Here is a 144179-nt window from a genome sequence, read left to right as displayed (position 1 = left end):
GCTCACGGTAGCTGCTTGTTGATTGGTTGATACAGCTGACGGTAGCTGCTTGTTGATTGGTTGATACAACTGACGGTAGCTGCTGTCTGATTGGTTCACAAAGCTCACGGTAGCTGCTTGTTGATTGGTTGATACAGCTCACGGTAGCTGCTTGTTGATTGGTTGATACAGCTGACGGTAGCTGCTGTCTGATTGGTCGACACAGCTGACGGTAGCTGCTGTCTGATTGGTCGACACAGCTGACGGTAGCTGCTGTCTGATTGGTTGATACAGCTCACGGTAGCTGCTGTCTGATTGGTTGATACAGCTCACGGTAGCTGCTTATTGATTGGTTGACACAGCTGACCTTGAGTGATGTATTTTGTGTAATTTTTTTTTGAGTAATGTACTTTGTGTGATGTTTTTGAGTGATGTATTTGAGTGATGTATTTTGAGTGATGTACTTTGAGTGATGTATTTTGTGTAATTTTTTTTTTAGTAATGTACTTTGTGTGATGTTTTTGAGTGATGTATTTGAGTGATGTATTTTGAGTGATGTACTTTGAGTGATGTATTTTGTGTAATTTTTTTTTTAGTAATGTACTTTGTGTGATGTTTTTGAGTGATGTATTTGAGTGATGTATTTTGAGTGATGTACTTTGAGTGATGTATTCTAACAGGTCCACAGAACCTCCAATCCTGATGGCACCATGGGACGGAGTCATAGAGTACATCTTCAGTTGTGGGACACTGCAGGACAAGAGAGGTAGGACAACTGGTAGGACCACTGGTCAGATGGTAGGACCACTGGTATGACCACTGGTCAGATGGTAGGACCACTGGTAGGACCACTGGTCAGATGGTAGGACCACTGGTAGGACCACTGGTCAGGTGGTAGGACCACTGGTAGGACCACTGGTCAGATGGTAGGACCACTGGTCAGATGGTAGGACCACTGGTCAGATGGTAGGACCACTGGTAGGACCACTGGTAGGACCACTGGTCAGATGGTAGGACCACTGGTAGGACCACTGGTCAGGTGGTAGGACCACTGGTAGGACCACTGGTCAGGTGGTAGGACAACTGGTCAGGTTGTAGGGCAACTGGTCAGTTTGTAGGACCACTGGCTAGATGGTAGGACCACTGGTCAAATGGTAGGACCACTGGTAGGGCCGCTGGTAGGACCACTGGTAAGACCACTGTTAAGGTCATGAGTTGTGCATATTAAATCTAGCTCGTATTTCCCTAGTAATGTACAGCTTAACGCCAGCCGTTGCTATGACAACCACCCCTAGGTTCCGCAGCCTGACGACAGCTTTCTTCAGGGACGCCATGGGCTTCCTGCTGCTCTTTGATCTGACCAATGAGGAGTCTTTGGTCAACACAAGGAACTGGCTCACTCAGCTACAGGTAAGGTCATTGCACGGCTACAGGTAAGGTCATGACACAGTCAGCTACAGGTAAGGTCATGGCACAGCTACAGGTAAGTTCATGACACAGCTACAGGTAAGGTCATGGCACAGCTACAGATAAGGTCATGACAAAGCTACAGGTAAGGTCATGGCACAGCTACAGATAAGGTCATGACACGGCTACAGGTTCAGTCAGTTACATTTAAGTTACAAAGAAGGTCCTAGTGAGTTTTCTGTAAGGTCACACCTCAGACCTACTCATGTATTGTAAGGTCACAGACCTACTCATGTAAGGTCACAGACCTACTCATGTAAGGTCACAGACCTACTCATGTATGTAAGGTCACAAACCTACTCATGTATTGTAAGGTCACAGACCTACTCATGTATTGTAAGGTCACAGACCTACTCATGTAAGGTCACAGACCTACTCATGTATGTAAGGTCACAGACCTACTCATGTATGTAAGGTCACAGACCTACTCATGTATTGTAAGGTCACAGACCTACTCATGTAAGGTCACAGACCTACTCATGTATGTAAGGTCACAGACCTACTCATGTATGTAAGGTCACAGACCTACTCATGTATGTAAGGTCACAGACCTACTCATGTATTGTAAGGTCACAGACCTACTCATGTAAGGTCACAGACCTACTCATGTATGTAAGGTCACAGACCTACTCATGTATATAAGGTCACAGACCTACTCATGTATTGTAAGGTCACAGACCTACTCATGTAAGGTCACAGACCTACTCATGTATATAAGGTCACAGACCTACTCATGTATGTAAGGTCACAGACCTACTCATGTATTGTAAGGTCACAGACCTACTCATGTAAGGTCACAGACCTACTCATGTAAGGTCACAGACCTACTCATGTATGTAAGGTCACAGACCTACTCATGTATGTAAGGTCACAGACCTACTCATGTATTGTAAGGTCACAGACCTACTCATGTAAGGTCACAGACCTACTCATGTAAGGTCACAGACCTACTCATGTATGTAAGGTCACAGACCTACTCATGTAAGGTCACAGACCTACTCATGTAAGGTCACAGACCTACTCATGTAAGGTCACAGACCTACTCATGTATGTAAGGTCACAGACCTACTCATGTAAGGTCACAGACCTACTCATGTATTGTAAGGTCACAGACCTACTCATGTAAGGTCACAGACCTACTCATGTATGTAAGGTCACAGACCTACTCATGTAAGGTCACAGACCTACTCATGTATGTAAGGTCACAGACCTACTCATGTATGTAAGGTCACAGACCTACTCATGTAAGGTCACAGACCTACTCATGTATTGTAAGGTCACAGAACTACTCATGTATGTAAGGTCACAGACCTACTCATGTATGTAAGGTCACAGACCTACTCATGTATGTAAGGTCACAGACCTACTCATGTAAGGTCACAGACCTACTCATGTAAGGTCACAGACCTACTCATGTAAGGTCACAGACCTACTCATGTATGTAAGGTCACAGACCTACTCATGTAAGGTCACAGACCTACTCATGTAAGGTCACAGACCTACTCATGTAAGGTCACAGACCTACTCATGTATTGTAAGGTCACAGACCTACTCATGTAAGGTCACAGACCTACTCATGTATGTAAGGTCACAGACCTACTCATGTATGTAAGGTCACAGACCTACTCATGTAAGGTCACAGACCTACTCATGTAAGGTCACAGACCTACTCATGTAAGGTCACAGACCTACTCATGTATTGTAAGGTCACAGACCTACTCATGTAAGGTCACAGACCTACTCATGTATATAAGGTCACAGACCTACTCATGTATGTAAGGTCACAGACCTACTCATGTATATAAGGTCACAGACCTACTCATGTATGTAAGGTCACAGACCTACTCATGTATGTAAGGTCACAGACCTACTCATGTATGTAAGGTCACAGACCTACTCATGTATTGTAAGGTCACAGACCTACTCATGTAAGGTCACAGACCTACTCATGTATATAAGGTCACAGACCTACTCATGTATGTAAGGTCACAGACCTACTCATGTATATAAGGTCACAGTCCTACTCATGTATGTAAGGTCACAGACCTACTCATGTATTGTAAGGTCACAGACCTACTCATGTAAGGTCACAGACCAACTCATGTATATAAGGTCACAGACCTACTCATGTATGTAAGGTCACAGACCTACTCATGTATATAAGGTCACAGTCCTACTCATGTATGTAAGGTCACAGACCTACTCATGTATTGTAAGGTCACAGACCTACTCATGTATGTAAGGTCACAGACCTACTCATGTATTGTAAGGTCACAGACCTACTCATGTAAGGTCACAGACCTACTCATGTATTGTAAGGTCACAGACCTACTCATGTAAGGTCACAGACCTACTCATGTATGTAAGGTCACAGACCTACTCATGTATTGTAAGGTCACAGACCTACTCATGTAAGGTCACAGACCTACTCATGTATGTAAGGTCACAGACCTACTCATGTATTGTAAGGTCACAGACCTACTCATGTAAGGTCACAGACCTACTCATGTAAGGTCACAGACCTACTCATGTATGTAAGGTCACAGACCTACTCATGTAAGGTCACAGACCTACTCATGTATATAAGGTCACAGACCTACTCATGTATTGTAAGGTCACAGACCTACTCATGTAAGGTCACAGACCTACTCATGTAAGGTCACAGACCTACTCATGTATATAAGGTCACAGACCTACTCATGTATGTAAGGTCACAGACCTACTCATGAGCAACTTTTCTGTTTGACCAGACGCACGCCTACTGCGAGAACCCGGATGTTGTGCTGTGTGGCAACAAGGCTGACCTTGATGACGTCAGACGTGTGTCGGAGGACCGGGCCAGGGACATGGCGGACAAGTTTGGGTCAGTCTGATTGGTTGGTTAAGTCAGTCTTTGATTGGTTGGTTAAGTCAGTCTTTGATTGATTGGTTAACTCAGTCTTTGATTGGTTGGTTAAGTCAGTCTTTGATTGGTTGGTTAAGTCAGTCTTTGATTGGTTGGTTAGGTCAGTCTCTGATTGGTTGGTTAGGTCAGTCTCTGATTGGTTGGTTAAGTCAGTCTTTGATTGGTTGGTTAAGTCAGTCTTTGATTGGTTGGTTAAGTCAGTCTTTGATTGGTTGGTTAGGTCAGTCTGATTGGTTGGTTAAGTCAGTCTTTGATTGGTTGGTTAAGTCAGTCTGATTGGTTGGTTAAGTCAGTCTTTGATTGGTTGGTTAAGTCAGTCTTTGATTGGTTGGTTAAGTCAGTCTGATTGGTTGGTTAAGTCAGTCTGATTGGTTGGTTAAGTCAGTCTTTGATTGGTTGGTTAAGTCAGTCGTTGATTGGTTGGTTAAGTCAGTCTTTGATTGGTTGGTTAGGTCAGTCTTTGATTGGTTGGTTAAGTCAGTCGTTGATTGGTTGGTTAAGTCAGTCTTTGATTGGTTGGTTAGGTCAGTCTTTGATTGGTTGGTTAAGTCAGTCTTTGATTGGTTGGTTAAGTCAGTCTTTGATTGGTTGGTTAAGTCAGTCTTTGATTGGTTGGTTAAGTCAGTCTTTGATTGGTTGGTTAAGTCAGTCTTTGATTGGTTGGTTAAGTCAGTCTTTGATTGGTTGGTTAGGTCAGTCGTTGATTGGTTGTTTAAGTCAGTCGTTGATTGGTTGGTTAGGTCAGTCGTTGATTGGTTGTTTAAGTCAGTCGTTGATTGGTTGGTTAAGTCAGTCTTTGATTGGTTGGTTAAGTCAGTCTTTGATTGGTTGGTTAGGTCAGTCGTTGATTGGTTGTTTAAGTCAGTCGTTGATTGGTTGGTTAAGTCAGTCTTTGATTGGTGGTTAAGTCAGTCTTTGATTGGTTGTTTAAGTCAGTCTTTGATTGGTTGGTTAAGTCAGTCTTTGATTGTTTGGTTAAGTCAGTCTTTGATTGGTTGGTTAAGTCAGTCTTTGATTGGTTGGTTAAGTCAGTCTTTGATTGGTTGGTTAAGTCAGTCTTTGATTGGTTGGTTAAGTCAGTCTTTGACTGGTTGGTTAAGTCAGTCTTTGATTGGTTGGTTAAGTCAGTCTTTGATTGGTTGGTTAAGTCAGTCTTTGATTGGTTGGTTAAGTCATTCTTTGATTGGTTGGTTAAGTCAGTCTTTGATTGGTTGGTTAAGTCAGTCTTTGATTGGTTGGTTAAGTCAGTCTTTGATTGGTTGGTTAAGTCAGTCTTTGATTGGTTGGTTAAGTCAGTCTTTGATTGGTTGGTTAGGTCAGTCTTTGATTGGTTGGTTAAGTCAGTCTTTGATTGGTTGGTTAACTCAGTCTTTGATTGGTTGGTTAAGTCAGTCTTTGATTGGTTGGTTAAGTCAGTCTTTGATTGGTTGGTTAGGTCAGTCTTTGATTGGTTGGTTAACTCAGTCTTTGATTGGTTGGTTAAGTCAGTCTTTGATTGGTTGGTTAAGTCAGTCTTTGATTGGTTGGTTAAGTCAGTCTTTGATTGGTTGGTTAAGTCAGTCTTTGATTGGTTGGTTAAGTCAGTCTTTGATTGGTTGGTTAAGTCAGTCTTTGGTTGGTTGGTTAAGTCGGTCTTTGATTGGTTGGTTAAGTCGGTCTTTGATTGGTTGGTTAAGTCAGTCTTTGATTGGTTGGTTAAGTCAGTCATTGATTGGTTGGTTAAGTCAGTCTTTGATTGGTTGGTTAACTCAGTCTTTGATTGGTTGGTTAAGTCAGTCTTTGATTGGTTGGTTAAGTCAGTCTTTGATTGGTTGGTTAAGTCAGTCTTTGATTGGTTGGTTAAGTCAGTCTTTGATTGGTTGGTTAAGTCAGTCTTTGATTGGTTGGTTAAGTCAGTCTTTGATTGGTTGGTTAAGTCAGTCTTTGATTGGTTGGTTAAGTCAGTCTTTGATTGGTCCTATAATTTCCCAAAATATAATATATATATATATATATATATATATATATATATATATATATATATATATATATATATATATATATATATAATATAATGTCCTATAATGTCCTGCTATGTTCAACCTAAGCTGAGCCAATGTTTGTCTGTGACTGTCCCAGGTTGACCTACTTTGAGACAAGCGCGGCCACGGGTCAGAACGTGGTCAAGGCCGTGGACTGTCTGCTGGACAAGGTCATGGTCAGGATGGAGAAGTCGGTGGACCTGTACCAGCAGCCTAAAAATGGCGGCCCCAACACCCCCCACCCCAGGCAACAACACCCCCACAAGGGGGACGGCTGCCCTTGCTAGTGGGACCTGGCAGCCAAGTGTCATCAAAAATGTCAATATGACATGTCATTATGACATGTAATGTAATCCACTGTCAGGATGAGAGATGACAACAATTTTGTCACCATGGGGTCGAGACATTTTTTTGCATCATCTGATTATTGTGATTTGTATCAAGTCGAGAAAATATGTCACACCTATCATGACACTTGGTGTCATGTCACACTTGGTGTCATGTCACACCTAGTGTCACACCTAGTGTCATGTCACACCTAGTGTCATGTCACACCTAGTGTCATGTCACACCTAGTGTCATGTCACACCTAGTGTCATGTCACACCTAGTGTCATGTCACACCTAGTGTCATGTCACACCTAGTGTCATGTCACACCTAGTGTCATGTCACACCTAGTGTCATGTCACACCTAGTGTCATGTCACACCTAGTGTCATGTCACACCTTGTGTCATGTCACACCTTGTGTCATGTCACACCTTGTGTCACACCTGATTGACCATCAGGCTGACCCACATGAAACTTCTACTAGCTAACCTTGTCTATGTGACGGTTGAGTAAATAACACACTCGCCCACTGTGGCATAGTTTGTGTTCAGATCTATCTTTAAAAATATTTTTCTCAGATCTATCTTTAAAGATATTTTCTCAGATCTATCTTTAAAGATATTTTCTCAGATCTATCTTTAAAGATATTTTTCTCAGATCTATCTTTAAAAATATTTTTCTCAGATCTATCTTTAAAAATATTTTTCTCAGATCTATCTTTAAAAATATTTTTCTCAGATCTATCTTTAAAGATATTTTCTCAGATCTATCTTTTAAGATATTTTTCTCAGAGCTTTTGAAAAAGATTATCGTAATTAAAAGTTTTTATTTAAAAGTTTTTCTATGTTTTCCTTGGTGTATTGAAGCCTTGAATACAATGGAGCTGCAACATTTTGCCATCACATACACATTTTGTTGGCATTGTCTGAAGTAGCCTAACACTTATGAATTTTACGTTGCCTTTGGATCATTTTTGAAGAAATGGACAGTAACTCTATTTTGAATGAGTTATTTGGCCGTGTTGAGCTGCAATAGTAAGTTGACATCTGTATGTCATAGATGTCATGTTATATGACATTTTTATGACCCGCTCTGTAGAAGCCGGGTCAGAACCTTACATTAAATTTTCATTGATTTAGTTATAGACCATTTCTTTTACAATTTGCTTTAAAAAATTTTATTGATCTAGTGATAGACGATTTCTTTTACAATTTGCTTTAAAAATTTTTATTGATCTAGTGATAGACGATTTCTTTTACAATTTGCTTTAAAAAAATTTATTGATCTAGTGATAGACGATTTCTTTTACAATTTGCTTTAAAATTTTTTATTGATCTAGTGATAGACGATTTGTTTTACAATTTGCTTTAAAAAATTTTATTGATCTAGTGATAGACGATTTCTTTTACAATTTGCTTTAAAAATTGTTATTGATCTAGTGATAGACGATTTCTTTTACAATTTGCTTTAAAAATTTTTATTGATCTAGTGATAGACGATTTCTTTTACAATTTGCTTTAAAAAAATTTATTGATCTAGTGATAGACGATTTCCTTTACAATTTGCTTTAAAAATTGTATCCAGCTTTTAAACTTTATGTCAAATGTTGTATGACAAATGTTGTATGACAAATGTTGTATGACAAATGTTGTATGACAAATGTTGTATGACAAATGTTGTATGACAAATGTTGTATGACAAATGTTGTATGACAAATGTTGTATGACAAATGTTGTACGACAAATGTTGTACGACAAATGTTGTACGACAAATGTTGTACGACAAATGTTGTACGACAAATGTTGTACGACAAATGTTGTACGACAAATGTTGTACGACAAATGTTGTATGACAAATGTTGTACGACAAATGTTGTACGACAAATGTTGTATGACAAATGTTGTACGACAAATGTTGTATGACAAATGTTGTATGACAAATGTTGTATGTTTTGTGTTTCACATGTTGTAATGACATGTCATCTGACAAAAATGAATTCCTTTTGACATGACATCTGGGAAATGTCACGAGATTCTGACCAGCCACATGGGACCACAAGAGAACTGACCAGCTCTGTCTACATGACATCTGACCACTTGACCTGGACCACATGACTTCTGACCATTTGACATCTGACCACTTGACATCTGACCACTTGACATCTGACCACTTGACATCTGACTACTTGACATTTGACCATTTGACATCTGACCACTTGACACCTGACCATTTGACATATGACCACTTGACATATGACCACTTGACATATGACCACTTGACATATGACCACATGACATCTGACCACATGACATCTGACCACATGACATCCGACTACTTGACTGACCACGTGACATCTGACCACATGCCATCTGACCACATGACATCTGACTACTTGACTGACCACATGACATCTGACCACATGACATCTGATCACATAACATCTGACCACTTGACATCTGACCACATGACATCTGACTACTTGACTGACCACATGACATCTGATCACATGACATCTGACCACTTGACATCTGACTACTTGACATTTGACCATTTGACATCTGACTACTTGACATCTGACCATTTGACATCTGACCACTTGACATATGACCACATGACATCTGACCACATGACATCTGACCACATGACATCTGACCACATGACATCTGACTACATGACATCTGACCACATTGTTTATGTTGACCTTGTGCAATCTGTGATTTTCTTCTGATATATTCAGGCTGTGAGATGGTGTCACCATACAGTTAGATGGTGTTTGTCACTATCCAGTTTGGTTGGGTCGTGTCACCATCCAGTGTCCATAAAAACTTGAAATAAAATTATTTTGCGCCTTTTTTTCTGATTATTTTCTGAAAAATGTGATTATTTTTTGTCTACCAATAAAAAAACTGAAACATCAAAGTTGTATGTGGTTAATGAGCGTGTCGTGTTGCCATAGCAACCGGTAGCTACACACTAGCAACACGGAGCACACAATCACTGACATACAAAACATGTTGGTGCTTTCAGAGTTTTTCTGGTGGGGGGGGGGGGGGCAGGGCAAAACTGACGGCCAACAAACAGCTATTCACCAACAGCACACCATTCCACACCAAGGACAACAGCAACAGCCCAACATTCAAAGTAAAAAATATTTTATTAAGATGTAGCGAATGTTCTGGGCACTATTTATAACAACTGGCTGTGACTCCACTCAAGCCCAACTTGATGACGTATGTGTGAACACAGTGTGACGTCACTGATGACGTGACTCCTCGGGCTGCTTTAGCCAGCTGGTGAGAAAAACAAATTAATTAATGACAGGCAAATTTTGGACTAAAAATAGCACCACGAGATTTGTGGCTGGCGGTTACAATTTGTTGACTTCACAGATGTTGCGCGGTCACGTGGTATGACGTCATCAGCCAAGACCTGACCAACTGGTCTCAGATAAAAGTACATAGACCAGGTACAAACACAAAGACATAATTAACAGGTTCATTAAGCTTCCACTAATTGCTGTTAAACATTAAACCGTGAAACTGTTGTTAGCTTTGTTCACAACATACCGAGAAAAACGTGGCTAAAATATTTGATGTTTTTCCTTGTTGCCGCACGTTTGGTCTAGCTAACACGGTTGTATAGGTGGCCAGATTTTGTTGACATATATATATATATATATATATATATATATATATATATATATATATATATATATATATATATATATATATATATATATATATATATATTCTGTGCTTCCCCTAAGCAACCAGCCGACCCCCATTGACCCCTATGTGACCAGCTGACCCCCATGTGACAAGCTGACCCCCATTGACCATCTGACCCCTATGTGACCAGCCGACCCCCATTGACTATCTGACCCCCCCCCCCGTGTGACCAGTACTCACCCATGCCGAACTGTGGACCGCCCATCATATGGTAGTCTTTAGGGTCGCCCAGGTAAGCTGTGGGTAGGAAACACGCTTTAACACATGGTGTCTTACTGATGGTGTCATGGTGTCTTACAGTTGGTGTCATGGTGTCTTCCAGTTGGTGTCATTGTGTCTTACAGATGGTATCATGGTTTCTTACAGATGGTGTCATGGTGTCTTACAGATGGTGTCTTACAGTTGGTGTCATGGTGTCTTACAGTTGGTGTCATGGTGTCTTACAGTTGGTGTCATGGTGTCTTACAGATGGTGTCATGGTGTATTACATATGGTGTCAAGGTCTGACATTACTTACATATGAGCTCAGCTTCTTTCGGCGTTGGTTGTCTCCCTGTAACAAAGTGTTAAGTGACATGTGTCATTTATAAAGTGTCATCTGACATATGTCATTTGATAAGTCTTACAATCTACATGTGTCATTTATAAAGTGTCATCGGACATGTGTCATTAGAAAGTCTTACAATCTACATGCGTCATTTATAAAGTGTCATCTGACATGTGTCATTTGATAAGTCTTACAATCTACATGTGTCATTTATAAAGTGTCATCTGACATGTGTCATTTGATAAGTCTTACAATCTACATGTGTCATTTATAAAGTGTCATCTGACATGTGTCATTTGATAAGTCTTACAATCTACATGTGTCATTTATAAAGTGTCATCTGACATGTGTCATTTGATAAGTCTTACAATCTACATGTGTCATTTATAAAGTGTCATCTGACATGTGTCATTAGAAAAGTCTTACAATCTACATGTGTCATTTATAAAGTGTCATCTGACATGTGTCATTAGAAAAGTCTTACAATCTACATGTGTCATTTATAAAGTGTCGTCTGACATGTGTCATTTGATAAGTCTTACAATCTACATGTGTCATTTATAAAGTGTCGTCTGACATGTGTCATTTGATAAGTCTTACAATCTACATGTGTTATTTATAAAGTGTCATCTGACATGTGTCATTTGATAAGTCTTACAATCTACATGTGTCATTTATAAAGTGTCATCTGACATGTGTCATTTGATAAGTCTTACAATCTACATGCGTCATTTATAAAGTGTCATCTGACATGTGTCATTTGATAAGTCTTACAATCTACATGTGTCATTTATAAAGTGTCATCTGACATGTGTCATTTGATAAGCCTTACAATCTACATGTGTCATTTATAAAGTGTCATCTGACATGTGTCATTAGAAAAGTCTTACAATCTACATGTGTCATTTATAAAGTGTCATCTGACATGTGTCATTTGATAAGTCTTACAATCTACATGTGTCATTTATAAAGTGTCGTCTGACATGTGTCATTTGATAAGTCTTACAATCTACATGTGTCATTTATAAAGTGTCATCTGACATGTGTCATTTGATAAGTCTTACAATCTACATGTGTCATTTATAAAGTGTCATCTGACATGTGTCATTTGATAAGTCTTACAATCTACATGCGTCATTTATAAAGTGTCATCTGACATGTGTCATTTGATAAGTCTTACAATCTACATGTGTCATTTATAAAGTGTCATCTGACATGTGTCATTAGAAAAGTCTTTCAATCTACATGTGTCATTTATAAAGTGTCATCTGACATGTGTCATTTGATAAGTCTTACAATCTACATGTGTCATTTATAAAGTGTCGTCTGACATGTGTCATTTGATAAGTCTCACAATTTACATGTGTCATTTATAAAGTGTCATCTGACATGTGTCATTTGATAAGTCTTACAATCTACATGTGTCATTTATAAAGTGTCATCTGACATGTGTCATTTGATAAGTCTTACAATCTACATGCGTCATTTATAAAGTGTCATCTGACATGTGTCATTTGATAAGTCTTACAATCTACATGTGTCATTTATAAAGTGTCATCTGACATGTGTCATTTGATAAGTCTTACAATCTACATGTGTCATTTATAAAGTGTCGTCTGACATGTGTCATTTGATAAGTCTTACAATCTACATGTGTCATTTATAAAGTGTCATCTGACATGTGTCATTTGATAAGTCTTACAATCTACATGTGTCATTTATAAAGTGTCATCTGACATGTGTCATTTGATAAGTCTTACAATCTACATGCGTCATTTATAAAGTGTCATCTGACATGTGTCATTTGATAAGTCTTACAATCTACATGTGTCATTTATAAAGTGTCATCTGACATGTGTCATTTGATAAGTCTTACAATCTACATGTGTCATTTATAAAGTGTCATCTGACATGTGTCATTAGAAAAGTCTTACAATCTACATGTGTCATTTATAAAGTGTCATCTGACATGTGTCATTTGATAAGTCTTACAATCTACATGTGTCATTTATAAAGTGTCGTCTGACATGTGTCATTTGATAAGTCTTACAATCTACATGTGTCATTTATAAAGTGTCATCTGACATGTGTCATTTGATAAGTCTTACAATCTACATGTGTCATTTATAAAGTGTCATCTGACATGTGTCATTTGATAAGTCTTACAATCTACATGTGTCATTTATAAAGTGTCGTCTGACATGTGTCATTTGATAAGTCTTACAATCTACATGTGTCATTTATAAAGTGTCATCTGACATGTGTCATTTGATAAGTCTTACAATCTACATGTGTCATTTATAAAGTGTCATCTGACATGTGTCATTTGATAAGTCTTACAATCTACATGCGTCATTTATAAAGTGTCATCTGACATGTGTCATTTGATAAGTCTTACAATCTACATGTGTCATTTATAAAGTGTCATCTGACATGTGTCATTTGATAAGTCTTACAATCTACATGTGTCATTTATAAAGTGTCATCTGACATGTGTCATTAGAAAAGTCTTACAATCTACATGTGTCATTTATAAAGTGTCATCTGACATGTGTCATTTGATAAGTCTTACAATCTACATGTGTCATTTATAAAGTGTCGTCTGACATGTGTCATTTGATAAGTCTTACAATCTACATGTGTCATTTATAAAGTGTCATCTGACATGTGTCATTTGATAAGTCTTACAATCTACATGTGTCATTTATAAAGTGTCATCTGACATGTGTCATTTGATAAGTCTTACAATCTACATGCGTCATTTATAAAGTGTCATCTGACATGTGTCATTTGATAAGTCTTACAATCTACATGTGTCATTTATAAAGTGTCATCTGACATGTGTCATTAGAAAAGTCTTTCAATCTACATGTGTCATTTATAAAGTGTCATCTGACATGTGTCATTTGATAAGTCTTACAATCTACATGTGTCATTTATAAAGTGTCGTCTGACATGTGTCATTTGATAAGTCTCACAATTTACATGTGTCATTTATAAAGTGTCATCTGACATGTGTCATTTGATAAGTCTTACAATCTACATGTGTCATTTATAAAGTGTCATCTGACATGTGTCATTTGATAAGTCTTACAATCTACATGTGTCATTTATAAAGTGTCATCTGACATGTGTCATTTGATAAGTCTTACAATCTACATGTGTCATTTATAAAGTGTCATCTGACATGTGTCATTTGATAAGTCTTACAATCTACATGCGTCATTTATAAAGTGTCATCTGACATGTGTCATTTGATAAGTCTTACAATCTACATGTGTCATTTATAAAGTGTCATCTGACATGTGTCATTAGAAAAGTCTTTCAATCTACATGTGTCATTTATAAAGTGTCATCTGACATGTGTCATTTGATAAGTCTTACAATCTACATGTGTCATTTATAAAGTGTCGTCTGACATGTGTCATTTGATAAGTCTCACAATTTACATGTGTCATTTATAAAGTGTCATCTGACATGTGTCATTTGATAAGTCTTACAATCTACATGTGTCATTTATAAAGTGTCATCTGACATGTGTCATTTGATAAGTCTTACAATCTACATGCGTCATTTATAAAGTGTCATCTGACATGTGTCATTTGATAAGTCTTACAATCTACATGTGTCATTTATAAAGTGTCATCTGACATGTGTCATTTGATAAGTCTTACAATCTACATGTGTCATTTATAAAGTGTCGTCTGACATGTGTCATTTGATAAGTCTTACAATCTACATGTGTCATTTATAAAGTGTCATCTGACATGTGTCATTTGATAAGTCTTACAATCTACATGCGTCATTTATAAAGTGTCATCTGACATGTGTCATTTGATAAGTCTTACAATCTACATGCGTCATTTATAAAGTGTCATCTGACATGTGTCATTTGATAAGTCTTACAATCTACATGTGTCATTTATAAAGTGTCATCTGACATGTGTCATTTGATAAGTCTTACAATCTACATGTGTCATTTATAAAGTGTCATCTGACATGTGTCATTAGAAAAGTCTTACAATCTACATGTGTCATTTATAAAGTGTCATCTGACATGTGTCATTTGATAAGTCTTACAATCTACATGTGTCATTTATAAAGTGTCGTCTGACATGTGTCATTTGATAAGTCTTACAATCTACATGTGTCATTTATAAAGTGTCATCTGACATGTGTCATTTGATAAGTCTTACAATCTACATGCGTCATTTATAAAGTGTCATCTGACATGTGTCATTTGATAAGTCTTACAATCTACATGTGTCATTTATAAAGTGTCATCTGACATGTGTCATTGAATAGTCTTTCAATCTACATGTGTCATTTATAAAGTGTCATCTGACATGTGTCATTTGATAAGTCTTACAATCTACATGTGTCATTTATAAAGTGTCGTCTGACATGTGTCATTTGATAAGTCTCACAATTTACATGTGTCATTTATAAAGTGTCATCTGACATGTGTCATTTGATAAGTCTTACAATCTACATGTGTCATTTATAAAGTGTCATCTGACATGTGTCATTTGATAAGTCTTACAATCTACATGCGTCATTTATAAAGTGTCATCTGACATGTGTCATTTGATAAGTCTTACAATCTACATGTGTCATTTATAAAGTGTCATCTGACATGTGTCATTTGATAAGTCTTACAATCTACATGTGTCATTTATAAAGTGTCATCTGACATGTGTCATTTGATAAGTCTTACAATCTACATGTGTCATTTATAAAGTGTCATCTGACATGTGTCATTTGATAAGTGTCCATCTACCAAGTCTGTGTCCAGGTGTGTACAATTTATACATATGACCTTGACCTACCTGGCCGGGAGTTTATCTTCATCATCAGCACATTCAAAGCTGTGTCTGGAACAAAATGTGGAGGTCATTAGGTCATTGTGTGGTGTTAGAGATAGATTAGGTCATTGTGGGGTGTTAGAGGTGGATTAGGTCATTGTGGGGGCGTTACAGGTAGATTAGGTCATTGTGAGGTGTTACAGGTAGATTAGGTCATTGTTGGGGCGTTACAGGTAGATTAGGTCATTGTGGGGTGTTACAGGTAGATTAGGTCATTGTGGGGTGTTACAGGTAGATTAGGTCAGTTTGGGGTGTTACAGGTAGATTAGGTCATTCTGGGTTGTTACGTGTAGATAAGGTCATTGTGGGGCGTTACAGGTAGATAAGGTCATTGTGGGGGCGTTACGTGTAGATTAGGTCATTGTGGGGTGTTACAGGTAGATAAGGTCAGTTTGGGGTGTTACAGGTGTATTAGGTCATTGTGGGGTGTTACAGGTAGATTACATCATTTTACCTCTAACTGAATCAGGTGTTACCTCTAATTGAGTCAGGTGTTCCCATTTACTATGTCTAGTTGTGTAAGGTGTTACCTCTAGTTGTGTCAGGTGTTACCTCTAGCTGTGTCAGGTATTACATTTCACTGTGTCAGGTGTTATCTCTATGTCAGGTGTTATATTTCACTGTGTCAGGTATTACCTTTCACTGTGGCAGGTGTTACCTCTAGTTGTGTCAGGCGTTACCTCTGTGTCAGGTATTACCTCTCACTGTGTCAGGTTTTACCTCTAGTTGTGTCAGGTTTTACCTCTGTGTCAGGGTTTACCTTTCACTGTGTCAGGTGTTACCTCTAGTTGTGTCAGGTGTTACCTCTGTGTCAGGTATTACCTCTGTGTCAGGGTTTACCTTTCACTGTGTCAGGTGTTACCTCTAGTTGTGTCAGGTGTTACCTCTAGTTGTGTCAAGTGTTACCTCTGTGTCAGGGTTTACCTTTCACTGTGTCAGGTGTTACCTCTAGTTGTGTCAGGTGTTACCTCTAGTTGTGTCAGGTGTTACCTCTGTGTCAGGGTTTACCTTTCACTGTGTCAGGTAGACTTGTGTCCCACGGGTTTCTTGGAGGTACCCAGTTGTATCCTGCAAAACATGTTTGGTTGTAGGGGTCGTTTGGTAGCCATGACCCCAGTAGGGGTCGTTAGGTAGCCATGACCCCGCTAGGGGCCTAACCCCCTCCCTCATGATACAACAGATATGTACCCTTGTTGGTGTTGGTGTAAGTGTTGGTGTAAGTGTTGGTGTAAGTGTTGGTGTAAGTGTTGGTGTAAGTGTTGGTGTAAGTGTTGGTGTAAGTGTTGGTGTAAGTGTTGTTGTAAGTGTTGTTGTAAGTGTTGGTGTTGGTGTAAGTGTTGGTGTAAGTGTTGGTGTAAGTGTTGGTGTAAGTGTTGGTGTAAGTGTTGGTGTAAGTGTTTATGTAAGTTTTGTTGTAAGTGTTTGTGTAAGTGTTGTTGTAAGTGTTTATGTAAGTTTTGTTATAAGTGTTTGTGTAAGTGTTGGAGTAAGTGTTGGTGTTTGTGTAAGTGTTGATGTAAGTTGTTGATGTAAGTGTTGATGTAAGCTGTGTAAGTGTTGATGTAAGCTGTGTAAGTGTTGATGTAAGTTGTTGTGTGAGTGTTGATGTAAGTTGTTTGTGTAAGTGTTGGTGTAAGTGTTGGTGTTTGTGTAAGTGTTGATGTAAGTTGTTGGTGTAAGTGTTGATGTAAGTTGTTGGTGTAAGTGTTGATGTAAGTTGTTGGTGTAAGTGTTGATGTAAGTTGTTGGTGTAAGTGTTGATGTAAGTTGTTGGTGTAAGTGTTGATGTAAGTTGTTGGTGTAAGTGTTGATGTAAGTTGTTGGTGTAAGTGTTGATGTAAGTTGTTGGTGTAAGTGTTGATGTAAGTTGTTGGTGTAAGTGTTGATGTAAGTTGTTGGTGTAAGTGTTGATGTAAGTTGTTGGTGTAAGTGTTGATGTAAGTTGTTGTGTAAGTGTTGGTGTAAGTGTTGGTGTAAGTGTTGATGTAAGTTGTTGGTGTAAGTGTTGATGTAAGTTATTGTGTGAGTGTTTATGTAAGTTGTTGGTGTAAGTGTTGATGTAAGTTGTTGGTGTAAGTGTTGATGTAAGTTATTGTGTGAGTGTTTATGTAAGTTGTTGTGTAAGTGTTGATGTAAGCTGTGAGAGTGTTCATGTAAGTTATTGTGTGAGTGTTTGTGTAAGTGTTGATGTAAGCTGTGTGAGTGTTCATGTAAGTTATTGTGTGAGTGTTTGTGTAAGTGTTGGTGTAAGTGTTGATGTAAGCTGTGTGAGTGTTCATGTAAGTTATTGTGTGAGTGTTTGTGTAAGTGTTGATGTAAGTGTTGATGTAAGCTGTGAGAGTGTTGATGTAAGCTGTGAGAGTGTTGATGTAAGCTGTGAGAGTGTTGATGTAAGCTGTGAGAGTGTTGCGTTAAACATCAAAACTCACTTGGGGTGCCATCAGGATGGTACAGCGCTTCCTGCAGCTTTTGGTCTGAAAGGTCAGAGGTCATCAATACAGAGGTCATCAATACAGAGGTCATCATTAAATTGGTCGAATTACACACTAGTTTAGCAATATAACTCGAGACAAACATTTATTGCCCTAATTGTGGTCACGCGGTCAGACATTGGTCACGTGGTCAGACATTGGTCACGTGGTCAGACATTGGTCACGTGGTCAGACAGTGGTCAGACATTGGTCACGCGGTCAGACATTGGTCACGTGGTCAGACATTGGTCACGTGGTCAGACAGTGGTCACGTGGTCAGACAGTGGTTACGTGGTCAGACATTGGTCACGTGGTCAGACATTGGTCACGTGGTCAGACATTGGTCAGACAATGGTCACGTGGTCAGACATTGGTCACGTGGTCAGACATTGGTCACGTGGTCAGACATTGGTCACGTGGTCAGACATTGGTCACGTGGTCAGACAGTGGTCAGACATTGGTCACGTGGTCAGACATTGGTCACGTGGTCAGACATTGGTCACGTGGTCAGACAGTGGTCAGACATTGGTCACGTGGTCAGACATTGGTCACGTGGTCAGACATTGGTCACGTGGTCAGACAGTGGTCAGACATTGGTCACGTGGTCAGACATTGGTCACGTGGTCAGACATTGGTCACGTGGTCAGACAGTGGTCAGACATTGGTCACGTGGACAGACATTGGTCACGTGGTCAGACATTGGTCACGTGGTCAGACAGTGGACAGACAGTGGTCACGTGGTCAGACATTGGTCACGTGGTCAGACATTGGTCACGTGGTCAGACATTGGTCACGTGGACAGACATTGGTCACGTGGTCAGACATTGGTCACGTGGTCAGACATTGGTCACGTGGTAAGACATTGGTCACGTGGTCAGACATTGGTCACGTGGTCAGACATTGGTCAGACATTGGTCACGTGGTCAGACATTGGTCACGTGGACAGACATTGGTCACGTGGTCAGACATTGGTCACGTGGTCAGACATTGGTCACGTGGTCAGACATTGGTCACGTGGACAGACATTGGTCACGTGGTCAGACATTGGTCACGTGGTCAGACAGTGGTCAGACATTGGTCACGTGGTCAGACATTGGTCACGTGGTCAGACATTGGTCACGTGGTCAGACAGTGGTCAGACATTGGTCACGTGGTCAGACATTGGTCACGTGGTCAGACATTGGTCACGTGGTCAGACATTGGTCACGTGGTCAGACATTGGTCACGTGGTCAGACATTGGTCACGTGGTCAGACAGTGGTCAGACATTGGTCACGTGGTCAGACATTGGTCACGTGGTCAGACATGTGGTCAGACATTGGTCACGTGGTCAGACATTGGTCACGTGGACAGACATTGGTCACGTGGTCAGACATTGGTCACGTGGTTAGACATTGGTCACGTGGTCAGACATTGGTCACGTGGTCAGACATTGGTCACGTGGTCAGACAGTGGTCAGACATTGGTCACGTGGTCAGACATTGGTCACGTGGTCAGACATTGGTCACGTGGTCAGACAGTGGTCACGTGGTCAGACATGTGGTCAGACATTGGTCACGTGGTCAGACATTGGTCACGTGGTCAGACATTGGTCACGTGGTCAGACATTGGTCACGTGGTCAGACAGTGGTCAGACATTGGTCACGTGGTCAGACATTGGTCACGTGGTCAGACATTGGTCACGTGGTCAGACAGTGGTCACGTGGTCAGACATTGGTCACGTGGTCAGACAGTGGTCAGACATTGGTCACGTGGTCAGACAGTGGTCACGAAGTCAGACATTGGTCACGTGGTCAGACAGTGGTCAGACATTGGTCACGTGGTCAGACAGTGGTCACGAAGTCAGACATTGGTCAGACATATGTCACGTGGTCAGACCTTACCTTTACAGTGGTCACTTGTGGTGGGACCGGGCGGACAGAACTGGAAACTTCTCATGGGCATGTACGGCTGGTGGGCGCCGGCACCGGTGTCTGGGGTCAAAGGTCAGATATTGAAGGTCAAGGTCGAACCAGAAGTGTATTACTCAATATAACTCGAAGGTCTAACATCATATAAACGTAACAATACCGTCTAGAAATTGAAATTTTGCGTGATCTTTCTAGAGATTTCCTTTTTATTAAGCCGCCTATTTTTACTTTCTCGTATATACAAAGTATAGGGAAAGTATTGTAATCGTGCGAAAAAAAAATCGAGATTTGCAATTTTACACCTCCCTGAGTCGGAAAAAAATAGTTTTGCAATCTTGTCCGTATGTCTGTGTGTGTGTATGTGTGTGTAAACACGATAACTTTAGTACCGTTACAGCTAGGTTGATGAAATTTCATTTGTAAATATTATATCAAAATCGTAGATCCGTATCAGTTTTTGAGCGATTTCCGATAACCGGAAGTGGAACTTTTTCTACTTTGAATTTTTCAAAACCCTATAACTTGAGTACTATTTCAGATAGATAAATATATTCAAGAAAGTTTAGGGGAGATCACTCTCGGTTTATTTAAAATGTTTTTGTTAAAATGGTTGTAAAATATACGCAACACTTTTTTCCCTTAATGGACATGTTTTACATATAATGTTTCGCTGAGTGAAAGAAAAGCTCTACTGTAGAGATGGGGAGGGGGTACTATACTGTGGGGGAGGTAGGTAGGTACTGTCACTCCATCTGTCAATCACTTACTTGGCAAGTCCATAAATGGTCCCTGAGGCCCGCCCATTCCTGCGGGGGGCGTTGGCCCCATGGGGTTGGGTAGCATAGGGGGCAGGGGGCGGGGTGGGAAAACTGAAAGACAAAATATGGTTATATAACAGTTTAAAAGGGCTATACAGTTATCTAACAAATGTGTTTATATAACAGTTTAAAAAGGCTGTACAGTTATCTAACATATGTGTTTATATAACAGTTTAAAAAGGCTGTACAGTTATCTAACATATGTGTTTATATAACAGTTTAAAAAGGCTGTACAGTTATCTAACATATGTGTTTATATAACAGTTTAAAAAGGCTGTACAGTTATCTAACATATGTGTTTATATAACAGTTTAAAAAGGCTGTACAGTTATCTAACATATGTGTTTATATAACAGTTTAAAAAGGCTGTACAGTTATCTAACATATGTGTTTATATAACAGTTTAAAAAGGCTATACAGTTATCTAACATATGTGTTTATATAACAGTTTAAAAAGGCTGTACAGTTATCTAACATATGTGTTTATATAACAGTTTAAAAAGGCTGTACAGTTATCTAACATATGTGTTTATATAACAGTTTAAAAAGGCTATACAGTTATCTAACATATGTGTTTATATAACAGTTTAAAAAGGCTGTACAGTTATCTAACATATGTGTTTATATAACAGTTTAAAAAGGCTATACAGTTATCTAACATATGTGTTTATATAACAGTTTAAAAGGGCTATACAGTTATCTAACATATGTGTTTATATAACAGTTTAAAAAGGCTATACAGTTATCTAACATATGTGTTTATATAACAGTTAAAAAGGCTATACAGTTATCTAACATATGTGTTTATATAACAGTTTAAAAAGGCTGTACAGTTATCTAACATATGTGTTTATATAACAGTTTAAAAAGGCTGTACAGTTATCTAACATATGTGTTTATATAACAGTTTAAAAAGGCTGTACAGTTATCTAACATATGTGTTTATATAACAGTTTAAAAAGGCTGTACAGTTATCTAACATATGTGTTTATATAACAGTTTAAAAAGGCTGTACAGTTATCTAACATATGTGTTTATATAACAGTTTAAAAAGGCTGTACAGTTATCTAACATATGTGTTTATATAACAGTTTAAAAAGGCTATACAGTTATCTAACATATGTGTTTATATAACAGTTTAAAAAGGCTGTACAGTTATCTAACATATGTGTTTATATAACAGTTTAAAAAGGCTGTACAGTTATCTAACATATGTGTTTATATAACAGTTTAAAAAGGCTATACAGTTATCTAACATATGTGTTTATATAACAGTTTAAAAAGGCTGTACAGTTATCTAACATATGTGTTTATATAACAGTTTAAAAAGGCTATACAGTTATCTAACATATGTGTTTATATAACAGTTTAAAAAGGCTGTACAGTTATCTAACATATGTGTTTATATAACAGTTTAAAAAGGCTATACAGTTATCTAACATATGTGTTTATATAACAGTTTAAAAAGGCTATACAGTTATCTAACATATGTGTTTAATACAAACTAAACGGTCATATAACGTGTTTAATAAAATGTTTTTTTTTTCTTTATTCATAACGATATAAAGGGAATCTTTTTTCTTTTCTTAACTTGATTGAGCCACAGCCTACGATATCAAACTGAATTCATGTTTTTATCTTGTCTTGTAGTAAAATTATTTTTACAACGCTGTAAAATCTGCTTTAAGTCTTTGAAACACAAAAACTTCATTTGTTACAAACACACAGACAGTGTGGCCTAAAGAAAGGCTTTCAATGAAATCAGACATTTAAAAAAAACATGCAACTACCTGATTTCAAAGTTTGGTTTGTTGTTGCGTGTTAAATCTAACTTAGTGGATTAGGATTAGGATTAGGATTAGGATTAGTGTTTCTATAACAAAGCTCTAGTCTGTTAGGTCACGTGATGAGTTCCAGCTAACAGGCACCAAAGTGGTTAAGGTTATGTGTTTATCATGAGGGTGTTTGGTGAACGTGTTAATAGTGGGGGAGTTAGTGGGTGGGGGTGGAGGGGGAGTTAGTGGGTAGGGGTGGAGGGGGAGTTAGTGGGTGGGGGTGGAGGGGGAGTTAGTGGGTGGGGGTGGTGGGGTAGAAAGTGAGTGGGGAGTTAGTGGGTGGTAGTGGGTGGGGGTTGTTTACCTCTTTGTCCTAACTCTGGTTCCATGAAAATGGGGCGGGATGCCTGTTTACATGGGGGGGGGGGGTGGGGTGCCTGTTTACTTTGGGGGGGATGCCTCTGTTTATATGAGGGGTGGGATGCCTGTTTACATGGGGGGTGGGGTGCCTGTTTACATGGGGGTGGGGTGCCTGTTTACATGGGGGGTGGGGTGCCTGTTTACATGGGGGTGGGGTGCCTGTTTACATGGGGGGTGGGGTGCCTGTTTACATGGGGGGTGGGGTGCCTGTTTACATGGGTGGTGGGGTGCCTGTTTATGGGGGGTGGGGTGCTATAAAGGCGACTCACATGGGGGTGTCGGTTTGAACGTCCCCAGCGTGGGTAGGGGGAAGAGTGGTGGAGGCTTGACGTCAAGCTTGGGTCGGGTGGCTGCTGACAGAATAAAAGGCCAACATCTTGATGTGCTGATGTCACATGTCATGTGCTGATGTCACATGTCATGTGCTGATGTCACATGCCATGTGCTGATGTCACATGTTATGTGCTGATGTCACATGTCATGTGCTGATGTCACATGTCATGTGATGATGTCACATGTCATGTGATGATGTCACATGCTGATGTCACATGTCATGTGCTGATGTCACATGTCATGTGCTGATGTCACATGTCATGTGCTGATGTCCCATGTCATGTGCTGATGTCACATGTCATTTGTTGACATTACGTGTTTAGTTTATTTCTGTGCTGATTTAATGTCAATGTTTTTTCTAAATATTTAAATCTTCAATCTTATTCTTTTCTGTCTTTAAAATCATCTATCTGCCTCTAAAATTGTCTGCCCCTAAAATTGTCTGCCTCTAAAATTGTCTGCCTCTAAAAGTCTGTCTCACCTGATTGAGTCATCATGTTTTTTATCATATCGGCTAATATCGCGCTCATGGCTGAAAGAGAAGAAAGTGACACATGTCATGTGACAATGTCAAATGACAAATGTCAAGGGACAGTGTCAAATCACGAATGACATTATACAGATGTCAACTGACATTGTGAAATGTCTAATTGCAAATAAACCATGCCACGATGTAAATCTCAAGTGACAAATTACCAAATGTCAGTTGGCATATGTCCAAGTTATAACGATACTTAAATGTATCGATACCTCCTTATTTGACCAGTGTAGTATAATCGAGTGCGACTGATACGTGAATATTCTAAAGGTGTGGTTTAATGTCCGACTCCCCCAGCGATGAAACTGTTGGGTAGGGTAATCGGTAGGGCTGGCATTAGTAGTCAGGCTGACATATGTCAAGGGTCAGTGTTGTATGTGTAAGTGGTCAGTGTTGGCATGTGTGAGTGGTCAGTGTGACACGTGTCAGTGGTCAGTGTTGCATGTGTCAGTGGTCAGTGTTGTATGTGTAAGTGGTCAGTGGTCAGTGTTGCATGTGTCAGTGGTCAGTGTGACACGTGTCAGTGGTCAGTGTTGCATGTGTCAGTGGTCAGTGTGACACGTGTCAGTGGTCAGTGTTGCATGTGTCAGTGGTCAGTGGTCAGTGTGACACGTGTCAGTGGTCAGTGTTGCATGTGTCAGTGGTCAGTGGTCAGTGTGACACGTGTCAGTGGTCAGTGTTGTATGTGTCAGTGGTCAGTGGTCAGTGTTGTATGTGTAAGTGGTCAGTGTGACACGTGTCAGTGGTCAGTGTTGCATGTGTCAGTGGTCAGTGTGACACGTGTCAGTGGTCAGTGTTGCATGTGTCAGTGGTCAGTGTGACACGTGTCAGTGGTCAGTGTTGCATGTGTCAGTGGTCAGTGTTTGCATGTTGTGCTGAGGTTATATCAGTTATTCAGTTAGCCAACATCAAGGATCGAGTTAGTTGTGAGGTTAATAGAACTACCCCCCCCCCCTAACCATAACCCTACCCCGTCAATGTGTTAGGGTTACCCTGCATGCTGACTGGTGACAAAACGGACATAAGAGAGTGGGAGAATAGGTGGTCAGAGGGGGGAGGGGGGGGGGAGTGAGGGGGAGAGAGGGAGAAAGGAGGGAGGGGAGCGGAAGTGAGAGAGCTAGTGAGGGGGAAAAAGGGGAGAGTAAAAGTTGAACTCACTCACCTGGCGACGGAGCGTTGTTAAATTGTGGGGCCGCACATACAGCTGAAACAAATGTTAAACCAGGGTTAGTTAGGTTCAGTGGCGTAGCCTGGATCGTCTCATGGGGGGTTCAAATGTTTTCCAGCATTATATATATATATATATATATATAAATAAATAATATATATATATATATATATATATATATATATATATATATATATATATATATATATATATATATATATATATATATATATATATATATATATATATATAGCTGTATGTCATTGCTTCGCTATGATGTAAAACAGGGGTCTCCAAACTACGGCCCGCGGGCCGGATGCGGCCCGCGAAGTCCTCTCATCCGGCCCGCGGCGATCTTTTTGTCCACGGAAAAAACGTTTGTTGCTGATGGCTGAGGAACTTTGCCCAGAAAAATCAAAGACATGCCTGGAAGAAACTGGCACCCGAACTGAAATTTGATAGTTAATGCGGCCCTCGGACTGAAAAGTTTGGAGACCCCTGATGTAAAATAAGTACTCTGAAGAAATAAGAAAAAAAAACACGATGTTGGCCGATAAAAAAACAATTTATCACTCTAATTAATAAACAAACAAAAAATACACACAATGAACGCAACACAATCATTGTAAAAACCATTTTGAAATAATGATTCCTAGAATATTAAGACAAACGAACTAGGGAAAATAATCACTCTCTTAATATAAATATTTATACTTCTACAAATTTAATTGTAAATGTCAAAACATACAACTAATTATTTTGGCATGTGGTAAAGAAACTACTTTATTCGTTTTTACAAAAATTTGTTGTCTACAATTAGAATTAAATATATTGTCATCATAAATGCTAAAATCTTACAGCATAATGTAAGTTTTAAAAAAATCAGAGTTGGTATAAATCACGCTTTTCGATTTTATATTATATTAAAACTAAATCTAATAGGTGGGACATTTTAAATAGTTGCCTACATGTAACTAATTCGTTGGTCTTACAGTTCATTTCACACATTTTCTAATAAGCTACTGCTTTTTGTGTTCTTTAAAGATAATTTTTAAGATAACTAGACTACCCGTCATCCGTTGGATAACTGTGGGTTTCGGGGGTCATCCATAAAAAACATCACGTCTGTCACTCAGAGGCGTAGCGACCCTTCCTGCGCCCGGGGACAAACTTTTCGATTTGAACCCCACCCCTCCCCTCAAAATTTCGATGTGCACCCCCCCTCAACCTTTCAATTTATTTTTCCAACCCATTTTGGCGCCCCCTAAGTTCGGCGCCCGGGGACATATGTTCCCCCCCCCCCTCGCTACGCTACTGCAGTGTCACTTATCGTCACAAAAAAACAGACCCCACATTCAAAAAGATGTTTTTTATCTTTTAAAAACACCGAAAACACCGATTTCGGACTACCCCTTCATATACTGACGTCACAGGTGACTTACTCAACTCTACTTCGCCTGCCCAGTGTCCCGCTAAGTCTGAGACAATATGTTTTTATCGTTTAAAAAAACGATTCCAGCCGAGCATGTCTCTGACAATACTATCCCTTCATATGCTTAGGACAAAGAAACAGATGAACTCTAGTTCACCTGCCCTATATCCCGCCAAGTTCAGATAGGCAACTTTATCATTCACATCTAAAAAATAAAAAAAAAATTGAAAAAAAAAATCCTTAGCGTATTGGTCTAGAACCCGTGCCATCCGCATGCAAGCCGATCACACTAACAACTTAGCTATTTAACTCTTACGTCACAGATGTATTTTTATACTATACTTTAATACTTTGAGTCTCCTTATGCAACTTGATTTACGCGCATAGATCTAGATCTAAGTCTAGTATTTGTAACTTTCAAATTAAATTTTATCTTAAATTAGCCAAACAAAGATTTATATAAAATAATGAAGGTTTAAAATTATCTAGATCTAGATAGAATTATCTAGATCTAGATTCTACGACTCGTTTACTTAAGTCTTAAGTGTAGTTTTTGCGTAACTCTTGCTAGATCTAGAATCTAGATCTAATCATTAGCTACGCTAATGGCCCTGGATCGAGCATTTCAAAATTAGCATATTCCAAACAAAGATTTATATAAAATAATATAGGTCTGAAATAGTTTATCTATATTCTAGATCTACGACTGGTTTGCTTAAATCTAGTAAAGTTGTTTTTTTTTTTTTATTTTATTTATAACTAATAAATCTTTGTTTTGACCTACATTCTAGATCTAGATCTATAAAAAACTTTCTTGGACAGATTGTAGAGCAAGAGAAATTTATTGTAAAACTAAATGAAAAAGACAGTTGAAAATTTATATGTGTTGGAACGTAATAAATACAGCAAACGGACTTATCGTTAAAGTTATGGCCGACAGAATATTAGATTTAGAACGCGTTAAACTTTTGAATGGGCCTATGATGGGAGCCGCCATTTTATTGTACTAAAAAGTAAACAAAAAACTGTGACGTCGCGGTTCCGTCGTGTGTAGTGGTTTGTTCTAATCTTTTAAAAAAAATGTGGTTAATCTACCTATGAATAAATCAATAAATTAACGTCTTTAAATAAATGTGTGATTAACAGTCTGTCTGCAATCAAAAATTGTTCTCTACCTACATACTATTTGACAGCCCCCCATATTAAGCAGTTTCCTTACAGTAAGAAATCAGACAAACAAACAAAAACAAATATTCAAACATGTAAACAAACTTGAGTTTTAGTAGTATATAGATAGATAGATAGATGATAAGGTATGGGTTAGATCACTGTATTGATCACACACCTCTTTACTGGTAATTGCAAAAACAATATTCACAGAGTTTTACCTGTTTCAAAAGCTATAACTCTGGCGGCAAGGTACTTTGGTACGACATTACGGGTTTTCCCAAATGTACCAACAGATCAGGTGGGGTGGGTTTGGAGGGGGGGGGGGGGGGAGGGGGGTTAACTTCATTCACCGCGGTCCGGTCACTTTAGGTCAATTATCCTACCCAGCGTATACTTAGGTGTGACATTAATGTTTTAAATACTGCCTTTTATTTATTTTATACACTGAACGTAATGTTTACTAATTATTATTCTATCTTTCGGTTTGCGGACAAGCTGGGGTTTTTATACACATTCACTGAATCAGGCGCGTCCGCCGACGCTCGGACAGGATGCGATTTGGCGCCACGGACTAGACTGTGAGAACTATGCGTTTATGTTTGCATTTAAGTTGTGTTTATGTTATGAGTGTTGTGTTTGTTCTTTCTTTTGTGTTTTTTTTTTGCGTCTGCATTTGTGCATGCATTGTGTTTGTGTTTTCATTGTATTTTTATTTGCTTTTCTTTTTTTCTTTTGTGTTTGTTTGTTGCATTTGTGTTTTCGTTTGTGTTTTTAGCATTGTTTTTGTGTTTTCGTTTGTGTTGTGTTTGTGTAATGTTTAGTTTTGTTCTGTTCCCAAGTTGGTACATTTAAAAAAGATTTACCGTGGCGGTGCAAAGGTATGCAGCTAGTATTATATCTATAAGATTGAGAGAGAGATAGAGAGAAAGAGAGAGAGAGATTTAAAAGATTTGAGAGCACATTTTCAAACACTTATGTGAGATATGTGTCTTGTGTGAGACATGTGTCTTGTGTGAGACAATTATGTCTGTTGCGTGCCACCCAAATGGCACATTCTAGCCCGCACTAAGACACTTTGATATGCAAATTGTTTCATGAGAACTTCTCTCCCGTCTAGGCTAAAAATAGCCGGCAATTCATTAGTCCACCTGGAGGTTGACGTGTTATGAAATATCGTCCGGTCGCTTCCTCTCACGATCTGACCCACATACGGGTCGCCGCTGACCCAGAATCGGGTCGCTTCTGGTTGACGGGACTTAAAAAAGTAGATGTTTAGAACTTGGCAGCAGACCCACCTGGCAACGAGGAAAGAATCTCATGAAGTCTGGCCACCAGGTGCAGTAGAGTGGCTCTGCTGAGACGTGACGAAGGTAGACAATATTTTGTCACGTGACTATCTTAAGACCAGTTGTCTTGGTTGTCACACACGTTTCCGGTGACGTATTTATTTTTGTCACAACAAATTTCGCCCTGACTCAGGATGCCTAAGTCAGCGGTTTTTTAAGTGGGAGGTGTGGGGTGGTATGGGCATGGTCTAGGGGAGGTGTGGGGTGGTATAGACATGGTCTAGGGGAGGTGTGAGGTGGTATAGACATGGTCTAGGGGAGGTGTGGGGTGGTATAGACATGGTCTAGGGGAGGTGTGGGGTGGTATAGACATGGTCTAGGGGAGGTGTGGGGTGGTATGGGCATGGTCTAGGGGAGGTGTGGGGTGGTATAGACATGGTCTAGGGGAGGTGTGGGGTGGTATAGACATGGTCTAGGGGAGGTGTGGGGTGGTATAGACATGGTCTAGGGGAGGTGTGAGGTGGTATAGACATGGTCTAGGGGAGGTGTGGGGTGGTATAGACATGGTCTAGGGGAGGTGTGGGGTGGTATAGACATGGTTTAGACGAGGCACGCCTTACTGAGGTGCCATGGGGGGGGGGGGCACATGTTCACTGGACCACCCTGAGACATCCTGAGACAACCCTGAGACATCCACAAATCGTGTTCTCTCATGGGCCAGCAGGGTAGCTGCTTTAGTGGGGTCAGGGTCAAGGTTATACCTTGATGTCAGGGTTATATCTGGGGTCAGGGTTTTATCCTGGGGTCAGGGTTATATCCTGGGGTCAGGGTTATATCCTGGGGTCAGGGTCAGGGTTATATCCTGGGGTCAGGGTTTTATCCTGGGGTCATGGTTATATCCTGGGGTCATGGTTATATCCTGGGTTTCAGGGTTATATCCTGGTGATATACTACAGGTGAAAGGGGTTCGGGAGGGATGAGGTTTGTCATTATTCAAGGCAGACGGCAAAATTTATTCGAAGACGGCTCAGTGGGGAATATATGGCCAGGTAGAATAACACGACACAATCTGGCAAAGTTCAGAATCTCGGTGGATACTACACTAGAAATGTCTGCATCAAACACCACTAGAAATGTCTGCAGTAAACACCACCTAAAATGTCTGCAGTAAACATCGCGAGACAGACCGACAAACACACAGCACTACGGGCAAAATTGGAATGTGAAAGTGAATTTATCAACCAACTTACGTTCGTTAAGATTGCTATGATATTAAAATACTTAACCTAATTAACGCATCCAATGAACAAAATACCTGACCATTTGTTCACTCGACTCGCGAATGTTTGAAATCATCCGCCAGTCCGGCTTACGGTGCTCCCGTCTATTTTTATCCGGTTAAATCAAAATATCAACATGACGGTGTAGCTTGTTAACGTTTAATTCGAAGCTTGTTGTGGGTATGTGTGGAGGGGGGGGGGGAGGGGGGAGTAGCGTTATTTATAACGTTATCTGTTTTGTATATTTAAGATTTATAAGAGGAAAAGAATTTTCCCACTGAAAATGGATTCATCTAAAATGCCTCATAAAAACATCGAAATTTTACAATATTCTAGGCGACTCGGTTTCCCGTTGGAAAACGGTCAGTCGACTGACAACACCGCGCTACACAAAACAATATCCCACTGCGCCCATCCTGTAAAAGCTCTTCACCATAAAAGGAACTCAATTTTCTGACATTCTATCCGCATTCTATCTGGGTCATGTATTTATAACATCCACGTGATATGTGAGTGTGACTTCTTCAGAATTCAAGGAGGGGGCGGGGTTGGTTAAGTTTGAACTTACATAAATTAAATAATAATCTCCCCCCCCCCCCCCCGCAAAAATTTTATATATATATATATATATATATATATATATATATATATATATATATATATATATATATATATATATATAACGATTTAAAACATCTCAAATGAAATCAAATTTTTGTTCTGTTCAATCAAATGATAATATTGTACTAATTGGATACATATGTGAATCTAAATTATTAAGTTTTCAACAATAAACGATACACAGCACACAATACATAATACACAATTCACAATACACAATAGGCCTACATAATACACAGTACACAATACGCAATGCACAATACAAAATACCTAATACACAATACATAATACACAATACATAATACACAATACATAATACACAATACATAATACACGTGTTTTAACAGCATTAATATATGGCAACCGGCGGGTGGGGTTGGTACGGGTGTGTCGACCTTGAGGCCATTTAAATATTTTAATCTTGTTAGACGACAGGATCAGCTGCGGTTCACTTTGATCTATTCAAGAAATGTTTAGACTGAGTTGCCGAACTTGACCCTATAAAAATGTTTAGACTGAGTGGCCAGACTTGACCCTATAAAAATGTTTAGACTGAGTGGCCAAACTTGACCCCGTAAATAATTACACGCCCATTTTGGCTTGAGTGAAAGTTTGTAAACAGCAAACAAATCGTTGTTTTTATTACTTTAATTAATTAGCTAATTAATGAGATTAATTAGTGACTTCTTGAAATCAACAAATTCGTCGTGTTGCCGACATGAAAGTGACTTGTCAAGAACAGGAAAAGATTTACCGAAACGTGCCAAAAATTTGGCCATAAAGCCAAGACATATGTTTCCTGTTGTGCCTGATTACGTCAGACTCGACACGAGGGGGGGGGGGGGGGGGAAGCTGTGTGTCGTCAACTTTCTGCCTGAAACATCTTTTTCTTTTCTTATGTTGTTGTTTGTTATGCAATACCTAGCTGGTAAACATGTTTCATTGTGTTTTGTTCCTTACGATGGCGTCACGCGACAATCAAAAATGGTTGGGGAGTTGGGATGGGGGGGGGGGGGGAGGTGGAACGATTTCGATAACAAAAACATGTTAAAATGAAACACGTTGGTTGAGAATAGGAATGTAATACACTACATTCTGACTTGTACAATACTCTGACAAATTCTTCATAGGTTTTAGCTTTTAAAATTTTATTTAGCCAACATTTTTGTAGACCAAAATAAAAAGAATTTTTGTTTTTGAAAAGCCAAGGTACATTAAATGAGACAAATTTTGAAATAGAAAGCATTTTTGGTCATATATATATATATATATATATATATATATATATATATATATATATATATATATATATATATATATATATATGTATATATATATATATATATATATATATATATATATATATATATATATATATATATATATAATTTTGAATAAAGTAAACGTCACAAACACAATCATTTCGAATAACGTCACAAAAAACACAATTCTTTCGAATAACGTCACAACAAGCACAATCATTTCGAATAACGTCACAAAAAACTTACCTCCTAATATCGTTACAGCTATCAGCCACTTCATGATTTGAACTTGGCTGAAATTCGTTGAGTTCTGACGTCTGCCGTTGAGTTCTGTCGTCCGCCGTGGTTTGCTGTCGTCTGGCGTTGTCTCGTCTGCCGAGGTCCAGGTAATGCTAAACGGAATTCTACCGTTGGATGTCGTGCCGGTGGGGGCAGGGGGGGGGGGGGGAATGGGGGAGGTGGGGTCTGAAACTGGTTGGTGTCTTGGGGGTTGGTGTTGAAGGGGCTGTTGTGGTGGGGGTGGGGTGACATGGCAGACCATGCAAATTATGAATGTTGCAACAGTGATGAAAGGAATTTTATAACAGTCAGGTCATGACCTAACGAGACATAGTTGACATGACCTAAACACTGACCTGACCTAAACACTGACCTGACCTAAACACTGACCTGACCTAAACACTGACCTGACCTAAACACTGACTGACCTAAACACTGACCTGACCTAAACACTGACCTGACCTAAACACTGACCTGACCTAAGCACTGACATGACCTAAGCACTGACATGACCTGACCTAAACACTGACCTGACCTAAACACTGACCTGACCTAAACACTGACCTGACCTAAACACTGACCTGACCTAAACACTGACCTGACCTAAACACTGACCTGACCTAAACACTGACCTGACCTAAACACTGACTGACCTAAACACTGACCTGACCTAAACACTGACCTGACCTAAACACTGACCTGACCTAAGCACTGACATGACCTAAGCACTGACATGACCTGACCTAAACACTGACCTGACCTAAACACTGACCTGACCTAAACACTGACCTGACCTAAACACTGACCTGACCTAAACACTGACCTGACCTAAACACTGACCTGACCTAAACACTGACCTGACCTTAGCACTGACATGACCTAAGCACTGACATGACCTGACCTAAACACTGACCTGACCTAAACACTGACATGACCTAAACACTGACCTGACCTAAACACTGACCTGACCTAAACACTGACCTGACCTAAACACTGACCTGACCTAAACACTGACCTGACCTAAACACTGACCTGACCTAAACACTGACCTGACCTAAACACTGACCTGACCTTAGCACTGACATGACCTAAGCACTGACATGACCTGACCTAAACACTGACCTGACCTAAACACTGACCTGACCTAAACACTGACCTGACCTAAACACTGACCTGACCTAAACATTGACCAGACCTAAACACTGACCTGACCTAAACACTGACCTGACCTAAACACTGACCTGACCTACCTACTACGTACGCTTCTATTTCATACACGTGTGGGGGGGGGGGGTTAGATGTCTGGAAGAAACACTGCCTCTGAATAAAGCTTTGAGTTACCAGCCTTGTAACATACAGTTGTAACGTCTAAGTGACGTCACAACATGGCCTGTCGCAGTTAGACAACCAGGGGAGACAAGCGACAATATTGTACAAGATGGGCAGGGGGGGGGGGACAACTGTGGTCTAGGGGGAAGGGGGGGGGGGGGCAACTGTGGTCTAATGGGGAGGGGGGACAACTGTGGTCTAATGGGGAGGGGGGACAACTGTGGTCTAATGGGGAGGGGAGGGGGGACAACTGTGGTTTAATGGGGAGGAGGGACAACTGTGGTCTAATGGGGAGGGGGGACAACTGTGGTCTAATGGGGAGGGGGGGACAACTGTGGTCTAATGGGGAGGGGGGACAACTGTGGTCTAATGGGGAGGGGGGACAACTGTGGTCTAATGGGGAGGGGGGGGACAACTGTGGTCTAATGGAGAGGGGAGGGGGGACAACTGTGGTCTAATGGGGAGGGGGGACAACTGTGGTCTAATGGGGAGGGGGGACAACTGTGGTCTAATGAGGAGGGGGGACAACTGTGGTCTAATGGGGAGGGGAGAGGGGACAACTGTGGTTTAATGGGGAGGGGGGACAACTGTGGTCTAATGGGGAGGGGGGACAACTGTGGTCTAATGTGGAGGGGAGAGGGGACAACTGTGGTTGTACAAGATGTTTGAAACGTGATACTCCGTGCTGGTAGCAGCCGGGTCACGTGGGATTTGTGTTTGTTGTTGGCTCTTGTCCTACAGTAATTGTCCTGTGGTATTCTGTGTATCCTGGTCCTATAGTTTGTGGCATCCGTTTGTCCTGGTCCTATAGTTTGTGACATACCGTGTGTCCTGGTCCTATAGTTTGTGTCCTGTAGTTTTGATTTCCTGCGTGTGATATATTTGTGACTACGTCACTTTTCTACGTCACCATTCTTCTAATTTACATTCTACAAACATCTTCATCACACATCTTCATCATATATCTTCATCATACATCTTCATACTTGCAGCATCCATGATTTTATACTTTCAGCATGCAACATTTTATACTTGCAGCATCCAACATTTTATACTTGCAGCATCCAACATTTTATACTTGCAGCATGCAACATTTTATACTTGCAGCATCCAACATTTTATACTTGCAGCATGCAACATTTTATACTTGCAGCATGCAACATTTTATACTTTCAGCATCCAACATTTTATACTTGCAGCATGCAACATTTTATACTTGCAGCATGCAACATTTTATACTTTCAGCATCCAACATTTTATACTTGCAGCATGCAACATTTTATACTTGCAGCATCCAACATTTTATACTTGCAGCATGCAACATTTTATACTTGCAGCATGCAACATTTTATACTTTCAGCATCCAACATTTTATACTTGCAGCATCCAACATTTTATACTTGCAGCAGCAACATTTTATACTTGCAGCATCCAACATTTTATACTTGCAGCATGCAACATTTTATACTTGTAGCATCCAACATTTTATACTTGCAGCATCCAACATTTTATACTTGCAGCATCCAACATTTATACTTGCAGCATGCAACATTTTATACTTGCAGCATGCAACATTTTATACTTGCAGCATCCAACGTTATATACTTGCAGCATCCAACATTTATACTTGCAGCATGCAACATTTTATTCTTGCAGCATGCAACATTTTATACTTGCAGGAAACAAACCTCTCATTAGAGCACACTGGCTGTTTAACCTGACCAAACAAAATGTTACTATATTTAGCAATATCAAGGGACATAAGCGTGACTGGAACAACACAGTGGTAGTGCTGTGTAGGAATTAAGACTAATTAGTTCTTACATTAATTAAATGAAAGATTTTGTTTACACTTTAATTGATAACAAATTCAAAATGTGGTAAAAACAAATGTTTGCAAAGTTTGTGAGTCCAATTAAAATTGAACTAGTTCTATCATACAAATGAACATCAGGCTCAATGTGAAACATATTTATTGATTACATCGGCAGATTACATGTAATGATTGTCAAGTAAATGTACAGCACCAAACGTGTGAACTCACACCACACAGTATGGCCCCCACACACCATTCAACCCCACAGTGTGTTACCCCGCACAAAATTTATCACCACACAACATTCAACCCCACACAGTGTGGCCCCCACACACCATTTATCACCACACAACATTTGCCCCACACACATGTAACCTCACAAAAATTGGCTGATTCTATCGCCCCCACACTTACGGTAGCCAATGCAGCACAGGTAGCCACTGACACCCTGACTGTAGCCTGTCGGTCACCATAACAGTGCTACCTTGACGGGCTACCCTTCAGGTCGACCTGTGGGGACCTGTTGTCTTGTGACGTCATGCTTCGATAACACGACTGACGCCCGTGACTTAGATGACTGACGCCAACTACTTCTTGGATTTCTGACTCTTGACTGACGCTAAGGACGGCCTGGCTGAGCCACGTGACGCGGGTCGGTCCTCTACATCATCGTCATCGTGATGTTCGTCATCGTCATGATGTTCGTCGTCATCATCGTGATGTTCGTCGTCATGGTGATCATCATCATGGTGATCGTCATCGTCGTCTTCATCTTCCTTTGATTTTTTCTTACGCCTGAGTTACAAGAGGGGAAAGGATGGGGTGGTTGGTTGATGTGTGGTTGGTTGATGTGTGGTTAGGGTTGGTGTAGTTAGGGTTGGTGTGGTTAGGGTTGGTGTGGTTAGGGTTGGTGTGGTTAGGGTTGGTGTGGTTAGGGTTGCTATGGTTAGGGTTGGTGTGGTTAGGGTTGGTGTGGTTAGGGTTGGTGTGGTTAGGGTTGCTATGGTTAGGGTTGGTGTGGTTAGGGTTGGTGTGGTTAGGGTTGGTGTGGTTAGGGTTGGTGTGGTTAGGGTTGGTGTGGTTAGGGTTGGTGTGGTTAGGGTTGGTGTGGTTAGGGTTGGTGTGGTTAGGGTTGGTGTGGTTAGGGTTGGTGTGGTTAGGGTTGGTGTGGTTAGGGTTGGTGTGGTTAGGGTTGGTGTGGTTAGGGTTGGTGTGGTGTGGTTAGGGTTGGTGTGGTTAGGGTTGGTGTGGTGTGGTTAGGGTTGGTGTGGTTAGGGTTGGTGTGGTTAGGGTTGGAGTGGTTAGGGTTGGTGTGGTTAGGGTTGGTGTGGTTAGGGTTGGTGTGGTTAGGGTTGGTGTGGTTAGGGTTGGTGTGGTTAGGGTTGGTGTGGTGTGGTTAGGGTTGGTGTGGTTAGGGTTGGTGTGGTGTGGTTAGGGTTGGTGTGGTTAGGGTTGGTGTGGTTAGGGTTGGTGTGGTTAGGTTAGGGTTGGTGTGGTGTGGTTAGGGTTGGTGTAGTTAGGGTTGGTGTGGTTAGGGTTGACGTGGTGTGGTTAGGGTTGGTGTGGTTAGGGTTGGTGTGGTTAGGGTTGGTGTGGTTATGGTTGGTGTGGTTAGTGTTGGTGTGGTTAGGGTTGACGTGGTGTGGTTAGGGTTGGTGTGGTTAGGGTTGGTGTGGTTAGGGTTGGTGTGGTTAGGGTTGGTGTGGTTAGGGTTGGTGTGGTTAGGGTTGGTGTGGTTAGGGTTGGTGTGGTTAGGGTTGGTGTGGTTAGGGTTGCTATGGTTAGGGTTGGTGTGGTTAGGGTTGGTGTGGTAAGGGTTGGTGGTTAGGGTTGGAGTGGTTAGGGTTGGTGTGGTTAGGGTTGGTGTGGTTAGGGTTGCTATGGTTAGGGTTGATGTGGTTAGGGTTGCTATGGTTAGGGTTGATGTGGTTAGGGTTGGTGTGGTTAGGGTTGGTGTGGTGTGGTTAGGGTTGACGTGATGTGGTTGGCGTTGGTGTGGTTATGTTTGGTGTGGCTAGGTTTGGTGTGGTGTGGTTAGATTTGGTGTGGTTAGGGTTGGTGTGGTTAGGTTTGATGTGGCTAGGTTTGGTGTGGTGTGTTTAGGTTTGGTGTGGTTAGGGCTAGTGTGGTTAGGGTTGGTGTGGTGTGATATGGTTAGGGTTAGTGTGGTTGGTGTGGTTGGTTATATTGATTTGAAAGAATGCAATGTAATCTTTGGAGAAGTATTAGTAAAACTCTACTTGACCTACTTTCTGAAGATAACGATCATCACACACACGGGTATCAAAACCAGCAGCCACAGAGCGTAGAACAGGTAGCCGAACCTGCCTGGGAACACATGTTGGCGTCACATTTTGTCACATTTTGTCACATTTTAAGATTCTTGCGTCACATTTTGTCAGACGTCATGAGATTTTGTTTGTCTGTCATGAAGTGACAAATCATGTCCGATATAGTCGTCTCACAATTGTATGACAGTATCCATAAGACAAGGGGCAGTAACCATAAGCCAACAAGGGCAGTAACTATAAGACAACAAGGGCAGTAACTATAAGACAACAAGGGCAGTAACCATAAGACAACAAGGGGCAGTAACCATAAGACAACAAGGGCAGTATAAGACAACAAGGTGCAGTAACCTTAAGACAACAAGGGGCAGTAACCATAAGACAACAAGGGGCAGTAACTTCCTAAATTACCAAAGAGTGACGTGTGACAGTCCCCACGTTCTCTCTCAGCGCAGTCCTCTCCCTTACACTTCTGTAAGCAGGACAATCGGCAGTTAGGACCGTACGTCATGGCAGGACATGCTGAGGACATTCAACAGGACATTAAGTGGGCGGTAAATAAGGACCATCTGTATATATATATATATATATATATATATATATATATATATATATATATATATATATATATATATATATATATATATATATATATATATATATATATATATATATATATATATATATATATTGAACAGTACAGTGTATACCGCTGTGTACAGGGAGGCCAATGATCGAGTCGTATTAAAAAGACGTGTTAAAGAACTGGTAGAAGTCTAGTACGACCACCTAATCCACTTTATCAACAAGTCAAAACCAAACTCTAACTCTACCCCTGACACTACCACCTGACAGCCTGACACTACCACCTGACAGCCTGACACTACCACCTGACAGCCTGACACTACCACCTGACAGCCTGACACTACCACCTGACAGCCTGACACTACCACCTGACAGCCTGACACTACCACCTGACACTACCACCTGACACTACCACCTGACAGCCTGACACTACCACCTGACAGCCTGACACTACCACCTGACAGCCTGACACTACCACCTGACAGCCTGACACTACCACCTGACAGCCTGACACTACCACCTGACAGCCTGACACTACCACCTGACACTACCACCTGACAGCCTGACACTACCACCTGACACTACCACCTGACAGCCTGACACTACCACCTGACAGCCTGACACTACCACCTGACACTACCACCTGACAGCCTGACACTACCACCAGACACTACCACCTGACAGCCTGACACTACCACCTGACAGCCTGACACTACCACCTGACACTACCACCTGACACTACCACCTGACAGCCTGACACTACCACCTGACACTACCACCTGACAGCCTGACACTACCACCTGACAGCCTGACACTACCACCTGACAGCCTGACACTACCACCTGACAGCCTGACACGACCACCTGACAGCCTGACACTACCACCTGACACTACCACCTGACAGCCTGACACTACCACCTGACAACCTGACACTACCACCTGACACTACCACATTTCAGCCTGACACTACCACCAGACACTACCACCTGACAGCCTGACACTACCACCTGACAGCCTGACACTACCACCTGACACTACCACCTGACACTACCACCTGACAGCCTGACACTACCACCTGACAGCCTGACACTACCACCTGACAGCCTGACACTACCACCTGACAGTCTGACACTACCACCTGACAGCCTGACACTACCACCTGACAGCCTGACACTACCACCTGACACTACCACCTGACAGCCTGACACTACCACCTGACAGCCTGACACTACCACCTGACAGCCTGACACTACCACCTGACAGTCTGACACTACCACCTGACAGCCTGACACTACCACCTGACACTACCACCTGACACTACCACCTGACAGCCTGACACTACCACCTGACAGCCTGACACTACCACCTGACAGCCTGACACTACCACCTGACAGCCTGACACTACCACCTGACAGTCTGACACTACCACCTGACAGCCTGACACTACCACCTGACACTACCACCTGACACTACCACCTGACAGCCTGACACTACCACCTGACAACCTGACACTACCACCTGACGTTACCGCCGGGTACCACGTGACACTCACCATCCTTGCAGGATCTCTCTGGATGCCTCCATCCACTGAAGCACCTGCGACATTTGCCTGTGGTCTTGTCACAATCTGGGTCACACTTGCTGCAGTCCCGCTTACACTTGGCACCGTACTTACCCCTCGGGCAGTCTGCAACACCAGAACATGTTCTTAGATTAGTGCCGGTGGGACATCAACAACACTACAACATGTTCTTAGATTTGTGCCAGTGGGACAACAACAACATCACAACATGTTCTTAGATTAGTGCCGGTGGGACATCAACAACACCAGAACATGTTCTTAGATTAGTGCCGGTGGGACATCAACAACACTACAACATGTTCTTAGATTAGTGCCGGTGGGACAAGAACACAACATGTTCTTAGATTTGTGCCGGTGGGACATCAACAACAACACAACATGTTCTTAGATTTGTGCCGGTGAGACATCAACAACACCAGAACATGTTTTTAGATTTGTGCCAAATATCTTGGGAACAAAGATGAAGCTCCTGACATGAACAAAGATGAAGCTCCTGACATAAACAAAGATGAAGCTCCTGACATGAACAAAGATGAAGCTCCTGACATCAACGAACAAAGATTAAGCTCCTGACATCAACGAACAAAGATTAAGCTCCTGACATCAACGAACAAAGATTAAGCTCCTGACATGAACAAAGATTAAGCTCCTGACATGAACAAAGATGAAGCTCCTGACATGAACAAAGATTAAGCTCCTGACATAAACAAAGATTAAGCTCCTGACATGAACAAAGATTAAGCTCCTGACATGAACAAAGATTAAGCTCCTGAAATGAACAAAGATTAAGCTCCTGACATGAACAAAGATTAAGCTCCTGACATGAACAAAGATTAAGCTCCTGACATAAACGAACAAAGATTAAGCTCCTGACATAAACGAACAAAGATTAAGCTCATGACATGAACAAAAAAGAAGCTCCTGACATGAACAAAGATTAAGCTCCTGACATAAACAAAGAATAAGCTCCTGACACGAACAAAGATTAAGCTCCTGACATGAACAAAGATTAAGCTCCTGACATGAACAAAGATTAAGCTCCTGACCTGCGCCGGGTGAGGGTGTACTGGCTGGTCCTGTGGTTGTACGAACTGTGGGTTTTGTGATCTTGGGGTGGCAGTTGCTCCCGTTGTTGAGTGTACACGCCTCTGGTGGTAGACAGCTCGATATACACACACATACATACACATGGATACATATATATATATATATATATATATATATATATATATATATATATATATATATTGTTATTTATTATCATTTATTTTACGGAATAACGTAGTCGACTATAATGTATAACTATAACTGTACAGTATCGATACCTGTGGCCAGATCTTCATCGACCGAGCCGTCGTGGTCGTCATCTGGAATGTAGGTCACGTGATTTCAACGGATGTGACGTCACAGAAGACAGACAAGACAGCAGTTTACTGAACTCCCAAGCCCTCCCCCCCCCCACTCACACAGTGAACACACTATACCCCAAACGATGCCCCCACACGATATCCCCACATTATGCCCTTACAATATGCCCCACATGATGCCCCCACAGAATGCCCCACACTGCCCCCACACGATGCCCCACACTATGCCCCCACACACCTACCAATGTTGTTACGTAGTTCCTCGTCCACCACCATGTCGCAGTCGTTGTCCATCAGATCTCCGTCTGTCATCTGGCTCGTGCTGCACGGCTGGGGTCAAACATGTGACATTTGACATGGCATTGGATCAAACATGTGACATTTGACATGGCATGGGGTCAAACATGTGACAATTGACATGACATTGGGTGAAACATGTGACATGGCATTGGGTCAAACATGTGACATTTGACATGGCATGGGGTCAAACATGTGACATTTGACATGACATTGGGTCAAACATGTGACATTTGACATGACATTGGGTGAAACATGTGACATGGCATTGGGTCAAACATGTGACATTTGACATGGCATGGGGTCAAACATGTGACATTTGACATGACATTGGGTCAAACATGTGACATTTGACATGGCATTGGGTCAAACATGTGACATTTGACATGGTATGGGGTCAAACATGTGACATTTGACATGGCATTGGGTCAAACATGTGACATTTGACATGACATTGGGTCAAACATGTGACATTTGACATGGCATGGGGTCAAACATGTGACATTTGACATGGCATTGGGTCAAACATGTGACATTAGACACGGCATTGGGTCAAACATGTGACATGTGACATGGCATTTAACATGACATTTGATGTGAAATGACCACATGATATGACATGTCTATAGATCATGGGCATTAGACAAGAAAGGCAGGTGTCATTACACATACAACATGACATTTATAAAAACAGACATGCGATGACATATGCCAAATGGCATGACATTAACCATTTAGGAAAAGTGAATATGTCATGACGTACATCATATGACAAGTACGGGCTTATGACGTTGACACGAGATGTCATAGATGACACGTACCTTATTGATGAAGGCCGCCATGTAGCCTGCGGGCTGCATGTAGCTGATGGAGGTAGCCACACCGTACACGTAGCAGCCAAACGTGACGTCAGTGAGGGCGTAGGCGCGGTGGTAGTGGTAGCCCACCTTCAGGTTACCCACGCCCCACAGGGAGGCGCCCTGGACCTCGGTCCACACTACACTGTCAAGACGGCAGCAATCATTCATGTGTTCATACAATCATTCGTGCTTTCACCCAATCATTCGTGCTTTCACCCAATCATTCGTGCTTTCACCCAATCATTAATGTATTCACCCAATCATTCGCGTGTTCACCCAATCATTCATGTGTTCATCCAATCATTATTGTGTTCAGACAAGACCCGTTACCTGTGACGTTACCTTTTGTCTAGAGCTGCGTCATCCAGCGTCAGGTAGTTCTTGTGCTTGAGCAGTATGACCAGTGTGACGTAATTGGTCAACGTCCGGTCCTTGTCATACAGAGATCTGGTAACAGAGACCAGACGTGGGTGTTCTATCAAACTTTGTCTAATGGTTGGTTAAGTGATGTGACGTGTCACGTGATGTTCTGTGTGACGTGATGTTCTGTGTGACGTGTGACGTGATGTTCTGTGTGACGTGTGACGTGATGTTCTGTGTGAGGTGATATTCTGTGTGACGTGATGTTCTGTGTGACGTGATGTTCTGTGTGACGTGATGTTCAGTGTGACGTGTGACGTGATGTTCTGTGTGACGTGTGACGTGATGTTCTGTGTGACGTGTGACGTGATGTTCTGTGTGACGTGTGACGTGATGTTCTGTGTGACGTGTGACGTGATGTTCTGTGTGACGTGTGACGTGATGTTCTGTGTGACGTGTGACGTGATGTTCTGTGTGACGTGATGTTCTGTGTGACGTGATGTTCTGTGTGACGTGATGTTCAGTGTGACGTGTCACGTGATGTTCTGTGTGACGTGTGACGTGATGTTCTGTGTGACGTGTGACGTGATGTTCTGTGTGACGTGTGACGTGATGTTCTGTGTGAGGTGATGTTCTGTGTGAGGTGATGTTCTGTGTGAGGTGATGTTCTGTGTGACGTGTCACGTGATGTTCTGTGTGACGTGTGACGTGATGTTCTGTGTGACGTGTGACGTGATGTTCTGTGTGAGGTGATGTTCTGTGTGAGGTGATGTTCTGTGTGACGTGATGTTCTGTGTGACGTGATGTTCTGTGTGACGTGATGTTCAGTGTGACGTGTGACGTGATGTTCTGTGTGACGTGTGACGTGATGTTCTGTGTGAGGTGATGTTCTGTGTGAGGTGATGTTCTGTGTGACGTGATGTTCTGTGTGACGTGATGTTCAGTGTGACGTGTGACGTGATGTTCTGTGTGACGTGTGACGTGATGTTCTGTGTGACGTGATGTTCTGTGTGACGTGATGTTCTGTGTGACGTGATGTTCTGTGTGACGTGATGTTCAGTGTGACGTGTGACGTGATGTTCTGTGTGACGTGTGACGTGATGTTCTGTGTGACGTGATGTTCAGTGTGACGTGTGACGTGATGTTCTGTGTGACGTGTGACGTGATGTTCTGTGTGACGTGATGTTCTGTGTGACGTGATGTTCTGTGTGACGTGATGTTCTGTGTGACGTGATGTTCAGTGTGACGTGTGACGTGATGTTCTGTGTGACGTGTGACGTGATGTTCTGTGTGAGGTGATGTTCTGTGTGACGTGTGACGTGATGTTCTGTGTGACGTGATGTTCTGTGTGACGTGATGTTCTGTGTGACGTGATGTTCTGTGTGACGTGATGTTCTGTGCGACGTTATGTTCTGTGTGACGTGATGTTCTGTGTGACGTTATGTTCTGTGCCACGTGATGTTCTGTGTGACGTGTCACGTGATGTTCTGTGTAACGTAATGTTGTGTGTGTGACGTGACGTGCTGGTGTGCATGAGGTGACGTCTCACATCCACATATACAGGTTGTAGAAGAGAGTTGTCGGAACTAAGATGGAGACAGCGGCGTCACCGTCAGTCTCTGTGACGCCACAGTTTGACGTCAGCACGTAGAAGCAGGCCACTGGCTTGTCGCAGATCATCTTTCGCGGCTTCCGCTTGTAGGTCGTCAGCTGGGGAGGTCAAGGTCACCATGTTAAATTCCTACAATGTAACGTGACAGTAAAATCAACAAACAAATCTCTCATACACCATGTTAGTTTCCTACCATGTACGTGACAGTAAAATCAACAAACAAATCTCTCATACACCATGTTAGTTTCCTACCATGTACGTGACAGTAAAATAAACAAACAAATCTCTCATACACCATGTTAGTTTCCTACCATGTAACGTGACAGTAAAATCAACAAACAAATCTCTCATACACCATGTTAGTTTCCTACCATGTACGTGACAGTAAAATCAACAAACAAATCTCTCATACACCATGTAAGTTTCCTACCATGTACGTGACAGTAAAATCAACAAACAAATCTCACATACACCATGTTAGTTTCCTACCATGTAACGTGACAGTAAAATCAACAAACAAATCTCTCATACACCATGTTAGTTTCCTACCATGTAACGTGACAGTAAAATCAACAAACAAATCTCTCATACACCATGTTAGTTTCCTACCATGTACGTGACAGTAAAATCAACAAACAAATCTCTCATACACCATGTTAGTTTCCTACCATGTAACGTGACAGTAAAATCAACAAACAAATCTCTCATACACCATGTTAGTTTCCTACCATGTACGTGACAGTAAAATCAACAAACAAATCTCTCATACACCATGTTAGTTTCCTACCATGTAACGTGACAGTAAAATCAACAAACAAATCTCTCATACACCATGTTAGTTTCCTACCATGTAACGTGACAGTAAAATCAACAAACAAATCTCTCATACACCATGTTAGTTTCCTACCATGTAACGTGACAGTAAAATCAACAAACAAATCTCTCATACACCATGTTAGTTTCCTACCATGTAACGTGACAGTAAAATCAACAAACAAATCTCTAATACTGTGCTAAACACATCTGATTCATTTTATTTGGAAATATGGACAGAGCCAGAACTAAACAAAACCCCACCTACCACAGTATCCAAAGCCCCGCCCACACATGCCCCGCCTACCACAGTATCCAAAGCCCCGCCCATATAAGCCCCGTCTACCGCAGTACCCAAAGCCCCGCCTACCACAGTACCCAAAGCCCCGCCCACACAAGCTCCGCCTACCACAGTATCCAAAGCCCCGCCCATATAAGCCCCGTCTACCGCAGTACCCAAAGCCCCGCCTACCACAGTACCCAAAGCCCCGCCAACACAAGCCCCGCCTACCACAGTACCCAAAGCCCCGCCCACAAAAGCCCCGCCTACCACAGTACCCAAAGCCCCGCCAACACAAGCCCCGCCTACCACAGTACCCAAAGCCCCGCCCACAAAAGCCCCGCCTACCACAGTACCCAAAGCCCCGCCCACAAAAGCCCCGCCTACCACAGTACCCAAAGCCCCGCCCATACAAGCCCCGCCTACCACAGTACCCAAAGCCCCGCCCATACAAGCCGCGCCTACCGCAGTTGTAGAGCCCGCTAGCTCAATGATGATCGTGTCGGGCGAGACGTCATCAAACACGGTGACGGCTGTGTTGTCTTGTGACGCCAGCACGATGACGTAGCCGCGAGTTTTCCGGCCGATGGTGTCGATAAAGATGAAATCTGTGCCCAGAGTCTCAAGCGGCATCAGCATTTCTGGAAGACCAGGGGGGGGGGGGGGGGGGTGGAATTGTTAGAGTGGCTGACATCAAATGTCTGGCCATCATATGTCTGGCCAACAAATGTCTGGCCAACAAATGTCTGGCCAACAAATGTCTGGCCAACAAATGTCTGGCCACCAAATGTCTGGCCAACAAATGTCTGGCCAACAAATGTCTGGCCAACAAATGTCTGGCCAACAAATGTCTGGCCAACAAATGTCTGGCCACCAAATGTCTGGCCAACAAATGTCTGGCCAACAAATGTCTGGCCAACAAATGTCTGGCCAACAAATGTCTGGCCAACAAATCTCTGGCCAACAAATGTCTGGCCACCAAATGTCTGGCCAACAAATGTCTGGCCAACAAATGTCTGGCCAACAAATGTCTGGCCAACAAATGTCTGGCCAACAAATGTCTGGCCAACAAATGTCTGGCCAACAAATGTCTGGCCAACAAATGTCTGGCCAACAAATATCTGGCCATCACGTGGCCACGGCTAACCTTGACCTACCAGCGAAGACGCCGCGTGACGTGACGTTACTCTTACAGTCTGGGGTTAACGTCCTGCCGCTACAGCTGCCGGAGATAACGCCGATAGGTTTCGTTCCCGTCAGTCTGGTGCCTGCACATAGGTTTAGTGGGGAGGTTTACATGGTAGGTTTAGTGGGGAGGTTTACATGGGAGGTTTGGTGGGGAGGTTTACATGGGAGGTTTACATGGTAGGTTTAGTGGGGAGGTTTTAACATGACAGGTTTAGTGGGGAGGTTTACATGGGAGGTTTAGTGGGGAGGTTTACATGGTAGGTTTAGTGGGGAGGTTTTAACATGACAGGTTTAGTGGGGAGGCTTACATGGGAGGTTTAGTGGGGAGGTTTACATGGTAGGTTTAGTGGGGAGGTTTTAACATGACAGGTTTAGTGGGGAGGCTTACATGGGAGGTTTAGTGGGGAGGTTTACATGGGAGGTTTAGTGGGGAGGTTTACATGGTAGGTTTAGTAGTGAGGCTTACATGGGAGGTTTAGTGGGGAGGTTTACATGGGAGGTTTAGTGGGGAGGTTTACATGGTAGGTTTACATGATAGGTTTAGTGGGGAGGTTTATAGGGGAGGTTTATTGGGGAGGTTTATTGGGGAGGTTTACATGGTAGGTTTAGTGGGGAGGTTTACATGGGAGGTTTAGTGGGGAGGTTTACATGGGAGGTTTACATGATAGGTTTAGTGGGGAGGTTTATAGGGGAGGTTTATTGGGGAGGTTTATTGGGGAGGTTTACATGGTAGGTTTAGTGGGGAGGTTTAGTGGGGAGGTTTAGTGGGGAGGTTTACATGGGAGGTTTAGTGGGGAGGTTTACATTATAGGTTTGGTGGGGAGGTTTGTTCAACTTGAACTCTTAAATTGAGTTTTGTCACTAACAAATTACTTCTTACATAACTTACACTGTTTCTTTATGTTATTTTTATCATATGAGGTTGGGGGGGGGGGGGGGGATTGGGGGGAGGGGGTGGATAGTAAATATCGATGCTTCAACCCCCCCCCCCATCTCTTATACAGTTTATTTGAGCTCAGAGCTAAACATTTTTCTTTAAGACATTTTTTTATTGAACTCAATGACCTTATGACCTCAATGACCTTATGACCTCAATGACCTTATGACCTCAATGACCTTATGACCTCAATGACCTTATGACCTCAATGACCTTATGACCTCTGACCTGTTAAATCCTCGTCATCTGACATCTGTTGCTGACATTGTTGGATAAAGTAGGACTCCTCCCTGGTGACAGGACATGACATGTTAGTCGTATGTCATGTCAGGCATTTGTCATGTCGGCATGTCATCTCAGGCAAGTCATGTCAATAATCTATCACGTGTAATATTTGACATTTGTCACATCATTGTCACGGTGACTTGACCTAGATCTTTGGTCAGTGTTTGGGTCAGTTCAACTTGACATGGGCGGTAACTCGTGCTAATCTACCTCATCACGTGACCGTCAACAAAACAAGATGGCGGAGCTTACTTCCGGAGAGTGACCTTGATGACGGCGCCATGCGTGTAGTTTTGCCCCTGGATCACCATCGTGAACTTCCGGCCCGGCATGTTGAGGCGGATGTCCACGTCAGTGACGTCAGCAGCAACGATCACGATGGAGGGGCTTAGGCTGTGGGGTGGTCACGTGACAAAGACGTCAAGACCACGTGAGAGGACAGCGTGACAATGTGACAAGGTGACAATGTGAGAGAAATGTAATAACGTGACGGGACAACGTGAGAAGACAACGTGACAACGTGACAAGACAATGACGCCTGTACCTTAACGTGAGGGCGATGTAGGTCAGACCGAAGCCGGCAACCGGCAGGGCCTGGAAGGTCTCCATGTCTGTGCCGGCAGGGTAGAGCTGCACACACACGCCGAACGTGCCGGAACTGGTCAGTGTCACGGTGGAGAATTTACCGCTTACCTTCATCCTGGGGGGGGGGGGGGGGGGTCATATATTTAATTTACATCTAGAACACAGTCAGTACACCTCCGGTTCTCTGTGTTATAGGGAGATGGGGGGTGATATTTTTGAGACGTCACTGGCCAGTGGTTAATTTTATTATGAGGTTTTTGACCTACCTAAAGTTGTCCCCTAATGTGACCTAAACTTGACCCCTAATGTGACCTAAAGCTGTCCCCTAATGTGACCTAAAATTGTCCCCTAATGTGACCTACCTAAAGTTGTCCCCTAATGTGACCTAAAGTTGTCCCCTAATGTGACCTAAAGTTGTCCCCTAATGTGACCTACCTAAAGTTGTCCCCTAATGTGACCTAAAGTTGTCCCCTAATGTGACCTAAAGTTGTCCCCTAATGTGACCTACCTAAAGTTGTCCCCTAATGTGACCTACCTAAAGTTGTCCCCTAATGTGACCTACCTAAAGTTGTCCCCTAATGTGACCTAAAGTTGTCCCCTAATGTGACCTACCTAAAGTTGTCCCCTAATGTGACCTAAAGTTGTCCCCTAATGTGACCTACCTAAAGTTGTCCCCTAATGTGACCTACCTAAAGTTGTCCCCTAATGTGACCTAAAGTTGTCCCCTAATGTGACCTAAAGTTGTCCCCTAATGTGACCTACCTAAAGTTGTCCCCTAATGTGACCTAAAGTTGTCCCCTAATGTGACCTACCTAAAGTTGTCCCCTAATGTGACCTAAAGTTGTCCCCTAATGTGACCTAAAGTTGTCCCCTAATGTGACCTAAAGTTGTCCCCTAATGTGACCTACCTAAAGTTGTCCCCTAATGTGACCTAAAATTGTCCCCTAATGTGACCTACCTAAAGTTGTCCCCTAATGTGACCTACCTAAAGTTGTCCCCTAATGTGACCTAAAGTTGTCCCCTAATGTGACCTACCTAAAGTTGTCCCCTAATGTGACCTAAAGTTGTCCCCTAATGTGACCTAAAGTTGTCCCCTAATATGACCTACCTAAAGTTGTCCCCTAATGTGACCTACCTAAAGTTGTCCCCTAATGTGACCTACCTAAAGTTGTCCCCTTATGTGACCTACCTAAAGTTGTCCCCTAATGTGACCTACCTAAAGTTGTCCCCTAATGTGACCTACCTAAAGTTGTCCCCTAATGTGACCTACCTAAAGTTGTCCCCTAATGTGACCTAAAGTTGTCCCCTAATGTGACCTAAAGTTGTCCCCTAATGTGACCTACCTAAAGTTGTCCCCTAATGTGACCTGCTCCACCTTGCCCCTAGAAATGACCAAAGTTTTCTCGATCTTTCCTTTCACGACGTACGGCGTCCTGACCTTAACATCGACATTTTCTTTCGCCAAGGTGAAGGCCAGCAGCCTTGTGTCGCCGACCTTGACCGTGGCCGAGGAGGGCGGGAACTGGAGGACAAAATATTTCCCGAGCGTCGTGCTGACCCCTGCTTGGACATAAGGTCAAGGTCAGACAAATGAGGTCAAGGTTCAGACAAGTGAGGTCAAGGTTCAGGCAAGTGAGGTCAAGGTTCAGACAAGTGAGGTCAAGGTCAGACAAGTGAGGTCAAATGTGATGACGCAGTAAGGGAACATTAACAAAATAGACAAAAAACAGCCGACAAAGCAGAGAGAAAAGAGTAGGTCATCTAGCTATTGGTCAAGAAGAACCAATGGAATTAAAGTGACCGGTCACGTGTGCTGGTCAAATATGGCGAAGCTGCTGGGTCTGGCTTCAAGGAGAAAGTTATAGTTTGGAGGTTACTGTTGATTGTTAGCTAGTAGAAAGTTATAGTTTGGAGGTTACAGTTGATTGTTAGCTAGTTGAAAGTTATAGTTTGGAGGTTATAGTTGATTGTTAGATAGAAAATGTTATAGTTTGGGCGACTAATCAGTGACTGTCAGAGCTGTTCTGATTAGTTTGTTCTGTCGTTGATATATCTTAAAAGGAGTTGCATTTGTATTTACTAGATATGATTTTAACAAATTATAGCACACAGGCATATAACACACGATCATACCATACAGTCCCACACGACACATTGCTGTAGAACACACCTGTACATGCATATAACACACGATCATACCACTGTAGAACACACCTGTACATATAACACACGATCATACCACTGTAGAACACACCTGTACATATAACACACGATCATACCACTGTAGAACACACCTGTACATATAACACACGATCATACCACTGTAGAACACACCTGTACATATAACACACGATCATACCACTGTAGAACACACCTGTCCATATAACACACGATCATACCACTGTAGAACACACCTATACAGACATATAACACACGATCATACCACTGTAGAACACACCTGTACATATAACACACGATCATACCACTGTAGAACACACCTGTACATATAACACACGATCATACCACTGTAGAACACACCTGTCCATATAACACACGATCATACCACTGTAGAACACACCTGTACTGGCATATAACACACGATCATACCACTGTAGAACACACCTGTACATATAACACACGATCATACCACTGTAGAACACACCTGTACATACATATAACACACGATCATACCACTGTAGAACACACCTGTACATACATATAACACACGATCATACCACTGTAGAACACACCTGTATGGGCATATAACACACGATCATACCACTGTAGAACACACCTGTACATACATATAACACACGATCATACCACTGTAGAACACACCTGTACATACATATAACACACGATCATACCACTGTAGAACACACCTGTATAGGCATATAACACACGATCATACCACTGTAGAACACACCTGTCCATATAACACACGATCATACTACTGTAGAACACACCTGTCCATATAACACACGATCATACCACTGTAGAACACACCTGTATAGACATATAACACACGATCATACCACTGTAGAACACACCTGTACATATAACACACGATCATACCACTGTAGAACACACCTGTACATATAACACACGATCATACCACTGTAGAACACACCTGTACATACATATAACACACGATCATACCACTGTAGAACACACCTGTACATATAACACACGATCATACTACTGTAGAACACACCTGTATAGACATATAACACACGATCATACCACTGTAGAACACACCTGTACATATAACACACGATCATACCACTGTAGAACACACCTGTACATATAACACACGATCATACCACTGTAGAACACACCTGTATAGACATATAACACACGATCATACCACTGTAGAACACACCTGTACATATAACACACGATCATACCACTGTAGAACACACCTGTCCATATAACACACGATCATACCACTGTAGAACACACCTGTCCATATAACACACGATCATACCACTGTAGAACACACCTGTACATGCATATAACACACGATCATACCACTGTAGAACACACCTGTATGGGCATATAACACACGATCATACCACTGTAGAACACACCTGTACATACATATAACACACGATCATACCACTGTAGAACACACCTGTACATGCATATAACACACGATCATACCACTGTAGAACACACCTGTATGGGCATATAACACACGATCATACCACTGTAGAACACACCTGTACATATAACACACGATCATACCACTGTAGAACACACCTGTACATGCATATAACACACGATCATACCACTGTAGAACACACCTGTACATATAACACACGATCATACCACTGTAGAACACACCTGTACATATAACACACGATCATACCACTGTAGAACACACCTGTACATACATATAACACACGATCATACCACTGTAGAACACACCTGTACATATAACACACGATCATACCACTGTAGAACACACCTGTACATATAACACACGATCATACCACTGTAGAACACACCTGTACAGGCATATAACACACGATCATACCACTGTAGAACACACCTGTACATATAACACACGATCATACCACTGTAGAACACACCTGTCCATATAACACACGATCATACCACTGTAGAACACACCTGTACATATAACACACGATCATACCACTGTAGAACACACCTGTATAGGCATATAACACACGATCATACCACTGTAGAACACACCTGTACATATAACACACGATCATACCACTGTAGAACACACCTGTATAGGCATATAACACACGATCATACCACTGTAGAACACACCTGTATAGGCATATAACACACGATCATACCACTGTAGAACACACCTGTATAGGCATATAACACACGATCATACCACTGTAGAACACACCTGTATAGGCATATAACACACGATCATACCACTGTAGAACACACCTGTACATATAACACACGATCATACCACTGTAGAACACACCTGTATAGGCATATAACACACGATCATACCACTGTAGAACACACCTGTATAGGCATATAACACACGATCATACCACTGTAGAACACACCTGTACATATAACACACGATCATACCACTGTAGAACACACCTGTACAGGCATATAACACACGATCATACCACTGTAGAACACACCTGTACAGGCATATAACACACGATCATACCACTGTAGAACACACCTGTCCATATAACACACGATCATACCACTGTAGAACACACCTGTATAGGCATATAACACACGATCATACCACTGTAGAACACACCTGTACATATAACACACGATCATACCACTGTAGAACACACATGTACATGCATATAACACACGATCATACCACTGTAGAACACACCTATACCTACCTGACACACGTGTGGCGTAGAACATAAACAAAAGAAAGTACACCAAACAACTCGCCTGAAAATTTAAAAATAATTGGGTTTCAAATCTTTAAACAATAATTACACAATCATCGTAGGTAAACATCGTAGAGACTCACATCCAGAGTTTCTTTCAAACGGCCCCCCCCCACCGAATGAGATGGATTTTATACAGTAAACATACACTTTTACTAGTGTCCCCCCCCCCCCCCCCGAAAATTTCAAAAGACCCCCCCCGGATAAAAAAGTCTGGAAGAAACTGCTGACATCCGATCAGCCAACCTGACATTCATGACATCAACATGACAAGATGCCACTACAAATGTCACGCCCCCCCCCACCCCACCCATCCCCGCCTACTAAAGGCAAATGTCATCAACCAAATGTCATCAACTAAATGTCATCAACCAAATGTCATCAACCAAATGTTATCAACCAAAATGTCATCAACCAAATGTCATCAACCAAATGTCATCAACCAAATGTCATCAACCAAATGTCATCAACCAAATGTCATCAACCAAAATGTCCAGTTAAGTGATCTCATCTCATCAAGCTGAAGGAATGTCGTCTATCTTGGTCAACGTAGACTAGCACAGCGGTCCAGGACAACTTAAAACTTGAAAGATTTTGTTTAACCTAAATCTTAGTTAACTCATGAAAGATTTTGTTTAACCTAAATCTTAGTTAACTCATGAAAGATTTTGTTTAACCTAAATCTTAGTTAACTCATGAAAGATTTTGTTTAACCTAAATCTTAGTTAACTCATGAAAGATTTTGTTTAACCTAAATCTTAGTTAACTCATGAAAGATTTTGTTTAACCTAAATCTTAGTTAACTCATGAAAGATTTTGTTTAACCTAAATCTTAGTTAACTCATGAAAGATTTTGTTTAACCTAAATCTTAGATAACTCATGAGAGATTTTGTTTAACCTAAATCTTAGTTAACTCATGAAAGATTTTGTTTAACCTAAATCTTAGTTAACTCATAAATTAGCGATTGATCTTAAAACTATCTTCGTTACTAAAGCTCAAAATCTATCGACATCTATCGATATAATATAAACCTGAATGATTCAAATGTATTCAAATATTAAGTTGTTAGATCTATTGCTACTATCATCTCGGTAATTAGAAACATCTGCCAACATTCCCTAAACCACAAGATTGTCAGGCTGATTGCCGTGCTAGACCTAAACCACAAGATTGTCAGGCTGATTGCCTTGCTAGACCTAAACCACAAGATCGTCAGGCTGATTGCCGCGCTAGACCTAAACCACAAGATCGTCAGGCTGATTGCCGCGCTAGACCTAAACCACAAGATTGTCAGGCTGATTGCCGCGCTAGACCTAAACCACAAGATTGTCAGGCTGATTGCCGTGCTAGACCTAAACCACAAGATTGTCAGGCTGATTGCCGTGCTAGACCTAAACCACAAGATTGTCAGGCTGATTGCCGCGCTAGACCTACCATTGAAGAGGAAATAAACATCAACCATCTTAAAAAACAAAACTTCCCGTTTGGGTGGGGTGAAAATTGTGATCAAATATTGTTCCGTGTGTAAAGTTTTGGATGTGTTGTAAAAGAAAACAAAAACTTGGATCTAGAAAGTCTTATGAAACAATTTTTGTAAGCGTGACGTCAGTAACACGTCCGTGTGGGTCACAGCCCACCGCCCCGGGGTCAAGGCAGCCCACCGCCCCGGGCCACCGCCCCGGGGTCTAGGCAGCCCACCGCCCCGGGGTCTAGGCAGCCCACCGCCCCGGGGTCTAGGCAGCCCACCGCCCCGGGCCACCGCCCTGAGGTCTAGGCAGGCCACAGCCGACAGGAACCCGAACAGAGGGGGACTTTCTGCATGGGAAGTCAGACCATGACGTCACAAGAGATGTCCCCCCCCCCCTGCCCTCAACACGGTCAGATCTTGTCATAACACTAGACACATAGTGACCTCATTTCTGCCATCTTTAGCACACTCGACCTTAGCTGTAACACACCAGCCCAGGGATGTGTCCAACACACACACACACACACACACCAGACCAGGGTTGTGTCCAACCAACCGGACACACACACACACACACACACACACCAGACCAGGGATGTGTCCAACTAACCGGACACACACACACACACACCAACACACGTTGGTTGGCAGATGGTACATGCCAGATGGTACATGCCAGATGGTACATGCCAGATGGTACATGCCAGATGGTACATGCCAGATGGTACATGCCAGATGGTACATGCCAGATGGTACATGCCAGATGGTACATGCCAGATGGTACATGCCAGATGGTACATGCCAGATGGTACATGCCAGATGGTACATGCCAGATGGTACATGCCAGATGGTACATGCCAGATGGTACATGCCAGATGGTACATGCCAGATGGTACATGCCAGATGGTACATGCCAGATGGTACATGCCAGATGGTACATGCCAGATGGTACATGCCAGATGGTACATGCCAGATGGTACATGCCAGATGGTACATGCCAGATGGTACATGCCAGATGGTACATGCCAGATGGTACATGCCAGATGGTACATGCCAGATGGTACATGCCAGATGGTACATGCCAGATGGTACATGCCAGATGGTACATGCCAGATGGTACATGCCAGATGGTACATGCCAGATGGTACATGCCAGATGGTACATGCCAGATGGTACATGCCAGATGGTACATGCCAGATGGTACATGCCAGATGGTACATGCCAGATGGTACATGCCAGATGGTACATGCCAGATGGTACATGCCAGATGGTACATGCCAGATGGTACATGCCAGATGGTACATGCCAGATGGTACATGCCAGATGGTACATGCCAGATGGTACATGCCAGATGGTACATGCCAGATGGTACATGCCAGATGGTACATGCCAGATGGTACATGCCAGATGGTACATGCCAGATGGTACATGCCAGTTCACTTGGTCAACGTGAAGCCTCCCCCCGCCCATTTTAGTCTGACTAAAGCCCACCAGCCCACCATCACGAGACTAAAGCCCACCAGCCCACCATCATGAGACTACAGCCCACCAGCCCACCATCACGAGACTAAAGCCCACCATCACGAGACTAAAGCCCACCAGCCCACCATCATGAGACTAAAGCCCACCATTATGAGACTACAGCCCACCAGCCCACCATCATGAGACTACAGCCCACCAGCCCACCATCACGAGACTAAAGCCCACCATCACGAGACTAAAGCCCACCAGCCCACCATCATGAGACTAAAGCCGACCATTATGAAACTAAAGCCCACCAGCCCACCATCATGAAACTAAAACCCACCATTATGAGACTACATCCCACCAGCCCACCATCATGAGACTAAAGCCGACCATTATGAAACTAAAGCCCACCAGCCCACCATCATGAAACTAAAGCCCACCATTGTTAGGGTTAAGCCCACCAATCAATGAGCCGATCACAAGACTTCACCCTGCACCAGATGAGACTGATCCAGTCATTAATTAATTATCTCGTTAATTGTTTTGTTAATTGTTCTAATGACTTTGTATACACACACTGTTTCTTGATTGGCAGTTTGTTTTAATTAACAAAAATAAACCAAGTGTCATCCGATCATCCAACATCCCCCCCACCCACCGGCTGGAGGGAGAGCTAGTGACCTTGACCCAGATCTATCAGCCTGTCAGATTTCTCCCTGGTTTATCTCACGAGCACACAGCACGCGTCTCTCTGCCAGAACAAATTGTGGGTGAGTAGAATTTCTCCTGTCTTGTGAGTAGAATTTCTCCTGTCTTGTGAGTAGAATTTCTCCTGTCTTGTGAGTAGAATTTCTCCTGTCTTGTGAGTAGAATTTCTCCTGTCTTGTGAGTAGAATTTCTCCTGTCTTGTGAGTGAGTAGAATTTCTCCTGTCTTGTGAGTAGAATTTCTCCTGTCTTGTGAGTAGAATTTCTCCTGTCTTGTGAGTAGAATTTCTCCTGTCTTGTGAGTGAGTAGAATTTCTCCTGTCTTGTGAGTAGAATTTCTCCTGTCTTGTGAGTAGAATTTCTCCTGTCTTGTGAGTAGAATTTCTCCTGTCTTGTGAGTGAGTAGAATTTCTCCTGTCTTGTGAGTAGAATTTCTCCTGTCTTGTGAGTAGAATTTCTCCTGTCTTGTGAGTAGAATTTCTCCTGTCTTGTGAGTAGAATTTCTCCTGTCTTGTCAGTGAGTAGAATTTCTCCTGTCTTGTGAGTGAGTAGAATTTCTCCTATCTTGTGAGTAGAATTTCTCCCTCTTGTGAGTGAGTAGAATTTCTCCTGTCTTGTCAGTGAGTAGAATTTCTCCTGTCTTGTGAGTAGAATTTCTCCTGTCTTGTGAGTAGAATTTCTCCTGTCTTGTCAGTGAGTAGAATTTCTCCTGTCTTGTGAGTGAGTAGAATTTCTCCTGTCTTGTGAGTAGAATTTCTCCTGTCTTGTGAGTGAGTAGAATTTCTCCTGTCTTGTGAGTAGAATTTCTCCTGTCTTGTGAGTGAGTAGAATTTCTCCTGTCTTGTGAGTGAGTAGAATTTCTCCTGTCTTGTGAGTAGAATTTCTCCTGTCTTGTGGGTGAGCAGAATTTCTTCTGTCTTGTGAGTAGAATTTCTGTTGTCTTGTGAGTAGAATTTCTCCTGTCTTGTGAGTAGAATTTCTGCTGTCTTGTGAGTAGAATTTCTCCTGTCTTGTGAGTAGAATTTCTCCTGTCTTGTGAGTAGAATTTCTCCTGTCTTGTGAGTAGAATTTCTCCTGTCTTGTGAGTAGAATTTCTCCTGTCTTGTCAGTGAGTAGAATTTCTCCTGTCTTGTGAGTGAGTAGAATTTCTCCTGTCTTGTGAGTAGAATTTCTCCTGTCTTGTGAGTGAGTAGAATTTCTCCTGTCTTGTGAGTAGAATTTCTCCTGTCTTGTGAGTGAGTAGAATGTCTCCTGTCTTGTGAGTGAGTAGAATTTCTCCTGTCTTGTGAGTAGAATTTCTCCTGTCTTGTGGGTGAGCAGAATTTCTTCTGTCTTGTGAGTAGAATTTCTGTTGTCTTGTGAGTAGAATTTCTCCTGTCTTGTGAGTAGAATTTCTGCTGTCTTGTGAGTAGAATTTCTCCTGTCTTGTGAGTAGAATTTCTCCTGTCTTGTGAGTAGAATTTCTGTTGTCTTGTGAGTAGAATTTCTGTTGTCTTGTGAGTAGAATTTCTGTTGTCTTGTGAGCAGAATTTCTCCTGTCTTGTGAGTAGAATTTCTCCTGTCTTGTGAGTAGAATTTCTGTTGTCTTGTGAGTAGAATTTCTCCTGTCTTGTGAGTAGAATTTCTGTTGTCTTGTGAGTAGAATTTCTCCTGTCTTGTGAGTAGAATTTCTGTTGTCTTGTGAGTAGAATTTCTCCTGTCTTGTGAGTAGAATTTCTGTTGTCTTGTGAGTAGAATTTCTCCTGTCTTGTGAGTAGAATTTCTGTTGTCTTGTGAGTAGAATTTCTCCTGTCTTGTGAGTAGAATTTCTGTTGTCTTGTGAGTAGAATTTCTCCTGTCTTGTGAGTAGAATTTCTCCTGTCTTGTGAGTAGAATTTCTCCTGTCTTGTGAGTAGAATTTCTCCTGTCTTGTGAGTAGAATTTCTCCTGTCTTGTGAGTAGAATTTCTCCTGTCTTGTGAGTAGAATTTCTCCTGTCTTGTGGGTGAGTAGAATTTCTCCTGTCTTGTGGGTGAGTAGAATTTCTCCTGTCTTGTGGGTGAGTAGAATTTCTCCTGTCTTGTGAGTAGAATTTCTCCTATCTTGTGAGTAGAATTTCTCCTGTCTTGTGAGTAGAATTTCTCCTGTCTTGTGAGTAGAATTTCTCCTGTCTTGTGAGTAGAATTTCTCCTGTCTTGTGAGTAGAATTTCTCCTGTCTTGTGAGTAGAATTTCTCCTGTCTTGTGGGTGAGTAGAATTTCTCCTGTTTTGTGGGTGAGTAGAATTTCTCCTGTCTTGTGGGTGAGTAGAATTTCTCCTGTCTTGTGGGTGAGTAGAATTTCTCCTGTCTTGTGAGTAGAATTTCTCCTGTCTTGTGGGTGAGTAGAATTTCTCCTGTCTTGTTAGTAGAATTTCTCCTGTCTTGTGGGTGAGTAGAATTTCTCCTGTCTTGTGAGTAGAATTTCTCCTGTCTTGTGGGTGAGTAGAATTTCTCCTGTCTTGTGAGTAGAATTTCTCCTGTCTTGTGAGTAGAATTTCTCCTGTCTTGTGGGTGAGTAGAATTTCTCCTGTCTTGTGAGTAGAATTTCTCCTGTCTTGTGGGTGAGTAGAATTTCTCCTGTCTTGTGAGTAGAATTTCTCCTGTCTTGTCAGTAGAATTTCTCCTGTCTTGTGAGTAGAATTTCTCCTGTCTTGTGGGTGAGTAGAATTTCTCCTGTCTTGTGGGTGAGTAGAATTTCTCCTGTCTTGTGGGTGAGTAGAATTTCTCCTGTCTTGTGGGTGAGTAGAATTTCTCCTGTCTTGTGAGTAGAATTTCTCCTGTCTTGTGGGTGAGTAGAATTTCTCCTGTCTTGTTAGTAGAATTTCTCCTGTCTTGTGAGTAGAATTTCTCCTGTCTTGTGGGTGAGTAGAATTTCTCCTGTCTTGTGAGTAGAATTTCTCCTGTCTTGTGGGTGAGTAGAATTTCTCCTGTCTTGTGAGTAGAATTTCTCCTGTCTTGTGAGTAGAATTTCTCCTGTCTTGTGGGTGAGTAGAATTTCTCCTGTCTTGTGAGTAGAATTTCTCCTGTCTTGTGGGTGAGTAGAATTTCTCCTGTCTTGTGAGTAGAATTTCTCCTGTCTTGTCAGTAGAATTTCTCCTGTCTTGTCAGTAGAATTTCTCCTGTCTTGTGGGTGAGTAGAATTTCTCCTGTCTTGTGGGTGAGTAGAATTTCTCCTGTCTTGTGAGTAGAATTTCTCCTGTCTTGTGGGTGAGTAGAATTTCTCCTGTCTTGTGAGTAGAATTTCTCCTGTCTTGTGGGTGAGTAGAATTTCTCCTGTCTTGTGGGTGAGTAGAATTTCTCCTGTCTTGTGAGTAGAATTTCTCCTGTCTTGTGGGTGAGTAGAATTTCTCCTGTCTTGTTAGTAGAATTTCTCCTGTCTTGTGAGTAGAATTTCTCCTGTCTTGTGGGTGAGTAGAATTTCTCCTGTCTTGTGAGTAGAATTTCTCCTGTCTTGTGGGTGAGTAGAATTTCTCCTGTCTTGTGAGTAGAATTTCTCCTGTCTTGTGAGTAGAATTTCTCCTGTCTTGTGGGTGAGTAGAATTTCTCCTGTCTTGTGAGTAGAATTTCTCCTGTCTTGTGGGTGAGTAGAATTTCTCCTGTCTTGTGAGTAGAATTTCTCCTGTCTTGTCAGTAGAATTTCTCCTGTCTTGTCAGTAGAATTTCTCCTGTCTTGTGGGTGAGTAGAATTTCTCCTGTCTTGTGAGTAGAATTTCTCCTGTCTTGTGAGTAGAATTTCTCTTGTCTTGTAAGTGAGTAGAATTTCTCGTGTCTTGTAAGTGAGTAGAATTTCTCGTGTCTTGTGAGTGAGTAGAATTTCTCCTGTCTTGTGAGTAGAATTTCTCCTGTCTTGTGAGTAGAATTTCTCATGTCTTGTGAGTAGAATTTCTCCTGTCTTGTAAGTGAGTAGAATTTCTCCTGTCTTTAGAGTAGAATTTCTCCTGTCTTGTGAGTAGAATTTCTCCTGTCTTGTGAGTAGAATTTCTCCTGTCTTGTAAGTAGAATTTCTCCTGTCTTGTGAGTAGAATTTCTCCTGTCTTGTGAGTAGAATTTCTCCTGTCTTGTAAGTAGAATTTCTCCTGTCTTGTGGGTGAGTAGAATTTCTCCTGTCTTGTGAGTGAGTAGAATTTCTCCTGTCTTGTGAGTAGAATTTCTCCTGTCTTGTGAGTAGGATATCTCCTGTCTTGTGAGTAGAATTTCTCCTGTCTTTTGAGTAGAATTTCTCCTGTCTTGTGAGTGAGTAGAATTCCTCCTGTCTTGTGAGTGAGTAGAATTTCTCCTGTCTTGTGAGTAGAATTTCTCCTGTCTTGTGAGTGAGTAGAATTTCTCCTGTCTTGTAAGTAGAATTTCTCCTGTCTTGTGAGTGAGTAGAATATCTCCTGTCTTGTGAGTAGAATTTCTCCTGTCTTTTGAGTAGAATTTCTCCTGTCTTGTGAGTGAGTAGAATTTCTCCTGTCTTGTGAGTAGAATTTCTCCTGTCTTGTCAGTAGAATTTCTCCTGTCTTGTGAGTGAGTAGAATTTCTCCTGTCTTGTGAGTAGAATTTCTCCTGTCTTGTGAGTAGAATTTCTCCTGTCTTGTGGGTGAGTAGAATTTCTCCTGTCTTGTGAGTAGAATTTCTCCTGTCTTGTGAGTGAGTAGAATTTCTCCTGTCTTGTGAGTAGAATTTCTCCTGTCTTGTGAGTAGAATTTCTCCTGTCTTGTGAGTAGAATTTCTCCTGTCTTGTGAATGAGTAGAATTTATCCTGTCTTGTAAGTGAGTAGAATTTCTCCTGTCTTGTGAGTGAGTAGAATTTCTCCTGTCTTGTGAGTAGAATTTCTCCTGTCTTGTGAGTAGAATTTCTCCTGTCTTGTGAGTAGAATTTCTCCTGTCTTGTGAGTAGAATTTCTCCTGTCTTGTCAGTGAGTAGAATTTCTCCTGGTCAGCCATAAATTATGTCATCATTTCGGTACACCAAGGTCGCTGTCTGATGACCTGGATAGCGGGCATCACGTGGTCAGTTCGTGAGCAGATAAATCTAGGCCAACTTCGGACATCTGTGATCGATACACAAGGGCCATAAATCGTGAGGGACGACAGCAGACGGTAAGGGCACATTTAGTGTGTAATGTTTTGATATGGATAACTAACACATTTAGTGTGTAATGTTTTGATATGGATAACTCACACATTTAGTGTGTAATGTTTTGATATGGATAACTAACACATTTAGTGTGTAATGTTTTGATATGGATAACTAACACATTTAGTGTGTAATGGTTTGATATGGATAACTAACACATTTAGTGTGTAATGTTTTCAAATGGATAACTAACACATTTAGCGTGTAATGTTTTGATATCGATAACTAACACATTTAGTGTGTAATGTTTTCAAATGGATAACTAACACATTTAGCGTGTAATGTTTTGATATGGATAACTAACACATTTAGTGTGTAATGTTTTGATATGGATAACTAACACATTTAGTGTGTAATGTTTTGATATGGATAACTAACACATTTAGCGTGTAATGTTTTCAAATGGATAACTAACACATTAAGAGTGTAATCTTTTGATATGGATAACTAGCACATTTAGTGTGTAATGTTTTGATATGGACAAATAATATAGTAAGTGTGTAATGGTTTGATATATCGATAACTGCAAGTATGTAATGGTTTGATATGGATAACTATTTCTTGACTGGATGTCTAGACCGGGGGTTGTATTGACCCGTGGAGTCTGTGGCACGAGCTGACCCGTGGCATATCATACGCCGCTATTTGTTTTTTTTTCTACTTGTCAGTAATTCATAATTTGTGAATTCGACAGTACCAATGCTGCCACTGAAAATTTTTGCTTTAAAACACTACCCCCCCCCCGTGAAAGCAGCCTCCTCTTAAAATCGTTTCAAACTAAATTATCTGCACCTAATAGCCGTCACTAAACCCGAATCCACGAATGTAAACATTGCGTGAACCACAGCTCACCAGACCATGTAGGGGTGGGGATGGTAGTGAGCGCGCTTACAGCTTGTTTTCTAGCGTCTCCCAGAAGAGAATTATATATATATATATATATAGATTGTTCTATAACACGAGGGGTGGAATTGTTCTCAGTGCCTTCTGCTTGAATTATAGTGAGAGATTTTGCCAATATATAACAATCTCATCTTTTTAATTTTTCAGCTTTTTGTTTTTATTCTCATCTTTTTAATTTTATTTTCACCTATTTAATTTTTCAGCTTTTTGTTTTTATTTTCAACCATTTAATTTTTCATCTTTTTGTTTTTATTTTCAACCATTTAATTTTTCAGCTTTTTGTTTTTATTTTCAACCATTTAATTTTTCATCTTTTTGTTTTTATTTTCAACCATTTAATTTTTCAGCTTTTTGTTTTTATTTTCAACCATTTAATTTTTCAGCTTTTTTTTTTATTTTCAACCATTTAACTTTTCAGCTTTTTGTTTTTATTTTCAACCATTTAATTTTTCAGCTTTTTGTTTTTATTTTCAACCATTTAATTTTTCAGCTTTTTGTTTTTATTTTCAGCCATTTAATTTTTCAGCTTTTTTTTTTATTTTCAGCCATTTAATTTTTCAGCTTTTTGTTTTTATTTTCAGCCATTTAATTTTTCAGCTTTTTGTTTTTATTTTCAGCCATTTAATTTTTCAGCTTTTTGTTTTTATTTTCAGCCATTTAATTTTTCAGCTTTTTGTTTTTATTTTCAGCTAAAAGATGGATGAGACAGAGATGGCACAAAATTTTCACGGTAAGACACAACATAAAACACAACATAAGACACAACATAAGACACAACATAAGACACAACATAAGACACAACATAAGACACAACATAAGACACAACATAAGACACAACATAAGACACAACATAAGACACAACATAAGACACAACATAAGACACAACATAAGACACAACATAAGACACAACATAAGACACAACATAAGACACAACATAAGACACAACATAAGACACAACATAAGACACAACATAAGACACAACATAAGACAAACACTGATCAGATCTGGGTGTATGTAATTGTGTTTTTGTGTTTAAGTGTTTGTATGTATTTATGTATGTCTGTGTGTATGTCTGTGTGTATGTCTGTGTGTATGTCTGTGTGTAATTCTGTGTGTATGTCTGTGTGTATGTCTGTGTGTATGTGTGTATGTCTGTGTGTATGTCTGTGTGTATGTCTGTGTGTATGTCTGTGTGTATGTGTGTGTGTAAGTGAGTGTGTAAGTGTGTGTGTAAGTGTGTGTAAGTGTGTATGTAAGTGTGTGTGTGTAAGTGTGTGTGTGTGTGTACCAGTAGCAGACGTGAGACACAGGTAAACATGCACGTCCTGATATCTCTGCCCCCCCCCCCCCACTATCATGACACGGGTAAACATCCTGGGGGTAAGACAAGCAGGTGTGTTGTACCACGTGACAAGGTATGTTGTACCACGTGACCAGATGTGTTGTGCCACGTGACCAGGTGTGTTGTACAACGTGACCAGGTGTCATGTACCACGTGACCAGGTGTGTTGTACCATGTGACCAGGTGTGTTGTACCACGTGATGTGTTGTACCACGTGAGTACACACAATAGACAGCGGGTACCTGCCACAGGTTTGATCACCTGACCAAAAATGCTGGTATTTTCTCTTCCTGTCTGCACCGTGACGTCACCAACTGCCGAGCGGTCATCGCCAGCTGCTGATTGACACTTAATTAATGTTTCACTAATTAGTGACGTTAATTTGTCGCCAACCTGAAATAGCAAAATTCCATTTCGTGTTTTGGTGCCTCAACCAATAGATAGGTCTGAGACCCCCTTCAACTGACACGACTCCCCTCCCCCATGTTTAAAAGGTCTGTGGGTCAAGGGTCAAGGTTCAAGAGCTAGACAAACTGTCTCAGAAGGTCAAGGCCAGACATGACTGGAACATCGTGAACGCCAGTTGTTAGGTGAATTCTTTCACGTCTGGCCAGCGTCCAATTATTGCTGGGAAAACTTTAAAGCTGAGATTCCTCATCTCCATAGACACTGAGCTCTTGACACAAATTGTTAAGGAAATGTAAAGTGGTGATTTAATTAATGGTAACAAAAGTGGTGACTAAATTACTGGTAACAAAAGTGGTGACTTAATTAATGGTAACAAAAGTGGTGACTTAATTACTGGTAACAAAAGTGGTGACTTAATTAATGGTAAGAAAAGTGGTGACTTAATTAATGGTAATATATGTGGTGACTTAATTAATGATAACAAATGTAAATGACGTCATCAATTTCTGCTTTTCTCTACAGGCAATTTCGAAATCCAGGAGTTTGAGAAGGGTCAAGGCGAAGGTCAAGTAAAGTCCTGCCTGGCCAACTGTAAGAAAAATCCTGGCCACAAGAAATTTATTCCAGTCCCCAACTTCCGGTTACATCACCTGCCTGATGACGTCAGGGACGATGACGTGTACCGTCTGATCCTGGCGCTGGCTGACCTGACGGTCCGGATCTACGTCACCACCCTCAGCCCCCACAGGCCGGAGTACGTCCCCGGCACCAGCCAGCCCTACCCCGGGCACGGCAGTCAGGGCAGTAGCATGGGGTCGGGCAGGATACGGAGTGTTAGCAAGAAAATCTACACCGTATGTCCGCTCTGCAAGACTTCCGGTTCCTGCTGCACTGGGTTCCGTGAGGTCAAGGTCTACACGGCGACACACGTGGTGTACGACAACACAGAGGTGGCCAACACGGTGTGTAGACTCGACTACAACACGGACACGGACACGGACACACCTGTCAACATCGACGGCTGGAGGTTGGCCACAGACAATGACCTTGACATTGTCAAAACCGACCGCTGTGAGTTTTCCTGCGCGACGCACGACATGCAGCTAGCAGACGACCTTCAGAGAAAACTGGAACTCTTCGACTTGCTGCGCCGCAGGGTCACGGAGAAGTTCCGGGAGTCACGTGACGGCCAGAGGCTGACGGTGATCGTGTCCCACCCCCACGGCTCCATCAAGCAGGTGTCTGTGGGCCGGTGGACCGGGTGCCAGACCGTGGCGGACAACGAGACCACGTACACGTACACCACATGTACATGCCCGGGCAGCAGCGGGGCACCGGTGTACAAGCTGGGCAGATGGTGGTTCAGGTGGCACGCGCCCGTACACAGCGGCTTCAACGGGCAGCTCAACTACAGCGGGGCGGGATATGAGGACTAGACCCGGGGGTCAGGGGTGTGAGGACTAGACCCGGGGGTCAGGGGTGTGAGGACCCGGGGGTTAGGGGTGGGAGGACTAGACCCGGTGGTCAGGGGTGTGAGGACTAGACCCGGGGGTCAGGGGTGTGAGGACCCGGGGGTTAGGGGTGGGAGGACTAGACCCGGGGGTCAGGGGTGTGAGGACTAGACCCGGGGGTCAGGGGTGTGAGGACCCGGGGGTTAGGGGTGGGAGGACTAGACCCGGTGGTCAGGGGTGTGAGGACTAGACCCGGGGGTCAGGGGTGTGAGGACCCGGGGGTTAGGGGTGGGAGGACTAGACCCGGGGGTCAGGGGTGTGAGGACTAGACCCGGGGGTCAGGGGTGTGAGGACCCGGGGGTTAGGGGTGGGAGGACTAGACCCGGGGGTCAGGGGTGTGAGGACTAGACCCGGGGGTCAGGGGTGTGAGGACCCGGGGGTTAGGGGTGGGAGGACTAGACCCGGGGGTCAGGGGTGTGAGGACTAGACCCGGGGGTCAGGGGTGTGAGGACCCGGGGGTCAGGGGTGTGAGGACTAGACCCGTGGGTCAGGGGTGTGAGGACTAGACCCGTGGGTCAGGGGTGTGAGGACTAGACCCATGGGTCAGGGGTGTGAGGACTAGACCCGTGGGTCAGGGGTGTGAGGACTAGACCCGGGGGTCAGGGGTGGGAGGACCTGGGGGTCAGGGGTGTGAGGATTAACCCCGGGGGTCAGGGGTGGGAGGACCTGGGGGTCAGGGGTGTGAGGACTAGACCCGTGGGTCAGGGGTGTGAGGACTAGACCCGGGGGTCAGGGGTGTGAGGACTAGACCCGGGGGTCAGGGGTGGGAGGACCCGGGGGTCAGGGGTGGGAGGACCCGGGGGTCAGGGGTGGGAGGACCTGGGGGTCAGGGGTGGGAGGACTAGACCCGGGGGTCAGGGGTGGGAGGACTAGACCCGGGGGTCAGGGGTGGGAGGACCCGGGGGTCAGGGGTGGGAGGACTAGACCCGGGGGTCAGGGGTGGGAGGACTAGACCCGGGGTCAGGGGTGTGAGGACTAGACCCGGGGGTCAGGGGTGTGAGGACTAGACCCGGGGGTCAGGGGTGGGAGGACTAGACCCGGGGGTCAGGGGTGTGAGTACTAGGATAGGTGTAAATATGTGCTAGGATTGGTGTAAATATTCACTAGGATTGGTGTAAATATGAACTAGGATTGGTGTAAATAGGTACTAGGGGGTCAGGGGTGTGAGGACTAGACCCGGGGGTCAGGGGTGTGAGGACTAGACCCGGGGGTCAGGGGTGTGAGGACTAGACCCGGGGGTCAGGGGTGTGAGGACTTGGGGGTCAGGGGTGTGAGGACTAGACCCGGGGGTCAGGGGTGTAAGGACCTGGGGGTCAGGGGTGTGAGGACTAGACCCGGGGGTCAGGGGTGGGAGGACTAGACCCGGGGGTCAGGGGTGTGAGGACTAGACCCGGGGGTCAGGAGTGGGAGGACTAGACCCGGGGGTCAGAGGTGTGAGGACCCGTGGGTCAGGGGTGGGAGGACTAGACCCGGGGGTCAGGGGTGGGAGGACTAGACCCGGGGGTCAGGGGTGTAAGGACTAGACCCGGGGGTCAGAGGTGTAAGGACCCGTGGGTCAGGGGTGGGAGGACTAGACCCCGGGGTCAGGGGTGTGAGGACTAGATCCGTGGGTCAGGGGTGTGAGGACTAGATCCGGGGGTCAGAGGTGTGAGGACCCGTGGGTCAGGGGTGGGAGGACTAGACCCGGGGGTCAGGGGTGTGAGGACTAGACCCGGGGGTCAGGGGTGGGAGGACTAGACCCGGGGGTCAGGGGTGGGAGGACTAGACCCGGGGGTCAGGGGTGTGAGGACTAGACCCGGGGGTCAGGAGTGGGAGGACTAGACCCGGGGGTCAGAGGTGTGAGGACCCGTGGATCAGGGGTGGGAGGACTAGACCCGGGGGTCAGGGGTGGGAGGACTAGACCCGGGGGTCAGGGGTGTAAGGACTAGACCAGGGGGTCAGAGGTGTGAGGACCCGTGGGTCAGGGGTGGGAGGACTAGACCCGGGGGTCAGGGGTGTGAGGACTAGATCCGGGGGTCAGAGGTGTGAGGACCCGGGGGTCAGGGGTGTGAGGACTAGACCCGGGGGTCAGGGGTGTGAGGACCCGTGGGTCAGGGGTGTGAGGACCCGTGGGTCAGGGGTGGGAGGACTAGACCCGGTGGTCAGGGGTGTGAGGACTAGACCCGGGGGTCAGGGGTGTGAGGACTAGACCCGGGGGTCAGGGGTGGGAGGACCTGGGGGTCAGGGGTGTGAGAACTAGATCCGGGGGTCAGGGGTGTGAGGACTAGACCCAGGGGTCAGGGGTGTGAGGACTAGACCCGGGGGTCAGGGGTGTGAGGACCTGGGGGTCAGGGGTGTGAGAACTAGACCCGGGGGTCAGGGGTGTGAGGACTAGACCCGGGGGTCAGGGGTGTGAGGACTAGACCCGGGGGTCAGGGGTGTGAGGACCTGGGGGTCAGGGGTGTGAGAACTAGACCCGGGGGTCAGGGGTGTGAGGACTAGACCCGGGGGTCAGGGGTGTGAGGACCTGAGGTTCAGGGGTGTGAGAACTAGACCCAGGGGTCAGGGGTGTGAGGACTAGACCCGGGGGTCAGGGTGTGAGGACTAGACCCGGGGGTCAGGGGTGTGAGGACTAGACCCGGGGGTCAGGGGTGTGAGGACTAGACCCGGGGGTCAGGGGTGTGAGGACCTGGGGGTCAGGGGTGTGAGAACTAGACCCGGGGGTCAGGGGTGTGAGGACTAGACCCGGGGGTCAGGGGTGTGAGGACTAGACCCGGGGGTCAGGGGTGTGAGGACTAGACCCGGGGGTCAGGGGTGTGAGGACTAGACCCGGGGGTCAGGGGTGTGAGGACTAACCCCGGGATCAGGGGTGTGAGGACTAGACCCGGGGGTCAGGGGTGTGAGGACTAGACCCGAGGGTCAGGGGTGGGAGGACTAACCCCGGGGGTCAGGGGTGTGAGGACCTGGGGGTCAGGGGTGTGAGGACTAGACCCGGGGGTCAGGGGTGTGAGGACTAGACCCGGGGGTCAGGGGTGTGAGGACCCGGGAATCAGGGGTGGGAGGACCTGGGGGTCAGGGGTGGGAGGACTAGACCCGGGGGTCAGGGGTGTGAGGACTAGACCCGGGGGTCAGGGGTGTGAGGACTAGACCCGGGGATCAGGGGTGTGAGGACTAGACCCGGGGGTCAGGGGTGTGAGGATTAGACCCGGGGGTCAGGGGTGTGAGGACTAGACCCGAGGGTCAGGGGTGGGAGGACTAACCCCGGGGGTCAGGGGTGTGAGGACTAGACCCGGGGCAGGGGTACTTACGGGCGGTCTGGGCTATGTGTCTTTCATGCAAGTAGTGCAGGTGTAAAATATGGTTGTGTTGGGTCTGGGTTAAAACACCTTCAGCTGTGTGTGTGTGTGATAACACACCATATGTGTGTGTGTGTGTGATAACACACCATATGTGTGTGTGTGTGATAACACACCATCATATGTGTGTGTTTGTGTTAAAACACCATCAGCTGTATGTATCTTGTTATTGTTTGATTAGGGCTTGAACGTCCCAGTGATAAGACATATGTGGCTCTATTGTCCAGTCTTTTGTCCCAAATCTATTGTCCAGTCTTTTGTCCCAAATCTATTGTCCAGTCTTTTGTCCCAAATCTATTGTCCAGTCTTTTATCCCAAATCTATTGTCCAGTCTTTTATCCCAAATCTATTGTCCAGTCTTTTATCCCAAATCTATTGTCCAGTCTTTTATCCCAAATCTATTGTCCAGTCTTTTGTCCCAAATCTATTGTCCAGTCTTTTGTCCCAAATCTATTGTCCAGTCTTTTGTCCCAAATCTATTGTACCCAGTCTTTTGTCCCAAATCTATTGTACCCAGTCTTTTGTCCCAAATCTATTGTACCCAGTCTTTTGTCCCAAATCTATTGTACCCAGTCTTTTGTCCCAAATCTATTGTACCCAGTCTTTTGTCCTAAATCTATTGTCCAGTCTTTTGTCCCAAATCTATTGTACCCAGTCTTTTGTCCTAAATCTATTGTCCAGTCTTTTGTCCCAAATCTATTGTACCCAGTCTTTTGTCCCAAATCTATTGTACCCAGTCTTTTGTCCCAAATCTATTGTACCCAGTCTTTTGTCCCAAATCTATTGTACCCAGTCTTTTGTCCCAAATCTATTGTACCCAGTCTTTTGTCCCAAATCTATTGTACCCAGTCTTTTGTCCCAAATCTATTGTACCCAGTCTTTTGTCCTAAATCTATTGTCCAGTCTTTTGTCCCAAATCTATTGTACCCAGTCTTTTGTCCCAAATCTATTGTCCAATCTTTTGTCCCAAATCTATTGTACCCAGTCTTTTGTCCCAAATCTATTGTACCCAGTCTTTTGTCCTAAATCTATTGTCCAGTCTTTTGTCCCAAATCTATTGTACCCAGTCTTTTGTCCCAAATCTATTGTACCCAGTCTTTTGTCCCAAATCTATTGTACCCAGTCTTTTGTCCTAAATCTATTGTCCAGTCTTTTGTCCCAAATCTATTGTACCCAGTCTTTTGTCCCAAATCTATTGTACCCAGTCTTTTGTCCCAAATCTATTGTACCCAGTCTTTTGTCCCAAATCTATTGTACCCAGTCTTTTGTCCCAAATCTATTGTACCCAGTCTTTTGTCCCAAATCTATTGTACCCAGTCTTTTGTCCCAAATCTATTGTACCCAGTCTTTTGTCCCAAATCTATTGTACCCAGTCTTTTGTCCCAAATCTATTGTACCCAGTCTTTTGTCCCAAATCTATTGTACCCAGTCTTTTGTCCCAAATCTATTGTACCCAGTCTTTTGTCCTAAATCTATTGTCCAGTCTTTTGTCCCAAATCTATTGTACCCAGTCTTTTGTCCTAAATCTATTGTCCAGTCTTTTGTCCCAAATCTATTGTACCCAGTCTTTTGTCCTAAATCTATTGTCCAGTCTTTTGTCCCAAATCTATTGTCCAATCTTTTGTCCCAAATCTATTGTATGCAGTCTTTTGTCCCAAATCTATTGTATCCAATCTTTTGTCCCAAATCTATTGTCCAGTCTTTTGTCCCAAATCTATTGTCCAGTCTATTGTCCTAAATCTATTGTACCCAGTCTATTGTCCTAAATCTATTGTCCAGTCTATTGTCCTAAATCTATTGTCCAGTCTATTGTCCCAAATCTATTGTACCCAGTCTTTTTTCCTAAATCTATTGTCCAGTCTTTTGTCCCAAATCTATTGTACCCAGTCTTTTGTCCTAAATCTATTGTCCAGTCTTTTGTCCCAAATCTATTGTCCAATCTTTTGTCCCAAATCTATTGTATCCAGTCTTTTGTCCCAAATCTATTGTATCCAATCTTTTGTCCCAAATCTATTGTCCAGTCTTTTGTCCCAAATCTATTGTCCAGTCTATTGTCCTAAATCTATTGTACCCAGTCTATTGTCCTAAATCTATTGTCCAGTCTTTTGTCCTAAATCTATTGTCCAGTCTATTGTCCCAAATCTATTGTCCCCAGTCTATTGCAAATAAAACGTGTTAGCTTTTGATCAGATTTTGTTTACTACAGTTTTTCTCTAACAACAAATACAATCCTAACCGTAACAATATCACTGACCCTAACCCCAACAATATCACTGACCCTAACCCTGACCCTAACCCTGACCCTAACCCCAACAATATCACTGACCCTGACCCTGACCCTGACCCTAACCCTGACCCTATCATATCAATGACGCTAACCATGACCCTGACCATATCACTGACCCCAACAATATCACTGACGCTGACCTTGACTCTAACCCTGACCCTAACCCTAACCATATCACTGACCCTAACCATATCACTGACACTGACAATTTACTTGTCTGACGTTTATTCGTGTTAAATTTTCCATTGGAAGAAATAGCAGGAAACAAGCTTCCAGTTGACTTCAAGTTTAATACACAATTGTGTGTCATGTCGTACATATACAGCAACACTCCGCCCCCTCCCATGACGTCATCCCTAGTCCTCCTCCTCCTCGCCCCCCTCCTCCGTGTCTGGAGCCACCTCAGGTGCCACTGGCTCTGGAACTTTCTCCTCCGGCATTTCGCTCTCACCAAACTGGTACCCGCCGCGTTTCTTGACCCTGGGGAGGAAAGGTGACGTCAGCTACCGGCACACGTCACATGTAGGCAGACGTGTAGGCAGACATGTAGACAGACATGTAGACAGACATGTAGACAGACATGTAGGCAGACATATAGGCAGACATGTGATGTAGGAAGACATGTAGGCAGATATGTAGGCAGACATGTAGGCAGACATGTAGACAGACATGTGATGTAGGCAGACATGTAGACAGACATGTGATGTAGGCAGACATGTAGGCAGACATGTAGACAGACATGTGATGTAGGCAGACATGTAGACAGACGTGTAGGCAGACGTGTAGGCAGACATGTAGGCAGACATGTAGACAGACATGTGATGTAGGCAGACATGTAGACAGACATGTGATGTAGGCAGACATGTAGGCAGACATGTAGACAGACATGTGATGTAGGCAGACATGTAGACAGACGTGTAGGCAGACGTGTAGGCAGACATGTAGGCAGACATGTAGGCAGACGTGTAGGCAGACATGTAGGCAGACATATGATGTAGGCAGACATGTAGGCAGACATGTAGGCAGACATGTAGACAGACGTGTAGGCAGACGTGTAGGCAGACATGTAGACAGACATGTGATGTAGGCAGACATGTAGACAGACGTGTAGGCAGACGTGTAGGCAGACATGTAGGCAGACATGTAGGCAGACGTGTAGGCAGACATGTAGGCAGACATATGATGTAGGCAGACATGTAGGCAGACATGTAGGCAGACATGTAGACAGACGTGTAGGCAGACGCGTAGGCAGACGTGTAGGCAGACATGTAGGCAGACATGTAGGCAGACATGTAGGCAGACATGTAGGCAGACATTCAAGCAGACATGTAGGCAGACATGTAGGCAGACATTCAAGCAGACATGTAGGCAGACATGTAGGCAGAAATGTAGGCAGACATTCAGGCAGACATGTGATGCAGGCAGACATGTAGGTAGACATGTAGGCAGACATGTGATGTAGGCAGACATGTAGGCAGACATATAGGCAGACATTTAGACATACATGTAGGCAGACATGTAGGCAGACATGTGATGTAGGCAGACATGTAGGCAGAAATGTAGACAGACATGTGATGTAGGCAGACATGTAGGCAGACATTTAGACAGACATGTAGGCAGACATGTAGGCAGACATGTAGGCAGACATGTCATGTAGGCAGACATGTAGGCAGACATGTGATGTAGGCAGACATGTAGGCAGAAATGTAGACAGACATGTGATGTAGGCAGACATGTAGGCAGACATATAGGCAGACATTTAGACATACATGTAGGAAGACATGTAGGCAGACATGTAGTCAGACATGAAGACAGACGTGTATGTATGTATGTATGTATGTATGTATGTATGTATGTATGTATGTATGTATGTATGTATGTATGTATGTATGTATGTATGTTTGTATGAACATCCACCCCAGACCAACACAACACTACACATGTGTTTACCCATCCACCTGCCCCACCCACCCACCCACCTACCCACCAACCATCCCCAGGACTACAAAACTACCCAGCCACTGTACATCCATAAGAAACAACTAGATAATGCTTGTGACTCACTTGCTGAAGAGGTACAGCATCAGGCCAATGGGTACAGCCGCAAACAGCAACAGCAGGTACAGCCAGTTGAAGGAAGCACCTGCGACAGGTAAACAGCAGGGAGTTAGGTTGGACAGGTGTTTGACTTAAGTCACGTCTGATGGATGACTTAAGTCACATCTGATGGTTGACTTAAGTCACATCTAATGTTTGACTTAAGTCAGTCTGATGTTTCACTTAAGTCAGTCTGATGTTTGACTTAAGTCAGTCTGATGTTTGACTTAAGTCAGTCTGATGTTTGACTTAAGTCAGTCTGATGTTTGACTTAAGTCAGTCTGATGTTTGACTTAAGTCAGTCTGATGTTTAACTGACCTTGACATTTGCCCTCCACACGGTCTAGACAGTCTTGACCGCTACACTTGCTGTCGCAGGAACCCGAACATCTGCTGCCAAAGGTCATGACAGGGCAGGCTGAGTGGGGAGAGAGGGGGGAGACGGGAGGGGGGGGGGTAATTTCACTGAACATGGTTCTAAAGTAGTTTAAATTTGCTTTTAAAAACAAATCAACATAATAATATGACAAAATAGAACGTGACACCAGGACCACGTGACAGCAGGACCCCGTGACAACAGGATCACGTGACAACAGGATCACGTGACAACAGGACCACGTGACACCAGGACCACGTGACACCAGGACCACGTGACAACAGGACAACTTGACATGACCACGTGACTTACGGGTCTTGCAGGAGCTCTGTGGGAAGCGCCAGCCAGGCTTACACTCCCTGCAGGCGCCTGTCCGCCTGTCGCAGGCTGTGGCACAGTTGCTGCAGGCTTTCTCGCAGTTATCGCCGTACTTGCCTGCGGGACAGCCTGTCAGACATACAACATATGTTGGACAGCCTGTCAGACATACAACATATGTTGGACAGCCTGTCATACATACAACATATGTTGGATAGCCTGTCAGATATACAACATATGTTGGATAGCCTGTCAGATATACAACATATGTTGGACAACCTGTCATACATACAACATATGTTGGATAGCCTGTCAGATATACAACATATGTTGGACAACCTGTCATACATACAACATATGTTGGATAGCCTGTCATACATACAACATATGTTGGATAGCCTGTCAGATATACAACATATGTTGGATAGCCTGTCAGATATACAACATATGTTGGACAGCCTGTCAGACATACAACATATGTTCGATAGCCTGTCATACATACAACATATGTTGGATAGCCTGTCAGACATACAACATATGTTGGACAACCTGTCAGACATACAACATATGTTGGATAGCCTGTCATACATACAACATATGTTGCATAGCTTGTCAGACATACAACATATGTTGGACAACTTGTCAGACATACAACATATGTTGGACAACCTGTCATACATACAACAAATGTTGGACAGCCTGTCAGACATACAACATATGTTAGACAGCCTGTCAGACATACAACATATGTTGGACAACTTGTCAGACATACAACATATGTTGGATAGCCTGTCATACATACAACATATGTTGGATAGCCTGTCAGATATACAACATATGTTGGACAACCTGTCATACATACAACATATGTTGGATAGCCTGTCATACATACAACATATGTTGGATAGCCTGTCAGATATACAACATATGTTGGATAGCCTGTCAGATATACAACATATGTTGGACAGCCTGTCAGACATACAACATATGTTGGATAGCCTGTCATACATACAACATGTGTTGGATAGCCTGTCAGACAAACAACATATGTTGGACAACTTGTCAGACATACAACAGATATTAGCTTGACCAGCAAACAGCCTAACTAAAAGACATGTTGAAAAGATTGTAGGAAAAAGTCACAGGAAAAAAAAACACAGAAAAAAAGTCACAAATGTGTATTTGCATGGTAATTGTTAATACTTTTATGTATTATGCTAATCAACTTACGATTAATTTAATGAAATGTAAATATTTTAGATATATATGCGTGGTTTGTATACATATAGTAATATTTATAACACACATAAAAGATTTTAGTGTAAAGTTTGTAGGTGTTAATTGTAATTCTGTTTTACTTATAATATTTTATAGAATTTAATATAATGTTCGAACTTTCTCGGTTTCCATAGTGTTATTTTAATACTAACTTTAAATTAGCGTGAAATAGCATAAAGACATAGTTAGTGTCACTTGCTGACTTCAACTAATCACAACAATAATTCAACCATCTGTACTGTCTACGTATATATCACGCTCTTTACATAACAAAGCACAGGATCAAAACAGAAAGCCGACACGGTACAAGGGCTGTGATTGAAGCAAAACGTAAACAACACACAATATGGACAGACAAAGCCGACTGAGGAGAAGCCGACCAAGATAAAGCCTACGGCAAAAACATACGCAAACAAACTGATGAGCCTAAATGTATTTTATAATAATTTTCCACGGTGAATTTAACTAAATATGTAACAAATGTTTACATTGCGTTGTACGTTATCTCACAGTATTTTAACTTGTTCTTGTTATGAATCATAATGCTTTTAAAGTTTACCGAAAAAATCACCAAGCACAGTAATAAACACCCAAAATTTTACAATTATCAGCAATTAAATCAAAATATTTCTTAAAATATTTTTGGGACTTTTTTTCCTAGCAAAATCTGTGACTTTTTTCTGTGTTTTTTTCCTGTGACTTTTTTTTTTCGTTCACTGTTAAACAGAGTCGTCACACTTGCACTCATGAGTTTCTGTGCGACTGAATGTTTGTACACCTGTAATGTTTATACACCTGTAATGTTTGTACACCTGTAATGTTTGTACACCTGTAATGTTTATACACCTGTAATGTTTGTACACCTGTAATGTTTGTACACCTGTAATGTTTGTACACCTGTAATGTTTATACACCTGTAATGTTTGTACACCTGTAATGTTTATACACCTGTAATGTTTGTACACCTGTAATGTTTATACACCTGTAATGTTTGTACACCTGTAATGTTTGTACACCTGTAATGTTTATACACCTGTAATGTTTGTACACCTGTAATGTTTATACACCTGTAATGTTTGTACACCTGTAATGTTTATACACCTGTAATGTTTGTACACCTGTAATGTTTGTACACCTGTAATGTTTGTACACCTGTAATGTTTGTACACCTGTAATGTTTGTACACCTGTAATGTTTGTACACCTGTAATGTTTGTACACCTGTAATGTTTGTACACCTGTAATGTTTGTACACCTGTAATGTTTGTACACCTGTAATGTTTGTACACCTGCCTGGTGTACACGTGTAATGTTTGTACACCTGTAATGTTTGTACACCTGTAATGTTTGTACACCTGCCTGGTGTACACGTGTAATGTTTGTACACCTGTAATGTGTGTACACCTGTAATGTTTGTACACCTGCCTGGTGTACACGTGTACTTACTAGCTTGGGTAGTGGCACAGTCCCCTCCCTCACACGGTGCTGAAATAAATCAATGGACACATTACACACGTCAACTTTTCTACACATTACACACGTCAACTTTTCTACACATTACACACGTCAACTTTTCTACACATTACACACGTCAACTTTTCTACACATTACACACGTCAACTTTTCTACACATTACACACGTCAACTTTTCTACACATTACACACGTCACAAGTGTGTACACATTACATACGTCAACTTTTCTACACATTACACACGTCAACTTTTCTACACATTACACACGTCAACTTTTCTACACATTACACACGTCACAAGTGTGTACACATTACATACGTCAACTTTTCTACACATTACACACGTCAACTTTTCTACACATTACACACGTCAACTTTTCTACACATTACACACGTCACAAGTGTGTACACATTACATACGTCAACTTTTCTACACATTACACACGTCAACTTTTCTACACATTACACACTTCAACTTTTCTACACATTACACACGTCAACTCGTGGACACATTACACACGTCAACTCGTGGACACATTACACACGTCAACTCGTGGACACATTACACACGTCAACTTTTCTACACATTACACACGTCAACTTTTCTACACATTACACACGTCAACTTTTCTACACATTACACACGTCAACTTTTCTACACATTACACACGTCAACTTTTCTACACATTACACACGTCAACTTTTCTACACATTACACACAACATCACAACTCGCGTACACCTTACATAAAGGTACCTTTTTTACACATTTCAAAAGTCAAATTTTAGTACACATTATACGAAGTCAACACGTGTACACGTCATACCAGATGACAACTACCAGATGCCAAATATCAGATGACACAGACCAAATGACAGATATTAGATCACCGATACCAAATGACACGACATATTATGACAAATACCAGATGACATAAACCAGATGACATGTATCACATAGTTTGTACACATCATGAAATCTCCAACATTTAGTTGACCTCACGGGTTGTTGCCTAGATGACATTTGACAACCCCGGTCACGTGATATAGTTAATGACACAAGGGGCCGCTACTCTACACCAGCTAGAGCACATGACATCAGGGGCCGCTACTCTACACCAGCTAGAGCACATGACATCAGGGGCCGCTACTCTACACCAGCTAGAGCACATGACATCAGGGGTCGCTACTCTACACCAGCTAGAGCACATGACTGACACAGTTAGTTCCCCTGTAGATATGCTGCAGTGTATCTACCTGGCTGCTGTGTCACCACATCCGGTTGTGTCACCACTGGTGGTTGTGTCACCACTGGTTGCTGTATCACCACTTCTGCACAGTCGGTCCCCTGATTCTCACGACAAGCGTCTAGCAGCAGAAAGTAATGGATGTAAATAGGTACTGGGAATAGTGTAAATAGGTACTGGGATTGGTGTAAATAGGTACTAGGATTGGTGTAAATAGGTACTGGGATTAATGTAAATAGGTACTGGAATTGGTGCAAATAGGGACTGGGATTAGTGTAAATAGGGACTGGGATTGGTGTAAATATGTAATAGGATTGGTGTAAATATGAATCAGGATTGGTGTAAATAGGTACTGGGATTGGTGTAAATAGGTACTGGGATTGGTGTAAATAGGTACTGGGATTGGTGTAAATATGTACTGGAATTGGTGCAAATAGGGACTGGGATTAGTGTAAATAGGGACTGGGATTGGTGTAAATATGTAATAGGATTGGTGTAAATATGAATCAGGTTTGGTGTAAATATGAACTAGGATTGGTGTAAATAGGTACTAGGATTGGTGTAAATAGGTACTAGGGTTGGTGTAAATAGGTTCTAGGATTGGTGTAAATATGAACTAGGATTGGTGTAAATAGGTACTGGGATTGGTGTAAATATGAACTAGGATTGGTGTAAATATGAACTAGGATTGGTGTAAATATGAACTAGGATTGGTGTAAATATGAACTAGGATTGGTGTAAATATGAACTAGGATTGGTGTAAATATGAACTAGGATTGGTGTAAATAGGTACTAGGATTGGTGTAAATATGTACTAGGATTGGTGTAAATATTCACTAGGATTGGTGTAAATATGAACTAGGATTGGTGTAAATATGAACTAGGATTGGTGTAAATATGAACTAGGATTGGTGTAAATATGAACTGGGATTGGTGTAAATATGTGCTGGGATTGGTGTAAATATGAACTAGGATTGGTGTAAATATGAACTAGGATTGGTGTAAATATTCACTAGGATTGGTGTAAATATGAACTAGGATTGGTGTAAATATGAACTAGGATTGGTGTAAATATGAACTAGGATTGGTGTAAATATGAACTAGGATTGGTGTAAATATGTGCTGGGATTGGTGTAAATATGAACTAGGATTGGTGTAAATATGAAATAGGATTGGTGTAAATATGAACTAGGATTGGTGTAAATATGAACTAGGATTGGTGTAAATATGAACTAGGATTGGTGTAAATATGTGCTGGGATTGGTGTAAATATGAACTAGGATTGGTGTAAATATGAACTAGGATTGGTGTAAATATTCACTAGGATTGGTGTAAATATGAACTAGGATTGGTGTAAATATGAACCAGGATTGGTGTAAATATGAACTAGGATTGGTGTAAATATGAACTAGGATTGGTGTAAATATGTGCTGGGATTGGTGTAAATATGAACTAGGATTGGTGTAAATATGAACTAGGATTGGTGTAAATATGAACTAGGATTGGTGTAAATATGTACTAGGATTGGTGTAAATATTCACTAGGATTGGTGTAAATATGTACTAGGATTGGTGTAAATATGAACTAGGATTGGTGTAAATATGTGCTGGGATTGGTGTAAATATGAACTAGGATTGGTGTAAATATGAACTAGGATTGGTGTAAATATTCACTAGGACTGGTGTAAATATTCACTAGGATTGGTGTAAATATGAACTAGGATTGGTGTAAATATGAACTAGGATTGGTGTAAATATGAACTAGGATTGGTGTAAATATGAACTAGGATTGGTGTAAATATGTGCTGGGATTGGTGTAAATATGAACTTGGATTGGTGTAAATATGAACTAGGATTGGTGTAAATATGAACTAGGATTGGTGTAAATATGAACTAGGATTGGTGTAAATATGAACTAGGATTGGTGTAAATATGAACTAGGATTGGTGTAAATATGAACTAGGATTGGTGTAAATATGTGCTGGGATTGGTGTAAATAGGTACTAGGATTGGTGTAAATATGAACTAGGATTGGTGTAAATATGTTCTAGGATTGGTGTAAATATGAACTAGTATTGGTGTAAATATGAACTAGGATTGGTGTAAATATGAACTAGGATTGGTGTAAATATGAACTAGGATTGGTGTAAATATGTTCTAGGATTGGTGTAAATATGAACTAGGATTGGTGTAAATATGTTCTAGGATTGGTGTAAATATGAACTAGGATTGGTGTAAATATGTTCTAGGATTGGTGTAAATATGAACTAGGATTGGTGTAAATATGTTCTAGGATTGGTGTAAATATGAACTAGGATTGGTGTAAATATGAACTAGGATTGGTGTAAATATGAACTAGGATTGGTGTAAATATGTTCTAGGATTGGTGTAAATATGAACTAGGATTGGTGTAAATATGAACTAGGATTGGTGTAAATATGTACTAGGATTGGTGTAAATATGTACTAGGATTGGTGTAAATAGGTACTAGGATTGGTGTAAATATGTACTAGGATTGGTGTAAATATGTACTAGGATTGGTGTAAATAGGTACTAGGATTGGTGTAAATATGTATTAGGATTGGTGTAAATAGGTACTAGGATTGGTGTAAATATGTACTAGGATTGGTGTAAATATGTACTAGGATTGGTGTAAATAGGTACTAGGATTGGTGTAAATATGTACTAGGATTGGTGTAAATATGTACTAGGATTGGTGTAAATAGGTACTAGGATTGGTGTAAATATGTACTAGGATTGGTGTAAATAGGTACTAGGATTGGTGTAAATATGTACTAGGATTGGTGTAAATATGAACTAGGATTGGTGTAAATAGGTACTAGGATTGGTGTAAATATGTACTAGGATTGGTGTAAATATGAACTAGGATTGGTGTAAATATGTGCTGGGATTGGTGTAAATATGAACTAGGATTGGTGTAAATATGAACTAGGATTGGTGTAAATATGAACTAGGATTGGTGTAAATATGTACTAGGATTGGTGTAAATATGTACTAGGATTGGTGTAAATAGGTACTAGGATTGGTGTAAATATGTACTAGGATTGGTGTAAATATGTACTAGGATTGGTGTAAATAGGTACTAGGATTGGTGTAAATATGTACTAGGATTGGTGTAAATAGGTACTAGGATTGGTGTAAATATGTACTAGGATTGGTGTAAATATGTACTAGGATTGGTGTAAATAGGTACTAGGATTGGTGTAAATAGGTACTAGGATTGGTGTAAATATGAACTAGGATTGGTGTAAATATGTACTAGGATTGGTGTAAATATGAACTGGGATTGGTGTAAATATGAACTAGGATTGGTGTAAATATGTACTAGGATTGGTGTAAATATGAACTAGGATTGGTGTAAATATGTACTAGGATTGGTGTAAATATGAACTGGGATTGGTGTAAATATGTACTAGGATTGGTGTAAATATGAACTAGGATTGGTGTAAATATGAACTAGGATTGGTGTAAATATGAACTAGGATTGGTGTAAATATGAACTAGGATTGGTGTAAATATGTTCTAGGATTGGTGTAAATATGAACTAGGATTGGTGTAAATATGTTCTAGGATTGGTGTAAATATGAACTAGGATTGGTGTAAATATGTTCTAGGATTGGTGTAAATATGAACTAGGATTGGTGTAAATATGAACTAGGATTGGTGTAAATATGAACTAGGATTGGTGTAAATATGTTCTAGGATTGGTGTAAATATGAACTAGGATTGGTGTAAATATGAACTAGGATTGGTGTAAATATGTACTAGGATTGGTGTAAATATGTACTAGGATTGGTGTAAATAGGTACTAGGATTGGTGTAAATATGTACTAGGATTGGTGTAAATATGTACTAGGATTGGTGTAAATAGGTACTAGGATTGGTGTAAATATGTATTAGGATTGGTGTAAATAGGTACTAGGATTGGTGTAAATATGTACTAGGATTGGTGTAAATATGTACTAGGATTGGTGTAAATAGGTACTAGGATTGGTGTAAATATGTACTAGGATTGGTGTAAATATGTACTAGGATTGGTGTAAATAGGTACTAGGATTGGTGTAAATATGTACTAGGATTGGTGTAAATAGGTACTAGGATTGGTGTAAATATGTACTAGGATTGGTGTAAATATGAACTAGGATTGGTGTAAATAGGTACTAGGATTGGTGTAAATAGGTACTAGGATTGGTGTAAATATGAACTAGGATTGGTGTAAATATGTGCTGGGATTGGTGTAAATATGAACTAGGATTGGTGTAAATATGAACTAGGATTGGTGTAAATATGTACTAGGATTGGTGTAAATATGTACTAGGATTGGTGTAAATAGGTACTAGGATTTGTGTAAATATGTACTAGGATTGGTGTAAATATGTACTAGGATTGGTGTAAATAGGTACTAGGATTGGTGTAAATATGTACTAGGATTGGTGTAAATAGGTACTAGGATTGGTGTAAATATGTACTAGGATTGGTGTAAATATGTACTAGGATTGGTGTAAATAGGTACTAGGATTGGTGTAAATAGGTACTAGGATTGGTGTAAATATGAACTAGGATTGGTGTAAATATGTACTAGGATTGGTGTAAATATGAACTGGGATTGGTGTAAATATGAACTAGGATTGGTGTAAATATGTACTAGGATTGGTGTAAATATGAACTAGGATTGGTGTAAATATGTACTAGGATTGGTGTAAATATGAACTGGGATTGGTGTAAATATGTACTAGGATTGGTGTAAATATGAACTAGGATTGAGTTGGTGTAACCCCGAGGTTAAATGCAACCGTTCTAAATCTAAGATTAAGCTGGTGTAACTGTGAGCTAAGATTAAGCTGGTGTAACTGTGAGCTAAGATTAAGCTGGTGTAACTGTGAGCTAAGATTAAGCTGGTGTAACTGTGAGCTAAGATTAAGCTGGTGTAACTGTGAGCTAAGATTAAGCTGGTGTAACTGTGAGCTAAGATTAAGCTGGTGTAACTGTGAGCTAAGATTAAGCTGGTGTAACTGTGAGCTAAGATTAAGCTGGTGTAACTGTGAGCTAAGATTAAGCTGATGTAACTGTGAGCTAAGATTAAGCTGGTGTAACTGTGAGCTAAGATTAAGCTGGTGTAACTGTGAGCTAAGATTAAGCTGGTGTAACTGTGAGCTAAGATTAAGCTGATGTAACTGTGAGCTAAGATTAAGCTGATGTAACTGTGAGCTAAGATTAAGCTGGTGTAACTGTGAGCTAAGATTAAGCTGGTGTAACTGTGAGCTAAGATTAAGCTGGTGTAACTGTGAGCTAAGATTAAGCTGGTGTAACTGTGAGCTAAGATTAAGCTGGTGTAACTGTGAGCTAAGATTAAGCTGGTGTAACTGTGAGCTAAGATTAAGATAAATGTAACTGTGAACTAAGATTAAGATAAATGTAACTGTGAGCTAAGATTAAGATGATGTAACTGTGAGCTAAGATTAAGTTGGTGTAACTATGAGCTAAGATTAAGCTGGTGTAACTGTGAGCTAAGATTAAGCTGATGTAACTGTGAGCTAAGATTAAGATAATGTAACTGTGAGCTAACATTAAGCTGATGTAACTGTGAGCTAAGATTAAGCTGGTGTAACTGTGAGCTAAGATTAAGCTGGTGTAACTGTGAGCTAAGATTAAGCTGGTGTAACTGTGAGCTAAGATTAAGCTGGTGTAACTGTGAGCTAAGATTAAGCTGGTGTAACTGTGAGCTAAGATTAAGCTGGTGTAACTGTGAGCTAAGATTAAGATAAATGTAACTGTGAACTAAGATTAAGATAAATGTAACTGTGAGCTAAGATTAAGATGATGTAACTGTGAGCTAAGATTAAGTTGGTGTAACTGTGAGCTAAGATTAAGCTGGTGTAACTGTGAGCTAAGATTAAGCTGATGTAACTGTGAGCTAAGATTAAGATAATGTAACTGTGAGCTAACATTAAGCTGATGTAACTGTGAGCTAAGATTAAGCTGGTGTAACTGTGAGCTAAGATTAAGCTGGTGTAACTGTGAGCTAAGATTAAGCTGGTGTAACTGTGAGCTAAGATTAAGCTGGTGTAACTGTGAGCTAAGATTAAGCTGGTGTAACTGTGAGCTAAGATTAAGCTGGTGTAACTGTGAGCTAAGATTAAGCTGGTGTAACTGTGAGCTAAGATTAAGCTGGTGTAACTGTGAGCTAAGATTAAGATAAATGTAACTGTGAACTAAGATTAAGATAAATGTAACAGTGAGCTAAGATTAAGATGATGTAACTGTGAGCTAAGATTAAGTTGGTGTAACTGTGAGCTAAGATTAAGCTGGTGTAACTGTGAGCTAAGATTAAGCTGGTGTAACTGTGAGCTAAGATTAAGCTGGTGTAACTGTGAGCTAAGATTAAGCTGGTGTAACTGTGAGCTAAGATTAAGCTGGTGTAACTGTGAGCTAAGATTAAGATAAATGTAACTGTGAACTAAGATTAAGATAAATGTAACTGTGAGCTAAGATTAAGATGATGTAACTGTGAGCTAAGATTAAGTTGGTGTAACTGTGAGCTAAGATTAAGATGTGTAACTGTGAGCTAAGATTAAGATGGTGTAACTGTGAGCTAAGATTAAGCTGGTGTAACTGTGAGCTAAGATTAAGATGTGTAACTGTGAGCTAAGATTAAGATGGTGTAACTGTGAGCTAAGAATAAGCTGGTGTAACTGTGAGCTAAGATTAAGATAATGTAACTGTGAGCTAAGAATAAGATGATGTAACTGTGAGCTAAGATTAAGCTGGTGTAACTGTGAGCTAAGATTAAGATAATGTAACTGTGAGCTAAGATTAAGATAATGTAACTGTGAGCTAAGAATAAGATGTAACTGTGAGCTAAGATTAAGCTGATGCAGAGGCGTAGCGACCCTTCCCGGCGCCCGGGGACAAACTTTCGATTTGCGCCCCCCTCAAACTTTTCATTTGCACCCACCCCTTAAACTTTCGATTTGCACCCCCCCCTCGAACTTTGCATTTGCACCCCCCCCTCAAACTTTCAATTTGGCGCCCCCTAACGTCGGCGCCCGGGGACATATGTTCCCCCCGCCCCCCTCGCTACGCCTCTGAGCTGATGTAACTGTGAGCTAAGATTAAGATAAATGTAACTGTGAGCTAACATTAAGCTGATGTAACTGTGAGCTAAGATTAAGATAAATGTAACTGTGAGCTAACATTAAGCTGATGTAACTGTGAGCTAAGATTAAGATAATGTAACTGTGAGCTAACATTAAGCTGGTGTAACTGTGAGCTAAGATTAAGATAATGTAACTGTGAGCTAAGATTAAGCTGATGTAACTGTGAGCTAAGATTAAGCTGATGTAACTGTGAGCTAAGATTAAATTGTGTAACTGTGAGCTAAGATTAAGCTCCGACTCTACCTGTGACCAGATCCTCGTCAGCTTGACCATCGTTGTCGTCATCTGGAGGTCAACAAGTATAACGTGAGACAACATCTGCCACAAACGTGACACATACCGCCACAAACGTTACACTAACGAGGACAAATTGTACGACCTTGGCATAAAAGTACAAGACCATGACCAATAATAACAAAACATAAAGACCTTGACTATTAGTTACTAAACGTAATGACCTTGGGAACAATTATTACTTAACGTAATGACCTTGAGAACAATTATTACTTATCGTAATGACTTTAAAAATAATTATTACTTAACGTAATGACCTTGACCGTTTTTTATTTCCTCGTCCACGTGACTGTCGCAGTCGTTGTCGATCAAATCTCCCGCCTTCATGTCGCTCACCGTCTGCTGGCATTGCTGCAGGTGACAGGCAGGCGTCAGGTGACAGGCAGGCGTCAGGTGACAGGCAGGCGTCAGGTGATAGGCGTCAGGTGTTAGACAGGTGACAATGCAGGCGTCAGGTGTTAGACAGGTGACAGGCAGGCGTCAGGTGTTAGACAGGTGATAGGCAGGCGTCAGGTGTTAGACAGGTGACAGGCAGGCGTCAGGTGTTAGACAGGTGATAGGCAGGCGTCAGGTGTTAGACAGGTGACAGGCAGGCGTCAGGTGTTAGACAGGTGACAGGTGTTAGACAGGTGATAGGCAGGCGTCAGGTGTTTGACAGGTGACAGGCAGGCGTCAGGTGTTAGACAGGTGACAGGCAGGCGTCAGGTGTTTGACAGGTGACAGGTGTTAGACAGGTGACAGGCAGGCGTCAGGTGACAGGCAGGCGTCAGGTGACAGGCAGGCGTCAGGTGATAGGCAGGCGTCAGGTGTTTGACAGGTGATAGGCAGGCGTCAGGTGACAGGCAGGCGTCAGGTGTTAGACAGGTGACAGGTAGGCGTCAGGTGTTAGACAGGTGATAGGCAGGCGTCAGGTGACAGGCAGGGGTCAGGTGTTAGACAGGTGATAGGCAGGCGTCAGGTGACAGGCAGGCGACAGGTGTTAGACAGGTGACAGGCAGGCGTCAGGTGACAGGCAGGCGTCATGTGTTAGACAGGTGATAGGCAGGCGTCAGGTGTTAGACAGGTGACAGGCAGGCGTCAGGTGACAGGCAGGCGTCATGTGTTAGACAGGTGACAGGTAGGCGTCAGGTGTTAGACAGGTGACAGGCAGGCGTCAGGTGACAGGCAGGCGTCATGTGTTAGACAGGTGATAGGCAGGCGTCAGGTGTTAGACAGGTGATAGGCAGGCGTCAGGTGTTAGACAGGTGATAGGCAGGCGTCAGGTGAAAGGCAGGCGTCAGGTGACAGGCAGGCGTCAGGTGAGGAACAGAACAAAACAACTCCAGACGAATTTATTTTAAAATATTTCTACCCCTTTTGGCGGCCCCTAGGGTAGCTGCCCGGGGCGGACGTACCCTGTATCTGTAACACATGAGTTTACCGAGTTAATGAGGGAAGCCATGTAGCCAGCGGGGTGGATGTAGCTGATGGAGGGCGCCAGGCCATACACGTAGCAGCCAAACGACGCCCCCGTGGTGGCGTAGGCGCGGTGATAGTTGTAGGTCATGGAGCTGCCGCCCACCGACCAGTCGGCGTCGCCCTCAACGTTCGCCCACTCGATGCTCAAGAGGAGGGAGACAAAATACGGGTTAATATGTAGGACGGGTATCACGTGACTGTCAGGTAACTTTTAACTTTTCTAATTGACCGTTTGTTAAGTGATTAGATGGAAACTAACTATATGCGGAGTGTGTGGAGGGACTGTGTGTGGGGGAATGTGTGGAGGGACTGTGTGGAGGGACTGTGTTGAAGGACTGTGTGGAGAGACTTTTTGTTAAATGGCTGACGGACAACTTGACCATGCGATCACGTGACTAACGGACCACGTGAGCACCTGATCACGTGACTTACGTCTTGAGAGGAGTGTCGTCCACACGCAGGTGATCCCTGTCGTTGACCTGCATGACGAATGTGACGTAATTGAATATTTCTAGGTCACGGTCAGAGATGGAGCTGGGGAAACACAAGTCAAGGTCGACAAGGTTTGACAGTTTTAACGTGCGACTAACTAAATTGTTCAAACGTTTACAAAGTTTAACAGTTTAATAGTTCACCAGTTCAATAGTTAAACAGTTCACCAGTTTAACAGTTCACCAGTTAAACAGTTCACCAGTTAAACAGTTCACCAGTTAAACAGTTCACCAGTTAAACAGTTCACCAGTTAAACAGTTCACCAGTTAAACAGTTCACCAGTTAAACAGTTCACCAGTTAAACAGTTCACCAGTTAAACAGTTCACCAGTTAAACAGTTCACCAGTTAAACAGTTCACCAGTTAAACAGTTCAACAGTTAAACAGTTCAACAGTTTAACTGTATAACAGTGAAACTATTGGTGGTGTTGGCTACAACTGTGAAAAACTTGTTCAGCGACCTTTCGGTTTTGTTGGACACGTCAAAGGTCAGTCTAGACGTGACACGAACAAAACGTGAACACTTCAAGAATAAAAGGACTGAAAGTTGTCCAAATGTTGTCCAAATGTTGTCCAATCTGTTGTCCAAACGTTGTCTAAATGTTGTCTAAATGTTGTCTAAATGTTGTCTAAATGTTGTCTAAATGTTGTCTAAATTTTGTCTAAATGTTGTCCAAATGTGGTCCTAATGTGGTCCCAATGTTGTCTAAATGTTGTCCAAATGTTGTCTAAATATTGTCTAAATATTGTCCAAATGTTGTCCAAATATTGTCTAAATGTTGTCTAAATATTGTCCAAATGTTGTCTAAATGTTGTCCAAATGTTGTCTAAATGTTGTCCAAATATTGTCCAAATGTTGTCCAAATGTTGTCTAAATGTTGTCCAAATATTATCCAAATGTTGTCTAAATGTTGTCTAAATGTTGTCCAAATGTTGTCTAAATATTGTCCAAATGTTGTCCAAATGTTGTCTAAATATTGTCCAAATGTTGTCCAAATGTTGTCCAAATGTTCTCTAAATGTTGTCTAAATATTGTCCAAATGTTCTCTAAATGTTGTCTAAATGTTGTCTAAATACTGTCCACATGTTGTCCAAATGTTGTCTAAATGTTGTCCAAATGTTGTCCAAATGTCCAAATGTTGTCTAAATGTTGTCCAAATATTGTCCAAATATTGTCCAAATGTTGTCCAAATGTTGTCCAAATGTTGTCCAAATGTTGTCCAAATGTTGTCTAAATGTTGTCTAAATGTTGTCTAAATGTTGTCCAAATGTTGTCCAAATGTTGTCTAAATGTTGTCTAAATATTGTCCAAATGTTCTCTAAATGTTGTCTAAATGTTGTCTAAATGTTGTCTAAATGTTGTCTAAATATGGTCTAACTGTTGTCTAAATATTGTCCAAATGTTGTCTAAATGTTGTCCGAATGTTGTCTAAATGTTGTCCAAATGTCCAAATGTTGTCCTAATGTCCAAATGGGTTCCATGACAAATGATCTCAGGACAAATGATCTCAGACAAAATATCTCAGACAAAATATCTCACGGACAAATGATCTCAGGACAAATGATCTCAAGACAAATGATCTCAAGGACAAATGATCTCACGGACAAAATATCTCACAGAAAAATTTTAATATTATTTACGAAGATTTAGTTGATTTGAACTTTTTATTTATTGACTATCAATCAGAGGCGTAGCGACCCTTCCCGGCGCCCGGGGACATACTTTCAATTTGGCGCCACCCTCGCGAGCAAACTTTCGATTTGCACACCCCCCTCGAACTTTTCATTTGCACCCCCCCCCTCAAACTTTCGATTTGCACCCCCCCCCCCCTCGAACTTTTCATTTGCACCCCCCCCCCCTCAAACTTTCAATTTGCACCCCCCCTCGAACTTTTCATTTGCACCCCCCCCCCCGTCAAACTTTCAATTTGGCGCCCCCCCCCTTAAGGTCGGCGCCCGGGGACATATGTCCCCCCCGCCCCCCCCCCCCCCCCCCCCCGTCGCTACGCCTCTACTATCAATATGGTTTTGTTTACTTTTTTGCGCATAATAATTGTGAATAAAAATAAATTTTTTAAACTTAGCAAAGCATCTCAAGATTTATCAAACTTAATCTTTATAGTAGCATTTGATTTAAAAGGTATAATAAATGATAGTGTATAAAACATATTAAGTAACATTAATGTTCAAAACACGCTAAATATTTTTTGAAAAACGTGAAAGGGTCTTCAGGTTTGTAACATAATACTATTGTTTTCATTGCAGCATCATAACGTTTACGTTTTTTTTGCTGGCATGTACATCGTTATGATCACACCTCTCCAATACTATGAGATCATGTATTGTATGAACTCTTGCTCGACATGTCCTAACTTCAATTTCTAAACCTCTTTGCCTGCTGCTCCAGTTCTGGCTTTTATAAACATGAATTCACCAGAAACTAATGTCCTATACCCTTTCTGCGAGGTAACGAAAGAGGCCATAGCTGAGTAATCACCACTAATACTGCTTTGCTTGCATACACTATGGCGAACTTGGCTCCGCGATGACCACTGTCGTTTAGTTAAGCTTTTGTCACCTGATCACTAAGGTGTGAACGACGCATAACAATGGACTTTCGGTGCTAGTTGTATTGTCAATGGAGGGCGGTTGTCGTTCCCTAAAGGCAATGTCTCTGCTATCAAAACGGGCGGCCACCATGATACGAAGGTGTGTCTTTATTGTTATTTCATCCACTTTGATCTAGTTTCATCCACCTGATATGGTAGGATTGTCTCATGTTTGTCAGGCCCACCTACTCTATCGAAAAAAAATTCTTTAATCTTCGCATTCTATATTAGTAATCTTAATTTTCAAATGTTTAGTGCAATATGACAAATTTATGCGGCAAACATTTCTCACAATTATTATATAGGCCTATAAACAATATTAAACATAGTAAACAAAAGGATATGGCAGTGAATAAAATATGTTCAAATCAACTAAAATCATTCAATAGACTATTACAATTTGGCTGTGAGATATTTTGTCTGAGATCAATTGTCCAGGGTATCATTTGTCCTGATATATTTTGTCTTGGTATCTTTTGTCCTTGAGATCATTTGTCTTTGAGATCATTTGTCCTGAGATCATTTGTCCTGAGATCATGTGTCCTGTCACCGTCCAAATGTTGTCCAAATGTCCAAATGTTGTCTAAATATTGTCCAAATGTTGTCTAAATGTTGTCCAAATGTTGTCCAACTGTTGTCTAAATATTGTCCAAATGTTGTCCAAATGTTGTCCAAATGTTGTCTAAATGTTGTCCAAATGTTGTCCAAATGTTGTCTAAATGTTGTCCAAATGTTGTCTAAATGTTGTCCAAATGTTGTCCAACTGTTGTCTAAATATTGTCCAAATGTTGTCCAAATGTTGTCCAAATGTTGTCTAAATGTTGTCCAAATGTTGTCCAAATGTTGTCTAAATGTTGTCCAAATGTTGTCCAAATGTTGTCTAAATGTTGTCTAAATGTTGTCCAAATGTTGTCTAAATGTTGTCCAAATGTTGTCCAACTGTTGTCTAAATATTGTCCAAATGTTGTCCAAATGTTGTCCAAATGTTGTCTAAATGTTGTCCAAATGTTGTCCAAATGTTGTCTAAATGTTGTCCAAATGTTGTCCAAATGTTGTCTAAATGTTGTCTAAATGTTGTCCATACTTCCAGACGTAGGAGTTGTAGAACAGGACGGTCGGCACCAGGATGCTGACGGCCGTGTCGCCGTTCCGGTCGACCGGCTCACAGTTGGAGGACTGCATGTAGAAGCAGGAGACCGGTTTGTTCGTCACAATCTTCCTCGGCTGCCGGCCGTAGTCGGTCAGCTAAATATAGAACATGACGTCATGGCCACGTTTAGAAGGAAATAGTTTATGATGACGTAGCTTAGCGTAATGACACATTAAAACACAATCATTCAACCATCATGTCCCCCCCCCTCCAAACCATCGAGTTTCCCCCCCCCACACCATCATTCCACCGTCGTGTCCCCCCCCTCCACAACATCGAGTTCCCCCCCCCCTACACCAACATTCTACCATCGTGTCCCCCCACCCACACCATCATTCCACCATCGTGTCCCCCCCCCCTCCACACCATCGAGTTCCCCCCCCCCCCACAACTCCCCACCATGGTCCCCACTCCCCCCTCCCCCCACTTACCGCCATGGTGCCCCCCTCCCCCCACTCACCGCCAGGGTGCCCCCCCCCCCCCCACTCACCGCCATTGTGTCCCCAGCATTAGCTATCTGTACGTCCTGCTGGCCGCCAGGGTGCCCCCTCCCCCCCCCACTCACCGCCATGGTGCCCCCCCCCCCACTCACCGCCATGGTGCCCCCCCCCCCACTCACCGCCATTGTGTCCCCAGCATTAGCTATCTGTACGTCCTGCTTGCCGCCATCTTTCCACACCGTGATGGTTGTGTCGGGCTGTGACGCCATCACCGTGACGTAACCACGTAACTTACGTCCGATGATGTCGATGACGATGAAATCTTTACCGTACGTGTCTACTGGCATCAGCATCTCTGGGGGGCGGGGGTTGGGCGGGGGGGGGGGGGGTGAGAAAACTGGTATTATATCTGCTAGCTGCAGCCAAACTAACTAGACTGACCTACGAGAATGTTCTGTTAAACATTAAATCTACAGTTGGATGTGTTGGGTTAGTTTACCTAAGCCTTCAAACAGAACAAGTTTACCGTTATAGTACGTAAACATACCCAATACAGAGTATACCTGCAGCCTGTGACAACCCAAACCTGCAGCCTGTGACAATACAAACCTGCAGCCTGTGACAACCCAAACCTGCAGCCTGTGACAACCCCTACCTGTGACAACCCCTCCCTGTGACAACCCCTCCCTGTGACAACCCCTACTGCAGCCTGTGACAACCCCTACCTGTGACAACCCCTACCTGTGACAACCCCTACCTGTGACAACCCTTACCTGCAGCCTGTGACAACCCAAACCTGCAGCCTGTGACAACCCCTACCTGTGACAACCCCTACCTGTGACAACCCCTACCTGCAGCCTGTGACAACCCCTACCTGTGACAACCCCTCCCTGTGACAACCCCTCCCTGTGACAACCCCTACCTGTGACAACCCCTACCTGCAGCCTGTGACAACCCCTACCTGTAACAACCCCTACCTGTGACAACCCCTACCTGTGACAACCCCTACCTGTGACAACCCCTACCTGTGACAACCCCTACCTGTGACAACCCCTACCTGTGACAACCCCTACCTGTGACAACCCCTACCTGTGACAACCCCTACCTGTGACAACCCCTACCTGTGACAACCCCTACCTGCAGCTTGTGACAACCCTTATCAGTGACAACCCCTACCCGTGACAACCCCTGCCTGTGACAACCCCTACCTGCAGCAATGTCCCTGGTCCTCAGGTCAATGCTGCAGTCAATCTTTAAGGTCCTGCCGCTACAACTGCCGGACACGACACCAATAGGTCTCGTGCCTGTGATGGTGGTACCTGCAACAGAAGGTGATACATGAGTGGTGGTACCTGCAACAGAAGGTGACATATGAGTGGTGGTACCTGCAACAGAAGGTGATACGTGAGTGGTGGTACCTGCAACAGAAGGTGATACGTGAGTGGTGGTACCTGCAACAGAAGGTGACACATAACTGGTGGTACCTGCAACAGAAGGTGATACGTTAGTGGTGGTACCTGCAACAGAAGGTGATACGTGAGTGGTGGTACCTGCAACAGAAGGTGATACGTGAGTGGTGGTACCTGCAACAGAAGGTGATACGTGATTGGTGGTACCTGCAACAGAAGGTGATACGTGAGTGGTGGTACCTGCAACAGAAGGTGATACGTGAGTGGTGGTACCTGCAACAGAAGGTGATACGTGAGTGGTGGTACCTGCAACAGAAGGTGACATATGAGGGGTGGTACCTGCAATACATGGTGACACATAACTGGTGGTACCTGCAACAGAAGGTGACACAACGACAGTTTGATGGTGACACCTGTAACAGTTTGATGGTGACACCTGTAACAGTTTGACACAACGACAGTTTGATGGTGACACCTGTATCAGAAGGTGACACAACGACAGTTTGATGGTGACACCTGTAACAGTTTGATGGTGACACCTGTAACAGTTTGATGGTGACACCTGTAACAGTTTGACACAACGACAGTTTGATGGTGACACCTGTATCAGAAGGTGACACAACGACAGTTTGATGGTGACACCTGTAACAGTTTGATGGTGACACCTGTAACAGTTTGTTACCTGTAAGGTCCTGGTCCTCTTCACTCAACTCCTCACACAGCTGTAGGAAGTAGGACTGTTCCCTGTCAAGTCAAGACATGACTTGGTTAAAGTCAAGTGATGACTTGGTTAAAGTCAAGTGTTGACTTGGTTCAAGTCAAGAGATGACTTGGTTAAAGTCAAGTGATGACTTGAGTCAAGTCAAGAGATGACTTGGTTAAAGTCAAGAGATGACTTGGTTCAAGTCAAGAGATGACTTGGTTAAAGTCAAGTGATGACTTGAGTCAAGTCAAGAGATGACTTGGTTAAAGTCAAGAGATGACTTGGTTAAAGTCAAGTGTTGACTTGAGTTAAAGTCAAGAGATGACTTGGTTAAAGTCAAGTGATGAATTAAAGTCAAGAGATGACTTGGTTAAAGTCAAGAGATGACTTGGTTAAAGTCAAGAGATGACTTGGTTAAAGTCAAGAGATGTCTTAAAGTCAAGATATGACTTGGTTAAAGTCAAGAGATGTCTTAAAGTCAAGAGATGACTTGGTTAAAGTCAAGAGATGACTTGGTTAAAGTCAAGAGATGACTTGGTTAAAGTCAAGAGATGACTTGGTTAAAGTCAAGAGATGACTTGGTTAAAGTCAAGAGATGACTTGGTTAAAGTCAAGTGTTGACTTGGGTAAGGTTAGTCACGTGACATTGGTGGCTTGTGTTGGATGACCACTTAAGTCATCTGACTTTTGTTATATGTGTATGTGTGTACAGTCTTATGTGGGTTTGTAACAATATGCTGACATAATGTAGCCAGATTTTCTATATATTATTGAAAGAAACAAAACTACACGGATCATTCTTGTGATATCTAACCAAAACATTTTTATTGCTTACATTAGATAACTTAGATTTGACTAAAGTAAATTGTACAAAAATAACTTGACTTAAATTGATTATACAGAATTAATGACTTAAGTAAATTGAACCAAATGAAAACTTGACCAAAGTAAATTGAACCAAATGAAAACTTGACCAAAGTAAATTGAACCAAATGAAAACTTGACCAAAGTAAATTGAACCAAATGAAAACTTGACCAAAGTAAATTGGACCAAAAGAAAACGACCAAACTAAACTGAACCCCACTTTACTTCTCTAGCGAGACAGTGAGGGTGGAGCCATGGGTGTAGTCCCGCCCCTCCAGGGTCAGCGTGTACTGGCGTGTGGGCATCTTGAGCTGGAAGGTCACGTCTGTCGTCTCGGCGGCCAACACGATGATTGACGGGTTAAACCTGGCAGAAGGTCAGTCAATGTCCAGCAAGGTGAAGGTCGACAGGAGGGTATGACGTACATTACTTGTGGGTCAGGGTCATGGTGGAACATACGGGATATGGGGGTGGAGGGGGAAGGTCGGCAGGAGGGTATGACATACATTACTTGTGGGTCAGGGTCATGGTGGAACATACGGGATATGGGGGTGGAGGGGGAAGGTCGGCAGGAGGGTATGACATACATTACTTGTGGGTCGGGGTCATGGTGGAACATACGGGATATGGGGGTGGAGGGGGAAGGTCGGCAGGAGGGTATGACATACATTACTTGTGGGTCGGGGTCATGGTGGAGCATACGGGATATGGGGGTGTAGGGGGGGGGGGGGTCATGAGGCAAATGAAGGTCATGAGACAACTTACGGCAGGGTGAAGGTCATGAGACAACTTACGGCAGGGTGAAGGTCATGAGACAACTTACGGCAGGGTGAAGGTCATGAGACAACTTACGGCAGGGTGAAGGTCATGAGACAACTTACGGCAGTGTGAAGGTCATGAGACAACTTACGGCAGGGTGAAGGTCATGAGACAACTTACGGCAGGGTGAAGGCCAGGTAGGTGGTGCCGAAGCCTGAGACTGGAAGGACCTGGAACGTGTCCATCGTGTAGGTCTCAGGGAACAGCTCAACACACACACCAAACATCCCGTCCCCCCTCAGGACGATGCTCGACTTGACCCCGCTCTCCATCATCCTGGGGAGGGGCAATCATTAGGTCTGACGTCATTGGGGCTCACGTTACATACATGATGTCAGTTGTATCGTCGAATGGTCTGTGACGTAGCCACGTGACTACCTGTGACCACGTGATTACCTGTGCGTCTGACCAAAACTTGTCGTCTGTGACCACGTGACTACCTGTGACCACGTGACTACCTGTGACCACATGACTACCGGTGACCACGTGACAACCTGTGACCACGTGACTACCTGTGACCACGTGACAACCTGTGACCACGTGACTACCTGTGACCACGTGACTACCTGTGACCACGTGACTACCTGTGCGTCTGACCAAAACTTGTCGTCTGTATGATACTCCTGCTCAGCGTGAACTTCCGGTCCTTCCTCTTGTTGTTGTTGTGTGGTGACGTCAGCTCGACCTTGACCTCGACGTTGGACAAGGTGAAGGCCAGTACGATGGTGTCGCCGATGTCGTAGCTCGCCATCGTCTTGGGGTACTGGAGGATGAAGTAGTCGCCGATGGTCGTGCTGACACCTGGGGATTATCACGTGACTCATAGGTCAGCTGGTCAGCTGGGGATAGTCACGTGACTGATAGGTCAGCTTGGGATGGTCACGTGACTCATAAGTCAGCTGGCCAATCTAATTAATTTAATTAATTTAACTTTGCTTCATTACATCTAAAGAGCTGACGTCACGGGAAATAAAATCTTAGGCTGATCAGGTTGAAAACTGTGACGTCATTTTAGCCTAAATAGGTCTTCTACCATGATGTTTAAGTTGGGGTTAGGTGACGAAAACAAATGACGTCACATTTTTTACAATTTTTACAGCCACCCTATATCATCACACGTCATCCCAACTCATAATTATCATAATAGGATAGGTCAGTCTAGAGTTACTTCCAGGCATCTCTGGGAGGGGGAGGGAGTAGCTGAGTATCCAGGTTAAACTGTCACTTGTCATCTTATTATGCAGGTTCAACTCACATGTGGCATGTGAATGTTAAACTCACCTGTGAATGTTAAACTTACCTGTGACCTGTGAATGTTAGACTCACCTGTGAATGTTTAACTCACCTGTGAATGTTAAACTCACCTGTGAATGTTTAACTCACCTGTGAATGTGTAACTCACCTGTGAATGTTTAACTCACCTGTGAATGTTTAACTCACCTGTGAAGGTTAAACTCACCTGTGAATGTTAAACTCACCTATGACCTGTGAAGGTTAAACTCACCTATGACCTGTGAAGGTTAAACTCACCTGTGCGGGTTTAACTCACCTGTGAATGTTAAACTCACCTGTGAATGTTAAACTCACATTTAAATGTTAAACTCACATGTAAATGTTAAACTCACCTGTGACCTGTGAATGTTAAACTCACCTGTGAATGTTAAACTCACATGTAAATGTTAAACTCACCTGTGACCTGTGAATGTTAAACTCACCTGTGACCTGTGAATGTTAAACTCACCTGTGACCTGTGAATGTTAAACTCACCTGTGACCTGTGAATGTTAAACTCACCTGTGAATGTTAAACTCACCTGTGAATATTAAACTCACCTGTGAATGTTAAGCTCACCTTTGAATGTTAAACTCACATGTAAATGTTAAACTCACCTGTGACCTGTGAATGTTAAACTCACCTGTGAATGTTAAACTCACCTGTGAATATTAAACTCACCTGTGAATGTTAAGCTCACCTTTGAATGTTAAACTCACCTGTGAATGTTAAACTCACCTGTGAATGTTAAACTCACCTGTGAATGTTAAACTCACCTGTGACCTGTGAATGTTATACTCACCTGTGAATGTTAAACTCACCTGTGAATGTTAAACTCACCTGTGAATGTTAAACTCACCTGTGAATGTTAAACTCACCTGTGACCTGTGCAGGTAGAACAAACAGCAGGAAGAACGCCTGTAGTGACATCACATTCCCTGCCTGTCAAGGGGGACAATAAGCAAATTGTTAGATACATGTGGCTAGCCTAGAGCCACATGTGGCTAGACTTGGTACACATCGTGTGGCTATACTTGGTACACATCGTGTGGCTAGACTAGAGCCACATCATGTGGTAAGACTTGGTACACATCGTGTGGCTAGCCTAGAGGCACATGTGGCTAGACTTGGTACACATCGTGTGGCTAGCCTAGAGCCACATGTGGCTAGACTTGGTACACATCGTGTGGCTAGCCTAGAGCCACATGTGGCTAGACTTGGTACACATCGTGTGGCTAGACTTGGTAGACATCGTGTGGCTAGCCTAGAGCCACATGTGGCTAGACTTGGTACACATCGTGTGGCTAGCCTAGAGCCACATGTTGCTAGACTTGGTACACATCGTGTGGCTAGCCTAGAGCCACATCGTGTGGCTAGACTAGAGCCACATGTGGCTAGACTTGGTACACATCGTGTGGCTAGCCTAGAGCCACATGTGGCTAGACTAGAGCCACACCGTGTGGCTAGCCTAGAGCCACATGAGGCTAACTTATAAGATTGTACCTGCGTGTGAGTCATGTGACCTCTGACATGTAAAATATCAGCTATACGAGCTTTAGAGATCCATGCCAAGTAAATAAACAATATCAGTACACATTGTTTACAATAAACAATATCAGTACACATTGTTTAAATAAACAATATCAGTACACATTGTTTACAATACATAATATCAGTACACATTGTTTACAATACACAATATCAGTACACATTGTTTACAATAGAGAAACTCTCCTGCAATAAAGACACAAAAACTCGACCTTCTTCCCTTGGTGCAACACGGTGCGTCGTCTTCAGTACTGCAATAAGGTTTGTACATAAGGTTGTCTATTTGTACATAAGGTTGTCTATTTGTACATAAGGTTGTCTATTTGTACATAAGGTTGTCTATTTGTACATAAGGTTGGGTATTTGTACATAAGGTTGTCTATTTGTACATAAGGTTGTCTATTTGTACATCAGGTTGTCTATTTGTACATAAGGTTGTCTATTTGTACATAAGGTTGTCTATTTGTACATAAGGTTGTCTATTTGTACATAAGGTTGTCTATTTGTACATAAGGTTGTCTATTTGTACATAAGGTTGTCTATGTGTACATAAGATGGACAAAAAAATCATCTAGAAACTTCCATCAACATCCGGCCCTTGGGTCACCTCAGTGGCGTCGCTAGGTCGGGTGTCACCCGGTGCGGAACTTCGTGGCGTCACCCCAGAAAAACAAAGTATAAATATATACATATATATGTATGTGTATTGGCCTACATATGCCTATAATTTAAATATATGCCACATACGCGTACATGTATGTGTACAGTGGCGTAGCGAGGTCGGGTGTCACCCGGTGCGGCACTTGATGGTGTCACCCCCACCAGAGGTGAAGCGACCCTTCTCGGGGACAAATTTTCGATTTGCACCCCCCCCTCAAATTTTCGATTTGCACACCCACCCCCTCAAACTTTCGATTTGCACCCCCCCCCCCCGTCAAACTTGATTTGCATCTCCCCTCAAACTTTTGATTTGCACCCCCCCCCCCCTAAAATTTTTCTCCATATACTTTGCCTTGCCTTGGTGTCACCCCCCTAAATCGTGTCACCCGGTGCGTTCCGCACCCCCCGCCCCCCCTCTCTATGCCTCTGATATATATATATATATATATATATATATATATATATATATATTTATATATATATATATATATATATATATATCCAGGAGTGCAGCGCTCCCTTCCCCCACACTTTAAACGTTACACTTCATCTATCCTAAATTTCCAGTAAAGTTCATTTATTTCAATTCTTTCAATGTTATACGGGTAAATTTAAATGTCATACAGGGGAATCAAAGTGCTGTCATGTCCTTCAGGTGAATTTACGTGCTGTCATGTCCTTCAGGTGTATTTAAGTACTGTCATGTCCTTCAGGTGAATTGAAGTACTGTCATGTCCTTCAGGTGAATTGAAGTACTGTCATGTCATTGAGGTGAATTTAAGTGCTGTCATGTCATTCAGGTGAATTTAAGTACTGTCATGTCCTTCAGGTGAATTTACGTGCTGTCATGTCCTTCAGGTGTATTTAAGTACTGTCATGTCCTTCAGGTGAATTGAAGTACTGTCATGTCCTTCAGGTGAATTTACGTGCTGTCATGTCCTTCAGGTGAATTTACGTGCTGTCATGTCCTTCAGGTGAATTTAAGTACTGTCATGTCATTCAGGTGAATTGAAGTACTGTCATGTCATTCAGGTGACAATCTAGTGCAGCTATGTCATGCAGATGTTGTCTAAAGGTTGTTATTTTCCTATGACTGACAACCATCAGGTCACGTCTGTTCCGTACGTCATCGCGCCACGTGACAATCTCTCAGATAATCTCTAAACATGTGTTGATCAACACAGATATGCTTGTAAAAACATCACTAACATCACCGGCACTTAAAAGTACATCACTAACATCACCGGCACTTAAAAGTGACAAGAACACATCTACACCATCTTAACATGTGAAACCACGGGGTCTATCGGTACGGTGCTAGTAAAAATCTTAAGGCTTGGACCGAATGGGTGGGCACGCATCATCAACATAATCAGAGAATTATCCACATATACACATACATTTTCTACCACGTTCATCATCAACATAATCAGAGAATGATCCACATATACACATACATTTTCTACCACGTTCATCATCATCTTTTCTCTTTCACAGGGCCGCCACAGAAAAAACGTTCAACCTTGTCGGTCCCTGGTAACTTTCTCGGCAGACGCCCAAGATAGTCCTGCTCTCTGTTTTTTTTTCTGCTATCCGCCTCCACGTCTCCCTTAGCCTTCCCTGTGTCCTTTTACCTTAAGGCGTCTAGTTAAGCACCATTCCTATACCATCTGGACTCCATAGTAAAACTATGTTATTTTTTTTACTTTAGTTTTTAATTCTAAATGTATAATAGGACATTTGTGTTCCATTTACTTCGTTTTTTTTCTGAGGGTTTTTCTTCCCTAAATGATAGACAATGAAAATTTTGAGTTTTTATTTTATTTTATTTATCGTAACAAAACACTCAAGGGCTGCGACACCTGGTAGAGAAAATTGAATAACAACACTTAAAAAGTTATATATATATATATATATATATATATATATAATTTTAAGTGTATTTCTCACAATCGAAAGAAGAACGGTAGAAGAAGGGGGCAGGGCCACTTGGCTATCGTGGGCACAGATACGGAGAGCTGCAAAAACCGTCCGCTGGAGAGTTGTAATTGCGGCCCTTTGCGGCTCGGGGAAGAAAATTTCAATCAAAGGGAAATAACTAAGAAAATATTGTAGATGACTAATTTGACACAAGTTGTAGTTCATGAAAAACAACATTTTATTTTTGTCATTTACGATAGGTTTAAGGTAATACTTGTTTGTTTAAAGACCGGTTTAGTTAATTTACAATTATATTTAGTTTTTCCATATAAAGACGGATTTAGTTATTTTATATTTCTATTTAGGTTTTCAAGATAATGAGAAAAATATATAATTTTTATTACATAATTTCGATCCTGTTGATAATAGACCATTTTTCTAGTTTACATCTTGTCAGGTTCTTATATAATTTTCACTGAAATTAATTATTCAGCAGGGGTTTTAAATATAGTAACCAGGAAACACTTTTTAAAAATCAAAACTTAGTAGATTTTTTTAGCGCAATTTCCATTCTGGAGAATTGCGTTTATTAACCCGTCATTTCTGGATGGATGGATGAATGGATGAATGTGTGTCCGCAGCTTTAAGTCGTATCTCCTCCTCAACGAAGCAATATCGATGACTAGTTCCAAAAGCAATTATGTTAAGCAAGTTACGAGGATGAGCATAGGCCATAAAAATTCCGGGTTTCTTACATGGATTTCCCGGAAACGCCAAAAAACCTCGAACAAATGCAGTTTTTGGCCCATATCTCGGCAACCAGACCACTTAACGACTTGAAACATGTACCAATCTATTTCTGCCATAATTTAGAACAATATTGCCGAAGAAAGTTTTCAAAAATATCCTTTCGTTCGGTCACAAATTTTTTTTTAATTAATTAAAATTTGGACCGAATTAGTAGGCATTTTTTCCAACCACACCACACGCGACATCACGTTCAATAGCTGCGCCATCACGTTCAATGGCTGCGTCATCACGTTCAGTAGCTAGGCGCGCAATGGTTTTTAGTCATGTAACTCTATTGTAAATAAAACATGTATTTTAACCAATGGTTTTACTAACCCTGCTCTTGATTTACGCTACGACAGAGCTATTTTTAGATAACATAAGGAAATTGCGCTAAAATTGTCACTAGACTTTTTAATTACCTTGTTTTTCAATTTCAGCAAAGTAATTGCGAAACAACTTAGGCTTTTAAAAGAAAACAAAAACAACTTTGCCACAAGCCCATGAATAAATTACCATAGTAGATAACCATGAGATTTGATACTATACATAACGCTAGTCCATTAATCCAGATCTCTTTTCTAAGCCTAAGCATAATCCTAACTGAACTCTTATATTATTCGCACGGAATATTTTGGTTATGGCGTATAAAAAACATCGACTACTTTTACGGTAAAAGAAGTAAAAAAAAAATTAATTTTTTGTCATTATTTTATTTATTTATTTATTTATTTATTTATTTATTTATTTATTTATTTATTTATTTATTTATTTATTTATTTATTTATTTATTTATTTATTTATTTATTTATTTATTTATTTATTTATTTATTTATTTATTTATTTATTTATTTATTTATTTATTTATTATTTTTTGAAGAAAATACGTTTCCTGCGCACAGTCATGAGCTATTTTTAGCCTGTGTTTTCCTGTGCGTTTCAGTGCGAGCTGTTAAATCCGGAAGTGTCTAGTAAAGGTCAAAGTCCCCCGCCATGAGCAAAGCCCCTCATGTGGGATTAAGTGAATGAACGGATGACCAGTCGGCCAGGTGAGACGACAGGTGTTCTACTGAGGCGGGGAGGGGTTGGTCTCAAATTATTCGGGTGAAAATGTTTACATTATATTTAAAACAAATTTAACACATAGAGATCTACATGTAGCCCATATCAATGAAAAGTTGGGTGGATTTTTAAAATATTTTTTCAGCTACAGCTAGTCTAGATCTAGTTACTGTAGTGTTTTTATCAAAGCGCCTTCACTGAAGTGTCGTGTGTATGCATAAGCTCATGAGTTAAGGATAGATTAAAAATTTGAGTTGAGCTCAGGATTAATCAATGTAGGGGTTGAGCTACTTATAAACAGAGCAGGGTACTTCCTGTCGTTTGTTAAGACAATGTCACTGCTACCACTGCTCCCAGAGCCGTAAACCTAAATACACACGGCTTTCGCCCTGCGTATTGTTTTTAACTGGATCAAACGCAACGAAATACATACTGCTTGAGTTCCGTTTTATTTTAGGTTTGGTCATTTAAAAAAAAAACCAATAGCGAACCCTTCTGAGTTTCTTTCGGGCAGCTTTTCAGGGGTGATGACCCTGCTTCTTCCCTACCCCTTATCCCGAACGCATTGGCGTAGCGAGGTCGGGTGTCACCCGGAGCAGCACTTAGTGGTGTCACCCCCCCCCCCCCCCCAGAGGCGTAGTGACCCTTCCCCGGAACAAACTTTCGAATTTTCAAACTTTTGATTTGCACCCCTCCCCCTTAAGTTTTTCTCTATATATTTTGCTATTTTTTTGCCTTGGTGTCACCCCCTAAATGGTGTCACCCGGTGCGGTCCGCACCCCCCGCTACGCCTCTGTATGTGTATAAGCTTTAATCACTGCAGACTTTATAGTAAAGATGTTTATCTAAAGTCTGTTAATAATAGTCTTTAAAGTTAGCACTTTATGTCGTGGTGTCACCCCCCCCCCTTTTTTTGGTAGTAATTGTCAATTTGTACTTAAAAGCCGATTTAGCTTTAATTAAGTTTAATTAATCATTAGTAGAGCTGGCAAAAAAGGCATTTTCTTCTGTACATTTTGCATTATTTTGGTTTGGTGTCACCCAGAGGGTTTGAACCCCCCGCCCTCGCTACGCCTCTGGGTCACGTGATGGTGTTGGCTGATCAGTTAGATGACAGACGCCACGACAGACAACATGACAGATACCACGACAGACAACAGGACAGACAACATGACAGACAACATGACAGACACCACGACAGACAACATGACAGACACCACGACAGACAACAGGACAGACAACATGACAGACAACATGACAGACACCACGACAGACAACATGACACCACGACAGACAACATGACAGACACCATGACAGACAACACGACAGACAACAGGACAGACAACACGACAGACAACACGACAGACACCACGACAGACACCAGGACAGACAACACGACAGACAACATGACAGACACCAAAACAGACAACAAGACAGACAACATGACAGACCACATGACAGACAACATGACAGACACCACGACAGACACCACGACAGACACCATGACAAACACCAGGATAGAAATGATATACTCAGTATATGATTTGTCAGTACAAATACAAGAAAAAAAAATTCCATTGTACTTTTTTATTGGAATTTTTTTTCGACATACATTATTACAAAAATACCAGAAACGATTTGATCTAACTACTGTAATACTGTATGGTATTTGAAGACATGACGTCACAACAACTATTTCACGACAAAAATAAACACGAGCACCCTACAACTAGATGGTCACAATATGCATGCTCTGGGCACCCTACAACTAGATGGTCACAATATGCATGCTCTGGGCACCCTACAACTAGATGGTCACAATATGCATGCTCTGGGCACCCTACAACTAGATGGTCACAATATGCATGCTCTGGGCACCCTACAACTAGATGGTCACAATATGCATGCTCTGGGCACCCTACAACTAGATGGTCACAATATGCATGCTCTGGGCACCTACAACTAGATGGTCACAATATGCATGCTCTGGGCACAACTAGATGGTCACAATATGCATGCTCTGGGCACAACTAGATGGTCACAATATGCATGCTCTGGGCACCCTACAACTAGATGGTCACAATATGCATGCTGTGGGCACAACTAGATGGTCACAATATGCATGCTCTGGGCACCCTACAACTAGATGGTCACAATATGCATGCTCTGGGCACCCTACAACTAGATGGTCACAATATGCATGCTCTGGGCACCCTACAACTAGATGGTCACAATATGCATGCTCTGGGCACAACTAGATGGTCACAATATGCATGCTGTGGGCACTCTAAAACTAGATGGTCACAATATGCATGCTGTGGGCACTCTACAACTAGATGGTCACAATATGCATGCTCTGGGCACCCTACAACTAGATGGTCACAATATGCATGCTCTGGGCACCCTACAACTAGATGGTCACAATATGCATGCTGTGGGCACTCTACAACTAGATGGTCACAATATGCATGCTCTGGGCACCCTACAACTAGATGGTCACAATATGCATGCTCTGGGCACCCTACAACTAGATGGTCACAATATGCATGCTCTGGGCACAACTAGATGGTCACAATATGCATGCTCTGGGCACCCTACAACTAGATGGTCACAATATGCATGCTCTGGGCACAACTAGATGGTCACAATATGCATGCTCTGGGCACAACTAGATGGTCACAATATGCATGCTCTGGGCACCCTACAACTAGATGGTCACAATATGCATGCTGTGGGCACCCTACAACTAGATGGTCACAATATGCATGCTCTGGGCACCCTACAACTAGATGGTCACAATATGCATGCTCTGGGCACCCTACAACTAGATGGTCACAATATGCATGCTCTGGGCACCCTACAACTAGATGGTCACAATATGCATGCTCTGGGCACCCTACAACTAGATGGTCACAATATGCATGCTCTGGGCACAACTAGATGGTCACAATATGCATGCTCTGGGCACCCTACAACTAGATGGTCACAATATGCATGCTCTGGGCACAACTAGATGGTCACAATATGCATGCTCTGGGCACCCTACAACTAGATGGTCACAATATGCATGCTCTGGGCACCCTACAACTAGATGGTCACAATATGCATGCTCTGGGCACCCTACAACTAGATGGTCACAATATGCATGCTCTGGGCACAACTAGATGGTCACAATATGCATGCTCTGGGCACCCTACAACTAGATGGTCACAATATGCATGCTCTGGGCACCCTACAACTAGATGGTCACAATATGCATGCTCTGGGCACCCTACAACTAGATGGTCACAATATGCATGCTCTGGGCACCCTACAACTAGATGGTCACAATATGCATGCTCTGGGCACCCTACAACTAGATGGTCACAATATGCATGCTGTGGGCACAACTAGATGGTCACAATATGCATGCTCTGGGCACCCTACAACTAGATGGTCACAATATGCATGCTGTGGGCACCCTACAACTAGATGGTCACAATATGCATGCTCTGGGCACCCTACAACTAGATGGTCACAATATGCATGCTCTGGGCACAACTAGATGGTCACAATATGCATGCTCTGGGCACAACTAGATGGTCACAATATGCATGCTGTGGGCACCCTACAACTAGATGGTCACAATATGCATGCTCTGGGCACCTTACAACTAGATGGTCACAATATGCATGCTCTGGGCACCCTACAACTAGATGGTCACAATATGCATGCTGTGGGCACCCTACAACTAGATGGTCACAATATGCATGCTCTGGGCACCCTACAACTAGATGGTCACAATATGCATGCTCTGGGCACCTTACAACTAGATGGTCACAATATGCATGCTCTGGGCACCCTACAACTAGATGGTCACAATATGCATGCTCTGGGCACCTTACAACTAGATGGTCACAATATGCATGCTCTGGGCACCCTACAACTAGATGGTCACAATATGCATGCTCTGGGCACCCTACAACTAGATGGTCACAATATGCATGCTCTGGGCACCTTACAACTAGATGGTCACAATATGCATGCACTGGGCACAACTAGATGGTCACAATATGCATGCTCTGGGCACAACTAGATGGTCACAATATGCATGCTCTGGGCACCCTACAACTAGATGGTCACAATATGCATGCTCTGGGCACCCTACAACTAGATGGTCACAATATGCATGCTCTGGGCACAACTAGATGGTCACAATATGCATGCTCTGGGCACAACTAGATGGTCACAATATGCATGCTCTGGGCATAACTAGATGGTCACAATATGCATGCTCTGGGCACAACTAGATGGTCACAATATGCACGCTGTGGGCACCCTACAACTAGATGGTCACAATATGCATGCTCTGGGCACAACTAGATGGTCACAATATGCATGCTCTGGGCACAACTAGATGGTCACAATATGCATGCTCTGGGCACAACTAGATGGTCACAATATGCATGCTCTGGGCACAACTAGATGGTCACAATATGCATGCTCTGGGCACCCTACAACTAGATGGTCACAATATGCATGCTCTGGGCACCCTACAACTAGATGGTCACAATATGCATGCTCTGGGCACAACTAGATGGTCACAATATGCATGCTCTGGGCACAACTAGATGGTCACAATATGCATGCTCTGGGCACAACTAGATGGTCACAATATGCATGCTCTGGGCACAACTAGATGGTCACAATATGCATGCTCTGGGCACAACTAGATGGTCACAATATGCATGCTCTGGGCACAACTAGATGGTCACAATATCCATGCTCTGGGCACCCTACAACTAGATGGTCACAATATGCATGCTCTGGGCACCCTACAACTAGATGGTCACAATATGCATGCTCTGGGCACCCTACAACTAGATGGTCACAATATGCATGCTCTGGGCACCCTACAACTAGATGGTCACAATATGCATGCTCTGGGCACCCTACAACTAGATGGTCACAATATGCATGCTCTGGGCACCCTACAACTAGATGGTCACAATATGCATGCTGTGGGCACACTACAACTAGATGGTCACAATATGCATGCTCTGGGCACCCTACAACTAGATGGTCACAATATGCATGCTCTGGGCACCCTACAACTAGATGGTCACAATATGCATGCTCTGGGCACAACTAGATGGTCACAATATGCATGCTCTGGGCACCCTACAACTAGATGGTCACAATATGCATGCTCTGGGCACCCTACAACTAGATGGTCACAATATGCATGCTCTGGGCACAACTAGATGGTCACAATATGCATGCTCTGGGCACCCTACAACTAGATGGTCACAATATGCATGCTCTGGGCACCCTACAACTAGATGGTCACAATATGCATGCTCTGGGCACCTTACAACTAGATGGTCACAATATGCATGCTGTGGGCACCCAGATGGTCACAATATGCATGCTCTGGGCACAACTAGATGGTCACAATATGCATGCTCTGGGCACCCTACAACTAGATGGTCACAATATGCATGCTCTGGGCACAACTAGATGGTCACAATATGCATGCTCTGGGCACCCTACAACTAGATGGTCACAATATGCATGCTCTGGGCACCCTACAACTAGATGGTCACAATATGCATGCTCTGGGCACCCTACAACTAGATGGTCACAATATGCATGCTCTGGGCACAACTAGATGGTCACAATATGCATGCTCTGGGCACCCTACAACTAGGTGGTCACAATATGCATGCTCTGGGCACCCTACAACTAGATGGTCACAATATGCATGCTCTGGGCACCCTACAACTAGATGGTCACAATATGCATGCTCTGGGCACAACTAGATGGTCACAATATGCATGCTCTGGGCACAACTAGATGGTCACAATATGCATGCTCTGGGCACCCTACAACTAGATGGTCACAATATGCATGCTCTGGGCACAACTAGATGGTCACAATATGCATGCTCTGGGCACCCTACAACTAGATGGTCACAATATGCATGCTCTGGGCACAACTAGATGGTCACAATATGCATGCTCTGGGCACAACTAGATGGTCACAATATGCATGCTCTGGGCACAACTAGATGGTCACAATATGCATGCTCTGGGCACAACTAGATGGTCACAATATGCATGCTCTGGGCACCCTACAACTAGATGGTCACAATATGCATGCTCTGGGCACCCTACAACTAGATGGTCACAATATGCATGCTCTGGGCACAACTAGATGGTCACAATATGCATGCTCTGGGCACCTTACAACTAGATGGTCACAATATGCATGCTCTGGGCACCCTACAACTAGATGGTCACAATATGCATGCTCTGGGCACCTTACAACTAGATGGTCACAATATGCATGCTCTGGGCACCCTACAACTAGATGGTCACAATATGCATGCTCTGGGCACCTTACAACTAGATGGTCACAATATGCATGCTCTGGGCACAACTAGATGGTCACAATATGCATGCTCTGGGCACCCTACAACTAGATGGTCACAATATGCATGCTCTGGGCACCCTACAACTAGATGGTCACAATATGCATGCTCTGGGCACCCTACAACTAGATGGTCACAATATGCATGCTCTGGGCACCCTACAACTAGATGGTCACAATATGCATGCTCTGGGCACAACTAGATGGTCACAATATGCATGCTCTGGGCACCCTACAACTAGATGGTCACAATATGCATGCTCTGGGCACCCTACAACTAGATGGTCACAATATGCATGCTCTGGGCACCCTACAACTAGATGGTCACAATATGCATGCTCTGGGCACAACTAGATGGTCACAATATGCATGCTCTGGGCACAACTAGATGGTCACAATATGCATGCTCTGGGCACAACTAGATGGTCACAATATGCATGCTCTGGGCACCCTACAACTAGATGGTCACAATATGCATGCTCTGGGCACAACTAGATGGTCACAATATGCATGCTGTGGGCACAACTAGATGGTCACAATATGCATGCTCTGGGCACCCTACAACTAGATGGTCACAATATGCATGCTCTGGGCACCCTACAACTAGATGGTCACAATATGCATGCTCTGGGCACCCTACAACTAGATGGTCACAATATGCATGCTCTGGGCACCCTACAACTAGATGGTCACAATATGCATGCTCTGGGCACAACTAGATGGTCACAATATGCATGCTCTGGGCACAACTAGATGGTCACAATATGCATGCTCTGGGCACAACTAGATGGTCACAATATGCATGCTCTGGGCACAACTAGATGGTCACAATATGCATGCTCTGGGCACAACTAGATGGTCACAATATGCATGCTCTGGGCACCCTACAACTAGATGGTCACAATATGCATGCTCTGGGCACCCTACAACTAGATGGTCACAATATGCATGCTCTGGGCACAACTAGATGGTCACAATATGCATGCTCTGGGCACCCTACAACTAGATGGTCACAATATGCATGCTCTGGGCACAACTAGATGGTCACAATATGCATGCTCTGGGCACCCTACAACTAGATGGTCACAATATGCATGCTCTGGGCACAACTAGATGGTCACAATATGCATGCTCTGGGCACAACTAGATGGTCACAATATCCATGCTCTGGGCACAACTAGATGGTCACAATATGCATGCTCTGGGCACAACTAGATGGTCACAATATGCATGCTCTGGGCACCCTACAACTAGATGGTCACAATATGCATGCTCTGGGCACCCTACAACTAGATGGTCACAATATGCATGCTCTGGGCACCCTACAACTAGATGGTCACAATATGCATGCTGTGGGCACAACTAGATGGTCACAATATGCATGCTCTGGGCACCCTACAACTAGATGGTCACAATATGCATGCTCTGGGCACAACTAGATGGTCACAATATGCATGCTCTGGGCACAACTAGATGGTCACAATATGTATGCTCTGGGCACCCTACAACTAGATGGTCACAATATGCATGCTCTGGGCACCCAGATGGTCACAATATGCATGCTCTGGGCACCCTACAACTAGATGGTCACAATATGCATGCTCTGGGCACCCTACAACTAGATGGTCACAATATGCATGCTCTGGGCACCCTACAACTAGATGGTCACAATATGCATGCTCTGGGCACCCTACAACTAGATGGTCACAATATGCATGCTCTGGGCACCCTACAACCAGATGGTCACAATATGCATGCTCTGGGCACAACTAGATGGTCACAATATGCATGCTGTGGGCACCCTACAACTAGATGGTCACAATATGTATGCTCTGGGCACCCTACAACTAGATGGTCACAATATGCATGCTCTGGGCACCCTACAACTAGATGGTCACAATATGCATGCTCTGGGCACCCTACAACTAGATGGTCACAATATGCATGCTCTGGGCACCCTACAACTAGATGGTCACAATATGCATGCTCTGGGCACCCTACAACTAGATGGTCACAATATGCATGCTCTGGGCACCCTACAACTAGATGGTCACAATATGCATGCTCTGGGCACCCTACAACTAGATGGTCACAATATGCATGCTCTGGGCACCCTACAACTAGATGGTCACAATATGCATGCTGTGGGCACAACTAGATGGTCACAATATGCATGCTCTGGGCACCCTACAACTAGATGGTCACAATATGCATGCTCTGGGCACAACTAGATGGTCACAATATGCATGCTCTGGGCACAACTAGATGGTCACAATATGTATGCTCTGGGCACCCTACAACTAGATGGTCACAATATGCATGCTCTGGGCACCCTACAACTAGATGGTCACAATATGCATGCTGTGGGCACCCAGATGGTCACAATATGCATGCTCTGGGCACCCTACAACTAGATGGTCACAATATGCATGCTCTGGGCACCCTACAACTAGATGGTCACAATATGCATGCTCTGGGCACCCTACAACTAGATGGTCACAATATGCATGCTCTGGGCACAACTAGATGGTCACAATATGCATGCTCTGGGCACCCTACAACTAGATGGTCACAATATGCATGCTCTGGGCACAACTAGATGGTCACAATATGCATGCTCTGGGCACCCTACAACTAGATGGTCACAATATGCATGCTCTGGGCACCCTACAACTAGATGGTCACAATATGCATGCTCTGGGCACAACTAGATGGTCACAATATGCATGCTCTGGGCACCCTACAACTAGATGGTCACAATATGCATGCTCTGGGCACAATTAGATGGTCACAATATGCATGCTCTGGGCACCCTACAACTAGATGGTCACAATATGCATGCTCTGGGCACCCTACAACTAGATGGTCACAATATGCATGCTCTGGGCACAACTAGATGGTCACAATATGCATGCTCTGGGCACCCTACAACTAGATGGTCACAATATGCATGCTCTGGGCACAACTAGATGGTCACAATATGCATGCTCTGGGCACAACTAGATGGTCACAATATGCATGCTCTGGGCACCCTACAACTAGATGGTCACAATATGCATGCTCTGGGCACCCTACAACTAGATGGTCACAATATGCATGCTCTGGGCACCCTACAACTAGATGGTCACAATATGCATGCTCTGGGCACCCTACAACTAGATGGTCGCAATATGCATGCTCTGGGCACCCTACAACTAGATGGTCACAATATGCATGCTCTGGGCACCCTACAACTAGATGGTCACAATATGCATGCTCTGGGCACCCTACAACTAGATGGTCACAATATGCATGCTCTGGGCACCCTACAACTAGATGGTCACAATATGCATGCTCTGGGCACCCTACAACTAGATGGTCACAATATGCATGCTCTGGGCACCTTACAACTAGATGGTCACAATATGCATGCTGTGGGCACCCTACAACTAGATGGTCACAATATGCATGCTCTGGGCACCCTACAACTAGATGGTCACAATATGCATGCTCTGGGCACCCTACAACTAGATGGTCACAATATGCATGCTCTGGGCACCCTACAACTAGATGGTCACAATATGCATGCTCTGGGCACAACTAGATGGTCACAATATGCATGCTCTGGGCACCCTACAACTAGATGGTCACAATATGCATGCTCTGGGCACCCTACAACTAGATGGTCACAATATGCATGCTCTGTGCACAACTAGATGGTCACAATATGCATGCTGTGGGCACAACTAGATGGTCACAATATGCATGCTCTGGGCACCCTACAACTAGATGGTCACAATATGCATGCTCTGGGCACCCTACAACTAGATGGTCACAATATGCATGCTCTGGGCACCCTACAACTAGATGGTCACAATATGCATGCTCTGGGCACCCTACAACTAGATGGTCACAACATGCATGCTCTGGGCACAACTAGATGGTCACAATATGCATGCTCTGGGCACCCTACAACTAGATGGTCACAATATGCATGCTCTGGGCACCCTACAACTAGATGGTCACAACATGCATGCTCTGGGCACAACTAGATGGTCACAATATGCATGCTCTGGGCACCCTACAACTAGATGGTCACAATATGCATGCTCTGGGCACAACTAGATGGTCACAATATCCATGCTCTGGGCACCCTACAACTAGATGGTCACAATATGCATGCTCTGGGCACAACTAGATGGTCACAATATGCATGCTGTGGGCACCCTACAACTAGATGGTCACAATATGCATGCTCTGGGCACCCTACAACTAGATGGTCACAATATGCATGCTCTGGGCACCCTACAACTAGATGGTCACAATATGCATGCTCTGGGCACCCTACAACTAGATGGTCACAATATGCATGCTGTGGGCACCCTACAACTAGATGGTCACAATATGCATGCTCTGGGCACCCTACAACTAGATGGTCACAATATGCATGCTCTGGGCACCCTACAACTAGATGGTCACAATATGCATGCTCTGGGCACCTTACAACTAGATGGTCACAATATGCATGCTCTGGGCACCTTACAACTAGATGGTCACAATATGCATGCTCTGGGCACAACTAGATGGTCACAATATGCATGCTCTGGGCACAACTAGATGGTCACAATATGCATGCTCTGGGCACCCTACAACTAGATGGTCACAATATGCATGCTCTGGGCACAACTAGATGGTCACAATATGCATGCTCTGGGCACAACTAGATGGTCACAATATGCATGCTGTGGGCACCCTACAACTAGATGGTCACAATATGCATGCTCTGGGCACCCTACAACTAGATGGTCACAATATGCATGCTCTGGGCACCCTACAACTAGATGGTCACAATATGCATGCTCTGGGCACCCTACAACTAGATGGTCACAATATGCATGCTCTGGGCACCCTACAACTAGATGGTCACAATATGCATGCTCTGGGCACCCTACAACTAGATGGTCACAATATGCATGCTCTGGGCACCCTACAACTAGATGGTCACAATATGCATGCTCTGGGCACAACTAGATGGTCACAATATGCATGCTCTGGGCACCCTACAACTAGATGGTCACAATATGCATGCTCTGGGCACCCTACAACTAGATGGTCACAATATGCATGCTCTGGGCACCCTACAACTAGATGGTCACAATATGCATGCTCTGGGCACAACTAGATGGTCACAATATGCATGCTCTGGGCACCCAGATGGTCACAATATGCATGCTCTGGGCACCCTACAACTAGATGGTCACAATATGCATGCTCTGGGCACCCTACAACTAGATGGTCACAATATGCATGCTCTGGGCACCCTACAACTAGATGGTCACAATATGCATGCTCTGGGCACAACTAGATGGTCACAATATGCATGCTCTGGGCACCCTACAACTAGATGGTCACAATATGCATGCTCTGGGCACCCTACAACTAGATGGTCACAATATGCATGCTGTGGGCACCCTACAACTAGATGGTCACAATATGCATGCTCTGGGCACCCTACAACTAGATGGTCACAATATGCATGCTCTGGGCACCCTACAACTAGATGGTCACAATATGCATGCTCTGGGCACCCTACAACTAGATGGTCACAATATGCATGCTCGGGGCACCCTACAACTAGATGGTCACAATATGCATGCTCTGGGCACAACTAGATGGTCACAATATGCATGCTCTGGGCACCCTACAACTAGATGGTCACAATATGCATGCTCTGGGCACCCTACAACTAGATGGTCACAATATGCATGCTCTGGGCACAACTAGATGGTCACAATATGCATGCTCTGGGCACCCTACAACTAGATGGTCACAATATGCATGCTCTGGGCACCCTACAACTAGATGGTCACAACATGCATGCTCTGGGCACAACTAGATGGTCACAATATGCATGCTCTGGGCACCCTACAACTAGATGGTCACAATATGCATGCTCTGGGCACAACTAGATGGTCACAATATCCATGCTCTGGGCACCCTACAACTAGATGGTCACAATATGCATGCTCTGGGCACCTTACAACTAGATGGTCACAATATGCATGCTGTGGGCACCCTACAACTAGATGGTCACAATATGCATGCTCTGGGCACCCTACAACTAGATGGTCACAATATGCATGCTCTGGGCACCCTACAACTAGATGGTCACAATATGCATGCTCTGGGCACCCTACAACTAGATGGTCACAATATGCATGCTCTGGGCACAACTAGATGGTCACAATATGCATGCTCTGGGCACCCTACAACTAGATGGTCACAATATGCATGCTCTGGGCACCCTACAACTAGATGGTCACAATATGCATGCTCTGTGCACAACTAGATGGTCACAATATGCATGCTGTGGGCACAACTAGATGGTCACAATATGCATGCTCTGGGCACCCTACAACTAGATGGTCACAATATGCATGCTCTGGGCACCCTACAACTAGATGGTCACAATATGCATGCTCTGGGCACCCTACAACTAGATGGTCACAATATGCATGCTCTGGGCACCCTACAACTAGATGGTCACAACATGCATGCTCTGGGCACAACTAGATGGTCACAATATGCATGCTCTGGGCACCCTACAACTAGATGGTCACAATATGCATGCTCTGGGCACCCTACAACTAGATGGTCACAACATGCATGCTCTGGGCACAACTAGATGGTCACAATATGCATGCTCTGGGCACCCTACAACTAGATGGTCACAATATGCATGCTCTGGGCACAACTAGATGGTCACAATATCCATGCTCTGGGCACCCTACAACTAGATGGTCACAATATGCATGCTCTGGGCACAACTAGATGGTCACAATATGCATGCTGTGGGCACCCTACAACTAGATGGTCACAATATGCATGCTCTGGGCACCCTACAACTAGATGGTCACAATATGCATGCTCTGGGCACCCTACAACTAGATGGTCACAATATGCATGCTCTGGGCACCCTACAACTAGATGGTCACAATATGCATGCTGTGGGCACCCTACAACTAGATGGTCACAATATGCATGCTCTGGGCACCCTACAACTAGATGGTCACAATATGCATGCTCTGGGCACCCTACAACTAGATGGTCACAATATGCATGCTCTGGGCACCTTACAACTAGATGGTCACAATATGCATGCTCTGGGCACCTTACAACTAGATGGTCACAATATGCATGCTCTGGGCACAACTAGATGGTCACAATATGCATGCTCTGGGCACAACTAGATGGTCACAATATGCATGCTCTGGGCACCCTACAACTAGATGGTCACAATATGCATGCTCTGGGCACAACTAGATGGTCACAATATGCATGCTCTGGGCACAACTAGATGGTCACAATATGCATGCTGTGGGCACCCTACAACTAGATGGTCACAATATGCATGCTCTGGGCACCCTACAACTAGATGGTCACAATATGCATGCTCTGGGCACCCTACAACTAGATGGTCACAATATGCATGCTCTGGGCACCCTACAACTAGATGGTCACAATATGCATGCTCTGGGCACCCTACAACTAGATGGTCACAATATGCATGCTCTGGGCACCCTACAACTAGATGGTCACAATATGCATGCTCTGGGCACCCTACAACTAGATGGTCACAATATGCATGCTCTGGGCACAACTAGATGGTCACAATATGCATGCTCTGGGCACCCTACAACTAGATGGTCACAATATGCATGCTCTGGGCACCCTACAACTAGATGGTCACAATATGCATGCTCTGGGCACCCTACAACTAGATGGTCACAATATGCATGCTCTGGGCACAACTAGATGGTCACAATATGCATGCTCTGGGCACCCAGATGGTCACAATATGCATGCTCTGGGCACCCTACAACTAGATGGTCACAATATGCATGCTCTGGGCACCCTACAACTAGATGGTCACAATATGCATGCTCTGGGCACCCTACAACTAGATGGTCACAATATGCATGCTCTGGGCACAACTAGATGGTCACAATATGCATGCTCTGGGCACCCTACAACTAGATGGTCACAATATGCATGCTCTGGGCACCCTACAACTAGATGGTCACAATATGCATGCTGTGGGCACCCTACAACTAGATGGTCACAATATGCATGCTCTGGGCACCCTACAACTAGATGGTCACAATATGCATGCTCTGGGCACCCTACAACTAGATGGTCACAATATGCATGCTCTGGGCACCCTACAACTAGATGGTCACAATATGCATGCTCGGGGCACCCTACAACTAGATGGTCACAATATGCATGCTCTGGGCACAACTAGATGGTCACAATATGCATGCTCTGGGCACCCTACAACTAGATGGTCACAATATGCATGCTCTGGGCACCCTACAACTAGATGGTCACAATATGCATGCTCTGGGCACAACTAGATGGTCACAATATGCATGCTCTGGGCACCCTACAACTAGATGGTCACAATATGCATGCTCTGGGCACCCTACAACTAGATGGTCACAACATGCATGCTCTGGGCACAACTAGATGGTCACAATATGCATGCTCTGGGCACCCTACAACTAGATGGTCACAATATGCATGCTCTGGGCACAACTAGATGGTCACAATATCCATGCTCTGGGCACCCTACAACTAGATGGTCACAATATGCATGCTCTGGGCACAACTAGATGGTCACAATATGCATGCTGTGGGCACCCTACAACTAGATGGTCACAATATGCATGCTCTGGGCACCCTACAACTAGATGGTCACAATATGCATGCTCTGGGCACCCTACAACTAGATGGTCACAATATGCATGCTCTGGGCACCCTACAACTAGATGGTCACAATATGCATGCTGTGGGCACCCTACAACTAGATGGTCACAATATGCATGCTCTGGGCACCCTACAACTAGATGGTCACAATATGCATGCTCTGGGCACCCTACAACTAGATGGTCACAATATGCATGCTCTGGGCACCTTACAACTAGATGGTCACAATATGCATGCTCTGGGCACCTTACAACTAGATGGTCACAATATGCATGCTCTGGGCACAACTAGATGGTCACAATATGCATGCTCTGGGCACAACTAGATGGTCACAATATGCATGCTCTGGGCACCCTACAACTAGATGGTCACAATATGCATGCTCTGGGCACAACTAGATGGTCACAATATGCATGCTCTGGGCACAACTAGATGGTCACAATATGCATGCTGTGGGCACCCTACAACTAGATGGTCACAATATGCATGCTCTGGGCACCCTACAACTAGATGGTCACAATATGCATGCTCTGGGCACCCTACAACTAGATGGTCACAATATGCATGCTCTGGGCACCCTACAACTAGATGGTCACAATATGCATGCTCTGGGCACCCTACAACTAGATGGTCACAATATGCATGCTCTGGGCACCCTACAACTAGATGGTCACAATATGCATGCTCTGGGCACCCTACAACTAGATGGTCACAATATGCATGCTCTGGGCACAACTAGATGGTCACAATATGCATGCTCTGGGCACCCTACAACTAGATGGTCACAATATGCATGCTCTGGGCACCCTACAACTAGATGGTCACAATATGCATGCTCTGGGCACCCTACAACTAGATGGTCACAATATGCATGCTCTGGGCACAACTAGATGGTCACAATATGCATGCTCTGGGCACCCAGATGGTCACAATATGCATGCTCTGGGCACCCTACAACTAGATGGTCACAATATGCATGCTCTGGGCACCCTACAACTAGATGGTCACAATATGCATGCTCTGGGCACCCTACAACTAGATGGTCACAATATGCATGCTCTGGGCACAACTAGATGGTCACAATATGCATGCTCTGGGCACCCTACAACTAGATGGTCACAATATGCATGCTCTGGGCACCCTACAACTAGATGGTCACAATATGCATGCTGTGGGCACCCTACAACTAGATGGTCACAATATGCATGCTCTGGGCACCCTACAACTAGATGGTCACAATATGCATGCTCTGGGCACCCTACAACTAGATGGTCACAATATGCATGCTCTGGGCACCCTACAACTAGATGGTCACAATATGCATGCTCGGGGCACCCTACAACTAGATGGTCACAATATGCATGCTCTGGGCACAACTAGATGGTCACAATATGCATGCTCTGGGCACCCTACAACTAGATGGTCACAATATGCATGCTCTGGGCACCCTACAACTAGATGGTCACAATATGCATGCTCTGGGCACCCTACAACTAGATGGTCACAATATGCATGCTCTGGGCACAACTAGATGGTCACAATATGCATGCTCTGGGCACAACTAGATGGTCACAATATGCATGCTCTGGGCACCCTACAACTAGATGGTCACAATATGCATGCTCTGGGCACCCTACAACTAGATGGTCACAATATGCATGCTCTGGGCACAACTAGATGGTCACAATATGCATGCTCTGGGCACAACTAGATGGTCACAATATGCATGCTCTGGGCACCCTACAACTAGATGGTCACAATATGCATGCTCTGGGCACCCTACAACTAGATGGTCACAATATGCATGCTGTGGGCACCCTACAACTAGATGGTCACAATATGCATGCTCTGGGCACCCTACAACTAGATGGTCACAATATGCATGCTCTGGGCACCCTACAACTAGATGGTCACAATATGCATGCTCTGGGCACCCTACAACTAGATGGTCACAATATGCATGCTCGGGGCACCCTACAACTAGATGGTCACAATATGCATGCTCTGGGCACAACTAGATGGTCACAATATGCATGCTCTGGGCACCCTACAACTAGATGGTCACAATATGCATGCTCTGGGCACCCTACAACTAGATGGTCACAATATGCATGCTCTGGGCACAACTAGATGGTCACAATATGCATGCTCTGGGCACCCTACAACTAGATGGTCACAATATGCATGCTCTGGGCACCCTACAACTAGATGGTCACAACATGCATGCTCTGGGCACAACTAGATGGTCACAATATGCATGCTCTGGGCACCCTACAACTAGATGGTCACAATATGCATGCTCTGGGCACAACTAGATGGTCACAATATCCATGCTCTGGGCACCCTACAACTAGATGGTCACAATATGCATGCTCTGGGCACAACTAGATGGTCACAATATGCATGCTGTGGGCACCCTACAACTAGATGGTCACAATATGCATTCTCTGGGCACCCTACAACTAGATGGTCACAATATGCATGCTCTGGGCACCCTACAACTAGATGGTCACAATATGCATGCTCTGGGCACCTTACAACTAGATGGTCACAATATGCATGCTCTGGGCACCTTACAACTAGATGGTCACAATATGCATGCTCTGGGCACAACTAGATGGTCACAATATGCATGCTCTGGGCACAACTAGATGGTCACAATATGCATGCTCTGGGCACCCTACAACTAGATGGTCACAATATGCATGCTCTGGGCACAACTAGATGGTCACAATATGCATGCTCTGGGCACAACTAGATGGTCACAATATGCATGCTGTGGGCACCCTACAACTAGATGGTCACAATATGCATGCTCTGGGCACCCTACAACTAGATGGTCACAATATGCATGCTCTGGGCACCCTACAACTAGATGGTCACAATATGCATGCTCTGGGCACCCTACAACTAGATGGTCACAATATGCATGCTCTGGGCACCCTACAACTAGATGGTCACAATATGCATGCTCTGGGCACCCTACAACTAGATGGTCACAATATGCATGCTCTGGGCACCCTACAACTAGATGGTCACAATATGCATGCTCTGGGCACAACTAGATGGTCACAATATGCATGCTCTGGGCACCCTACAACTAGATGGTCACAATATGCATGCTCTGGGCACCCTACAACTAGATGGTCACAATATGCATGCTCTGGGCACCCTACAACTAGATGGTCACAATATGCATGCTCTGGGCACAACTAGATGGTCACAATATGCATGCTCTGGGCACCCAGATGGTCACAATATGCATGCTCTGGGCACCCTACAACTAGATGGTCACAATATGCATGCTCTGGGCACCCTACAACTAGATGGTCACAATATGCATGCTCTGGGCACCCTACAACTAGATGGTCACAATATGCATGCTCTGGGCACAACTAGATGGTCACAATATGCATGCTCTGGGCACCCTACAACTAGATGGTCACAATATGCATGCTCTGGGCACCCTACAACTAGATGGTCACAATATGCATGCTGTGGGCACCCTACAACTAGATGGTCACAATATGCATGCTCTGGGCACCCTACAACTAGATGGTCACAATATGCATGCTCTGGGCACCCTACAACTAGATGGTCACAATATGCATGCTCTGGGCACCCTACAACTAGATGGTCACAATATGCATGCTCGGGGCACCCTACAACTAGATGGTCACAATATGCATGCTCTGGGCACAACTAGATGGTCACAATATGCATGCTCTGGGCACCCTACAACTAGATGGTCACAATATGCATGCTCTGGGCACCCTACAACTAGATGGTCACAATATGCATGCTCTGGGCACAACTAGATGGTCACAATATGCATGCTCTGGGCACCCTACAACTAGATGGTCACAATATGCATGCTCTGGGCACCCTACAACTAGATGGTCACAATATGCATGCTCTGGGCACAACTAGATGGTCACAATATGTATGCTCTGGGCACAACTAGATGGTCACAATATGCATGCTCTGGGCACCCTACAACTAGATGGTCACAATATGCATGCTCTGGGCACCCTACAACTAGATGGTCACAATATGCATGCTCTGGGCACAACTAGATGGTCACAATATGCATGCTCTGGGCACCCTACAACTAGATGGTCACAATATGCATGCTCTGGGCACCCTACAACTAGATGGTCACAATATGTATGCTCTGGGCACCCTACAACTAGATGGTCACAATATGCATGCTCTGGGCACCCTACAACTAGATGGTCACAATATGCATGCTCTGGGCACCCTACAACTAGATGGTCACAATATGCATGCTCTGGGCACCCTACAACTAGATGGTCACAATATGCATGCTCGGGGCACCCTACAACTAGATGGTCACAATATGCATGCTCTGGGCACAACTAGATGGTCACAATATGCATGCTCGGGGCACCCTACAACTAGATGGTCACAATATGCATGCTCTGGGCACAACTAGATGGTCACAATATGCATGCTCGGGGCACCCTACAACTAGATGGTCACAATATGCATGCTCTGGGCACAACTAGATGGTCACAATATGCATGCTCTGGGCACCTTACAACTAGATGGTCACAATATGCATGCTCTGGGCACCCTACAACTAGATGGTCACAATATGCATGCTCTGGGCACAACTAAATGGTCACAATATGCATGCTCTGGGCAGCCTACAACTAGATGGTCACAATATGCATGCTCTGGGCACCCTACAACTAGATGGTCACAATATGCATGCTCTGGGCACAACTAGATGGTCACAATATGCATGCTCTGGGCACCCTACAACTAGATGGTCACAATATGCATGCTCTGGGCACCCTACAACTAGATGGTCACAATATGCATGCTCTGGGCACCCTACAACTAGATGGTCACAATATGCATGCTCTGGGCACCCTACAACTAGATGGTCACAATATGCATGCTCTGGGCACAACTAGATGGTCACAATATGCATGCTCTGGGCACCCTACAACTAGATGGTCACAATATGCATGCTCTGGGCACCCTACAACTAGATGGTCACAATATGCATGCTCTGGGCACAACTAGATGGTCACAATATGCATGCTCTGGGCACAACTAGATGGTCACAATATGCATGCTCTGGGCACAACTAGATGGTCACAATATGCATGCTCTGGGCACAACTAGATGGTCACAATATGCATGCTCTGGGCACCCTACAACTAGATGGTCACAATATGCATGCTCTGGGCACCCTACAACTAGATGGTCACAATATGCATGCTGTGGGCACCCTACAACTAGATGGTCACAATATGCATGCTCTGGGCACAACTAGATGGTCACAATATGCATGCTCTGGGCACCCTACAACTAGATGGTCACAATATGCATGCTCTGGGCACAACTAGATGGTCACAATATGCATGCTGTGGGCACCCTACAACTAGATGGTCACAATATGCATGCTCTGGGCACCCTACAACTAGATGGTCACAATATGCATGCTCTGGGCACCCTACAACTAGATGGTCACAATATGCATGCTGTGGGCACCCTACAACTAGATGGTCACAATATGCATGCTCTGGGCACCCTACAACTAGATGGTCACAATATGCATGCTCTGGGCACCCTACAACTAGATGGTCACAATATGCATGCTCTGGGCACCCTACAACTAGATGGTCACAATATGCATGCTGTGGGCACCCTACAACTAGATGGTCACAATATGCATGCTCTGGGCACAACTAGATGGTCACAATATGCATGCTCTGGGCACCCTACAACTAGATGGTCACAATATGCATGCTCTGGGCACAACTAGATGGTCACAATATGCATGCTGTGGGCACCCTACAACTAGATGGTCACAATATGCATGCTCTGGGCACCCTACAACTAGATGGTCACAATATGCATGCTCTGGGCACAACTAGATGGTCACAATATGCATGCTCTGGGCACCCTACAACTAGATGGTCACAATATGCATGCTCTGGGCACCCTACAACTAGATGGTCACAATATGCATGCTGTGGGCACCCTACAACTAGATGGTCACAATATGCATGCTCTGGGCACCCTACAACTAGATGGTCACAATATGCATGCTCTGGGCACAACTAGATGGTCACAATATGCATGCTCTGGGCACCCTACAACTAGATGGTCACAATATGCATGCTCTGGGCACCCTACAACTAGATGGTCACAATATGCATGCTCTGGGCACCCTACAACTAGATGGTCACAATATGCATGCTCTGGGCACAACTAGATGGTCACAATATGCATGCTCTGGGCACCCTACAACTAGATGGTCACAATATGCATGCTCTGGGCACAACTAGATGGTCACAATATGCATGCTCTGGGCACCCTACAACTAGATGGTCACAATATGCATGCTCTGGGCACCCTACAACTAGATGGTCACAATATGCATGCTCTGGGCACAACTAGATGGTCACAATATGCATGCTCTGGGCACAACTAGATGGTCACAATATGCATGCTCTGGGCACAACTAGATGGTCACAATATGCATGCTCTGGGCACAACTAGATGGTCACAATATGCATGCTCTGGGCACCCTACAACTAGATGGTCACAATATGCATGCTCTGGGCACCCTACAACTAGATGGTCACAATATGCATGCTGTAGGCACCCTACAACTAGATGGTCACAATATGCATGCTCTGGGCACAACTAGATGGTCACAATATGCATGCTCTGGGCACCCTACAACTAGATGGTCACAATATGCATGCTCTGGGCACAACTAGATGGTCACAATATGCATGCTGTGGGCACAACTAGATGGTCACAATATGCATGCTCTGGGCACCCTACAACTAGATGGTCACAATATGCATGCTCTGGGCACCCTACAACTAGATGGTCACAATATGCATGCTCTGGGCACCCTACAACTAGATGGTCACAATATGCATGCTCTGGGCACCCTACAACTAGATGGTCACAATATGCATGCTCTGGGCACAACTAGATGGTCACAATATGCATGCTCTGGGCACCCTACAACTAGATGGTCACAATATGCATGCTCTGGGCACCCTACAACTAGATGGTCACAATATGCATGCTCTGGGCACCCTACAACTAGATGGTCACAATATGCATGCTCTGGGCACCCTACAACTAGATGGTCACAATATGCATGCTCTGGGCACCCTACAACTAGATGGTCACAATATGCATGCTCTGGGCACCCTACAACTAGATGGTCACAATATGCATGCTCTGGGCACAACTAGATGGTCACAATATGCATGCTCTGGGCACCCTACAACTAGATGGTCACAACATGCATGCTCTGGGCACCCTACAACTAGATGGTCACAATATGCATGCTGTGGGCACCCTACAACTAGATGGTCACAATATGCATGCTCTGGGCACCCTACAACTAGATGGTCACAATATGCATGCTCTGGGCACCCTACAACTAGATGGTCACAATATGCATGCTCTGGGCACAACTAGATGGTCACAATATGCATGCTCTGGGCACCCTACAACTAGATGGTCACAATATGCATGCTCTGGGCACCCTACAACTAGATGGTCACAATATGCATGCTCTGGGCACCCTACAACTAGATGGTCACAATATGCATGCTCTGGGCACCCTACAACTAGATGGTCACAATATGCATGCTCTGGGCACCTTACAACTAGATGGTCACAATATGCATGCTCTGGGCACCCTACAACTAGATGGTCACAATATGCATGCTCTGGGCACAACTAGATGGTCACAATATGCATGCTCTGGGCACCCTACAACTAGATGGTCACAATATGCATGCTCTGGGCACCCTACAACTAGATGGTCACAATATGCATGCTCTGGGCACTTTACAACTAGATGGTCACAATATGCATGCTCTGGGCACCCTACAACTAGATGGTCACAATATGCATGCTCTGGGCACCCTACAACTAGATGGTCACAATATGCATGCTGTGGGCACCCTACAACTAGATGGTCACAATATGCATGCTCTGGGCACCCTACAACTAGATGGTCACAATATGCATGCTCTGGGCACCCTACAACTAGATGGTCACAATATGCATGCTCTGGGCACCCTACAACTAGATGGTCACAATATGCATGCTCTGGGCACCCTACAACTAGATGGTCACAATATGCATGCTCTGGGCACAACTAGATGGTCACAATATGCATGCTCTGGGCACCCTACAACTAGATGGTCACAATATGCATGCTCTGGGCACCCTACAACTAGATGGTCACAATATGCATGCTCTGGGCACCCTACAACTAGATGGTCACAATATGCATGCTCTGGGCACAACTAGATGGTCACAATGTGCATGCTCTGGGCACCCTACAACTAGATGGTCACAATATGCATGCTCTGGGCACAACTAGATGGTCACAATATGCATGCTCTGGGCACCCTACAACTAGATGGTCACAATATGCATGCTCTGGGCACAACTAGATGGTCACAATATGCATGCTCTGGGCACAACTAGATGGTCACAATATGCATGCTCTGGGCACCCTACAACTAGATGGTCACAATATGCATGCTCTGGGCACCCTACAACTAGATGGTCACAATATGCATGCTGTGGGCACTCTACAACTAGATAGTCACAATATGCATGCTCTGGGCACCTTACAACTAGATGGTCACAATATGCATGCTCTGGGCACCCTACAACTAGATGGTCACAATATGCATGCTCTGGGCACCTTACAACTAGATGGTCACAATATGCATGCTCTGGGCACCCTACAACTAGATGGTCACAATATGCATGCTGTGGGCACCCTACAACTAGATGGTCACAATATGCATGCTCTGGGCACCCTACAACTAGATGGTCACAATATGCATGCTCTGGGCACCCTACAACTAGATGGTCACAATATGCATGCTCTGGGCACCCTACAACTAGATGGTCACAATATGCATGCTCTGGGCACCCTACAACTAGATGGTCACAATATGCATGCTCTGGGCACCCTACATCTAGATGGTCACAATATGCATGCTCTGGGCACCCTACAACTAGATGGTCACAATATGCATGCTCTGGGCACCCTACAACTAGATGGTCACAATATGCATGCTCTGGGCACAACTAGATGGTCACAATATGCATGCTCTGGGCACCCTACAACTAGATGGTCACAATATGCATGCTCTGGGCACCCTACAACTAGATGGTCACAATATGCATGCTCTGGGCACAACTAGATGGTCACAATATGCATGCTCTGGGCACCCTACAACTAGATGGTCACAATATGCATGCTCTGGGCACAACTAGATGGTCACAATATGCATGCTCTGGGCACCCTACAACTAGATGGTCACAATATGCATGCTCTGGGCACCCTACAACTAGATGGTCACAATATGCATGCTCTGGGCACCCTACAACTAGATGGTCACTATATGCATGCTCTGGGCACCCTACAACTAGATGGTCACAATATGCATGCTCTGGGCACAACTAGATGGTCACAATATGCATGCTCTGGGCACCCTACAACTAGGTGGTCACAATATGCATGCTGTGGGCACCCTACAACTAGATGGTCACAATATGCATGCTCTGGGCACCCTACAACTAGGTGGTCACAATATGCATGCTCTGGGCACCCTACAACTAGATGGTCACAATATGCATGCTCTGGGCACCCTACAACTAGATGGTCACAATATGCATGCTGTGGGCACCCTACAACTAGATGGTCACAATATGCATGCTCTGGGCACCCTACAACTAGATGGTCACAATATGCATGCTCTGGGCACCCTACAACTAGATGGTCACAATATGCATGCTCTGGGCACCCTACAACTAGATGGTCACAATATGCATGCTCTGGGCACAACTAGATGGTCACAATATGCATGCTCTGGGCACCCTACAACTAGATGGTCACAATATGCATGCTCTGGGCACCCTACAACTAGATGGTCACAATATGCATGCTGTGGGCACCCAGATGGTCACAATATGCATGCTCTGGGCACCCTACAACTAGATGGTCACAATATGCATGCTCTGGGCACAACTAGATGGTCACAATATGCATGCTCTGGGCACCCTACAACTAGATGGTCACAATATGCATGCTCTGGGCACCCTACAACTAGATGGTCACAATATGCATGCTCTGGGCACCCTACAACTAGATGGTCACAATATGCATGCTGTGGGCACCCAGATGGTCACAATATGCATGCTCTGGGCACAACTAGATGGTCACAATATGCATGCTCTGGGCACAACTAGATGGTCACAATATGCATGCTCTGGGCACAACTAGATGGTCACAATATGCATGCTCTGGGCACCCTACAACTAGATGGTCACAATATGCATGCTCTGGGCACCCTACAACTAGATGGTCACAATATGCATGCTCTGGGCACCCTACAACTAGATGGTCACAATATGCATGCTGTGGGCACCCAGATGGTCACAATATGCATGCTCTGGGCACAACTAGATGGTCACAATATGCATGCTCTGGGCACCCTACAACTAGATGGTCACAATATGCATGCTCTGGGCACCCTACAACTAGATGGTCACAATATGCATGCTCTGGGCACAACTAGATGGTCACAATATGCATGCTCTGGGCACCCTACAACTAGATGGTCACAATATGCATGCTCTGGGCACCCTACAACTAGATGGTCACAATATGCATGCTCTGGGCACCCTACAACTAGATGGTCACAATATGCATGCTCTGGGCACCCTACAACTAGATGGTCACAATATGCATGCTCTGGGCACCCTACAACTAGATGGTCACAATATGCATGCTCTGGGCACCCTACAACTAGATGGTCACAATATGCATGCTCTGGGCACCCTACAACTAGATGGTCACAATATGCATGCTGTGGGCACCTTACAACTAGATGGTCACAATATGCATGCTCTGGGCACCCTACAACTAGATGGTCACAATATGCATGCTCTGGGCACCCTACAACTAGATGGTCACAATATGCATGCTCTGGGCACCCTACAACTAGATGGTCACAATATGCATGCTCTGGGCACAACTAGATGGTCACAATATGCATGCTCTGGGCACCCTACAACTAGATGGTCACAATATGCATGCTCTGGGCACAACTAGATGGTCACAATATGCATGCTCTGGGCACCCTACAACTAGATGGTCACAATATGCATGCTCTGGGCACCCTACAACTAGATGGTCACAATATGCATGCTCTGGGCACCCTACAACTAGATGGTCACAATATGCATGCTCTGGGCACCCTACAACTAGATGGTCACAATATGCATGCTCTGGGCACCCTACAACTAGATGGTCACAATATGCATGCTCTGGGCACCCTACAACTAGATGGTCACAATATCCATGCTGTGGGCACCCAGATGGTCACAATATGCATGCTCTGGGCACAACTAGATGGTCACAATATGCATGCTCTGGGCACCCTACAACTAGATGGTCACAATATGCATGCTCTGGGCACCCTACAACTAGATGGTCACAATATGCATGCTGTGGGCACCCTACAACTAGGTGGTCACAATATGCATGCTCTGGGCACCCTACAACTAGATGGTCACAATATGCATGCTGTGAGCACCCTACAACTAGATGGTCACAATATGCATGCTCTGGGCACCCTACAACTAGATGGTCACAATATGCATGCTCTGGGCACAACTAGATGGTCACAATATGCATGCTCTGGGCACCCTACAACTAGATGGTCACAATATGCATGCTCTGGGCACAACTAGATGGTCACAATATGCATGCTCTGGGCACCCTACAACTAGATGGTCACAATATGCATGCTCTGGGCACCCTACAACTAGATGGTCACAATATGCATGCTCTGGGCACCCTACAACTAGATGGTCACAATATGCATGCTCTGGGCACCCTACAACTAGATGGTCACAATATGCATGCTCTGGGCACCCTACAACTAGATGGTCACAATATGCATGCTCTGGGCACCCTACAACTAGATGGTCACAATATCCATGCTGTGGGCACCCAGATGGTCACAATATGCATGCTCTGGGCACAACTAGATGGTCACAATATGCATGCTCTGGGCACAACTAGATGGTCACAATATGCATGCTCTGGGCACCCTACAACTAGATGGTCACAATATGCATGCTGTGGGCACCCTACAACTAGGTGGTCACAATATGCATGCTCTGGGCACCCTACAACTAGATGGTCACAATATGCATGCTGTGAGCACCCTACAACTAGATGGTCACAATATGCATGCTCTGGGCACCCTACAACTAGATGGTCACAATATGTATGCTCTGGGCACTTTACAACTAGATGGTCACAATATGTATGCTCTGGGCACCCTACAACTAGATGGTCACAATATGTATGCTCTGGGCACCCTACAACTAGATGGTCACAATATGCATGCTCTGGGCACAACTAGATGGTCACAACATGCATGCTCTGGGCACAACTAGATGGTCACAATATGCATGCTCTGGGCACCCTACAACTAGATGGTCACAATATGCATGCTCTGGGCACCCTACAACTAGATGGTCACAATATGCATGCTGTGGGCACAACTAGATGGTCACAATATGCATGCTCTGGGCACTCTACAACTAGATGGTCACAATATGCATGCTCTGGGCACCCTACAACTAGATGGTCACAATATGCATGCTCTGGGCACCCATCAACTAGATGGTCACAATATGCATGCTCTGGGCACCCATCAACTAGATGGTCACAATATGCATGCTCTGGGCACCCTACAACTAGATGGTCACAATATGCATGCTCTGGGCACCCTACAACTAGGTGGTCACAATATGCATGCTCTGGGCACCCTACAACTAGATGGTCACAATATGCATGCTCTGGGCACCCTACAACTAGATGGTCACAATATGCATGCTCTGGGCACCCTACAACTAGATGGTCACAATATGCATGCTCTGGGCACAACTAGATGGTCACAATATGCATGCTCTGGGCACCCTACAACTAGATGGTCACAATATGCATGCTGTGGGCACCCTACAACTAGATGGTCACAATATGCATGCTCTGGGCACCCTACAACTAGATGGTCACAATATGCATGCTGTGGGCACCCTACAACTAGATGGTCACAATATGCATGCTCTGGGCACCCTACAACTAGATGGTCACAATATGCATGCTCTGGGCACCCTACAACTAGATGGTCACAATATGCATGCTCTGGGCACAACTAGATGGTCACAATATGCATGCTGTGGGCACAACTAGATGGTCACAATATGCATGCTCTGGGCATAACTAGATGGTCACAATATGCATGCTCTGGGCACAACTAGATGGTCACAATATGCATGCTCTGGGCACCCTACAACTAGATGGTCACAATATGCATGCTCTGGTCACAACTAGATGGTCACAATATGCATGCTCTGGGCACCCTACAACTAGATGGTCACAATATGTATGCTCTGGGCACCCTACAACTAGATGGTCACAATATGCATGCTCTGGGCATAACTAGATGGTCACAATATGCATGCTCTGGGCACCCTACAACTAGATGGTCACAATATGCATGCTCTGGGCACCCTACAACTAGATGGTCACAATATGCATGCTGTGGGCACCCTACAACTAGATGGTCACAATATGCATGCTCTGGGCACCCTACAACTAGATGGTCACAATATGCATGCTCTGGGCACCCTACAACTAGATGGTCACAATATGCATGCTCTGGGCACCCTACAACTAGATGGTCACAATATGCATGCTCGGGGCACCCTACAACTAGATGGTCACAATATGCATGCTGTGGGCACCCTACAACTAGATGGTCACAATATGCATGCTCTGGGCACAACTAGATGGTCACAATATGCATGCTCTGGGCACAACTAGATGGTCACAATATGCATGCTCTGGGCACCCTACAACTAGATGGTCACAATATGCATGCTCTGGGCACCCTACAACTAGATGGTCACAATATGCATGCTCTGGGCACAACTAGATGGTCACAATATGCATGCTGTGGGCACAACTAGATGGTCACAATATGCATGCTCTGGGCATAACTAGATGGTCACAATATGCATGCTCTGGGCACAACTAGATGGTCACAATACGCATGCTCTGGGCACCCTACAACTAGATGGTCACAATATGCATGCTCTGGTCACAACTAGATGGTCACAATATGCATGCTCTGGGCACCCTACAACTAGATGGTCACAATATGTATGCTCTGGGCACCCTACAACTAGATGGTCACAATATGCATGCTCTGGGCATAACTAGATGGTCACAATATGCATGCTCTGGGCACCCTACAACTAGATGGTCACAATATGCATGCTCTGGGCACCCTACAACTAGATGGTCACAATATGCATGCTGTGGGCACCCTACAACTAGATGGTCACAATATGCATGCTCTGGGCACCCTACAACTAGATGGTCACAATATGCATGCTCTGGGCACCCTACAACTAGATGGTCACAATATGCATGCTCTGGGCACCCTACAACTAGATGGTCACAATATGCATGCTCGGGGCACCCTACAACTAGATGGTCACAATATGCATGCTGTGGGCACCCTACAACTAGATGGTCACAATATGCATGCTCTGGGCACAACTAGATGGTCACAATATGCATGCTCTGGGCACAACTAGATGGTCACAATATGCATGCTCTGGGCACCCTACAACTAGATGGTCACAATATGCATGCTCTGGGCACCCTACAACTAGATGGTCACAATATGCATGCTCTGGGCACAACTAGATGGTCACAATATGCATGCTCTGGGCACCCTACAACTAGATGGTCACAATATGCATGCTGTGGGCACAACTAGATGGTCACAATATGCATGCTCTGGGCACCCTACAACTAGATGGTCACAATATGCATGCTCTGGGCACAACTAGATGGTCACAATATCCATGCTCTGGGCACCCTACAACTAGATGGTCACAATATGCATGCTCTGGGCACAACTAGATGGTCACAATATGCATGCTATGGGCACCTTACAACTAGATGGTCACAATATGCATGCTCTGGGCACCCTACAACTAGATGGTCACAACATGCATGCTCTGGGCACCCTACAACTAGATGGTCACAATATGCATGCTCTGGGCACCCTACAACTAGATGGTCACAATATGCATGCTCTGGGCACCCTACAACTAGATGGTCACAATATGCATGCTCTGGGCACAACTAGATGGTCACAATATGCATGCTCTGGGCACCCTACAACTAGATGGTCACAATATGCATGCTCTGGGCACAACTAGATGGTCACAATATGCATGCTCTGGGCACCCTACAACTAGATGGTCACAATATGTATGCTCTGGGCACAACTAGATGGTCACAATATGCATGCTCTGGGCACAACTAGATGGTCACAATATGCATGCTCTGGGCACCCTACAACTAGATGGTCACAATATGCATGCTATGGGCACCCTACAACTAGATGGTCACAATATGCATGCTCTGGGCACAACTAGATGGTCACAATATGCATGCTCTGGGCACAACTAGATGGTCACAATATGCATGCTCTGGGCACAACTAGATGGTCACAATATGCATGCTCTGGGCACAACTAGATGGTCACAATATGTATGCTCTGGGCACAACTAGATGGTCACAATATGCATGCTCTGGGCACAACTAGATGGTCACAATATGCATGCTCTGGGCACCCTACAACTAGATGGTCACAATATGCATGCTCTGGGCACAACTAGATGGTCACAATATGCATGCTCTGGGCACCCTACAACTAGATGGTCACAATATGCATGCTCTGGGCACAACTAGATGGTCACAATATGCATGCTCTGGGCACAACTAGATGGTCACAATATGCATGCTCTGGGCACAACTAGATGGTCACAATATGCATGCTCTGGGCACCCTACAACTAGATGGGCACAATATGCATGCTGTGGGCACCCTACAACTAGATGGTCACAATATGCATGCTCTGGGCACCCTACAACTAGATGGTCACAATATGCATGCTCTGGGCACCCTACAACTAGATGGTCACAATATGCATGCTGTGGGCACCCTACAACTAGATGGTCACAATATGCATGCTATGGGCACCCTACAACTAGATGGTCACAATATGCATGCTCTGGGCACCCTACAACTAGATGGTCACAATATGCATGCTGTGGGCACCCTACAACTAGATGGTCACAATATGCATGCTATGGGCACCCTACAACTAGATGGTCACAATATGCATGCTCTGGGCACCCTACAACTAGATGGTCACAATATGCATGCTCTGGGCACCCTACAACTAGATGGTCACAATATGCATGCTCTGGGCACAACTAGATGGTCACAATATGCATGCTCTGGGCACCCTACAACTAGATGGTCACAATATGCATGCTCTGGGCACCCTACAACTAGATGGTCACAATATGTATGCTCTGGGCACAACTAGATGGTCACAATATGTATGCTCTGGGCACCCTACAACTAGATGGTCACAATATGCATGCTCTGGGCACCCTACAACTAGATGGTCACAATATGTATGCTCTGGGCACCTTACAACTAGATGGTCACAATATGCATGCTCTGGGCACCCTACAACTAGATGGTCACAATATGCATGCTCTGGGCACCCTACAACTAGATGGTCACAATATGTATGCTCTGGGCACAACTTGATGGTCACAATATGCATGCTCTGGGCACCCTACAACTAGATGGTCACAATATGCATGCTCTGGGCACCCTACAACTAGATGGTCACAATATGCATGCTCTGGGCACCCTACAACTAGATGGTCACAATATGCATGCTCTGGGCACCCTACAACTAGATGGTCACAATATGCATGCTGTGGGCACCCTACAACTAGATGGTCACAATATGCATGCTCTGGGCACAACTAGATGGTCACAATATGCATGCTCTGGGCACAACTAGATGGTCACAATATGCATGCTCTGGGCACCCTACAACTAGATGGTCACAATATGCATGCTCTGGGCACCCTACAACTAGATGGTCACAATATGCATGCTCTGGGCACCCTACAACTAGATGGTCACAATATGCATGCTCTGGGCACAACTAGATGGTCACAATATGCATGCTCTGGGCACCCTACAACTAGATGGTCACAACATGCATGCTCTGGGCACAACTAGATGGTCACAATATGCATGCTCTGGGCACTTTACAACTAGATGGTCACAATATGCATGCTCTGGGCACTCTACAACTAGATGGTCACAATATGCATGCTCTGGGCACCCTACAACTAGATGGTCACAATATGCATGCTCTGGGCACCCTACAACTAGATGGTCACAATATGCATGCTCTGGGCACCCTACAACTAGATGGTCACAATATGCATGCTCTGGGCACCCTACAACTAGATGGTCACAATATGCATGCTCTGGGCACAACTAGATGGTCACAATATGCATGCTCTGGGCACCCTACAACTAGATGGTCACAATATGCATGCTCTGGGCATAACTAGATGGTCACAATATGCATGCTCTGGGCACAACTAGATGGTCACAATATGCATGCTCTGGGCACAACTAGATGGTCACAATATGCATGCTCTGGGCACCCTACAACTAGATGGTCACAATATGCATGCTGTGAGATCAACTGTCCAGAGCTTAGGTCAACTGCGCCTACAGTTCAGAGGTCAACTGTGTCTGGAGTTCAAAGGTCCACCTTTCTCCTCCTTGTGTTGTGTTTTCTTGTGGTAGCTGAGCTTGTAGCCCACATCAAAGGCCTCCCCACACACCCCACGGCTTCTCCCCCGTGTGTGTCCGTGTGTGGACCTTGAGCCTGGACCTGTCCACAAAGGCCTCCCCACACACCCCACACACACACGGCTTCTCCCCCGTGTGTGGACCTTGAGCCTGGACCTGTCCACAAAGGCCTCCCCACACACACACGGCTTCTCCCCCGTGTGTGTCCGTGTGTGGACCTTGAGCCTGGACCTGTCCACAAAGGCCTCCCCACACACCCCACACACACACGGCTTCTCCCCCGTGTGTGGACCTTGAGCCTGGACCTGTCCACAAAGGCCTCCCCACACACACACGGCTTCTCCCCCGTGTGTGTCCGTGTGTGGACCTTGAGCCTGGACCTGTCCACAAAGGCCTCCCCACACACCCCACACACACACGGCTTCTCCCCCGTGTGTGGACCTTGAGCCTGGACCTGTCCACAAAGACCTCCCCACACACCCCACACACACACGGCTTCTCCCCCGTGTGTGGACCTTGAGCCTGGACCTGTCCACAAAGGCCTCCCCACACACACACGGCTTCTCCCCCGTGTGTGTCCGTGTGTGGACCTTGAGCCTGGACCTGTCCACAAAGGCCTCCCCACACATCCCACACACACACGGCTTCTCCCCCGTGTGTGTCCGTGTGTGGACCTTGAGCCTGGACCTGTCCACAAAGGCCTCCCCACACATCCCACACACACACGGCTTCTCCCCCGTGTGTGTACCTTGAGCCTGGACCTGTCCACAAAGACCTCCCCACAAAACTGACAGCTGACGGGCTTCTCCCCCATGTGTTGCCTCCTCTGATGGATGGTCAGCTCGTAGCTGCTGTAGAAAGCCTTGTGGCAATAGCTGCAGGTGAATGGCTTCTCACCTGTGTGTGTCCGCACGTGTTTCTTCAGGTGAGAGGGCAGGTAGAAGGCGCTGCTGCACTGTTGGCACTTTTGGCCTTTCTCAGGGGCGTGGCTTGTCCTCTGGTGCTTCTTGAGCAGGTGGGTGGCGCTGAAGGTCTCCCCACAGGTGGGGCACAGGTACGGCCTCTCCCCGGAGTGGAGCCTCACGTGCACCTTCAGCTTGGAGTTGCTGACGTAGCCCACACCACACACCCCACACACACCCCACACTGGAATGGCTTTTCCCCTGTGTGCATCCCGCGCTGATGGCTTTTCATGTCATGGCTGTTGGTAAATCCCTGGGAACAAATGCCACAGTGGTATGGTTTTTCTCCTGTGTGTTTTCTTTGGTGGACTTTTAGATGGGATTTACAGATAAAAGCCATAGGACAAAGCTGACATTTAAATGGCTTTTCCTTCCCATGGACTTTACATAGGTGAGACTTGAGGTCGTAGCTGACAGGGAAGGTCTCAGGGCAAAGGTCACACTTGTACGGCCTGACCCCTGTGTGTTTCTGCTCATGGAGCCGGAGCTCCTGCCGGTCCACAAAAACCTGGCTACAAAACTTGCACTGGAACGGCTTCTCTGCCGTGTGCCGCCTGCGTTCATGGCTTTTCATGTCAGAGTTGGAGTTGAAGGCCATGTTGAAGTAGGCGCACCTATGGGGCTTGTCGCCTGCGTGCCTGTGGGGCTTGTCGCCTGCGTGCCTGTGGGGCTTGTCGCCTGCGTGCCTGTGGGGCTTGTCGCCTGCGTGCCTATGTGGCTTGTCGCCTGCGTGCCTGCGCTTGTGTGCAGCCAGGCTGGACTGGATGAAGAAAGCTTTAGGGCAAAGGTCACACTTAAACGGCCGGTCGACGTTGTGTGACTTCCTGTGGTGGGACCTGAGATGCGCACTGCAGGCAAACAGCAGGCTGCACACCTGGCACTCGTAGGGTTTCTCACCTGTGTGTTGCCTGGCGTGCACCTTCAGGCTGGAACTGTCATAGAACTCCAGACCACACACATCACACCTGTACGGCCTCTCACCTGTACGGCCTCTCACCTGTGGTCACACACATCACACCTGTACGGCCTCTCACCTGTGTGGCCACACACGTCACACCTGTACGGCCTCTCACCTGTGTGGCCACACACGTACAACTGTACGGCCTCACACCTGTACGGCCTCTCACCTGTGTGGCCACACACATCACACCTGTACGGCATCTCACCTGTACGGCCTCTCACCTGTACGGCCTCTCACCTGTACGGCCTCTCACCTGCGTGGCGCCGCCTCTCATGTTCCCTCGTGCTGGCTCCAGTGGTGAACTTGACCCCACAGGTGGCGCACTGAACGGTTTGACCCCACAGGTGGCGCACGTGAACGGTTTGACCCCACAGGTGGCGCACATGAATGGTTTGACCCCCGCATGTTTTCTCTTTTGGTGACTCTTCAACTCTGAACTGCTGACAAATGCCAAAGTGCAAAGGTCACACTTGTATGGCCTCTCCCCCGTATGTTTGGTCCTCTCATGGCGTTTTAAATCCGAACTGTCAAAAAAGGTCAGGTCACAGGTCTGGCACCTGTGTGGCCGCTCACCTGTGTGGCCGCTCACCTGTGTGGCCGCTCACCTGCTTCCTCCGCTCGTGTCCCCTGAGGTCGGAGCTGCTGACAAAATCTGCATCACACACCTGACAACTGTAGGGTTTCTCTCCTGTGTGCCTCCTCCTATAGTGACTCACTACATCTGCCTTCTGGCTAAATGTCATGGGACAGTGACTCACTACATCTGCCTTCTGGCTAAATGTCATGGGACAGTGACTCACTACATCTGCCTTCTGGCTAAATGCCATGGGACAGTGGCTCACTAGATCTGCCTTCTGGCTAAATGCCATGGGACAGTGGCTACACTACATCTGCCTTCTGGCTAAATGCCATGGGACAGTGGCTCACTACATCTGCCTTCTGGCTAAATGCCATGGGACAGTGGCTACACTACATCTGCCTTCTGGCTAAATGCCATGGGACAGTGGCTACACTACATCTGCCTTCTGGCTAAATGCCATGGGACAGTGGCCCACTACATCTGCCTTCTGGCTAAATGCCATGGGACAGTGGCTACACTACATCTGCCTTCTGGCTAAATGCCATGGGACAGTGGCTCACTACATCTGCCTTCTAGCTAAATGCCATGGGACAGTGGCTGACTACATCTGCCTTCTGGCTAAATGCCATGGGACAGTGGCTCACTACATCTGCCTTCTGGCTAAATGCCATGGGACAGTGGCTACACTACATCTGCCTTCTGGCTAAATGCCATGGGACAGTGGCTCACTAGATCTGGCTTCTGGCTAAATGCCATGGGACAGTGGCTGACTACATCTGCCTTCTGGCTAAATGCCATGGGACAGTGGCTCACTACATCTGCCTTCTGGCTAAATGCCATGGGACAGTGGCTCACTACATCTGCCTTCTGGCTAAATGCCATGGGACAGTGGCTAACTACATCTGCCTTTTGGCTAAATGCCATGGGACAGTGGCTCAGAACATCTGCCTTCTGGCTAAATGCCATGGGACAGTGGCTCACTACATCTGCCTTCTGGCTAAATGCCATGGGACATTGGCTACACTACATCTGTCTTCTGGCTAAATGCCATGGGACAGTGGCTCACTACATCTGCCTTCTGGCTAAATGCCATGGGACAGTGGCTGACTACATCTGCCTTCTGGCTAAATGCCATGGGACAGTGGCTCACTACATCTGCCTTCTGGCTAAATGCCATGGGACAGTGGCTACACTACATCTGCCTTCTGGCTAAATGCCATGGGACAGTGGCTCACTAGATCTGCCTTCTGGCTAAATGCCATGGGACAGTGGCCCACTACATCTGCCTTCTGGCTAAATGCCATGGGACAGTGGCTCACTACATCTGCCTTCTGGCTAAATGCCATGGGACAGTGGCTCACTACATCTGCCTTCTGGCTAAATGCCATGAGAGAGTGGCTCACTACATCTGCCTTCTGGCTAAATGCCATGGGACAGTGGCTACACTACATCTGCCTTCTGGCTAAATGCCATGGGACAGTGGCTGACTACATCTGCCTTCTCGCTAAATGCCATGGGACAGTGGCTGACTACATCTGCCTTCTGGCTAAATGCCATGGGACAGTGGCTCACTAGATCTGCCTTCTGGCTAAATGCCATGGGACAGTGGCCCACTACATCTGCCTTCTGGCTAAATGCCATGGGACAGTGGCTACGCTAGATCTGCCTTCTGGCTAAATGCCGTGGGACAGTGGCTCACTACATCTGCCTTCTGGCTAAATGCCATGGGACAGTGGCTCACTAGATCTGCCTTCTGGCTAAATGCCATGGGACAGTGGCTGACTACATCTGCCTTCTGGCTAAATGCCATGGGACAGTGGCTCACTACATCTGCCTTCTGGCTAAATGCCATGGGACAGTGGCTGACTACATCTGCCTTCTGGCTAAATGCCATGGGACAGTGGCTGACTACATCTGCCTTCTGGCTAAATGCCATGGGACAGTGGCTGACTACATCTGGCTTCTGGCTAAATGCCATGGGACAGTGGCTACACTACATCTGCCTTCTGGCTAAATGCCATGGGACAGTGGCTACACTACATCTGCCTTCTGGCTAAATGCCATGGGACAGTGGCTACACTACATCTGCCTTCTGGCTAAATGCCATGGGACAGTGGCTGACTACATCTGGCTTCTGGCTAAATGCCATGGGACAGTGGCTCACTACATCTGCCTTCTGGCTAAATGCCATGGGACAGTGGCTACACTGGAATGGCTTTTCTCCGCTGTGTCGCCTGGTGATGTGCACCTTAAGCTCAGAGCTAGAACAAAATGCCATGTGGCAGTGTGGACACGGATGGCTGAGCACATGCTTGTCTGTGTGCTTGTCTGTGTGTTTGTCTGTGTGCTTGCGCTTGAGGTGACGTTTAAAGTTGGACAGTGTTGTAAACTGTAAGCAGCAGTCTATGCAAGCTAGCCTGCTGGGGTCTTGTGTGGGGGTGGGGGGTGGGGGGTGTGTCCATGTGGTAGACACCCCCATCCAGGTGTTCTGTCAGGTGTTCTGTCAGGTGTGTCATCAAGCTTGAGAAAAACAAGAAGGCAGCGTTACACAAGACGCAGGTAAACATGGCCCCAGGGTCTTCTGGCCAGTCCCAGGGGGTGGTACTTGTGGGGTGGGGTGACATGTGGCCATCGTCTTTGTGTGGTGATGATACCGCATGTGGCAACAGACAAAAACCAACTGTGTGGTTCTCTGTGGCATTCACATGTTCAGGTTTTATGGCTGGATGTTCCACTTTGACATCTGCTGGTGGCACTGTGACACCTGGCAGTGACACTGTGACACCTGGCAGTGACACTGTGACACCTGGCAGTGACACTGTGACACCTGGCAGTGGCACTGTTACACCTGGCAGTGGCACTGTGATACCATCTGTTGAACTCTGCTTGACATCATCAGTCTTCATGTCCAGACTTTCTTCTTTAAATCCTGTAGGAAAAACGTGTTAAAAAGTGGCTCAAGCTTGACCTCTGGTCTGGTCTCATCCTGTGATTGGCTCGGCTCCAGCTGCTTCATTGTCATTGGCTGGTTTTAAATAGCTTCATTCTGATTGGCTGGTTTCAAATAGCTTCATTCTGATTGGCTGTTTTCTAGTAACTTCATTCTGAATGACACTGTAATACAAGACCAGATTATTTTTATTTGAATTCAAAATTATAAAAATTCTAATAATAGAAATGTTTGGTCATTTATTAGGCAGTGTATTTAATGCTGTCAGCGAAAGACACAATAAGCATCGTACTTAATTCAGTTAATGGGCTGGCTAAGAAATAAATAATGTGCTTATATTTTTACTTTCTCGTATATACGAAGTATAGAGAAAGTATTGTAATCGTGCAAAAAAAAAATCGAGATTTTTACAAATCTCGACGTTTTACACCTCACTGATACGGAAAAACATAATTTTGCAATCTTGTCCGTATGTCTGTGTGTGTGTGTGTGTGTGTCTGTGTGTCTGTCTGTCCGTGTGTAAACACGATAACTTGAGTACCGTTACTGTTAGGTTGATGAAATTTCATATATAAGTATTTTATCAAAATCGTAGATCCGTATCAACTTTTGAGCGATTTCCGATAACGGGAAGTGGTACTTTTTCTACTTTGAATTTTTCAAAAGCCTATAACTTGAGTACTATTTCAGATAGATAAATGAAATTTCACATGTAAGTAAAAGATCTAATTCTCTACCTTCTGTTAAATTTTGAGTAATTTCCGTTGACTGGAAGTAGTAATTTACGCTACTTCCGATTTCTCAAAAAACTAATGTAAATTTTAAAAGTACTAATAATATTGCGCACTATTATGCGCTTTTTTATTTCGCGTTCACTTGGTGTGCAATTAATTTGTCTACGAGATTTTATTCTATTTTTAAAACTTTAAGTATTTAAAATGGATTAAAAATCATGTCTATAGCCCGAGTTCCCATCCCCTGTTATTTTATATAAGAATATTCGAGAAAGTTTAGGGGAGATCACTCCCGGTTTATTTTACACTAGATGCCCATTAATTAAGCTTAAATTTAAACTGAATATTTTCTTGGACAAAAATCCTTATTATTTCCTTAGACTAATCCTACTTCTAACCCAGCCCTAGCAAGCTCTAACCAGAGTTTAGATGTAATGCATTAACCCAGCCCTAGCTAGCTCTAACCATAGTTTAGATGTAATGTATTAACCCAGCCCTAGCTAGCTCTAACCATAGTTTAGATGTAATGCATTAACCCAGCCCTAGCAAGCTCTAACCATAGTTTAGATGTAATGCATTAACCCAGCCCTAGCTAGCTCTAACCATAGTTTAGATGTAATGCATTAACCCAACCCTAACTAGCTCTAACCATAGTTTAGATGTAATGCATTAACCCAGCCCTAGTTAGCTCTAACCATAGTTTAGATGTAATGCATTAACCCAGCCCTAGCTAGCTCTAACCATAGTTTAGATGTAATGCATTAACCCAGCCCTAGCTAGCTCTAACCATAGTTTAGATGTAATGCATTAACCCAGCCCTAGCTAGCTCTAACCATAGTTTAGATGTAATGCATTAACCCAGCCCTAGTTAGCTCTAACCATAGTTTATATGCAATGCATTAAAGGAATTATGTTATTACTCCCCTTTGCTGAAGACACAGCTTTACCTACTTTGTCCCAAAGATAACTTGATATCTGCCACAATACTGCCTCAATACTGCCACAATACTGCCACAATACTGCCACAATATTGCCTCAATACTGCCACAATACTGCCACAATACTGCCTCAATACTGCCACAATACTGCCACAATACTGCCACAATACTGCCTCAATACTGCCACAATACTGCCACAATACTGCCTCAATACTGCCACAATACTGCCACAATACTGCCTCAATACTGCCACAATACTGCCTCAATATTGCCTCAATACTGCCACAATACTGCCACAATACTGCCTCAATACTGCCTCAATACTGCCACAATACT

The 144179-nt window shown here is 44.0% G+C and overlaps 6 protein-coding genes and 1 pseudogene across 7 annotated transcripts in view; 3 read left to right on the top strand and 4 right to left on the bottom strand.

The window, feature by feature from the left end:
- The window catches only part of LOC131936768 (ras-related protein Rab-27A), a 13488-nt gene extending 6745 nt beyond the window's left edge, over positions 1-6743 (top strand). The window contains exons 4-7 of the mRNA XM_059293833.1: positions 660-745; positions 1275-1389; positions 4197-4309; positions 6470-6743. Of these exons, the coding sequence (XP_059149816.1) occupies positions 660-745; positions 1275-1389; positions 4197-4309; positions 6470-6659 (504 nt within the window). The 3' untranslated portion in view covers positions 6660-6743. The remainder of the gene's footprint in view (positions 1-659; positions 746-1274; positions 1390-4196; positions 4310-6469) is intronic.
- Positions 6744-9835: 3092 nt separating this feature from the next.
- On the bottom strand, positions 9836-32715 carry LOC131936770 (uncharacterized). The gene is made up of 12 exons (XM_059293836.1): positions 32570-32715; positions 25267-25308; positions 24048-24098; positions 23503-23586; positions 20988-21089; positions 20194-20283; positions 18270-18314; positions 16849-16908; positions 15805-15849; positions 10946-10981; positions 10609-10665; positions 9836-9990 (listed from the first exon to the last, which is right to left on the bottom strand). Exons 1-12 carry the CDS (start codon positions 32601-32603, stop codon positions 9983-9985), a joined length of 654 nt encoding a protein of 217 aa, XP_059149819.1. The 5' UTR covers positions 32604-32715; the 3' UTR covers positions 9836-9982.
- Positions 32716-35931: 3216 nt separating this feature from the next.
- On the bottom strand, positions 35932-38548 carry LOC131936706 (trigger factor-like). Its single transcript, XM_059293750.1, has 3 exons — positions 38447-38548; positions 37997-38075; positions 35932-36542 (listed from the first exon to the last, which is right to left on the bottom strand). The coding sequence occupies exons 1-3, from the start codon at positions 38544-38546 to the stop codon at positions 36335-36337; spliced, it is 387 nt and encodes a 128-aa protein (XP_059149733.1). The 5' UTR covers positions 38547-38548; the 3' UTR covers positions 35932-36334.
- A 1583-nt stretch (positions 38549-40131) lies between these two features.
- LOC131936765 (uncharacterized) lies at positions 40132-55231 on the bottom strand. Its single transcript, XM_059293829.1, has 15 exons — positions 55145-55231; positions 53655-53709; positions 50130-50346; positions 48746-48901; positions 48454-48594; positions 48145-48206; positions 46949-47059; positions 46257-46432; positions 44636-44796; positions 43069-43173; positions 42688-42868; positions 41812-41899; positions 41528-41569; positions 41249-41350; positions 40132-40307 (listed from the first exon to the last, which is right to left on the bottom strand). Exons 1-15 carry the CDS (start codon positions 55163-55165, stop codon positions 40132-40134), a joined length of 1794 nt encoding a protein of 597 aa, XP_059149812.1. The 5' UTR covers positions 55166-55231.
- A 2080-nt stretch (positions 55232-57311) lies between these two features.
- LOC131936709 (uncharacterized) lies at positions 57312-66585 on the top strand. Of its 2 annotated transcripts, none has more exons than XM_059293751.1 (4): positions 57312-57415; positions 62325-62451; positions 64081-64121; positions 65664-66585. In XM_059293751.1, exons 3-4 carry the CDS (start codon positions 64088-64090, stop codon positions 66575-66577), a joined length of 948 nt encoding a protein of 315 aa, XP_059149734.1. In that variant the 5' UTR covers positions 57312-57415; positions 62325-62451; positions 64081-64087; the 3' UTR covers positions 66578-66585. The 2 variants fall into 2 exon arrangements, with proteins under 2 accessions (XP_059149734.1, XP_059149735.1); XM_059293752.1 differs by lacking the exon at positions 57312-57415 and adding an exon at positions 62222-62263.
- A 1281-nt stretch (positions 66586-67866) lies between these two features.
- Positions 67867-69778, top strand: LOC131936763 (uncharacterized; annotated as a pseudogene).
- A 2852-nt stretch (positions 69779-72630) lies between these two features.
- Positions 72631-139510, bottom strand: LOC131936762 (uncharacterized). The gene is made up of 22 exons (XM_059293828.1): positions 139215-139510; positions 138895-139078; positions 137866-138677; positions 137467-137743; positions 98626-98689; positions 97061-97277; positions 96597-96752; positions 95883-96023; positions 94772-94833; positions 93889-93999; positions 92860-93035; positions 92175-92335; positions 88423-88524; positions 87953-88133; positions 86790-86883; positions 86482-86523; positions 79072-79182; positions 77789-77827; positions 75060-75194; positions 74691-74789; positions 74339-74417; positions 72631-72754 (listed from the first exon to the last, which is right to left on the bottom strand). The coding sequence occupies exons 1-22, from the start codon at positions 139508-139510 to the stop codon at positions 72631-72633; spliced, it is 3663 nt and encodes a 1220-aa protein (XP_059149811.1).
- Between the last annotated feature and the right edge of the window lie 4669 nt (positions 139511-144179).

The sequence above is a fragment of the Physella acuta genome, unplaced genomic scaffold (genome assembly GCF_028476545.2).
Source record: "Physella acuta isolate Inbredline_101_S28 unplaced genomic scaffold, ASM2847654v3 ptg000186l, whole genome shotgun sequence".
In the NCBI taxonomy this organism is placed as follows: domain Eukaryota; kingdom Metazoa; phylum Mollusca; class Gastropoda; family Physidae; genus Physella; species Physella acuta.
The sequence above is the reverse complement of the archived record's forward strand: the minus strand, read 5'-3'. Positions and strand labels throughout refer to the sequence as shown.

Coding starts and splice junctions, on each gene's coding strand:
- LOC131936770 (XM_059293836.1), bottom strand. CDS start 32,603: ATGAAGTGGCTGATAGCTGTAACGATATTAGGAG. Junction 21,090..23,502: donor GTTCAAACCGACACCCCCAT/GTGAGTCGCCTT, acceptor TTTGTCTTTCAG/TTTTCCCACCCCGCCCCCTG. Junction 20,284..20,987: donor ACCATTTATGGACTTGCCAA/GTAAGTGATTGA, acceptor CTTTGACCCCAG/ACACCGGTGCCGGCGCCCAC.
- LOC131936706 (XM_059293750.1), bottom strand. CDS start 38,546: ATGACGTACGGTCCTAACTGCCGATTGTCCTGCTTACAGAAGTGTAAG. Junction 38,076..38,446: donor CTGTCACACGTCACTCTTTG/GTAATTTAGGAA, acceptor ATGTGTTCCCAG/GCAGGTTCGGCTACCTGTTC. Junction 36,543..37,996: donor ATGATCGTTATCTTCAGAAA/GTAGGTCAAGTA, acceptor CTTGTAACTCAG/GCGTAAGAAAAAATCAAAGG.
- LOC131936765 (XM_059293829.1), bottom strand. CDS start 55,165: ATGTTTATTTCCTCTTCAATG. Junction 53,710..55,144: donor TGTTTATTTCCTCTTCAATG/GTAGGTCTAGCG, acceptor TTAAATTTTCAG/GCGAGTTGTTTGGTGTACTT. Junction 44,797..46,256: donor TAGCGGGCTCTACAACTGCG/GTAGGCGCGGCT, acceptor TGACCTCCCCAG/CTGACGACCTACAAGCGGAA.
- LOC131936709 (XM_059293751.1), top strand. CDS start 64,088: ATGGATGAGACAGAGATGGCACAAAATTTTCACG. Junction 64,122..65,663: donor GATGGCACAAAATTTTCACG/GTAAGACACAAC, acceptor TTTTCTCTACAG/GCAATTTCGAAATCCAGGAG.
- LOC131936762 (XM_059293828.1), bottom strand. CDS start 139,510: ATGGCATTTAGCCAGAAGGCAGATCTAGTGAGCCACTGTCCCATGGCA. Junction 96,753..97,060: donor AGTTTTGGTCAGACGCACAG/GTAGTCACGTGG, acceptor GCCCCTCCCCAG/GATGATGGAGAGCGGGGTCA. Junction 92,336..92,859: donor ATGCTGGGGACACAATGGCG/GTGAGTGGGGGG, acceptor TTCTATATTTAG/CTGACCGACTACGGCCGGCA.